The sequence below is a fragment of the Epinephelus lanceolatus genome, chromosome 13 (genome assembly GCF_041903045.1).
Source record: "Epinephelus lanceolatus isolate andai-2023 chromosome 13, ASM4190304v1, whole genome shotgun sequence".
Classification (NCBI taxonomy): Eukaryota; Metazoa; Chordata; class Actinopteri; order Perciformes; family Serranidae; genus Epinephelus; species Epinephelus lanceolatus.
The window spans coordinates 11,644,297-11,788,475 of record NC_135746.1 but is presented as its reverse complement, the minus strand read 5'-3'; the positions used below and the strand labels follow the sequence as shown (position 1 = coordinate 11,788,475).

Genomic DNA, 144,179 nt, shown 5'->3' with positions numbered 1-144,179 from the left:
ATTTCCTGACGTCTTGTTAAAAGATACCCAGGTTTGTCGCAACAAACATGGATGAAAGTGTCCTGATTTGTCATTAAGAAATACCCAGTTTTGTCGCAATAAACTCAGCTAGAAATGTGTTAAAATACCTAGTTTTGTCACAATAAATCCAGCTGGAAAAGTCCCCATGTGTTGTTGAAAATTACCCTGGGTGTTCTGAATTGCACAATTATTCTTTTTACTTTTAGCAGGTAAAGCAGCTGCCCTTCATAAGTACTTACTGTTGCATGCAGTATGCACACAATACGGACATACTGCTGTCTCATAACATTACATTCTAAACTTTGACCCTCTTGCTCATCTGTTACCTTGGAGATAAAACAAGCGTATTGCATTTAACATACTATGTATTCGGACATACTAAATCGTTTCTGGCATACTATATGGTATGTGTAGACAACAGTGTGGTTGGATGTAGTCTGGTTGTGCACAACTGACCTAATTTTCCGGTCAGAGAAAATGCAGCAACTTCTCTCCTTCAGATGAACTGTTTATTGCAAACATAATAAGCCTGTACATGTGTGGTTTGTGATCTGTCTTCGCTCTGTATGAAACTCCAGTGATGTTGGGATGTGTCAGATCAGTCCGATCAGCTGTCCAGTCAATAACTGATATCCAATCAGGGGTGTGTCGGTCGGTAATGACTTCTGCGAAGGCTGCACTCATGTAGGCCTATCCTTGCTTCCCTCTCCTCTGAAAGCCTCCTCTCTCCTCGACTCCTCCGAGCACATTTAACATATTGAGACGTCCTACAAGATGGCGAGTGTGGATCAATTTCCGGGTCAAGTGATTGAGGATCGAGGACCGCGGAGTCGAGGAGGGATATTGGGATGAACCCTTGGATTCAGCGTCTGCCCTCGCAGACTTTACATGATGACAGAAAATACGTCATACCACGTCCAGAGGGTGTCCATTTGGAGTCAGCCTTGGATTCAGTCTCCGACTTGACCGCGGCTCTCCTTCACCGGCCCCTGATGTCTGTTGGCCGCTATTCACAGCAGTCATAGCAGTATAACAGTAATACAACTTAACAGCACAAGTGATTAGATAAACACCCTGCAGCTTAGGGGTAACAATTAGTAGCGTATAGACTGGATTACATCGACTCATTTCCCCAGATGAGCACCTCTTCAGGTAAGCTAATAGCATGCTAATTATCGTTAGCATCTACCCTGTGGTACTGACATCAACACCCTAGCGCAATGAACTTTCACATCTATGATAACTTACATTGCCACCAACGCACACTGCTGCAACAAAGGAAACAATCATTGCAGAACTGAGAAGCCGAGTGAGGGTGATGAGCTGTTGACTCGGTCGAAAAGTTTTTAATTGTATAAGTTGCGTTCGCACACACGTCTCTCAGGCAGAGTAGGAGTGGCGTGCGGTGACGTTGATCATCCTCTAGCAGGGGATTTTACACAGTATGGGTATTGGAAGACACAGTCTTTTTTTGTCGCAACAAACAAGGCTGAAAACGTCCCAACGTGTTGTATAGAAATACCCTGTTTGTGGTATGTTGGTCTCAAACAGTGGTCTGCAGCTGTTTCTCGCCTTAGTGTCACACCATCCACTATCTCCTCCATTGCCTGAAGAGAACCTCAGCTCATATATGTGTAATCTGCACTACATTACTTTAGAAATGTTGATATGATACATGGAAATGTACAAATGTAAATTATGTACATTTTATTCTGGCGACTGGGCTGTGCTTTCTCCAGCTTTTAAGTTAAGGCCTGCTGTGGGTGCTGTATGTTGCAGTTGAGGGGGGAGCATTTTTAAAAAGGCGACACAAAAGTAAGAGGTCCTTTGAATAGAGGCCTCCCTCTGCCCTGCCCCCCAGCTGGTAGGATGCAGTGTGATGGTGGGACAGCTGGGGTCTCTGATGAAGGGACAGCAAACAGCAAAAAGTGTGGGTGGTATAGAGTATACAGCAAACAGGTGACAATGTAAAAAAAATTGCACACACTGCTGTTCAGAAAAGACATTCATTCATACGACCCTCCATTATTGTGCAACTCACTCACATATCATCACTTTTAAAGTACAAATAATTGGAGGTACGGTGCTCAGCTTCACTTTAAAAACCAGTGACAACATGATGGACTGAAGTGGCTCAGACCTCCATCAAAGATTCAACTTCCTGCAGATGCAAACTCTTGTTCTGCCATCCTCCTCCTCCTCTTCCCCTCTCCCTCCACATCCCTCTGCATAGCTGCCATCCATTCATCTCCAAAACAGGAGAGCTCACCTTCGCCCCCCTACTCCGATTTGTAATTGACCAATTTACTAACTAGTGTTTGCACCTGTGAGTCATCAGTGTGCGGCCACCAATTGATCATTTCGCTTCAGCGTTTTGAAGCACAATGCTGTCCGCACCAACACAAGACACTTTAGTTATGAAGATTGTGCCAAATATGGTGGATAGCGTGCGGGGGTTTGGGGGGAAAAAGTGTGATTTAGAGTTGGCATCTGAGTGAAAAGCGGAAAATGTGCCTGCAGTTTTTTGGAGAACTGGTTTCAAGGGTTTGGGACGGGGGTGTCAGGTGTTTGTCATTGTGTTTCAGGTTCAGGTGTTAGCATGTAAACAGTTCAGACAGGAAATGTATTAAAACTATTCATACTTTGTCTTTAATGTACTCAGTGTGAGAATCTCTGTTGGTGTAAGACACATCTATAATATTTTAGATCACATGTTGGCATTCTTGCAGAGTCTATATCTCTGTAGACCTGCTTATACTTGTTATTTTGAATGCATAACTGCATTCACACTGAGAAGGACGGCAAAATGCAGTGCACTGTGAGTACCCAGATGGTGCGCTTGTACACTCTAACAGTCAAAAAGCTGAGTGTGGAACATTGGATATTTCTCACCCTCACCATGGTCACCACATTCCCTACATAGTGGAAAAGGGGCTGGACCACGAACACATTTCAAACTTGTGAAAAATCATCTGACTATCGTGGTGAACATGGCCTCAACTACAGCCCAGCACGAAACAATAACATCAGTCTTCAACATGTGCCTACGCCTGCCCAGCTCCTCTAGCACATGTCTCCCACTCCATGTCTCCAAAAACTAAGGCAGTGTCCTCCTTCTTGGTTCGCGACCACCACGCCCCTTTAGGAGACTAACAGCAGGTCCTAAGTCCATTGACTTCAGTGGGAGAAATGAACGTGATTACAGATTATGGCCGATTCTTTTGCCCCATAGTCACGGAAGCAAATATTGGACCCATTTATTACAAGCCACATATCTTCAGAACATTCCAACACCAAAATGGCAAATTTCAGACGGACAAATCAGGAGAAAATTTACTTTGTTCAAGACCTGTCTCTGTCTCAACAACACACTCTCGCGAGATCTGGCAACAGATATCTCCTCTCTGGTGCTGAAATCAGTGCAGTTTCACCAAAGATACTGGATTAAAAAAATATTTTTTCCAGTGGATGTCTTAGTTACAACATGATTGAGCTAACTGGAGTAGTTTCATGTCGTATCCGACAACGGGAGGCTTTTAACAGATGACGTCCTGATGTTAGCTTTGCTGCTGCTGCAGTCATTGATGCTTTCTAGACATCATACCACACATAGCAACACAAAACTGCTTTGCTAGCTCAATCATGTTGTAACTAAGATATCCGCTGGAAAAAATATTTTTTTAACAGACAGTTTATTGAGTTACTGAGTTATTACAGACACCGCTAACGGCTAACGGTTAGCCCAGCTAATCTACAATAACCAAGCGAGGTTGGGGATACTCGTCTTTGATTGGCGGTTCTCCATCGTCTTTGATTGGGCTACAGGGGACAACGCCTACTTAGGAGACCGGAAATGTATACCATTTCATACAATGGGGGTTATATTGTAGGTGGGCCATCTTGTTATAATACAGTATCTTTGGTATAAGCAGTGTGATCTACGGCTGAAGTTACATTTGGTGCACGTTAATTACCATCTTCTCTGTAGAACATATTAGTAGCCTGTTAGATCTGTGTTCAGATGCTTGACAAGCTGTAACACTCAAAGAATGTGGCAGCCATCGTCAACTCTGATCATGTGGGGCTAGAGCAAGCTGATTAGGCATGGACATCCATAAATATAAAAGATGCTGCAAAAGCATGGCCATTTTTAATACAATAAATAAATAAGTAAATAATGAAGAAGCCAAGTGAGTACACAAGCAGATATAGCAAGCAGTGAGCAAAGACTGTTCATCAAAACGTTGTTGTGCAGCGGCCATATTTGATTGGACAAAACACTACCCTGTCACAATTTGTGCTCTATGCTAGTATGGTTTATACAGTGTACTACATGTAAGTGTACTGAGGGAAGTATCTAGATAAGAAGACTGATGCTACTGTAAAACTTCAGTTAGTAGCCCAGGCTATTATTTGCTTAGTATTTTGCTTAAATCAACAGGCTTATGTTTGTATGTATGTATGTATGTATGTATGTTGTCTATATGGAATGGGCCTTTAATTCCTTTTATGTTCAATTGTTGCTTAGTAAAGATGGGGAAAATGATCCAGAATGAATATTACTTGTATAAAAATTAGACTTTGAACAACAGTTACAAATCATTAATTTAATTTAGCTCCGACAGATGCTTTTTTATGACACTCCTTTTACAGCACCCAAGGATTACGGCATCCGAAATACTGACACGACACCACTTAATCCTGTTAAAACAATATTCACAACTTGGATTAATTTTATGAAAAGCCCCTTTTGTTATCAGCGGACCCTTACGGACTAAAGGAATATGAATAACTTACCGGATAATCAAAGAATGGACACGTGTTCTGACTTTATGACCGCGTCAGAGGAAGAGTCACCTTTTTTTCATTATGCTGGTTAAATCTGAATAAATTAGTTTTCTCTGGTGCTCAATGTTTCAGTAAAATAAACTTAACAATTGAATTGTGGAGAATCTGAATCAAAAACGTTTCTATCTGTATGTGCGATCTGAACAGCTATCTAACGTTAGCTTAAATGGGTGGCCAACAACCTGGTTTCATAAAGAACGTATAAAAATGAAGTGTTTGGCAACCAGACCCGGCGTTTAATTGAGACAGGCCTTTATTTGTCCAAATGTATAGGTACACCAGGCAAGTAAACGGGACTGGGCATTTAATTGAACTTTTACAGTACTCTTGTGTGTGCAGCTAGCTTATTACAGTAGCTTAGCACAAAGACTTGGAAAAGTGGGAAAGAGCTAGTTTGGCTTTGTCCAAAAGTAACAAAATCTTTAAAACTCACTGATTAACACGTAAATCTTTCATTCTTATGAAGTGTAAAAACAACAAGTTGTGGTTTTATGTGAGACTTGTTGTTTCCCTGTCTCCAGTCTTTGTGCTAAGCTAAGCTAACCGGCTGCTGGCTGTAGCTTCATATTGAGCCCACAGACATGAGACTGGTATCGATCTTCTCAGCTAACTCTTGCAAAGAAAGCAAATGAGGACATTTCCCAAAATGTCGACATTATCAATTTTATTGTTTTGTGCTCAGAAATCTGTCCCTAACAATTACAGAAAGCAGATATATGCAGTCAAGACAGAGACGTGAATCTCTGCATTGGTAGAATTAGCTGATCAGACTATAGACGTGCAACAGTTTTTTCCTGCTGCTGTCTGTCCATAGCTACATCGATCAGTATCGGTAATTGATACGCAGACCTGTGCTTGTAAGATCAATCAGAGCAGTGATGTCCGTCCTCCATTAGGGTGTGAAACAGTCAATCATGCATGTCAGCTCTCTGTCTATAAGTCATTCTCACCTCCATTATTGCTGCGCCGTGTGTACGACCGCAGACTGTTTGTTTCTCACTCTTTCACACACGCATGCCGCACCTCCTCAAACACATTTATGAGAGCTGTACTCACTCTGCTCATCCTCATCGACGAGTCCAAATTTACTGGCACAATCTCCTAACTAGACGGAGTGCACATCCACATAGATACAACGAGATATGTCGCTGCTGAAGGCCCACACAGCACTCATTCATATCGACTACACTGGCACGGTAACCCATTGTGTGTCCATTTGCATGGACGGCTGCGGATTTATCTGTACTGTAGGCCATAGTGCCGACTTGTGTATGGACGTGTATGGAGATTTACTCCTGTTTTAACCCCAGGGTTAGCCATCAGTATTGATTGGAACAGACTTAGCCTGATTTTAATCCCTGCTTGGCCCAAGACTATCGATCAGGGCGCTGAGCTTTCAAGTGGGTTTAACGACCTACCTGCCCCTCCTCCCGCCCCTCGCTCCCCTGTTCCTGATGCGCTCTGTTTCTAGTTGGGCAGAAAAGGGAGAGGTTTGTTATTGCACCCCAAAGCAGAAGTGACACGAGGTGTTAAGCTTGTAACCACGAGGCCACACACACACACACACACACACACACACACACACACACACACACCGGGCCATTACAGTAGGCCGTGACAGCAAAATATGCCCGTAAAATATGACTGCACTCATGCTTTTCCTATCTGGAGTTTGTGTTGGACATTATAAAGCAGGAGACGAGATGAATCTGTGCACCGCGACAGCAATGTCACGGTAAAAATACCTGCTGGTGAGTTATGACCACTCACCTAGAGGTAGGAGCGTCCCTTTATGTCTTTATGGGTTCTCTGAAGACAGTTATATGGGACAACATGGGAAGTCTTATAGGAGTCCTGGTGCCTTGGGAGTTGAGGAGTGTCGTGAATTTATGGTTCCACAGGATGGTCACCGCTCTGATTGGTCCGGCACAGTAACGCTGAAAATGGAGAATCTGAGCTTTAAAAGTGTTCGAATGTGTGTGTGTGTGTGTGTGTGTGTGTCTTGTGTGTATGTGTTTGGGTGTGTGTACACGCACGTATCTGCTTGCCGGCCCTATGCAGAAATACAAATTTGAGTGCATTTCTGCTTCTGGAAACATTTGTCATTGTGTGTTCACTGGGTGTGTTTGTTGGTGTGTGTGTGTGTGTGTGTGTGTGTGTGTGTGTGTGTGAGAGAGATGGTTACTGTGCTTGGCGTTTCTCCTCCATTTGTCCTCCCAGAGGCAGATCAGGCGAAGGGGAAATAAATTGGAGAAAGAGAATAAATCAATGCTAAACTGAGCACCAGTGAGACCTCCTAACCCTGAAACTGTCACACACACACACACACACACAATGTAAAACGTGTCCAGGGAAAATGGTGTGTAAGTCCACATATCCATACAAACCTCAACACACACACACACAAGCTGAGGGAAGGGAAAGAAAGGGGGTGCTTTGGTGGATAGTTTCTGCACTGACACCTCCACTATTTACATTACATGTACACACACTTCAACTATCACCACCACTTCGGCTTTAACAGAAATTATAATTGCACTTAGCCTCTGTACATTAACAGACACTGTACCGATTTGTTACTGTTCAATTGACATTTAAACTGCTTCTACTACTTACATACCAACTGACACTTCAACTACTCACAGTACACTTCATCTATCTCCAGCGCATTAACTTCAACTAACACTTCAACTGCTTGCATCTCGTAAGGCCTTTACACACTGGGGACATTTTTTTGTGTTATAAATAATCCTGTTTGCAGTTTTGTCAGTGGACCCTCACGTCTACGTATGACATGCCAGGTATCTTCCTTACGTATGTTGTTGATGTTCCGAGACACCAAATCAGTTTTCCCATATTACATACACTGTGTCTTTTTAAAATAAAAAGCTTGCTAGATGCACACTGTCTTTTTCAAAAAATAAACTGAACATTGGTAAAACACTTTGTATTTACGTTTATTTCCTTGTGTAACAAAAGCACGTGGTCAGGTTTAGAAAAAAACATGGTTTTGCTCAACATTTAAACAGGAAGCAAACAGTGGGCTCCTGGGTGAAAGTTCTGGGGTTCGTTGCACCCATCCACCTCGACTCCAACCTGCCCTGTAGGGGCTTTCCAGCTCCTTGTATTACACTGTTACCACTGTTTCGAACTGATGCCATCCAGCAGCATTTTAAACTAATACTGCTGCAAAAGAGGTGGATTAATGCTGCGTTGACACGGAGTCAGGCAGACGGTAGGTGGAAAACACCCTTTGAACAGCATGGGAAAACAGTCTAACGGATTGACAGGATGGTAAAAGAAACCCTCATGACAAGAATGGAGTAAAATATATTGTATTATTTTGTGTTTTTTATTCTATGCAGTTTTTCTAGTTATGTCCAGGAAATGTCCAGATTGTCTGTGTTTTCGCTTTGTGTGGAGCTACACACTGTCCATTGCTCTTTAAAAGTCAGTTTAACTGCTTTCATTGCTCATGCTAAACACTGACAGTTCAACTGCCTACAGTGCTTAGACCTTACATTACACAGAATTATTATTTTCCCTTATTTTCTGTCATATATATATATAACGTGACGATGTAAGATTTTCATATTGAAAGTGACCAGTTTCAAATAATGAGGTAAACGTGAGTAAAAAATAATCCCTGTGAGCAAAAACATCAGTGGCTTCAGACCGTACTGAATACTTTGTTTCCAGCATTTTTTTTTCTAAATTTGAGCTTTATATGATCATCTGCTCCAGGCATGCTACTGCAAGTGTTTAAATCACATACACTGCTACATGTAGCTACATGCTAACATCAGGGAAACATATAATTTCGGGCGCTGACGTTAATTTTCCCTCAGTTTTGGGTCATATTCCTGCTGGAACATGTTTGATCTTGAGGGTTTTGGTTTAGAAGCTTTTAGGGGTGATTTTTAACAGTACAAAGTGCTGCTATACTCTGTTACAGTCACAGCGGCTGCTTTCAAAGATGCAAAGACACTGAGATATTGACCAATCAGAGCAGAGGGGGGCTTAAAGAGACAGGTGCTAAAATAGAGCGTTTCACAGAGAGGGTGAATAAGGGTGTTCCAGCACAGACAGTGTGAGGAAAATGAAGTGTTTTTTGAACATAAGAGCATGTAAACATGTTCAAGAAGAATCCCTAAGTAGAAGTATGAACTTGAAACTGAACACAATACGTCCCTTTACAATTTCGTGGGCTTTCTGCCTCTACAACTGGACTCTTCAACTAATTTCACTGACAATTAGAATACTCCGAGTTACATTTAAACTGCTTTTACTACCTACATACCACCTGACACTTCAACTATCCACAGTGCACTTCATTTGTATCATAATTTAAATTGTTTTCATTACCTTTTAAACACTTTGGACTGACAGTTTAACTCTGCTAAATTACAATTAAAATTTCAAATGCTTTTGAGCAATTTTCACTTTCAAAAGACACTTCAAATCCTTTCAGTGCTTCGGCTTCAGCTGACACTTCAACTGCTTTAAGGGCTGCAACTTAAACTGCAACTCCTGTTCAACATCTCAGATGCAAATAGTTAACTTTTTACAGTATTTTAACCTGTTAACAGTGTTTTCACCTGCACTGTAATAATAATAATAATAATAATAATTTCCCCTCGGGGATCAATAAAGTATTTCTGATTCTGATTTTTTTTAGTGCTTGTCTTTAGGATTGTCTCTCACAGCTCTCTGCTCTCGAACATACACAGTAAACACGCTGCAGTGTACATCGTATGAGAAGAAATCAGTGTATCTGTGAGTGTGAGGAAACATGCTGGATGTATTTTCTGACTGCAAAAACCAAAAGACGGAGCACCCAAACAAGACATGCTGACATCGCTCAGCGGCTTTCACAGACACAGTCTGCACTGTACTGAGCTGAGGCTACACAGTCCGGGCTACAGATGGAGCCGAGCGCTGGCGGCTGGGGGGCAGAGGGAGTGTATAGATTGGGATTATGGGGGTGCATTGGAGAAAGGCTCTTCAGTGTGTTTTCTATTCAATCTAAGTCCTCTAAGACCTCCTCATCTCTTCTGAGAGCAGCAAGCTGAGATCTGATCTAATGCCGAGTGCCACATGCGAGTGTGTTTGTGAGAGAGACACAGCACTTTGATGAGAGCCTGCTGGGGATGTGAGTGTGTAAAAGTAATGAACGAGTCCAGAGTGTTTGTGTGTGCGTGCGTGTGTGTCTGTATTCTTGTGTGCTTACGTTTAGGGGTAATGAAGGAGTCCAGGGTTTATATATTTCTGTGTGTCTGTGCACTCTCCCTCATCCCTGAAGGGCTGTTTGGGGTATTCTGTGCAGGTTTTGCTCAGGGGGGAGGTGGGTTCTTGGGGTCTTGCATTCAGATGTAATTAGCCCAGACAATGGCCTGGTTAAAGCTGGAATCCTTCGAGCCCCCTCTCCCTTTGATTGTGTGGGCCAGCTGTGGAGGAATGGCCATTATCTCCCTGTGTCCGGCAGCATAAAGAAGCCCCCCTGCCTCAGTTACCCCTGCGCTAGGGTTCCCACAGGGGGAGGGACATGGGCCGGTCACACACTGGTCTGGAGAAAGTGAAAGCAGCCAGAATACTGGTTCGCTTGCAAACATTCACTCACATAAACGGCTTCACCTCACACTTGAACCACTCTTTCTTACACTAATGTGCGAAAGCGGGTGGCACTATTTACACAGGAGCAAAAATGTGGCTGTATGTGGCTACATCTGGATTTGACTTGAATACAGTTTTATCAAACCAATCGCCAGAAAAAAATGAGATTTTCTGCAAATTAAGGGTACATTACATTTCTACTGTTAAATAAACTTCCTTTAAAGTGGCTATTTGGTTGGCTTGCCTTTTTCTTTTTTGAAAGATCCCTCCAGTTCATTGTGTTACACCCCCCATTCCCTAGACCTCTGGCGGGGATGTAACACTACGTTATTATGTAGTGGATACACAACAATGCTGTGGTGAAGGTGTGGTTGGGTTTAGGTACGAAAAACACTAGATTATTGTTAGATCATGTTTTGGCTTAAAAAAAAGCCTCTGGAAAAGCAGGGAAGGGTCAGTAAAAAACACCCAAGTTTGTTAGCTCGAAAGCTGCTCGGAAACACCATGAAACCACCCAGATTCAATGGCTCAAATGCCACTGGGAAACATTGTGAAAAGTCAGTGAAAAACACCCAGGTTCAGTTGCTCAAGCTCCACTGGGAAACACTGCATTTTGTCGGTGCAAAATGCCCAAGTTCGGTTGCTCAATTGCCACTGGGAAACGTCACAATTTGTTGGTGAAAAACGCCCAGGTTCAATGGCTTAAACACCACTGGGAAACATTGCAAAGACTCAGTGAAAAATGCCCAGGTTTTGTTGCTCAAACACTGCTGGGAAACATTGCGATTAGTCAGTAAAAAATGCCCAAGTTCAATGCATTAAACACCACCAGGAAATGTGAAGTGTTGGTGAAAAACACTAATGTTCAGTTGCTCAAATGCCGCTGGGAAACATCACGATTGATTGGTGAAAAATGCCTATGTTCAGCAGCTCAGCAGTGCTGGGAAACACCATGTGTCAGTGATAGACGGCCAGATGTGGTGCCACAAACACCTCTGGAAATGACACAAAGGGTTGCCAAAAAACAATTTGTTATTTATTGGTCTCAAATAGAGGTCTGTAGCTTGGCAGCTGTCTCACCATCCACCATTCCCTCCACCCCCCAGTCTCAAACATCAGCTCATATATTCTTGTTTAGTGGCACAAAAGCTGCTGGAAAAGCAGGGACAGGGCCGAGAAAAACCTCCTACGTTCAGTGGCTCAAATGCTGCTGAGAAACGCCACAATGTGTTGGTGGAAAACACCCAGGTTTGGTGCCACAAACATCGATAAGGTCGCCAAAAAACAACTTGTAATTTGTTCGTCTTGAACAGTGTTCTGCATGTCCTAAATATCGCTCCCAGGTGTCATGCCCTCCACCTCCCAGTGACAAAATAATCAGGCAGTGATACATGTGAAACGTACACGTTATGTTGCAGAAACATACAATGCAAACATTTTTTTTCTGGGAACTGGGCTGATTTCACAGCTGCGTTTCTAAACCAGGACGAAGAACATCAACTTCGCCTGTTTTCAGAATTCATACATGTTATTCCTATGGTCTCAGACAGTCAAATCTGTGATGTCATAGGGTATAAAGTCTGGAGCTGCTCCATGAGCAATGAATTGGGACAGATGTTGTAGATAATACCGGGAGCACCCAGGGGAATGATCAGAGTGTATGGGTACATTTTCTGTTTCAGAAATGAGAACACTACAATAGAATAAAGCTCATTTGGGTATGAAACAGAAAACAAACATTCTGTGGATCCACCAGATTAGGCTCCCATTCATTGTCCAGATTTTATACCTGATGACATCGTAAGTATGAGACTTGCTTCTGTGGTTCCTGGCTTCGACAGAGAGTAGCTCATGTTCACAAATATTGTTCGAACAGTCATAATAACATGTTGGAATATGAATTAAGTGAGTTTTCCTCTTTAAAATTGACATGTAAAGAGACACAGATGTCTTTATCTCATAGGTGTTCTACAGTGTGCGAGTGTGTGTTTGTTTTTGTTCCGCCCGTGCGTGTTTCAATCATAAATATCTCATAGAGGGTTCTGCCTGCGCATAGGGACACTTAGGCCCATTAGACTTGCGAAGAAATTGAATCTTTACAGCACTGGGGCCATATAATTACTGTTAATTTAACGCTCAGATTCTTCATCATTAACTCTCACTCTTGAATACAGAACGAGGGACGCGGAAACACAGACAGTATGTGTGTGGAGCCGCTGCATGTGTTGAAAGCATAGCCAGCCCTTTGACTGAATTAACAGCGACCTCTTCGTCTTGTAAGAACAGGACTCGCATCGTTTATGCGTTATTAAGTCCTGTAATTGGGCAGCCAGTAGTTTGCATATTAGTCTATTAGGGTAATATGTTTTGCCTCTCTCAACACACGGCTTGCCAGAGCCCCTGGCGACACATTTGGTAATTCTCAGAATTACACCTTAATCATAATCCAGTGTTCTTTCGATCCCTATAATTTAATGTGCGTCACTTTATGTCTGCGCATCCTCAGCTTGATTATATTCAAAGTATTTATCAATTAACCTATCTCTTCCAGTTTGGATTTTTATTGTGCTGTGCTCTTTAATTAACAGTATAAGGTGGATGTTATTGTCTTCATGTGCATTGGGTTCAGCTATGACTTTAAATTTGCTAAAAACATATACACGTTTTCATTGGTGGCCGTGATGTTGCACTGCACCTCTGCTTGAAGGTGAAACTTGCATATTTTCATGTCCTTTGAGGCTCCTTTAACCTCTTAATAGCTGTTATGTTTTACAGCCGGTGTCCCACTTTGAGCCAATAAAATCACATCTCCTAAATACCAGTAGTTGCCAAAGTAGGTCCAGGGACCCCCCAGGGGTCTAACAGGGTTTCAGGGGGGGCTCAGCAGAATGGAGATTAGTTTAATTTCAATATCGTCGCATTCATTTAAAGATAGGACCAGCAGATAATGCAAAATTAAGGCTTTGATGAATTTTCACCGACAAACTGCGCTGTTGTTTTCTTACCAAACAGTGCCGAGAGACAGAGCTGTATTATCACAGTCAACACATTTACAGCCCCCCGCTGCAATGATACTGAGTTAAAGTACAACTATACCAGAGTGTACTGAAATTAAGATGCTCATTATACAGAATGATGTGTTTGAGCAGTGGTGGATCCATGGGCGGATTGTGAGATAATGGACCCCTGGGCACAGATCTGCAAAGGCCCCACCACCTCTACTACACAGGAGCAAGACACACAGACTTTGTGGTGGTTTTGTGTTTCTTTGTAGTCACTTTTTGTCTCCTTGTGGTGGTTTTGTGTTTCTTTGTAGTCACTTTTTGTCTCCTTGTGGTTGTTTTGTGTCTTCTTGTAGTTGTCTGCGTCTCTTCAACATGATTATGTGTCTTATTGAGGTCATTTTGTGTCTCTTTGTGGTTATTTTGCGCACTTTTGTCGTTACTTTGTGTGTTTTTGCAGTTCCTTTGCATCTCTTTGTGTCCTTTCTTGTGTTTCTTTGTAGTCATTTTTTGTCTCCTTGTAGTTGTTTTGTGTCTTTTTGTAGTCGTTTGGGTCTCTTCAATGTAATTTTGTGTCGTCTTGAGGTAATTATGTGTCTCTTTGTGGTTGTTTTGCCCAATTTTTGCCATTATTTTGTGCCTTTTTGCAGTTCCTTTGCATCTCTTTGTGTCCATTTTGTGTCCCTTTGTAGTCGCTTTGTGTCTTTTTGTAGTCATTTGGGTCTCTTTGTGGTTGTTTTGCCCATTTTTATAGTTATTTTGTGTGTTTTTGCAGTTCCTTTGCATCTCTTTGTGTACTTTCTTGTGTTTCTTTGTAGTCATTTTTTGTCTCCTTGTTGTTTTGTGTCTTTTTGTAGTCGTTTGGGTCTCTTCATTGTGTCATCTTGAGGTAATTATGTGTCTCTTTGTGGTTGTTTTGCCAATTTTTGCCATTATTTTGTGCCTTTTTGCAGTTCCTTTGCAACTCTTTGTGTCCATTTTGTGTCTCTTTGTAGTCGCTTTGTGTCTGTTCGTAGTCGTTTGGGTGTCTTTGTGGTTGTTTTGTCCATTTTTATAGTTATTTTGTGTGTTTTTGCAGTTCCTTTGCATCTCTTTGTGTCCATTTTGTGTCTCTTTGTAGTCACTTTGTGTCTGTTCGTAGTCGTTTGGGTGTCTTTGTGGTTGTTTTGCCCATTTTTGTAGTTATTTTGTGTGTTTTTGCAGTTCCTTTGCATCTCTTTGTGTCCTTTTTGTGTCTCTTTGTAGTCATTTTTTGTCTCCTTCTGGTTCTTTTGTGTCTGTTTGTAGTCGTGTGAGTGTCTTCAATGGAATTTTGTGTCTTCTTGAGGTAATTATGTGTTTTGGGGTTTTTTGGTGGGTTTGTCTCTCTTTGTGGTTGTTTTGCCCTTTTTTTTTTAGTTATTTTGTGTCTATTTGCAGTTCCGTCGCATCCTCTTCGTGTCCATTTTGTGTCTCTTTGCGGTCATTTTGTGTCTCTTCTTTGCAGGTACATGTTGATTTGACATTCTACATTTGGCAGGTGAAGGCCAGGGGTCCCCCTGACACTTTGGGCCCCTGGACCTGAGCCCGGTAGCTGGGTGGATCTTATAGATCAGTGGTTGCCAACCAGTGGGTTGTGGGTCCATTCTGAATGAACCACAAGTGGAACACAAACATGTCAGATTTGTGAAGAAGAAGAAAAAAACACTTTATTTTTAAATACATTAATTTTCCGGCACAGAGCTTTTATTCTGAAGTGCTGTTTTGTTGCTGTAGAGTGAGTGACTAATCAACAGCTACCTAACAGAGGCAGCAAACTAGCTCATCAACATGGCCAACTGAAAGTATGACGCTGAATGTGTTAAAGTGTTTGGACCTCAAACTAATGACTAAAGAGACTGTTATACATGACATAGAGGGCCATCTAGGATGCCACCTAAAGCAGGGGCCCCAGAATCAACCCCTGTCCCACCACCACCACTGAAAACCCCCACAAATAAATAAAATCATAAGGGAAAAAATGATTCAAAGATCTAATGTACTCAATACCATGTGATATGGGCATGAGTTAAATAAATGATTTTTTTTTCATTCATATTTTTTTTTACGGGGAGAGGGAAGCTTAGCTCGGGCATTGAATGTACCAGGTCCGGCCCTGTGTTTGAGAGTGTAATATGAATATATTTCAGATGTATTACAGCATTTTAATGTTGGTGAATCTATTTGTTGCTCATATACTTTGGGTAGTTTATTCAAAAACAATGCATCACATCTTATGAGGTCAGTATTTGTTTTGTATGTAACAGTTTAATCTGAGTGCCTATAGCTGTCAAATAAATGTACTGGAATAAAAACTTGCAATATTTGGCTGTGACTTGTAATATAGTTTGAGTTTAAAGTAGAATAAAATGGAAATACTGAAGGAAAGCACACACCTGAAACTGTGTCTGGGTCTTTCCTCTGCTGTGTGAGGCAGATATGTGTGAAGTGCTTGTCATGGAAACACTGAGCTCTTGTTAGCTTTCTGTATTTTTGTGCATTTGAGGGTAGAAATATTTTTTTTGCCTCCCCATAACATTAAAAATCAAGGCCTGCTCCTGTGTTGGTAGGAGGTTTGGGGGGAAAGCGAGCCTCGCGTGCCACTGTGTGTGCATCCATCTTAAAGTTTACCCAACAAGCAGGTGGAAGGGGGCACGGTGGGCGCAGAGCAGGCTGACGGATCCATTCTTGCAGCCTCCTCTCTTTGGCCCCGAGCTGCCCTCTCCGCTCGCCCCCCATTATTTGTCCCGACGGCCGAGCGCGCGGCCCCAATGAGCCCTTTGGAACGGAACGAAAAGAAGGAGCGAATTGCAGCTGTGACGTGGGCGTTGTTGTTCCATTCACCGCGTTCGCCATGGCAACGGGGCAGAGGCCCTGGAAGCACGCAGCCCCTCTCTCTGGACAGCGTCCTGAGGGCAGAGAGGCAGCTGGAAGTTTCTCCTCGTGATCACTGCTCACTGTTTCATGGTGCAAAATATCCCAAAAATCCTCCTTGAAAATGCGTGAAAATCGGATTAAATTAAGGTTTGGCTTTTCTGAGTGTTTGGACACTGAAAGTTTTATTCCCGAGCGCATAAATGTGGTCACCACATTAATAGATGTGGAAATTCTGTGTATCTTGTGCAACTTTTACGCACCGTTTTGACGCACGAACCCAATAAACGTGACCCACTGACCCAGATTGATGCAAATAAAGACTTTTTTCTTTCCCTTTTTCCAAAGCTGAGTCTTTTCTGTGTTTACACTCCCTCCACTTTGTACTCATGCATGCTGCAGGACTGCTAGTATTGTTGGGCAGAGTGATTGGGGTTTCTGTACAATCTCCCGTGACCAATGAGCGGGGTGCTGTCAGGGGTAACCACATCTGTCAACCGTTCTTGGCCAATAAAGAGCGGAGCGAGGCGGACCACAGGTGCGCGCCTCTGCGTCCCCTTGGCACAGCGCCCGGGAGATGCTGGAGAGAGACGCCTAGCTGCCCCGTGGCGCAAAAGAGTTACTGTCAAAGGCAGCCTCCTTTTAACTCCGGCTATCACTCTGGCTCCGATAGTTATGGCGACCGCAACATCCAACCACTATAGCGTCCTCACCACCCCCAGCAGCGCGCCGCCGCCGCACTCGGAGTCCGGGAGCATGCAGCAGGCGGCAGCGTACAGGGACGCGCACACCCTGCTCCAGAACGACTATAGCACGTTACCGGGCGGTGGACATCCGCTCAGCCACGCGCACCAGTGGATAACGGCGCTGTCTCACGGTGACAGCGGGGCGCCCTGGCCATCTAGTCCCCTCGGAGAACAGGACGTGAAGCCCGTGCTGCACGACAGTGACCGAGAGGAGCTGCAGAACTCCAGTAGTCTGCAGCAGCAGCAACAGCAGCAGCAGCAGCAGCAACAGCGACACCCTCACCTAGCGCACCAGCAGGCGCATCACGACGCCAGAGCATGGCGAACCAGCACAGCCACCACGCACATCCCCGGTATGGCGACATCTGAGGGCCAGAGCCTGGTGTATTCCCAGTCCGGCTTCGGTCTGATGCCGGGGGGAGAGCAAGGGGGGATGCACCACCACCCCCTGCGGGACGAGGACCACCACAGCCACAGCCCGCACCTCAGTGAGCACGGAGGCGGCCCTGGGGCCCACCAGCAGTCTCTCTCACACCATCACCAGCACGGGGGCCATCCGGACCACTCGGACGAGGACACACCGACCTCCGACGAGTTGGAGCAGTTTGCCAAGCAGTTCAAGCAGCGACGCATCAAGCTGGGCTTCACCCAGGCGGACGTGGGACTGGCTCTCGGGACGCTGTACGGGAACGTCTTTTCTCAGACCACCATTTGCAGGTTCGAGGCGCTTCAACTCAGCTTCAAAAACATGTGTAAACTCAAGCCCTTGTTGAACAAGTGGCTGGAGGAGGCGGACTCCACCTCAGGGAGCCCCACGAGCCTGGATAAAATCGCGGCACAGGGGAGGAAAAGGAAAAAGAGGACCTCCATCGAGGTGGGCGTCAAAGGGGCTCTGGAGAGCCATTTTCTCAAATGTCCAAAACCGGGAGCAGCGGAGATCAACTCCCTCGCGGACAGCCTGCAGCTGGAGAAGGAGGTGGTGAGGGTTTGGTTTTGTAACAGGCGGCAGAAGGAGAAGAGGATGACACCCGCTGGGGGACAGATACCAGGAGGGGAGGACATGTACGGGGACACCCCTCCTCACCACGGAGGACAAACTCCTGTGCAGTGACCCCTGCGCGTTATGAGCAGAACACGGACCCGTTAACGGAGGAATAACGCCTCCTTTATTTGTTTGATTCTCTGTGCTGGACCCGCTCGGAACTGGACCTCAGCCAGTTTAAATGTTGGACCCACGGACACACACACACACACACACACACACACACACACACACACACACACACACAGTGGGGATATACAGTGGCACTCAAGCACTAAAAATACGCATAGCAGAGAGGCTTGTGTGGAGAGGTTTCCTTCCTGCCTGCCGCGGAATATCGGGATACGGCTGGTGTGTGCTAACCAAAAAAATAAAAAATTAAAAAATAAATATAGAAAAAAAAAAAAAAAAAAAAATCAGCCACATTGATACAAAACGCTTTTCTATACCTTCAACCCAAGGCGCCCATGTGTCGTTATGTAATGTGTCATTAAAGAAAGGCGGAGGGGCCGATGTGGGCACGAGGTGTCCGCGGGGGGAGACGTATGAAGACAAGCTTTGGGGGGCTCGAGGAGAAGTCGCAGTCGGTGTGTGGGTAAATAAACGCCATCTTTCCATCATAACAAAAGCAACAGGGGTTCTTCGCAGCTTGTGGCAAAGAGAGGGCTGAAATGGCAGACACCTGCTGTACGATGTTCAATATACAAGCCAATACCAGCCAACTGCTTCTGTTAATATTATCATTATTATTATTATTATTATTATTATTATTATTATTATTATTATTAAAAATTCTGATGATGAATTTAAGGTGATGCATTGGGTGTCAGCTGCAGCCATAATTTATTTAAATTAAAAAAAAAATACTTGCTTTAATTATTTTAAAATATTCAGACACTATAATAACAACAACAATAATAATAATAATAATAATATTGAGATAGGGACTGGTTCACTTTACTGCTTTCCTTTCTGTGCAGACATCTCTGTGCGCCTGTTTACAGTGTGTTTTTGCTGTTTGTTATTTCTGTACTTTTTCCAAAATGCTGTGATGAGAAAGACCGAGACTGTCCGGCTGGATGACTCAAAGCAATCCAGCCCATTTTTGCCTTCCTTTTACTATGAAAGATTTAAAAAATAATAATAATAATAATAAGACAAAAAATAATAAATTAAAAAAAAAAAGACAAACTGAATATAATATCCTGGTACCAGCTCTGGCCGCAGTGGCTCTACTACTACTGTATGACTCATTCATCCTCTGAGAAGATTATTTGTGGGATGTATCTCAACTTTTTTTTTTTTTTTTTTTAAATATGGCTTCGTTTGTTTGTTTGTTTGTTTGTTTGCTGAGTTTTTCTCTCTCTGTCAGTCTGTGCCAAAGCACAAACACAGACACGTGTTCTTGTGCCACTTAAATCCTGTGATTTATAACCTGGTGTGATGGTGGGGGGTTATTGAGGAGGAGCAGTTGAGGGGGAGGTGATGAACCCTCTGACTGGAATCTGGAGAAAATATAGAAATTCAGAAACTCAAATCTCATCTGAAGGATGGAGATGAGCGGAGGGGAAATGTAATATTTTAATAGCCCCACAATGTGAATTTTTAAGAGAATTTCCACGCGACGTTTTTGCATTTTTGGAAACTTTCTGAATGTATCAAGCCAACGTGATGTCCCCTTTTAATTTTGCTTTAATTCATTATTTCATTTAAGATAAATCATAGCAATATTTTATGATTTGTTTTATAATAACCGCACCACAATAATGTCCTCATGTACACAATAACTGGCCCTTTATTTAAATAAGGCCCAATATGACATCACATTTAATCCTTCAGCTGAATTTGAGTTTCTGAGGTGGACAAAAAAAAGAAAAATTAAAAACCAAAACAAAATAGCATAGACCTGAAATCTGTGATCAAACGAAGAGGAAAAAGAAATCAACGATTGCACAATTTCTATATGCTTTTTGTCATTAAATCGTATTTGTTTTCTATAAAACTGCAGTCTTTGCACGTTTATTGATGATTATTACGTGTATTTATACATTATTTATTTAGGCTATGTATCCCCATGCACGCGGCCTTGCATTATTTGATTATTTGATCACTCCGTCTCGGCTGCTTTAAAATCGTCCTTCAGCTGTTTTAGATGTTGTGAGCACAGACACCCGTGAAGATGCTCACACAGACGGTCAGTGGGCTCAAACTGAAAACACACCGTAGCGTTAATTAATATTTCCATCAGGATAAATATGGAAACTAAGTGACAATTATGACGAGGCGTAATTCAGAACACCAAAAACAACTGAAGCTTTTTCTGTTTGCAGACCTGCCTGTGTAAAACAACCTGCACACAGTCACACATCACAGGCCTGACTGCAGGTGTGGTGCAGCAGCTGGTGCAATATAAACTACATTTATTAGTGTATTATGTATAACCTGGCCTGCTGCCTTCATTTTACACCCTGAAATAATCATTAACATGTATTATGTAGCGTTTCCATGTCCTAGAAAATCATTTGAATAATTGTAGAAATGTTAAATAACACATGCAACACGGAGATACTGTGTAAAAATTTAATTTTTGATTAAAAACAGAAGCCTGCACTGCAGTGTAAATTCAAAACAATATTTAATTTAACATTTGTTTTCACATATTCTTATATATTTTGATGCAGTAGCTTTTTTATATATATAATTTGACCTGTTATTTTGTTTCATCATCTTCAGCACATCTTCTTCCTCATGGTTGTTTTCACCTCATGTCTTAATATTTCTACATGTTTGGGCTGCTCGGTGGTTAAAACAGTCTGCTGGCGCCACCTAGTGGCTGGGTTGAAGTTGATGGAGGGTGGAAGGTGGCTGCTTTATCATCAGTGAATGTTGACATGTCTTTTAATTTAGCAAAGCGCTTTTTTGAATTATAACTTATAACCAGGGCCGTAGCTACAGTTTAGGACACTGGGTCACACCCTCTGTGTTTTATTCTGGGATTGCAGGAAGTTTATCAACACGATGGGAGTTACACTCTTAAAAATATGCTCAATTTTTTGTCTGATTCCAGTTATTTTCATGGACTTTGATGGACCAGTGACTCGTGGCTTCACTTGGACTTGAGTCTTTTGACTTGGAAATACCTGATACCTTCCCCCCGAGCCAATTTGGGAAGAGAAAATTAGACGTTTTTCCATTATGAGATGAGTTAGATACAACAAGACTGGACGGAAACATACAGAATTAATCCTGTTGTGCAGTGTTTTAACAGATAAAAACAATTTCTAAAAGTAATCCTAAATTTTTTAGATTTAATATATCATTATTTTTATATATTATTATTGTTAAAATGGCGTTACATTTAATACAGAGTGTATTATGACTTGTGAAGGACCCAAAAGTCAAAGTTCAGGACTTCAGATTTGACTTGGAACATGACTCAGATCTCTCTGTCTCAACTTAAGACTTGAGACTTACTTGTGACTTGCAGGAAGTTAACTTGTCCCCACCATTCTTTTACAGATCTGTCCATTCACAGGAAGCTTCCTGGACATGATGATGTCATCTGGCATTGATTAAAAGGAAATAAGTTCAAATGCACTGTTATTTATTCAGAGTTTTGTTAGTTGTGTTAAATTTACAATCAGATGATGATTTTTTTGTCTTTGAAATAGCTGCTCCATGTAAATAAAATGTGCAGAGAATATAAATTAATGGCAAACTATGAAAAAACCCTAATTAGATTATTTTATGGGAGGGTGGGGGACCCATGACCTCAGGGAATTGTGGTTACGGCCCTGCGTGTGACCTGTGACTCTTATTTATACTGTATAGTGACTTTGCTGATGTGGACATCACTGCTGCTGATTGAGAAATATTTAGTTATATTTAAAATGTTCAATTCTAATCCTATGTTGATTTTTTTTTTAATAATTCAATTTCAATTTTATATAGAAGCCAAATATCACAAATCACAGTTTGCCTCAGAGGCTTTACAGCACACAACATCCCTCTGTCCTTTGGTCCCTCACAGCAGATAAGGGCAAACTCCCCCCAAAAAAAACTTAAATGGGGAAAACTTACAGCATCAGATCTCTGAGAATCTCTTTCATATTCAAGCAAAAGGCAGTAATGTAACTGAAATATTTCTACTGGAATTGATATTGAATTGAATCAAATCTGTGCCTTGTGAATCAGAATTAAATTTATTCGAGAAATATAAAGTATGCCTTTACTTATACATACGCACTACTTATATATCAGTAAAGACAAGTATAGGGACAAACAAACAGCAAAAAAAGAGATTACATAATGTAAGGCGGAGACATGCGGTACAAACGAAAGGGGATAAAATAAACTATCCAAAATTTAAAAATAAGTAAATAAATAAAATAAAAAAAGAAGAAGAAAAAAGAAACAAATATACAACAATAATTTTATTTTTACAGTTCTCACATTTGACATATTTGGTTCAGTGGAATTTACTGTCTCTACAAAATGATAATAACAACAACAACAACAATAATAATAATACACAAATTTAAAAGTAATGCCAGAGTGGATGACAAATTTCCATGTCTTTTTAAATATACTCTTACTCTATTTCTAAACAACTACAGAGAAATCACAGACTTTAATTTTCCTTTTGACAACTGTGTTATTTTATAATCTCAGCTCTGTTTGTATTATCTGGGCTTTTATTTTGAAATCTGAGCCAATATGTGCCATTTACGGGCAAAAAAAAGAAAGAAATTTGAGACAGAAAAAAAAGGATGTATATTTGTGGGTTGTGTGTGTGTGTGTGTGTGTGTGTGTGTGTGTGTGTTAAACCAGGTCTAAACCCAGCTCTCTGGAGGACCCTGTTGCCTGGATTCTGTCCTATCAGCAGGCGACCATCTGCCCTCCTCCCGGCCCTCACGCTCGTACAGGCATCCTCTGCATTATTCATATTTTCTGTACACACACACACACACACACACACACACACACACACACACAAAGGCACATTCACTCCTCCCTGCACACAACGTCCCACCTCACACATCATGCACACAGCCACGTGTTAGACAGCCAGCCACACACACACACACACACACACACACACACACACACACACACAGAGCTGCTACCTCTGACACTGTACGCCATCTCTGACTCACCAGAGCTGGTTTATACTCTGGTGTCATTGTCAGCTCTGAATTGTCTCCTCTGTCTTGTGTGGAAGGAGATCTCCCAGGGATCCCACACAATGGCCGCAGAAATGCAACCAGCCAAAGTCATCAAATATCATTCGTCTGTTTGTCTCTCTCCCTTTTCATGCCCTTTTCTCGCCCTCACCCACGCTCCATCTCCGCAGCGGTGCTCCCACGACTTTCTCTTTCTCTGCCTTCCTTTTTTTCCCCTCCCTGTTCCTCCAGAGCTCCGGCACAAGCACAAAGAAAAGGGCAGAGAGCTAATTCTTCTGTATTGTTGGGTGGGCTTTGTATTGTCATATGGTAGCAGGCACACAGGGAGAGGGATTAGGAGACAGATATATGCCAGAGCATACCCACCTCTAAGTGCTGATACAGAGCAGGCAGTGGCGACCCTAGAATGTTTTCAGGGTGGCGAGATGGGGCCAGTGAAAATCTGGGGTGTCGCACCAAAACTTAAGATCATAACTGAATTTCAGGGATTCGCTTATGTTGTTGGGCGTGTGTCTCAGGCGTGCTGTGGAGGTGCTGAAGGTGCAAACCAGAAACAGTGATGCTCAGTGGATGTCAGCTGAAGGAAGGGAGAGACCAGGTGAACAGAGGAGGCAGCTTTTATACCTTGGAAGCCCAGGTGAGCCTCATCAAGGCAACGACCCTCCCATGTCGGCCGCCTGCCTGATGAGGCTAGCTGGGACGTTCTCAAGGACCGTGGGAGGGGCGTCACACTGGGAACAAGCCTTCTCAGGTTTAGAGGAGACTTGTGGGTACACATAGGCTGAATCTGTCCACACTTCACTACACTTGCAGACTTTGCGGGCGCGTTCCCAGGAAGTCTGGGAGTGCTAAGGGCTGTCCAAATCCACAATTCAACCAGTCCACCAGGGGCCTGAAGCGGACTTTCTGCAGACTTCCAGAGACTCTAGACTTCACTGATTGAATTGCCCACAATTCATTGCAACATGGACATGATGTTGTAGTTTTTTTCCAGTAGTTGGCTAAAAAATATTCTGTAGAATATTAAAATGCTACTTGAATCATGTAGGCCAGAAATAATATTTAACAACATCATGGCACAGAAATATGTAGAAATATAGGCTATGGGAATAAAAATGCGTTGTATTATTGAAGCCTACCCTATAGGTTGCGCAGTGCCAAATTTATAGGCTGGAAAAGTGGCCGAAAAACAACTAAGAAGATCTTCTGATGTAACTAAAAGATTATGATATACCCAATTTATTAAGTCATAGCCCAGTCCATATTTACAACCATCACTATATTTGAATGACTGCAGTCTGTATATTTTACAGAAATCATTTTGTTCACTCACAAAACAACCCTACACATGGGACTTATATCTTGTTATCTACAAGGACAGATGAGCAGACAGAATATGACAGTATTTAAAATGACTGTAATCGTCGCCCGAACGTTTTCATGGCAATGAGTAAAAACAGTCTCAAGATCGGTCTCTCCTCGCAGACTTTACGTGATGACAGTGAACTCGTCACAGTACATACAACTGAAGGCCGTGAGGGCTCGGTCCTCAAGTCCAGAGGGTGGACATTTGGATTCAGCCATAGAAACCAATTTTATTCAGATATCTTGAGGTGACAGTTCAAGGCACCCATTTGAAAATGGCCATGTCAGTTGTTATTCAGCCCCCTTTCCAACAAGCTACGCCAACATAGTTGATACCAATGGACGATTCAGTTGTCTAGTTCCACAAGATACCCTATCTTTCCTTAAAAACATTGTGTAATACAGTGATGTGGGCGTCCAATTATTTTGCCAGAAGGGGCAAATTGGGGCAGCAATTGCATCAGGGGCCATGGACCCCCTGGCCTTCCCTTGGGGGCCAAACTGAGAGCAGGAGTCTTCAGTGTTTTCCAAGCCAATAAAGGGCCCCTTAGCTGAAAGAAAGACGGAGCAGGGACCCCCTGCTGGTCTACTGTAGTACTGCAGTCTAATGTATATAATTGAGTTGCATATTAAACTGGGCCTACAATAACATATGCCATGAATAAGCATAGCCTTTAGTGCATACAATACTGAGCTATCAAAATAATAATTATTGGCAGATTCACAGATTTACAGGTGTGTCAGAGTCTCGAAAAGTTACAAAACAAACCATCATGGCTCACAAAAATGTCCCACTTGAATAATTATACACCTAATTGGCCGATATGTTTCAATGGTATGTAACTGTTAGCTAACCAGTTTGCCTCGCTGTTATGGACAGGTACCCAACAGTGCTTTAGCCTTAGCTAGCTAACATCATTGCACAAGGATTCATGGATAACAGTTAGCCCATTGTCAATGTTGTATAATGTAAATTAAATATTTGTTTTTTTTTTAAATAGGCCAATATAGCTTTGCTTTGTGTTCATGTGTATTTTCAGACATATTTTAATTTTTGATAACAAAATAAAAATGTAAATTAATGTACCAAACAATAATTTGGTGACCCCCCTGCAGTAACTCTGAGGACTCACTAGGGGTCACCGAACTCCTGTTGAAGACCCAGGCCATAGGTTGTCTAGTCTTTCTTTGCTAACTTAAAAACTGAGCATGCCAGAGTCTCTTAAAGACAGTAATATAGGCGAGTGAAGGCAGCGTTTGTATCAAGAGGGCCTTGGACCCCCCTGGCCCCCACTCAGGAGCGCCACTGACAGCATTTTTTTTCCACTATATAAATGTGGTTTTTCATGCACAATTCAACACAATAACTGAAACAAAACAAGAGGAAAATACCACAGCTATATTTAATGAAATATTATAAGGAGTCCATTGTCATACAGCTTTTATCTCTAGGTATGATACATTCATAAGAACCTTTTTAATGAGTACAGAGCGATTTTCTTTTAGACCACATTAATTTGATGTTTTCCCCCCGGCTCACTTATTTACAGTTTGATGAGATACCACAAGTGTTTCAGCTCACACAACACCACAGAGACAATATGGCTTCTAAAGTCTACAAGCAGAAATCTCGATGGAGAGCGACACACACACTGCGGGGCCGAACCCCGACCTCTGACCTCTAACTGCCGAGGAACACTGAGACAAATGAAGTCACCCACAGACTGATCTGGAAGTTGCAGTTCTCCTGCGCTGGGTGAGCTTACAGAGGGACACCGATCATCAGCCGATCAGCAGGACGGATGACCTCACCATGCTGATCTGAGCTCGAGCAACGAGTTCGGTTTTTTACCTCAATATTTCGTTGTTATGGTTTCGACTGGACGTGAAGCTCTGCAGGGTAAAACCTCCTCAGGGGTTTCTTTTTGCAGCACATGAGGGACTGTAACATCTGAACACAATGGTTTCAATATGATGCTATGAATATAACACTTAGCACATGACATCTCAAAATCATGGACACACATGCAACTACGGCAATGACTGGCAACATGAAGATATGCAGCTGTTTCAGTGGACGTCAGAGAATCTACAGTATTGCACAAACACACAGATCAATACACTTGATTGACTCTCAGCCACAGAAGAGAAACACGTGTAAACAGAAGAAGATAAGTGCAAAAACGATTAAAAGTGTCTCTTAAATTCAAGCACATCCACCATTGAAATCAATAAATATTAACATGAGATTAATAAATAATAAATTAACATGACATATATAAAAACATAAGTCGTATGCTGGCACTGATATAAAGTAAACAGTCTGACTAATGTTGAGAGAAGGCAAGAACATGCAGGCGACGGGTTTTAAGACACAGAATCAAAGTTCGTTTTTTCAGTTTCAGGCAATATTATTGTTTGGAAATTAATCTGCAGCACGCACACGCAAAGCCTTTATCATCTCCTTACTAAAGGCTTTCATTTATAGCCCAAAGTATTGATGCTGTTGACGTTATTTTGTCAACTAGAGAACCCAGAATGCCTTACAGCAAAGGAGCTGCACAGATTTTTAAGCATCATGCTATGGTACCCATCAACGTCATGGTCTTACTTAAAGGTATACTACGCAGGATTTTCCCTTAAAAACCAATGTATAAACCAATACAGATGCACCTTAATCCCTTTCAATCGTCACTTACGACCCACTCTCAGTGTGTGGTGGTGTATTTATCTGCAGACACTCAACTCTCTGCCTGTATTTTCCATTTGCAAAACAACAAAAAAAGAGGCAAAACCGCCACAAAGTTTGTGTCTTGCCCGTATGTAAGAGAGGTGGTGGGGCCGTTTGCATATCTGTACCCAGGGGCCCATTGTCTCATAATCCCCCCATGGTTGCACACAAGAAGAAGCTACGAAAACTGTTGACATGGCACTGAAAAAACACAAATACAGCGAGGCTACGTGCCAAGCTGAGTGAATCTGTGGTTGGCTTTCACTTTGACTTTCAGTAACCGACAATCCTGCGTAGTATACCTTTAAACAAATGACATCAGAGTCACAACTGCATCTTTACAACCCTTAAAACCCAACCCTTTTCTAAGTGTCAGATTTATCATGTCATACTGTTAATTACTTTTTCACAATATACTGCTACATTTTAATGCTATGTATTTTTAACACATTATAAATTTCATTTTTGCTCACACAGTGCCTGACTGGTGCTGAATTTTAGAGTTTAAAACAATCTATGAATAATATCTTGGCCATTATGACTTCCTTAAAATGTATGTGTTTAAAAAATACTGGTCAAGATATTGATTCTAAGTTCTTGGTTTAGTTTTAAAAGACGTGTACTGAGTGAGCATGTGACATGTTGCAGTAAGAAATAAACTTGTCAGTGCCCTCTAGAGGACAAATGATGTCATGGGGACAGTTTCCAAGTTAAATATATTTTTGGCATTACATTGCTGCACTTTCTTGATTCAAATTATGCCAGTGCAAACAGTGTATATCTGCATTAAGGCCTGGTCACATTACGATTCGCAATGATTTCTATTCATTCCAATGGATTCGCTTGCAAAGTAACTTCTACCACCTGACTGAACTGAACCATGACAGTTTGTGTGTGTGTTGGGAAGGAAAGGCTCGGCTGTGAGTCCGTGTGCCGTCATCACACACAGAAGGTGACTCATGCATGTGCAACATGGACAGAAGCAAACATACGGTAACTGTACACGCCTTTGTTTGCATCTATATCTGTTGCCTTCACACACAGTAAGTTTGAATGTGCATTTGCTGAGTGACAAACACACATGAAACCGTCACACACCCCGAACACCACACAGCCCAGCATATTAACCTGCATCTGCTCTGTTATTGCTGTACATCAATCCCTCAATTTAAATCACACAGCGTCTGTGTAAACAAAAACTTATTTTTCAGGATGGCTACTTCTTTGTGTGGCTGATTCATCGAGAGGCACCGACAAACAAATTGCATCATCAAAACAGAATAAATAAGCCAGCTAAAGAAATGTAAATATCATCTACGTGGAGTGTAAAGGGAGCGTTTCATTGGCACGTACCAGCCATGCACTTTCATTCAGACTATATATCTATGTCATCTATTTCTACATGATTGTTTGACTCGCTCTCAATGCTCAGATGCATGAATGTCTATTTGACCTTAAGCTACTGTCCTCAATGACGATCTAAACTAAAGTTGTTCTAGTACCAATATCAGTATCTGAAATGTTTCCGATACCACCTAAAATGCTGGATCAAGTATCCACGAGTATTCAAGTCTAAGCACCGATTCGATAGCATGTAATTTAATGAAAGTCTTAAAGTAGTTTCGCAGTTCTGCAGTGCATCCACTGGCATCTACTTTTTTAGAGCAGTGAAGAAGAATTGCTTTCCGGATAAATAGTGTTTCGTTAGCCGTTGGCAAAATGTCAGAAATTTGGCAAAATCTACGTCGAATTGGGAGAGAGTTACTGCCTCATGTGAGGGAGTTCAAGTATCTCGGGGTCTTATTCATGAGTGACGGTAGGATGGAGCGTGAGATGGATCGGCAGGTCGGTGCGGCTTCTGCACCGGACCGTCGTGGTTGAGAGGGAGCTGAGCCAGAAGGCAAAGCTCGCAGATACAAGTGGCCAAAATGAGTTTCCTCCGAAGGGTGTCTGGGTTCAGCCTTAGAGATAGGGTAAGGTGCTCGGACATGTGGAGGGGAGTTCGGAGTAGAGCCGCTACTCCTTTGAGTTGAAAGGGGCCAGTTGAGGTGGTTGGGGCATCTAAGACGTTCCCAGAACACGCTGGAGGGATTACATCTCAACTGGCCTGGGAACGTCTTGGGGTCCCTCAGGAGGAGCTGGAAAGCGTCGCTGGGAAGAGGGACGTGTGGAGTATTTTGCTCAGCCTGCTGCCCCCCGACCCGGCCTTGGACAAGCGGATGAAAATGGATGGATGGTATCAGAACGGTACTCTGTATCAGCCTATTCGCCAGCTCTGACAATGTATGTTGCCACATTACACTTGTAATGCAGGGACAAATTATTGTTATCATTAATTTTTTTTGGCAAAACAATTGTCTTAATAACAATAAGTGCTTACGGCAGATTGCAGTTTACTACCCATTATCTTCCATGAACTTTGACTGCACTACTTAAACATGGGCAGCAGGCATTACTGTAACATCCCAGCTGCGGAGACAAACACAGGAGGTCCTCGTACTGATCCTAGACCAGCAGGGTGGGCGTTCATGGAGACTACTACAAGACAGTCTGAAGGAGAAACACCTACAGTATTTACACCATATGACAGAGGGGGTGATTCTATATCTGCAGGCTATCTATACTATTTATACTCATATATAATCAATCTAATAAATCTGATCCATTTATATATTTACACTGAGTTCATTCACATGAATCATGAATCCCTGGACAGGTCCCTACGATGTCATGTCAACACAAGGCGTTAAGGGTTCAATTAGTTAAAACACACGAGGCTGGGCGGTGCAAGTTGCTACGAGGGACATTGGGGGTCAAGCACATGTCGTTGCCGTGGAATCGGCGATGTGACAACAGGCGGTGACTGCAGGTGACCACGTGGAGGAGTTTCTCAGCAGTGGCGTCATTTACTCCTGGAGTTTTTCTAATCTTGTACTGCTTCTTCTCTGTTCTCTCTCCCTCCACTGAAACTTTACATTTCTATCTGTCTCACTCCCTCTGCTGCAGTAGGTCCTCCAATACAGTATGCACGTGAGACCTCCTCAACATCTCCACTGACACAGGAGACACTAACAATACTCCCCAGGTATGTTCTGATCAGAGAGGTAGGGGGCATGTGTGCAGGCGGGACGCAGCTCCCTCCTGTGGTGTGCGTATGTGTGGCGTGTACTACACATGTACGTTTCGTCAACACTTGGGCTGGTCGATTTCAGAGCACTCCGTGTCCATGTCAGAGTCATACAGCGAGTGGCCTGTAGGGTCGCTGTCGGGCGACATGGGGTCCTTTGGTGTGTGAGCCTGGGAGGTGTACGTGTGTGTGTCGTCGTGGAAAGTGTCCGTGCAGGAGAAGAGGCCCAGGTCGGGGAGTTTGGAGGGCGCGTCACTGCTCTCTGTGGTGTCGCTGTAGCAGAAGTCCTCCAAGTCCACGAACCACTCGGGCCAGAAACGCCGGCGGATGCGCTCGCAGTACATGGCCAGGTTGATGAGCTCACCTAGAGGAGGAGGACAGACAGACGAGTGGGTGAGGTGGTCTGAAGGTGTCATGCAAGAAAAAACATTTCTAATACACAACATTTTCCAGGCTGAGAGAAAATGTCACTGATTAAGAAGCTGCAATTTAACTTGATGTTTTCATGTGGATGTTACAGTACATCCTCTCAAAATGGATACAGAGGTCGTAGTGGTGGATATCTCAAACTGTCCTTATCGTTAAACTTAACTTTGGATATGTGAGAAAACACAGCATGTTCCTTTCCAATGTGTGTGAATGGCTGAACTCACCTTTGATCAGCTGCTCCGGCCGTGTTCCTGGTAGCGTCCACATAGCCGGGGCCAGGTGACTGAACACTGCAGCGTCTACTGTCGAAAGCTTAGAGCCCATCAGATACTTCTTATCACCTGAGACGCAACACAGGAAAAAGACATGTAAAATAAGTTAATACTGGAAACAGGGGGAAGCAGCAGCCGGGCTCTGTTCATGCATACATTTGTACAGAAAATATACACGAGAGGAAATGAGATGAGAGATCGATTGATGCATTCAGGGTCATGAATCTTTAACCTCACTGAGCACTGTTTGTAAAGTAACGACTCTTCCCACCACAGCTCTGCTACAGCCTCTCAGATCTGCCTCTCTTACATCTCCAACCACAAACTGCCAGAGGTTATGTATCGATTCCAGACTGCAGTGCCAACCTTTCACCACAGGAGGTCAGTATTGTGCTTTTATATGACGAGTATAAACATGATGTCACTGGTTACAGTCCTCCTGACACACATTGAAAAGCCATTGCAGTGATTTTATTTTGCCAAATAAGCTGTTGATCTGCATCCAGGGTAAACTATGTGAACAAACAGGCGACACAGATTGTCACACTCTCTCTGTTTTAATACAGACTGCACTCATAAATGCACAAGAAAAACTAATTTTGCTGCACTGAAGGTTTTTCACATGGCCATATTTGAAAGAACACTTCACCCGCAAATGATCAACAGTATATCAGTTACTCACCCTGTGTGACCTTGAGTTCCTAAAGAAAACTTTGTTTTTCTTGCATGCCTCCATGGAGAACGGAAAATCCAAAAACACTTTCTTTTTTTTAAATTGCAAGACAATACAAAACTCTAACAAAGCAGTGAATACAAAAGTGAATACAGGCTGGTAAATCAATTGTTGTCAGGGGATAAAGGGACATGGTTGTGTTGGCTGTCGTGTGTGTTTATGTGTCTTTACTCTACAGGTTTGACAGGTGAAAGGAAGAGAGAAGAGGAGAAAACAAAATATAATAATAACAAATAAAATAAAATAAAATTTAGAAAGGAAAAAATAACAAAAAAATTTAAAAGACAAAAACTAAAAATAACAATAAATAATAAAAAAAATATTAACAAAAACAAATTTAAAAAAAATAAGAAAAAAACATTAACAAAATCATAAAAAAATGATAATAATAAATAAAATAAATACCAACAAAAACAAATTTTAAAAAATAAGAAAAAAAATACTAAAAAAAATCATTAAAAATGATAATAATAAATAAGAAAAAATATTAACAAAACAAATTTTTTAAAAAAGAAAACTAATAAAATAATAATAATATATCAACAAGAAATATTAATAAAGAAAAAATACTGATAAAAATAAATACAAAAATAATAATAATAATAATAATAATAACAAAAGGGGAAGGAAGTATATTAAAACTTATCCTATCTTTACCCAGTTACCACTAATACCAATAATTAAATAATAATTAATAATAATAATAAAGTCAGGGGGAGTGTCCCCCCTGTCTGCCGGCGGTAGGGCAGTACCAGGGCACCAATATTCAACTCCAGGACGGGTCAGTTTTCTCTACAGATCATTTATTTTTGTTACTATTATTATTATTATTATTGCAGGTGGGTTGTGTTTCTTTATTTCAACTGATCTGTCCAACCATGGATCTTGGATTATACTGCACGAGTTGTGTGAGAGTTTGTGAACAGATGTTTTCATATAGTTTCGCTGTTGTTAAAGGCAGACCCCTATGACTTCAATTCATCAATCATTTTCTCCATTTTTGTATCATCTGAGGCATGCGAGAAAAATTGTTGTCTTCAGGAATTCAACGGAATACAGAGTGAGTAAACAAATGAACATGGGATGGGGGTGAAGTATTCCTTGGGTTGACTCATATTCTTCTCTGCAAAAAACATCCCCCACATGATCACTATAACCCCCAAATATACTATACTATACTATACTATACTATCTTCCAAAAGATGAGCATCATTATTATTATTATTCCCATATTTCTCACCTAGCAGAGTTGCCAGGGTGCGCATGTCCTTCTCCATCAGGGCGTAAACTTCCTCCTCAGAGAACCGTCCAATCCCGTGCCCGTACATCTCCCTCTTGACAATCCCGCCGGTCAGGTGACTCAGGATCCACTTGAGCAGATCACTCAGTGGCCCGCTCACTGACAACATCTTCTGGGTCTCCTCCAGGTTGTCCACCCACTGACAGTAAGCTATGGTCCTGCAACACAAACACACACACACACACACACACAGGTGCATTTGTACACACACATAAACACACACATCTCAGAGTTAATATTTTACCTCATGCTCCTCATCACTAAACTGCACTACGTCTAAGACAATAGAAAACTGCTGTCTGGACTTCACTGCTCCCTCACCAGTAGAAATGCTCCTCCACCATTTTGGTGATGGCGCGAGACACCGCCTTCTCCTGCGGCGTCAGGCTCTTGTTGAGGCTCGCGCCCAGCCTCTCCTCCAGGAAGTCGATGATGAATTCAGTGCCACACACCTGCTCCTGGTTGTATTCAATCCACGGCATCTTTCCCTGTGGCGAAAGCTTCCCATCAAAGTAGTTCTGCGAGACAGAAGGGATTCAGGAGAGGAGTGGAGAGACGGAGGAAAACCACGATAAAGAAGAAGACTTTAAAAGCACAGAATCGAGAGAGTGGCTGGTGATTGGTATTTGGAGAATTAAATTGGATCAAGACAAAACATTTAAGTGAAATTTTAATTATCCCTTGCAGGAAAACTGAGTGACGGCAGCAGCAGAGACTCAGAGCTGAACAATAATTAATCACAGTAAAAGTAATTAGAGCAGTCGAAGAAGAAATGGGGATTAACACATCCTCACACTCGGTCGTAAACACGCCATGTGAGGGGGTCACCTGAGGAGAATAAAAGCAGGACAGCTGTACCTTATAGGGCAGATCAACCATACGGAGGTAGGTCTCCATCTTAAGGCAGAAAGGGGACAGGGATGGGATGCCAGTTTTGGGCCTGGAGAACTGGTGGAGTATGATGGCATCTTTAGAGTCCAGCTCTTCCTCCTTTCTGTGTGGAGGACAGATGATACATTATAGTCACTTTTACTCGATATGGACAGACCTAGATAGATTCAAACTGCGTGTCATGCAGACAGCTGTCAGTCAATCTGCAGTGTTTAAGATACACGTCATTGTACACGCCCATTTTTCAATGTAAAGTTTGAGGTGAGAAGGAATTTAAAGTAGCATGGACAAAACGAAAAGACAGGGAGGAAGTGTCACAGTTTCTAGCCAGAGACATGATGCCCACGAGCACCGTGGAGAAAGACAGGTTCAAGAAATTAATTAAAGAGACAGACTGCAGGTGCGAGCTCCCAGGCAGGAAATGTTTTTCTCAAACTGCTCTGCCAAGCTTTACGACAAGCGCCGTGAGAAGCTGGAAAATTATTTGGTGTCTTCAGATGTCAGGCATTTTAGGATACTTTTCAAACTCGCAGCAACATCAAATTACATATCGTTATAAATATCGATATCGAACTATATGGGGAAATTATTGTGATAATATTTTGTGCCATATGGCTCACCTCGATTCCAACATGGCAGCTGTGTCACAAACATTCTCATGTTACAGCTGAACAGCACACTAAAATATGTTTCTGAACACATTTGAGGTGAGAAATAGGCAATGCAGAAACAGAATTTTGATTCATATTTGATCAGCGCTGCCTAGTGTGACAGTTTAATTTCAGTTCACAAGCAGTGATTGACAGAGAGACTCCTTGGCTCTGATTGGTTGTTTCCTTCAGCCGCGATAGATTCTAACAAATGCCATTAGAGGCAATAAAAGAAGGAACATGATATTTATTCACAGAATATCTATCTCATGTAATACACTGTGGATGTAGTGACAGTTTGAACAAACATGACAAAAGTTATTTTCATAAAAGTTACCAACTGTAGCTTTGAGAGGATTTGACTTCCATTAGGAGACAAAAAGCAGATCCCCACAACACTGGAAATTAAATTTCAGCGTTAGGTTTCAGGTTACCTCTCGAGAGGCAGTGGCTACGGTTTCAGGTAACTATTCTTTTCAGTATTGAATAATATTGCAATTATTTTCAAGATGAATTGTTTGGAGGGAAGAAATGGCACAAAAATAGTGAGGAAAAAAAAAAGTCCATCATAGTTTCCCAGAGTCCAAGATCACATCTAAGATGTCTTGTTTTGTACAACCAAATCCCAAAATCCCCAAACATATTCAGTTTATTATTACGGGGCAACCAGCAAATACTAAAATTTGGAGCCAAAGCAGACACTAGAAGATTTTTGCCTTGAACTCCTTTTTTCTCTCTGCCTCTACATTACATTGGGAACTCCAATGCCATATTTCAGTGGTCCAGAAGTTAGCAACAGTACAGTGTGATGGGACATGCAGTCTTGTATTATTTGAGTTTGCTGCATTTAGTCCTTCCTCACTGCATTATTCATCTTTTTATTTGCCTTTTTATATAATAATAATAATAAACTTTGTTTATATAGCACCTTTCAAAACACAGCTACAAAGTGCTGTTCAATAAAACAAAACACGATTAAAACACAAGGAAAATAGGGGGCGTCGGTGGCTTAGTGGTAGAGCAGGCGCCCCATGTACGAGGCTGTTGCCGCAGCGGCTCGGGTTCGACTCCAGGCTGTGGCCCTTTGCTGCATGTCAATCCCTCTCTCTCTCTCTCTCCCCCCTTTCACATTTGTCTGTCCTATCGATTAAAGGCAACATGCCCCTAAAAATATCTTTAAAAAAAAAAAAGAACAAATAACATGTCATCTAGTAAGAGATAAAATGAGGAAGGCTAAAGCTAACAATCAAGATAATAAATGAGAAATAACATCAATAAAATAGCAATAAAATCAGCTCAGATAAAGCCAGGATATGCTTTCTGATAGAAGTACATGTTTAGATGAAACTATGTTCGGGCAGGTCATTCCAGAGCCTCGGGGCCCTGCTGGCAAAAGCTCTGCCCCCTTTGGTCTTCAGTCTGGACTCTGGAACAAGCAGAAGACCTCTGCCCGAGAATCTCAAACTACGCTGAGGTTCAAAAGGGACTAACAGGTCTGAATGTAATCTGGAGCCAGGCCATGAAGAGTAATTAATAAGTTTTGTTAAAGGCGCTGTATGTAAGAATGTGGCCAAAATGGTTACTGCACTCAAATTCAAAATACTGCCGCGAGTCATGTCCGCCCCCCCTCCCCTACAGATTCGAGGTTAGGGCTGTCAACGAATATTCTAAATTACAATTTAAATTCGAATTTGAAATAGAAATGGACCTTCGAATGTGAAAATTGATATTCGATTGTGGAGAAAAAAAACACCACCGCAGCTGTCCTCTTTGCGAGTGGCCGTTGGCATCAGACGCGCATTTCACCACGCTGGTCGACAAGCGGTTCTGCTCCCAGCTGTTGTCTCCGTCACCCGGCTTGACACATTTGCTCGCGGCTCGCGCAGAAAATAGACCAGACGCCGAAACGATCGTCTGCGGCCTCGTGCGTATGACCGAATCACAGCCGTGACGATATACAGTACAACATCACTCCCTCTCGTGTGATATTGCTTAAATATAGTCACTCTAGTGTTTACTTTATTTTCCATTTTCCTTGCTTCTGTTTTTCCTCCTCTTCTTCTGTTTTGAATCTCATTTCGCTCGACTTCCTGATGGGTCCTAGCGCCTCGTGGGGCGGGTACAGCTGACCATTCAGCCAATCGTGCTCATTGTTCAGAGACAAACGTCACCCGTATCTCACGCTAAGCAAAGTGCAATTGGCTGGAAACATGTCACATGTCACATGATGCCTTCAGGGCTCACAAAAAAACTCTGGCATACTGATTACAACCACACATTCATGAAATGGTCAGATTATCGTACATTTGGCCTTTTTTTGGGATCATTGATCGTACATCGTACAGAGGGCCAAATTATCGTACAAATACGATAATTATCGTACACCTGGCAACGCTGACTGTAACTGATGCTGAGACTCTACTGACTGTGTGACTGGTAGACGGCGGTGGGTGGCGCAACAGGCCAAAACACAAATTCAAAACATAAACATGATTTGCAGACTGCAAAAAAATTTTTTAAATGCGAATATTCTGGCTGTACTATTGTTGTCGGTGAGATCAGTATGTTATATGAACATTATTCCTTAGTCTCTGTGACATATTAGGAGGATTTTACGACTATTTGCTTTAGATTTCTTACATATAGCTCCTTTAAGCTGTTGGGGGATGCTTATCATTTTTTTTTAAATGTGTGTTTTTGTTTTTGTTGAATCAAATCGCCTCTAACTAACACAAAGTATTACTCCAGTTGCACTGGTTGTACTGGACTTTAAGAAATACTTAAACATTCTGGAATTCTGGGATGTACAGTTATTCACTTACAGCAGCTGAGAAGACTGGTATCACTCTCGCATCTGTCTGTTAGCTAAATATGAGGCTTAAAGCTAGCAGCCAGTTAGCTTAGCTTAGCATTGAGACTGGAAACAGCTAACCTTGGGGATGCACGATAATATCGGCATGTCATCGGTATCGGCCAACATGCTTTTATGATGTTAATTCCACTACAGAAGAGACTTGATGATCACTAGATTTAGATATGGAAAAAAGCTGATATATCATTACCAGTATGGTCAAATGAGCTGTTACATATCAGCATATTGGATATCGGCAACAAATCTAATATCGTGCATCTACCAGCAGCTGTAAAGCTCACTGATTAACACGGTATATCTCAAAAACTTGAAGTGTAAGAATGACAATACAGAATGTGACGTTGAGTGCACACACTTTGGTCACAGAGATAACGCAGCACATATCTTCCCCGTCCCAGACAGCCTATATATTCTCTAATTTTGGTTTTACGAGGGTTATGTGTCAGATAATTTATTAGCTGGGAGCAGTCACCTCCTGGAGCCTCTCTTGTTTCTTGGCAACCTCACAGTGACGACAGAGCTGGGCTAACTGCTTCCCTCTGTTCCCAGTCTTTATGCTAAGCTAACTTACATGTAGTAGGATGTAGTGTGTGTGTGTGTGTGTGTGTGTGTGTGTCCTATCATGCCTGCATAAATCACTGATCTGCATCCAAGGTCCTTTAACCGGCCCCTGAGTGACCGTCAGCCCCCGGGGGCCATTTTTACTGCCAGCAAAGGCAAACTGCAATGTCAAAATAATGAATCACACCCGTGTTAAAGATCACGGCGCACTCACATGGACACAGTTCATGGACGAGGCCTGTCCAGGAGACGGCGACACATTCACGTGTGCACAGTACAGCAGAATGAAAGGGAGCTGTCCCCCGTGTGAAGTGCTGAGACGTAGAAAAACAGGCCTCAGAGTGGAGGAGCTGTTTGTGTCAGAGTGGTGCTGAACTGCCTGCAGGTTTTGGTGCACTAACCCAATGACAGCACGGTGTCTACTGTATATTATGGGGTGGTATTTAACGTCAGACTGGACAGAAACAACAGCTTGTGGAAAGGGAAGCTGCGGGCAGATGAATATGTAACTGCACAACGTAAATACATAACCTAGTGTGTTGGAGCTGTTTACATCAGAGCGTGTTTTGCCATATAGCTGCAGTGCTTCAGTCTGAAACCAAACACCGGAACGTGTGTGTGTGTGTGTGTGTGTGTGTGTGTGTGTGTGTGAGAGGAACAGAGGGGGGATCACAATGAAGCAAACACAACATGAACCTATACATCATGTCGCTTTGTCCTTGAGATGAGTCAAAGTGACCTGCTGTCAGAGCCTGTAATGTCACATTATATGAGAAGGAATGCTCCTGATAAACAACAGAAATGAGGAATTGTGTTTATTGTTTGTTTGTTTTTAATCCAGATTGTTTTGGATGATGCAGCCAGAGATGTGAGGCATGACCCCTGACATGCATGTGCTGTTAATGCACAATAATAAGCCAATAAAGATGGAGATGATGTGTGTTTGTGAGGAGGAGGGGGGCTGGAGGTGGTGGAGGGTTCAGTTACATCACAATACACCCACTCACGATTCCTTCTCCTCCGCTCTCACCCCGCCCAGCCTGTCAGGATTAAGTAATCTCAAACCCAGGAGAAAATACAGCAGAGCAGGAGGAGGTGTGCAGCGGAAATATGAGGTTTGTGAAGGTGCATCCTCTGCGCTTTGGTACCTGATGGCCAGCAGTTCGTGCAGCAGATAAGCAGCAGCAGCCAGCAGAGCTCCTCCGGTCAGATACAGCGTCTTCCGCCACCACGAGTCCGAGCCCAGCGCTGACATGATCCCGCCGTAGTCCTGCAGAGGGTAGGCGATGATGCACCCATAAAACGAGAGCTGCTCATCGGGGCCCAGCAGGCCGGAGGAGAAGCTCTGGTTCTGGCCAAGATCAACCACACACGACCGCGTCCAGGCGAACCCGACGCGCCAGTACATGCTCTCTGTCTCCGGCCACTCTCCGCCTCACTCGGGCAGCTCGGGGCTTCATCAGCGGGGGCGTCATCATGGGTGCACGCGGCTGCAGGCGCGGGGCGACGGGGCGAGGAGCAGCCGGCTGGACACAAGCATCCCGCCCGGAGCTGGTCCCCGCTGCGGGGTCGACATCCTCCGCAGCCCGCTCGGAGCTCGCTGGCTGTAGCCTCCCTGCTCTCGCGGTCAAGTCACACACGGGAACAGCGGCGCTTCCGGTGGGGCCTTTCAAAATAAAAGCTGATTTAGTGTTGCAACATTCTTGGAGGGATGCTCAACACCAGTGTAAAAGCAAAAAAAATGGACAGTGGGCTATTTTGATTGTTAATATAGGTCCAATTCAATTCAAATTTTATTTGAAACCCCAACATGAGTCACATTTTATTTCTATTTATTCTGATTCTATTACTTTATATTTACATACGTTCTATTTCATACTCTTATCCTTACTTCTTTCTCTACTGTAACACATCACAATTTCTCCTCAAGGATCAATTAATTATTTCTGATTCTGATTCTGATTCATACCACATCCCTCTGTCCTCAGACCCTCACATTAATAAAGGAAATCCTCCTCCCAAAAATAAATGTGCATGGGAGACAAAGTTAGAAACCTCAGGAAAAGCAACTAAGGAGGCCTGCCATATGTCTGTGTGCACACTAATATGTTACAGATATTATAATAAGGGCCCTGGGCCCTTCGTGGCCTACTACTGGTACAATTGTACTGATTTTAGGTCTACAGAGCCACTGCTACTACCAGTACAACATGGTGGATTATGAGACATTGGGCCCCAGGGCACAGACATGCAGACGTCCCCACCGCCTCTCCTACACAGGAGTGGGACACACATACTGTTTTTTTTAGTCATTTTGCATTTCTTTATGGTAATTTTATGTCTCTTTGTAGTTCCTTTGCATCATCTCATCGTCATGTTGAGTCTCTTTTTTGCTGTCTTGCATCTCCTTCTAGCCCTTAACCATCTTTTTGTAGTTTTATTTGTCATTTGAGTCTCTTAGTAGCTGCTTTGTGTCTTTTTTTTTAAGTCAATTTGTGCTTCTTCATGGCCATTTTGCATGACATAGTTCTTTTGCATCACTTTGTAGCTTTTTTGTGTCTCTTTGTAGTTGCTTTGTGTCTCTTTGCAGTCAGTTAAGTCTCTTAGTAGCTGCTTTGTGTCTATTTGTTATCCATTTGTGTTTCTTTATGGTCATTTTGCATCTATTTGTAGTCCTTATGCATCTTTTTGTGGGCGGTTGTGTCTCTTAGTTGTCATTTTGTGTCTGTTTGCAGTCATTTGAGTCTCTTTGTAGTTGCTTTGTGTGTTTGTTAAACCACGTTAAGTCTCTTAGCAGTAGCTTTGTGTCTCCTTGTTATTTTGCCCCTTATTGTCATCAGTGTGAATCTCTTTTTGTCTCTTTGAAGCAGTTTTGCATCTCTCTGTAGTCATTTTGCAACTCTTTGTGGTCATTTTGAACCTCTTCCTGGTCAGTACATGCTAATCAGAGTGACATTTTGCAGTTGAAGGATATGGGGGGCCCCAGTAGGCCCGTTCAGTAATCCATCCATTGGCATCCAACAATATATAAATGAAAAAGAAATTTGGGTTGAGCTCATTTGCAAAGAAGTAAAACCTAAAATCAAAAAACAAAATAGTACACAATTTGAATAGAAATTAACCCCATAGAAAATACATTAAAAAAAAACACCAAATGTCACGTGATGCCTATTTTTGGAAAAATAAAAGAAAAAAGTAAATTTCATCCATTAACCCTTTGCTGTAGCACAGCAAATATTACTTGCTTCTTGTAAACCACTATCCCTCATTCATCTTTGCAGCAGTACAGGCCTTTTTGACAGCATATATCTAGCATCTTATTAGTATAGGAAAATCATTAGTTACTAATAATGTTACCTATGGCTCTGTTGTATTCAAGTGTCCTGGTGAGAGTGGCATTAGAGAGTTCCAGTATGCACAGTTTCAGAGCCCTGAAATCAAAGCAGCTGAGTGGAATTCAGCCATGATTAATGACATTATTTACACCTGAGCTTTTCCTGCAGTGATGAGTCAGGATAAATGTCTGCTGTGGAAAAGGCCTGTTTACATCTGTGCTGCTGAAACATGTCAAACTGTCATCAAAAAATAAGGCTATCAGCTTTTTTATAGTCAAGTCAAATTTATTTATATAGCCTAATATCACAAATTTGCCTCATGGGGGCTTTACAATTTATACAGTATGCAGCAACCTCTGTCCTGGACCCTTACTTTGGATAAGGACAAACTCAGAGAGTGTCACTTTTCAGCCTCTTATTCAATCTGATATTTCTGCTGTGATTGCTGCCGTTTTTTTACCCTAGAGGTTTTATTTTGAAGGGGAAATCCTCCCTCTTGCGGCAGCTTTTTTCTCTGCCAGCTTCACACAGCTGATGTGACGTCACGGGCACTGACTGTACCCCCTGGTACCAACACCTAGAGGCAACTACAGGTAAATACATCCTCTGGTGTTCAGTGTATTAACTTATAGTTTCTTAAACACAAACAGGATGGAAATGTTTAATTTCTTGTGTGTACTATGTCACAACTTTAACTCCAGCTTCACTGTTATCAAAAACAGACTTTTTTATAATATCAAACCTGATATGTAATATGTTATTCTCTGTCTCCGCCACTAGGGGTCCCTCCACTACCACTGTGTTGAAGCAGTGACTGTATGTATTACATAGTCTGTGTTGAAGTGACATTGAAGTTAGGTAATGGGACAGAGAATGGCTTTGGTAACATCTTGAATAACAGCAGTGAACCACTTTGTGTTGCACACCATACATTTTATTACCATAAATGATCTTCCAAAAATCATAAACAGAGACTTTCAAGTAATAAAACAAATTTAGGGCAATGTGTTTTTTTAACCAGGAGAAGTGGGATTATTTAGGTGGGGTGAAGCCCTTTAAATTTTCACGTGTCATTCATGTGAACAGTCACGTAACAGATGGAGCCTGCTGAAGGGGAGGAAAATGCCAGACGGCAAAGCAGGACGAGGATGCATCCAACTTGCCTCGGTGGCTTCTCTGGCTCACTTGTCTCTTTTCCTCAAGTGACGAGCAGCCTTTAAAACCATGTTTGTGTACCTTTATGTTTGTTTATTCCAATCTTGACAGAATGAAGTCTACAGGAAGCCACTGAGGGAAAACAATAAAGATGCATCCACATAACGCAGCAACATCCAACCCTAAAACGTATCCTACAGTCTGAACGGGACAGTGTGCTTTTATGAAGTGTTTTCTCTGTAACCAGCAGCTTTCATGTTGTAAGGCTTTTCAAGCACCGTGTTTTGAGTACAGCCACACACAGCTTCCACTGTATCACATCACAAAAATATAGAGACATCTACAGATATATGCACACACGTATCGCCACAATTCAGCGGTTAAATAGATGGCAGATCGAAAAGAAGAATGTACAACCAAAAGTTTGCAGACAAATCTAGAACGATTGTAATTTGCCCAAAAAAAACAAAAAACAAAAAGCGCCTTTCTTTGACAAATTAAAAAGTTTTACAAAATATAGCTTTACGCAACAAATTATTCTACGACTAAAGCAGAATAAATGAAAAAATAACAACATTAAAACAAGAATAAGCCTCGCAGCAGACGAACAGAATCATGACGGTGAAACAAACGGGGGCACTTTAATCTGAAGCACAATCACAAAGATAATCAGCTCATGATTTCCATTTGAAGGAAAACTTCACCCCCCAAATGACCATTTGTGTATTTGTGTTAGTCACAGTGTGGGCTCCATGCTTACTGCGACAGCTTGTTGGACCATCACAAAGGGGCAGGCCTTAGTGAAGGGTCAATTGCCATTTAACAACAGTGAAACTATATCAAAACATCTGTTATAAACTTATGATCCTAGCCTCATTTATATGCTCAGTACTTCCCAAACAGACAGCCTTTTCCGACAGGGAACTGAGCTGAAAGTAAAGCTCATCCATCCTCTCTTCAAAGCCAGACTCCATTGACAAAAACAGTAATTTTACCTCACTGAACACAGGAGCTGCTGGTCTACCACTGCCTCCATTAGTTAGTTTGTCTGTGTTATTGTGTGACTTTGGTGAATCTGAACTAAACTTTTTACGCACGAAAGTCACGTAATGACATGAACAAACCAAATGATCAAGGCAGGGATAGACCAGCAGCTCTTGTGTTCAGCAAATTGAATTTACTGTTTTTGTCAATGGAGTCTGGCTTTGAAGAGAGCATAAACATTTTCACTTTCCGTTCAGTTCACCGTCAAAAAGGGCGTCCGTTTGGAAAGTACTGAGCATACGACTGGATAAATAAAGATTTGGATTATACTGCAAGAGCTGTGTGATGAATGTTTTGATATAGTTTTGCTGTCATTAAACGTGGACCCCTATGACTCCAATTCATCAAGAATATATTTTCTCAGTTTTTGGATCTTTCAATCACCGTGAAGGCATGTGAAAAAAACAGTACGTTTTCTTCATGAGTTCAACGTAACACGGGGTGAGTAAATGATATACAAATGGTGATTTGGGGGTCAAAGTGTTCCTTTAAGTTTCCTTAATTAAGCAAAAACATGAAAGTTAAAACAGATGAATAGAATTATAAGGCTATTTACAAAAGGGAGGAGGGACAGGGAGGAGGTGGAGTTGTCATGATTCAAAACAGTAAATTCTTGTATTCAAAGAGTTAATTTTACCGTAACCAGGAGCCTCTCATGGGCTTTTTTCCTGCTATGGTTCTTGATCAACCAGCAGAGACCTCACAGGGCATGGGCATCCAATCACATCACAGTTGCACTGGGTGATATCCAATCAGATCCGCACGGGATCAGATCACACTACAGAAAAGACTACTATAGTCCCTGAGGAATGAAGACCCACCCAGACTAGTCACGCATATTGTACACTCACACATACACACACACAAACACACACACAGTACTTATGATCAAGTTTTCTCGAATCCCGCGGAGCTCCACGTGAAAGGACTCGCTCCTCTGGGCTGTTCAAGGATCATCAGGATCATCACGACGACATTAAAGCAGGTTTCTACTGAACCATCACATCAGTTTTCCCCACAGCTCCCCCTCCCCCCCCTTACCTCCAAATGTTCCTCAGTTTTTAGTTCATTTCAAGTCAGGAGCGCAGCACACGGCCTCAGCGAGACACGTCAGTGGCTGCCCGCTCAATTCATAAACCCATAATGATCAGGGGGGAAAAGTGAAGACGTGGCTCTCACAGTTTGTCGGGGGTGTTGGTCGAAGATCGGCTGGAATGTGATGTGTGTTTTCTCCAGCTGACGTCACAGAGGTCGTGCTGTGACACCCCTCGCTACATCAACATTATGGATTCCCACGGAAATGTAGACGCCACGCTAAGACTGGCTGTAGGAGTTGCTCTGGTTCCCATTGGAGCTCTGGTCACTCTCACTGCGGACAACACAGATCCAGATGGAAGACATAATTACATACAGCTCATTAAGACACAGAACAAGGTGTCTGGTTTGCTAATGTAGTTATATGTTACTGTGACACCAGATAAATGCAGCTACATGCTATTTATATACATCTCAAACAATTAACTACAGCCAGAATCTATCAAACAAAATATAAATGCATGTGCTGCATGTGACGCCAGGGTTACACAGAGATGGATTTACCTGTTAGGAGGAGGTTTGGGTTTAGGCATCTTGTTCAGCACAGCAGCTATCTCCTTCCTGTCATCGAAGTTTTTCCACTGGTCATAGAGCTTCAGGATGACGCGGATGATCTCCAGGATCTTGACAGGAAACACACAAAAACAGACTTTAAAGTTCCCTCCACTAAAAACGGTGTTTCCTTATGTCCCCTAAAATGTGACTAAACGGACTTGTATCTGTGCAAAGTTTGTCACTATTGAGGTCACATTCCTCTACTGAAGGGGGCGATGTCTGCGCACTATCCGAAAATCTGAGATTCAAACGTACCCTGGGCAGCTAGATTAGGAACATCACTATTAAGAAAGCAAATGGCTGTCTAATATGAGAAAGACACATTGACGAGAGAACAGACTTCAACATGACACCGGCAAAGAATATTGACACCTCCAGAGCAGAGCAGAGTTAGCATTAGCACAGTGAAGGTTTTGACCAGATATTATTCTATGTTTCACAAACATTACCGCTGTGTCAGTCACTGCCAGTTAGCCTACAAGCTAACAAACAACATAAACAAGAGATGCTAAGTACACTTAACATTCTGATATGTCTGCTAGTCACCGATTTCAGTGCACAACAGACTCTTCATCTGAGTCTGGGTTTGACTGACGTTCAAACATGTATAGCTGACTCCTTACTATGTTTCCTCTGACGCTAACTGACTTGCAAACGTGTCAGGTTTGTAAAAAACAAACTTAATTTTGAAGTACAGTGAATTTCCGGCATGGAGCTTTCATTTTAAAGTGTCATTTCCTGCTGTAGAGTGAGTGACTAACTGACAGCTACTTAACAGAGACAGCAAACTAGCTTGACGACATGGCCAAACATAAGTATGATGCTGAATATATTAGATCGTGTGGACCTTGAACTACTGACTACAGAGAAATCTGGACCCTGAGGCTGGACCAGTTTGGAACCACTGCTCTAGTTAACGCTGAGCCTACATAATAATCCCCATGTTGTGCCCCCTCAGATGGACTACAAACTCTGGTTAACAGCTTTAATTGCTCAAACATGACATTCCCAGAGACACAGTGACAAGTGTCACCTTAGCCTGTCACAATAATTATGAGATACTGCGTCAAAAATAATTGCATTCAACAGTATCATTGCCATTTTGAGACTGTTTTATACCACTGATATAATGATAACAGCACCATAATGTGACTACACCCTTAAAAGAATATTCAGACATTGGAATTATAATGTGAAACTCTGAGAAAGCAGATGTGAGGACAGAAGCACCATGACCAGAAACTACAGTTACTTTGTTTTTTGCTGCACCAAAATGAAAATTTGTGGCCGAAGCCGAATAATATTAAACGCTTGGCCGAATACCGAGTACCGAATATATCGTTGTTTAGTTTTTCATTAGGTTTTGCAGATGAACTCCCTCCAGAGTAGTGGTGTCAGGGTACCAAAATTGGATCCCACGGTACGATACCAGTGAAAATATCATGGTTCTGAGTAGTATCACGATACCACAGCAAAAATGAGGCAGATGTGCCTTTTGTCATTTATAAAAAGATAAATCACTTTTCTATAATACATCAATGATATTTCAATGGAATAAATTACTTATTGACTTATTCATACTTCAAAAACAGCATCAATAAGTGATGAACATAGGGGGGATCAAAATAAAATAAATAAATGAAATAAGAATCAACCAGCCACCCTCCTCCCCTGACAAGTCCCTTCATAAGTAAAGAACAGTCCCTAAAGTGCAGTGAGGTTTGTGGGCCGTGAACGGCTCATTTCTCCTCTGACACATCACATACCTGTGTTCGGCTGGCCCGGCTGTTCAGGTAATTCTGGGCAGTCATGACGCCTAGAAGAGGATATTATTGGAGCCGACTTATCCATCACCGGTAAGCCAATGGCTGCCGTAATTGACAGGAATGCATTACTGTCTGCTGGTTGAAATCTGTAGGCTGCTCACACAGCGTGCTGAATGATTTAAGCCTATTTTGCTTGCTCAAAACTATTTTTTATATTTTATTTTCCGCGTGTCACAGCACGCTGTTTGATTGCGTTATCAAAACACGTTGCTATTATTTGGCCTTGCTTTTAACTTATTCCACCGAATACCGAATGTGTGTTTTTTTGCAACAGTCGGCCAAATATATTCGGTTACCGAATATTCAGTGTATCCCTATTTTTTGCTGTTAATTCTGGCATAATGTTGGTTAAAATGTTGGTGACATCGTTATGTAAACGAACATCCATGTAAACACAACAGGTAATATCATACAATATACGACGCTGATGATTTCTGCTGACTTTAATAAGTTAGTAACGTAATTATTGTGACAGATCTAGACCTCCTGAATAATTTCACCGTGACTTTAATTCAACAGTGTCCTTGTGTTCCAACCACAACTCAATTGTTTCATGTTAAAATATTTATACATGATGTGGATACAGTGGATGATTAGTCTGTGTGTTAGATGCCCAAATCCCCACTGAACCTGGCATTTTTATTTGTTTTGGTGTGATTTTTAAGCCTACGCTGTTTAATGTGTTTGTAATCCTTCTGACAAACACAACAAAACACAGACAGCAGGAAACCAGACTGTGGCCACAAAGGCATGCCAAACTCAACAGTGGCCAATGCTGTGACAAAAACACTGAAGCTAAATGTGAAAACAGAGGAGCATCACATATTTTCATAAAACACAGACACTGCCTGCATTTATTGTATGCTTTACAACACCTGTGGTGACTTTTGGGATACGAGTCAGCTCAGCCTCGGGCTAGATGGCTGCCTTAAAAAGTGACAGGCTGCGTACTGTAACTTCTCTTGAAGGGGCAGACTGACGTGTTTGATTCTGGTTTCTCTTCACAAAATAAAATGTGACATCGAAAGACACATATCTGTGTATCAAGGATACATGTGGATGTGTTTTAAACTTAAGTAGTTCAGATTCTACGACAGAAACACCTATTTTTGAGAGTGCAGCTGAAGTTCTTACTTTGTCCATGTCAACAGAGAGCTCTGCGAACCACTGCCGGGCGTCTTTCTGCTGCACCACACAGGCGACATGCAGACAGGCTGTGGGAGGAAGACGACTGATCATGTTACATCTGATAAACCTCATTCCAAGCCAGTAACTGCATTAAAGAGCTGCGATGAGCAATGCACGGGGACAAATCTTACCTAAGGCAATCATGAAGGGAGGGTAGAGCAGACACAGATCCGTCCTGTATGTGTCGTTCACTATTCGCCTGGTTCAGACAGATAACAGCACAGACACTGAGCAACAGCAGCAAGATCTAGTATTGTCAAAAGAGACAGATAAATGTACAGAGAGTGTCGTACCAGGCCAGGGGCAGCAGCATGTCCTCCTGTCCCATATCCTGCACGTACTGCAACAGCGGTCTGTAGGGGTGGTACACTATCAGGCAGCAGTCCTGCAAAAAAAGGCAACAGTAAGTGATCCATCCGAGCAAACAATTGATCAAAATACAGCCTTTAGTATAGCAGCAATAGAGAGGTGAAGTCCCTCCTCTTCTGGTGGACCACCACTGGACCTTATTTTGGAAAAAAAATATGTGCGGTACTCGACGGTAGGAGACAAATAAGTTCTTAATCCTTTCTGACTAATGCCATGAATTTAAAAGTCAAGAAACACCATGTGCCTGGCCAAAAAGGTCCCAGTTGGATGCCAAAAATTGCAATGCGGTCATGAGGCAGACAGTCAGATGGTGGCGTTGTTTCCACATCCAATAATGATCCAGTCAGACCATTATTGGTCTGACTGGATCATTATTGGTCTGACTACGTCACGGTAAGAGATTACCGTGACGTCCACTCAGCATCTAAAGACTAACATTACTTGAAGCCTGTCCTTTAAATACAGAAAGCATGTTTATGCCATTTATGTTCATCCAGTGGTAAATTATATCCCTGTCTCTTCATTTTAAGCCTCTGGTGTTTGTAAGAGTCAAAAGGTCTTTATCCAAGCTGTCTTTGATCGCACATGCAGCCTTCAGAGCACTGCCACAAAGTCAGGTGACTGAGCATAAGCACTGACAAAGTCAACACAGAAATTAAGATGTCTGGATGAATAGGTCAAGCACAGGACTTTGACCCAGGAGACTGTGGTTCGGATCCTGTGTAAGTCGTATCACATACAGCAAACATCTCCTCACGATCTGCTAGCTACATGTCCTCTGAATATGCTGTGGAAAAAGTCCGGTCTCTGTAGGCAAGCCAGGCTCCGCAAATGGCAACAAAAACATTTTGGTCTAGGATTTACCAACCAGCCAGCGCGAGACCAGCGAAAGCAAGCCCTCACACACATGAACGCAGTGCCCAGAGAGGCAGTTAGAGCTACAGGCTACAATGAGGCTAAAAGGCGAGCTAGCTCCGTAAACGTAAACAGAAGTGAAGTGTTTTTGTTGCCATTTGCGGAGCCTGGGCTGCCTACAGAGACCGGACTTTTTCACAGCATATTCAGAGGACATGTAGCTAGCGGATCGTGAGGAGATGTTTGCTGTGTGTGACAAAAAAATGTCAAGCATAGGAAGACTTAGCATTTAAGGTCATATTTTGGACGACCAGCTAACGGCCAGGTAATGTTGATGGCACCGGCACACTGGAAATATTTTTAAACCATGACGGGAAATCTGGAATGAATGTTCAAATGTGGGTTATTAATCTGCATCTCAACATTCGCTGGGACCAATTAGTTTTGTGGGAAATCATTCCCCGATCTCTCGTCTCGCCCAGCATACGTCACCGACTCAGCTGTGTTCCACGCACAAATGTAATGTCGTCTTACCTGATGTGTTTCATCCACCAACTCCTGATCTTTTTAATCAGCCGGGAAGCAAAAGAACGAGCAAGACCCGTTTCTCGTGCAAGTACATCCCAGTTTCAGTGAGACACAGCACTGCTTGTCTTGTCTTATACTTCAGCAGTTACAGTTTTATGACAAAATGTGAACTTCATTTAAAGAAAATTCTCTTTTAAGTGAACAAACATGTGTAATTCATGGTGCAATTCAAATGGGGTCAAAAAATGTATGTATCTCACTACCGCACATATTTCTTCCTAAATAAGGTCCCATGGTGGTCCACCAGAGGGAGTGGGACTTCACGTTTGTATGATGCAAAGCTGTCTCTACTCACCATCAACTCCAGCAGGTAGAACTCACATTCTAATATCTGTCAAAGACACAAATAAAAAAACTTTATTATGTTTCTCACTGAATATTATGTGAAATATATTTACTGTCTACCAGCAAAATCTATATTTTGCTTTAGTTGTTCCGCTGCCAGTGTGAACACCATCGCCCTATCCAAACTGTTGACCCCATAAACTTTATCACTTCCAACAACACACCACCGTTATTGTTATATTGCTCCCATTTGTCCCCGTGCCACGGTCACAATTACTGTGTCTGCAGGCTGGACGTGACAAATGACGCGTAGGACTTGCAGCGGCCCGCTAACTCACTCTGTGCTGTGCGAACCACTCCCTCCTTTTATCGCTCTGCGGTGGCTCACTATAAATAATAGTTTACACAGCTTTCTGGACAGGCGGCATGTCACAACAGTCCTGGTGACGTCCTGGCACCTGGGTGGAGATGCTGGATAAATAAAATACTGACGGAGGACACCACTTGACACCACAGTGGGAAATGCTGTGCAGAGTGAATGCATGCACGCTGGCAGCCGTGGTCGAAGCCATCTCCCACAGCAACAAGATTTCTATCGAAGGTTTGCGAACATTAGCTGTGGAATCTCACATAATGATAGACACCGACGTGGCAACACTGTGATACAGTGTAAGTGCGCTGTAATATAGCACTGCAGTGCATAAATAACTCTGCAGAGGAAGCAGAAAATGAATCAGGTGGTTGAATTATAGCTGATCTACTGGAGTATGGTTAACTTAATGGGTTTGAACTGATGAATTATATCAGTCTTTGTCACACACTACAGTAAGTGTGAACTACATCTATCATCTATCATCTGTCTCTTTTAAATGTCAAGTTATCGCCTTCAAATCTTTGCCCCTGAACTCAAGTCCTCCTTTTAAGCCTGACCCTTACTCAAACTTTGTTAGTGTCATGAACATCCCTTCAACACAAACACACATCTGAGCACTCAAATTAGTGCCTTGCCTTTGTCAGTGTTTAAGACTGCTGGCAGGGTCCTGACTTTACGTGACTAAATGAGCAGACATGCACACACACATACACAACTGAGACAGCAGATTAGCTAGTGTGTGATTAGAAAAGAGCAGACAAACAGAACTGTGTTTTAGTCGACTATGTCAACCCCACAGCTTGTTTAAAAATTACATTTTTTTTATTACAGTGAAAGTAAAATACCAAAAAAAAGGGTACTGGTACTGAATTAGACACCAGAACAGATACCAGTATCAGAAAGTGAACCTTGGCTTGTAAAATATGGTTTCTCCTCTGACACCCCTTGTTTTGTTGGACTGTTAGAGGTTTGTTTCCTTAGGTTTGTGATGCAACACACAAATCCTGGGAGTCACTGAGACTGTCATTGGTGAACTGCATTTTAGAGGCAGAAATGCTCAGCCATGGCATTGACTACTTATTTCACTCATGATATGTCTTTTAGCATGTAAGAAACATCATATGGAAATGTTCACAAGGTTTGTATTATGTTATTGTCTACTGATTTTTGCGTTGCACTTAGTGTAAGTCGTGCTGGATAACAGCATCTAGATGCCCAAAATGTAAACTGTTACAGACACATTTTACTTACATGATTCATTCTGTAGGGGAACTCCTTTGGAAAGGCGTAGGAAAATCTGGTTTTCACTGTTTGAGAAAACCAAAACATGATTTTATTGCCTCCACTGCTGATGAAACAAAGAGATTTGCACTAGGTTATGAAATATGCTCCTCAACATGGTGACTTACACACTGATGTGGCTGCAGAGATCAGCCTGGTATTGGACACAACTCCAAACTCCTAAAAGGACATAAACGTTAAAGCTCAGATTAGATAAACAGAGCACACATACTGTACAACAGGAGCTGCTACTTCACTAGTGTAAAATTTATGCCTTACTGGCACCACAGAAACTTCCATACCTCAACTTTAGATGCCAGGAAAACACAGGTAGGAGCCATGAGCACTGGATCTATACTTTTCAGGGAATACCTGCAGAGAAGAGGAGATAAAGATTTATCAGCTTTGGACAAGAAGGATTTAGTGTCAATGACGATCATGCTATACTATACACATTGAGTTAAACTCAAAGATGTGCACCAGCCTCAGGTTGACCTCACGCTATAATATCATTTTATCAGTATGATGCTATTTAGGAAGAATTTTTATTTATTCAACCTTTACCTAACCAGGAAGTCCCACTGAGATTTAAATTATCTTGTACAAGAGAGACCAGGCCGAGGTGGCAGCCAATCAAAACACATTCAAATTAGGGCTGGGTATCGATTCAGATTTTCCAGATCGATTCGATTCGATTTTCAAGGACTCAGTTCGATTCGATTCACGATTCGATTCAATTTAATTCAGTTTAATATTGATTCAGTCAAGTATATTTCAATTAAGATACAGAATTTGCTTGGATATTAAGATATTTTCTGAGAACTAACAAAGTATATTTAACAAGGAACCCTCTGACCTTGTGCATTACTATTAAAAATACTGTTTACATTACATTGACCCCAAAGCAGTACATTAGTCATCATGTACTTTTATTTAACATTACCTGACACATACAAAATAAATATTTTAAATTAAATCTAATCACAAGGCAGACAATTTAAATAAAGTGGCTACAAAAAATGTAAACAAAGGACATCCACAAGTTTGCTGCCTGTAACCGTCTTATAAAGCTTTTTCCGCAATACACTACAGTGGTTGTGATGCACACATTGACTGTATCAGAAGAGAAACAATGTAGGTGAACCCTGCAGCAAAGTGAACCCTCTTCCTCAGAGAGGATCTTTGCCTCCCAGTTTGTTCCTGGCGGCAGAGCAGAGTGAACCGTCTTTCTTCTCAGAGGATCTTTGTCCCATGAGAGCAGGCACTAACAGCTCATGTTCGCAGTGTAAACAACTTCGCTGGCGATTTGACAGTCACTAGAAGCACATTATGACCCTTTGTAAAAGTTTCTGTGTGGTACATGTGTTGTACATGAGCTAACGTTAGCGGTTAAGGAAGGACTGAGAGGCTGTCCGGTATGTATGTGTGTGTGTGTGTGTGTGTGTGTGTGTGTGTCTGAGGAGTGTCAGTACGTTAGCTTGTTAGCCGTAACGTTAGCGTTGCTGTTTGTCATGTTAACGTTATCGTCGGCAGCCCTGAATAGCTTGTAAAGCTTTAGCATAGTTAGTTAACACATTTGTTATCGGCCCATGTGTTTACTGCTACAGAAAATTAATAAATCTTTGGTTTATTTGCACAACGTTGCCTCTCTGCCGTCTTTTATCATGCTTGCTAACTCTAAGTTAACTTTACCAGCAGATCTGTATGAGGCACAAAGTGAGGTGACAGTTAGCAGTGTGCTGATGCTTAGTGGTATTTCTTAACCTTTTCTGTGAAACTGATGTGCATTTAATAAACATGCGTACATTATTAGCGTTATATTTTTAGGGGAAAATGTGAGTGAGAAAAATGCACCGTAGACCCATGCCTTCAGTGGACGCACTCCCACCATTGTTTGTTGCGCTGTCTTCATTCAGTGTCCGGCTGTCTCGCGAGATCTCTCACCATGACCACAGGTGCTAATTGCTGATCTAGCGAGATTATCTGGGTTGATAGTACTGCAGGCTGCTGCAGTCTGCTACCGGCTGTACAACATGTCCACAGAGGAAAATAAACAGTTATAGTAAAAGATCGACTTTTTAATTAATGAATCGATATTGTGCCATTTAAAGGAAAATCGATTAAATCGATTTTTTCAACCCAGCTCTAATTCAAATGCAACAAATACAACATATAACACAAAAATCCACAATAAAACAACAACTATTCAAACATAGTGGCCTCTCACGAAAAACAAGCACATGTCTCGGGCACTACATCCTGTATGATGCCCTTAAATTCATCAATGGATATAGGTGTATCTACTTTTAGATCTTTCTGTGGATCGTTCCATGTCCAAGGTGCAGAGAGAAGAATGCAGTTTTCCCCAGATATGTTAAAAAACAGCGTTCATTAAACAGCAAACACTTATAGGAGTGTAGCTGACACACAATGGGGTGCCGACGTCACCTTACCTGGCATAGAAGCGTTTGAAGTAAACGGTTGCAGTGGCAATGACCTGCTGCCTCAGCTTCAGGTGTTCCCCCAAAGCTTGGATCACTGAAACAGACAGAATAAGACATTAAATAAGTTCAAGTAAAACAGCCTGACTTCTTTATGTGGTTAAAAATATGTGTTGGGTTATAAATAATAAATACAGGCACAAAAAAATAAAAGGTAACAACAATATTCATACACAGAAAGTTGAACATACAATCTTATATACAGTACAGGCCAAATGTTTGGACACACCTTCTCATTCAATGCGTTTTCTTTATTTTCATGACTATTTACATTGTAGATTCTCACTGAAGGCATCAAAACTATGAATGAACACATGTGGAGTTATGTACTTAACAAAAAAAGGTGAAATAACTGAAAACATGTTTTATATTCTAGTTTCTTCAAAATAGCCACCCTTTGCTCTGATTACTGCTTTGCACACTCTTGGCATTCTCTCCATGAGCTTCAAGAGGTAGTCACCTGAAATGGTTTTCCAACAGTCTTGAAGGAGTTCCCAGAGGTGTTTAGCACTTGTTGGCCCCTTTGCCTTCACTCTGCGGTCCAGCTCACCCCAAACCATCTCGATTGGGTTCAGGTCCGGTGACTGTGGAGGCCAGGTCATCTGCCGCAGCACTCCATCACTCTCCTTCTTGGTCAAATAGCCCTTACACAGCCTGGAGGTGTGTTTGGGGTCATTGTCCTGTTGAAAAATAAATGATTGTCCAACTAAACGCAAACCGGATGGGATGGCATGTCGCTGCAGGATGCTGTGGTAGCCATGCTGGTTCAGTGTGCCTTCAATTTTGAATAAATCCCCAACAGTGTCACCAGCAAAACACCCCCACACCATCACACCTCCTCCTCCATGCTTCACAGTGGGAACCAGGCATGTGGAATCCATCCGTTCACCTTTTCTGCGTCTCACAAAGACACGGCGGCTGGAACCAAAGATCTCAAATTTGGACTCATCAGACCAAAGCACAGATTTCCACTGGTCTAATGTCCATTCCTTGTGTTTCTTGGCCCAAACAAATCTCTTCTGCTTGTTGCCTCTCCTTAGCAGTGGTTTCCTAGCAGCTATTTGACCATGAAGGCCTGATTGGCGCAGTCTCCTCTTAACAGTTGTTCTAGAGATGGGTCTGCTGCTAGAACTCTGTGTGGCATTCATCTGGTCTCTGATCTGAGCTGCTGTTAACTTGCCATTTCTGAGGCTGGTGACTCGGATGAACTTATCCTCAGAAGCAGAGGTGACTCTTGGTCTTCCTTTCCTGGGTCGGTCCTCATGTGTGCCAGTTTCGTTGTAGCGCTTGATGGTTTTTGCGACTCCACTTGGGGACACATTTAAAGTTTTTGCAATTTTCTGGACTGACTGACCTTCATTTCTTAAAGTAATGATGGCCACTCGTTTTTCTTTAGTTAGCTGATTGGTTCTTGCCATAATATGAATTTTAACAGTTGTCCAATAGGGCTGTCGGCTGTGTATTAACCTGACTTCTGCACAACACAACTGATGGTCCCAACTCCATTGATAAAGCAAGAAATTCCACTAATTAACCCTGATAAGGCACACCTGTGAAGTGGAAACCATTTCAGGTGACTACCTCTTGAAGCTCATGGAGAGAATGCCAAGAGTGTGCAAAGCAGTAATCAGAGCAAAGGGTGGCTATTTTGAAGAAACTAGAATATAAAACATGTTTTCAGTTATTTTACCTTTTTTTGTTAAGTACATAACTCCACGTGTTCATTCATAGTTTTGATGCCTTCAGTGAGAATCTACAATGTAAATAGTCATGAAAATAAAGAAAACGCATTGAATGAGAAGGTGTGTCCAAACTTTTGGCCTGTCCTGTATGTCAGATGAACTGTACAAGAAACACAAATGTGGTGCTGTGTTATTAGATGTACTCTAAGCAGTCAGCAGATGTTGTCAATGATAAAACTACTTTTATAAATTACCATTAGCAAAGAAAATCTGCAGCTTCCAGTACTCCTCTTCTGACAGAAACTTCAGATCCTTCTGACGCTCTTTCATCAGGTCCTGCTTGTCCAAAACCCACTGCAGACTGTGGCGGATAAAACAAAAAATATTATTTCCATATACTCTTAGTAACGTCGGTTACTCAGTACAAACTGTCATCAACCAAGCTAGCGGGTAGCGCAACACTTATCAACAATAACCCACTGTGTTAGCCTTCTGTTTCACCGTCGTAAAGCACTAACACTACAAACAGAAGCTCGTCTAAATAAGCTTTAATAACAGCCTTTATCTTTAATATGTTTGTTGTCTATCTTTGTTTTAATTGCTCCTTCATATCATAGCAACAGTTCAGGAGCAACTGTTGGCGCAGCGGCACAGACACAGCTAACGTTAGGCCTCTCAACACACACGGTCATTTATTAAATAAAGACGCAACACGTCGAATATTTAATTAAAACTTACTAATGAGAACTTTGCCAGAAGTTTCCCGCCATCTTGTAGCAGCTGAGGTAGAGAAGGACACTTTAAATCGATAAAACTCTGTTAGAAAGAAGCGGATAGCACAGAGAAAGTAGTTATGCTAAGCTGACACTGGAGTGACAGCAAATGCGGCCCGGTGACGGATAGAAGCCATCGTGGAATGGTTCCGGACTTTTAGTTCCGCCTTTAAAAAAATGTCAAATAAAAAAAAGAATTCAACGAGTACATGTATGACTATTATCTTATTATACAAATAACGATATCCACCAGGGAATACTCTGATGAAACGAGTATCCGGTACAGATATTTTATTTTACAGGTGTCATTCAAGTAAAATGTAGATAAAGGAAAGTCCTCATTTTGGTAGCTATGTTTAATTTATTACTCTTGTGATAAAAAATGATCTCTCTGAGGCTGTTCTGTAAATACTTTTTCTCATAGGTAATAAAAATGACAACTTCTGATCAATCCATAGAAATTGCAGGCTTAAAATAACAACTTCTGATTAGGCCCAACCCACTTTCAGTTTTAACCACACCCACTTCTGACATAAGCCCCGCCCACTCCGAGTATAGATACAGATAATTTGGTTGGTTGAACAGATACAGACACAGATACAGATAATGGTGTACTCGTTTATCCCTAATATACAGCTTTTCAGTGGTGGGAAGTAACTAATAGGGGTGGGAATCACTAAACGTTATCTATACGTTATCATCAAGATACTTAAGTCACGATACAATATTATTGCAATTTTAAATATGTTATAATATGCTGAGTATTGCAATAAAATATATTGCGAGTCATTACCTTTTTTAACTGCAAATTATGTCCAAAATTTTGTCAACATCTGTTTTATCTAATAAGATAAAGTTTTCGGTCTGTTTGTCTCAGCTTCAGCCATTTTTTGTTTGTTTGTTTGTTTCTTTTTTTGCAGTAAAAAGCATCGAGCGGACTGAAAAAAAATTCATTATATTATTCTAGTAGGCTGCCTTAAACTTAATTTGTATTTGTAATATTATTCATTTATATAATTAAAAAAAAAATAGATACTTGGCACTGTGTGACGATATGATATTGCCACAAAAAAATATCGCGATACTATGCTGTATTGATTTCTTCCCCCATCCCTAGTAACTAAGTACATCTACTGAAGCACTGTTGTTAAGTATAATTTTAAGGTATATGTACTAAACCTGAATATTTCCATTTTATGCTACTATTACTGCACTACATCTCACAGGATACTCCACTGCAATTATCTGACAGCTTTAATTATTAGTTACTTTACAAATTAAGAATTCAGTAGTCAAAACCTAATATTAAAATGGTGCTTATGCTTATGTGCCGATAATAATATTCCAATATTATGGTCTATAATCATGTAATCTCTCAGAAAGGGTCCACTCTGCCCAACAAGTACTTTAAATTTATATTTTAAGTACAAGTTGCTGTTAATACTTTTGTACCTTTACTCAGGTGAAATCCTGAATGTGAGGCTTTGATTTGTCACACAGTATTTCTACAGAGTGGTTCTTCCTGCAACTGCACGTTTGCATCACTGTGACTGGGAAAAGATTAAAATAATATCCTAGGTGGAGGATTGAGTGGGTGGGTGGGTGGGTGGGTGGGTATGTGGATTGACATTGATGAATGTGCTATGATATTAAATACACTATAAGCAAAACACCGACAGTAACATTATGAGTAAATGTACAGTAATATGTGCAGTTAATGTAGGCACATACATTCTTGTGCAGGTAAGTCAACAGATAATTTCATCATTATCATAAAATGAAGATTCTTTCTGCCACCTATAATAATTTAATTGACGTCACCTTGATAGATGTTTGCAGGGACACTCACCCTGGGTTGGGGAGGTTCAACATTCCTCTGTGGTGTTCAGGGAAGGGCTGAGAGTATAAAGACCCCACCACAGTCTGAAAGGTGTGAGTGACCAGTTTCCAGTCCCCAGCTGAAGTCTCAGAAGTCACAGGAGCGTCAAAATGAGCCGCAGTCCAGACAGGATGTCTTCATACCGCCGGCATTTCGAGGGCACCTTGGCCGCCACTCCTGCCTACCAGCTCCGGGTGTCCAGTCCCTCTCCCACCCGCAGGGAGACCCGCCACCGGTCCGCCAGCTGGAGCCGGAGTGGAGGGATGATGGGGCGCAGGGCCATCTCCGGTAAGGCCCGCATGACCAGGTGAGACTCCTTTTACTTGTTTTTGATTTTTTTGTGTGTTTCATGTTCCCAGTAAAACTTTAATGAGAAACAAACCCAACAGTTCTTACAGTGTGAGTGCATTATAAGCAATGAATGCACTCATAGAAATAAAGGGGCTACCTAGAACCACCTAGGGTTCTTCGGCTTGTCCCCATAAGAGACTCCCTCTTTAGTTTCTGGAAGAACCTTTTTCAATGACCCTTCTCGGACACTTGTTTCCAAGAGTGTGGGAGTAGATGTTGGTGGTTTAAATCAGTCATATGTGCATCTGAATGTTTTCAAAATGAAAAATGACAAATTAACTTTAATTAATCAAAGCAATGGATAAACCACTGAAAACTCTCTGCTGGTCTTCCTGTCTACAGCAGTGTGAGTATGGGAGCGCTGTGCTTTGGTATGTCCATGGGTCTTGGGCCAAAACTGGATCTGGATGCGGCTTCAGCAGAGAATCAGGCCTTCATGACGACTCGCACTTCTGAGAGGCAGGAGATGGTGGCCCTCAACGACCGGCTGGCTGTGTATATTGAAAAGGCAAGAGGGACCAACCAAATATATTTGCATATTTCACTCCTTAAATGCCACACAAATTATCATCATTTTAAATTACCAACATCTGAACTTTGCAATCTGACTTGTTTTGGGCATTTGCCACCCTGAACTCTCTGAGACTTTAGCCCATAACTCTCTCTTCAGTTTTACCAAAAAGCAACACATGTATAACATTGTTACTTCTTCGTACTTCCAACTTTAATCATCTTTGTCTACTGTATTGCTTCTTGTAGGTGAGAAACCTGGAGTCCAAGAACAAGCTGCTGGAGGCTGAGATCGAGGCCCTGAAGAGCCGCCATGTCAGACCATCAGGCCTGAGGCAGCTGTATGAGTCTCAGCTGAAGGACCTCAACAGGGAAGTCGAGGCAATGAGAGTCCAGAGGGTGAGGGACGATATGTCTCATGGTTGCAACATATTTTTAGATCAGGGTTTGTTGTGACGTTAGAAGCCAGGCGTAGTTTAAAATATGGATACTCCTTTCCACCACATTATCTCCTGAATGTTCCCATTCAACTGTTTGATCATTGAATATCTGATCTGTACAGGATATGTCTCTGGCAGCCAAGGAGGCCATGTTGGGCCAGTTGGACATGCTGAAGGCCAAATATGATGATGCTGTGAACACCCGGAAGAAGACGGAGCTAGACATCGAGAATCTCCGTCCGGTAAGAAACAGTAGAAAGCCTTTCCACAACTTTGAAAATAGTGAGAATTCAGTGGCATATGAGCAAAACATGACTTTCATTTCACCAAACCATTCAAACTTTATGTGGTCCACTGCCCCAGGATGTGGATAAGGCAACATCAGCACGGATCACACTGGAAAAACAGCTGCAAAACCTGGAGGTGGAGCTGGCCTTCCTGCAGAGAGTTCACAAGGAGGTAACATATGATTGTCTCTCCATCCCATCCTACTGTGTTTATGAGTCAGTGGCTGGTGGCTGACATTCCTTTCATTCTGTCATTAATGGTTTAATGGGCTGGTAATTATTACAGTGACAGCTTAGACTTCAATCAAGACCTTGTTGATGGATAGAGTGAGCAAGGCTGCAAATATGGTAATTATGGGCATGGTGTGAGAGGCTCATAGGAAGCTGAGGGGGGAAGCAGTGTGACTAACGTGATGCAGAGATTCCTTATTCCATACCCAGACGAAATACTGTTTTAATATAGCCCAAACGACAATGACTGGGGTCCAAGCAGATCTTTGAATTTCGTACATATTCCTGTAGCCATTTAGGAGATATTAACTTTTTCACATTTGTAATTGGCCGAATGTTTTTGATGAGTTCTCCAAAAAAAAAAAAAAAAGACTTTGAGGAAATTGAGAAAAAGTCACAAAGTTTTCAAGATAATTGCGAAAAATGTAACTTGATTTTTACAGCACCGTCTTGAGGTAAGTGAGTGCCATTCTATTACCTGAGTCATTGGTGGAATTTGCAACCCACTTGCCAGTTTTGGTGACTTTTGGTCTTGTGATTTTTGCTGCACAAACATGTAGCAGAGAAAGAAAGACAGAAACAAAGATGGCCATCAATGCTTGGACTAGAAAGTAATATGGACCTGTATTTCAAACTTGTTTCAGTGCTGCATGCATCTCTATTTTTCTAACTCTGGTTGTTTGTGATCCACTTAAAGGAAATCGAGGAGCTGATGCAGCAGATTTATTTAGCAACCACCAAGGTGGACCTGACCTTTGGCCTCCCGGACATATCTTCTGCTCTCAGACAGATTCAGTCTCAGTATGACAGCATTGCCGCCAAAAACCTACAGGTAGTGTGCAACAGTGAAGCCACATCATGGTCACTTCAAATCTTCTAATGCACGACAACAGGGACAGTTCACTCCAAAGTTGTCCTACCTGTAGTACTATTTATCAGTGTAAATTGTTTTGGTGTGAGTTGCTGAGTGTTGGAGATGTCTGCCTTTTCTCCAACATAACAGAACTAGATGGGACTTGGCTTGGGGTGAACTGTCTCTTTAAACCACATTCACGAGCTGTAACAAATACTGTTATGTCATCAGCATAACTGACACACGTGATCCTCAGTATTTGGGTAATAGACACTGTTAATGTCTGTTGTTCTCCAGGAAATGGACTCTTGGTACCGGACAAAGTTCCAGGACCTGACTGACGCCTCCACCAAACACGTTCAAAGCACTCGAAGTGTGAGAGAGGAAATCGCAGGCTGTAAGAAGGATGTGAGTATGATTTTCTCTTGTTGTTCATGGTCACTACGGCTGTTTCTTCTCAGCATAAAACAACTGTGGGTGCATGTGTGTGTGTAGCTTCTTAGCAAGGAGCATGAATTGGAGGCACTGAAGACGAGTAATGAGTTTCTGGAGGCTCAGATTCGTGATCTAGTGGAAAAATACAAGAAGAAGGAGGAGGACTTGCAGGTGACTGACACGATTGTTGATACACGAGATGTTTTTAAGAATATAAAGACTTTAGTCATCATCTGGCCTCAAACTCCTTAAAATAAAACAATTATGTTGTATTCTACTGCACCAGGAGCGTATAGAGGCGATTAAGCTGGATCTGAAGGTGACCAAGGAGAAGATTGCGCTGCTGCTGCGGGAATACCAGGACCTGCTGAATGCAAAGATGGCTCTGGAGATAGAGATCACCACCTACAGGTGAACAAAACATGCCATTTAAACAGAATTAAACCTGACTTACACAGGATATTTTTCGTTTTTGATGCAGCATTCACTCTACCTTCACTCTCCTTTGTTTATATCAGGAAGCTGATCGAGGGGGAGGACAACCGTCTGAGCACCATGGTCCAAAACCTGTCCCTAACTGGAGGCAGGCATCTCACTTCCAGTGTTAGCGTGCACGCCTCAGCTTCGGCCTCTGATAGCTCCGACCCTGCTGCCACTTCAAAGCTAGACGGACCCCCCAGTGCCACGACCAGCAGCAAGACTGAGAAATCTGCGGGTGCTGCCAGAGTGGAGGTGGCCTCATCAGACACCCAGACAGACGGTGACGTAGAGGAGCAGGCAACTGAGACGTCTGAGAGGAAGACTGTCCTCATCAGGTAGAGGGCACACAACGTCTATCTTCCCACATTTATGATTTGTTAATCAGAATCCTTACTGGTACGATAAAGTGTCTTTTTCTTCACCCCTTTTTTCCCAGAACAGTTAAGACAGATGAGGACACTTATGAGAGCGATACACAGGAGCGCACCATCATCATTTCTGGAGCGGCGGACGACACAGATGAAGAATAGACGCACGTCTCCCTGAACAACCTATATACTGCACACCAAAGTTCCATGTCGTGTTATTTCGGTTATTTTAATGCTTTAAAAATCCTAGAACTCAATGTTGAATTGGAAAGAAAACAACCTGAATTCAAGCAGCATGGAGAGTTCATATTAAGAAAGTAACACTGTGTTCAGTCACTCTGCTCTGCCTGCTTTAACCCCTCTGCCTGCCTCACACTGCCTTTCTGCTCTTTTAATCCTCCTGTGTGTTGGGAACGTGTCTGTCAAAGTAACAAAATAAACAGCAAGTAATCATAGTTGTGGTTTTCATTTAAATCAAAAGAGTCTTTTGTCTTTTTGATTATTTATTCAAACCAAAGTAGCAAAGGCTTTCCGACAGATTCAAGGGAAAAACAACTGCTACAACTCCCCTCATGTAAACTTGTGATTTCGCTGTTTCAAAAAAGTAAGAAATTACACTAACTGGTTAAAAAAAGATTCCATTTCGTAGACGATAAATGAGAAGTTGATTGAAACCATTAAAGGAATACTTCACCACCCAAATGATCTTTTATATATCTATTACTCACCCCATGTTACATTGAATTTGTAAAGAAAACTTTGTTTTTCCTAACATGCCTCCACGGTGAGTGAAGAATCCAAAACTCAGAAAATTCCTGATGAATTGAAGTCAAAGAGGACCATATTTAACAACAGCAATACTATATCAAACATCTGTTTACAAACTGACGGGGAATTGAACTTGATGTCAAACTTATCTATCCTCTCTTCAAAACCAGACTCCATTGACAAAAACTGCTAGTCTACCTCTGCCTTGATCAGTTAGCTTGCTTGTTGTTATTGTGAAACTTTGGTGTTTTAAAGGATTATTTCGGATTCACCAAACTCACACAATAACACAAACATACTACAGATGGAGGCAGAGGTAGACCAGCAGCTCCTGTGTTCAGTGAGGTAAAACTGCTGTTTTTGTCAATGGAGTCTGGCTTTGAAGAGAGCGTGGATTAGTTTCACATTTAGTTGAGTACCCCGTCAGAGAGGGTTTTCTGTTTGTGAAGCACTGAGTATACGAGTTTGTAAACATACGATTTGATATAGTTTAGCTGTTGTTAAACGTGGACCCCAATGACTTCAGTTTATTAAGAATTTTCTCTGGTTTTGGTTCCTTCGTTCACCATTAAGACATGCAAGAAAATCGAAGTCTTCTTCACAAATTCAACATAACACGGGGTAAGCAATTGATGTACAAATAGTCATTTCCGGGATGACGTATTCCTTTAAAACCTTCTTTATGTGTGTGCGAAGACAACTGAGATGCAATAACAAGCCATGAGTAGTATGACTTAAAGTGTCATAAACTCCCTTCATTGTCTCCCCCCTGCTGTATCACATCCTCACACTGACAGACAAATATAAAGAAGTAGAAAACGACAGTGAAGTACCAAGTGCAATTAACCGTACAATAGAATTTGACATCTCACCGTGAAGAAGCAATTGTGATAAATTACTTCAGAGATTGATGTCGTCTGCTGGGATTGTGTTCTAAAAGCACCGACTGATTAGTCAAAGTGTGATTCTGGGTGTTTCTAGTGCAATGGTTTGGGCTCGTCCCCCACTCCCCCTGCGAGACGATACACTGCAAGGCTGACTTCATGTGCAAGGGCATCGGCGCTCTCCTGAAACACAAATATGTATCAGAGAATGAAAGGAAATAAATATAAAAAATAGAAATAAAAGGACAAGAAGATGTCCAAAGGAAAGAAAATCTCACCTGTGTCTCTGCCTCGGCGTAAACTCTCACCACGTCCTCTGTGCCGGAGGGTCTCACAAAGGAGCGGGCCTGTTTGTACTTCTTCACCAGACTGTCGATGGCCTCTTGCAGTCCTGCCGGGCTCACTGCTCGCCTCTCTGCGTCTGTCGTGTCTATCACCCTGCGGTCCGACACCTGCAGGAAAAAAAATCAAGCACAGATACAATTATCTATAACTGCTCGTGCACATATATTCGTGTGGACGTGGCTCTGATAGGCGTGCAGGTTATACACAAAACAGCAAAAGCGTATCGTCACAACTCTGCTCTCCTGCTGTCTTTGAAAGTGTTCTTGACCGAGACACCGACACCTTGCCAGGTCTAGAGTTACTGCAGTCACAGGTATATCAAATTGAAGTACTTTTATTAATAATAAAGGCCTTGATGGTGAAATTTAAGGACTCATAATGAATATCATGTTTAGGTCAAAACCAGACAAGGACCTCATCAAGTCAAGAAATCACATTTAAAACCAATATCATATATTAAAAAACTACCAGAAGCAGCTCCTCAGGATGTTGATGATTGTTACATACAGTCAGGTCCATAATTATTTGGACAATGATACAGTTGTCATCATTTTGGCTCTGTACACCACCACAATGGGTTTTAAATGAAACAATGAATACCTGCTTAAAGTGCAGACTCTCAGCTTTCATTTAAGGCTTTTTTCAAAAATGTAGTATGAACCATGTAGGAATTACAACCATTTCTTCACACAGTCCCCCAACTTTAAGGGCTCATAAGTATTTGGACAAACTAACATAATCATCAATTAAACAGTCAGTTTTAATACTTGGTTGCAAATCCTTTACAGTCAATGACTGTGTGAAGTGTTGGACACATAGACATCATCAGATGCTGGGCTTCTTCCCTGGTGATGCTCTGCCAGCCCTTTACTGCAGCCATCTGCACTTCCTGCTTGTGTTTTGGGTGTTTTGCCCTCAGTTTTGGCTTCAGCAAGAGAAACGCATGCTCAATTGGATTCAGGTCAGATGATATGACTTGGCCATTGCAGAACATTCCACTTCTTTGCCTTAAAAATGTCTTTGGTTGCTTTTGCAGTATGCTTCAGGTCAATGTCCAACTACACTGTGAAGCATCGTCCAATGAGTTTTGAAGCATTTAATTGAATCTGAGCAGATAATGTAGCCCCAAACACTTCAGAATTCATCCTGATGCTCTTCTCAGCAGTCACATCATCAATAAATACAAGAGAACCAGTTCCACTGGCAGCCATACATGGCCATGACATAACAGTACCTCCACCATGCTTCACTGATGAGGTGGTGTGCTTTGGATCATGAGCAGTTCCTTCCCTTCTTCCTTCTCTTGTCTTCCCATCATTCTGGTAGTTGATCTTTGTTTTATCTGTCCATAGTATGCTGTTCCACAACTGTACAGGCTTTTTAGATGGTTTTTGACAAACTTTAATCTGGCCTTCCATTTTTAAGGCTAACCAATGGTTTGCATCTTGTGATAAACCCTCTGTATTTATTCTAATGAAGTCTTGTCTTGCTTACAAGAGCAGCAGGATGAAAGCTGAAGTGTTTGGGGCACCATTATCTGCTCAGATTCAACCAAATGCTTCAAAACTCATTGGACGATGCTTCACAGTGCAGTTGGACATTGACCTGAAGCATATTGCAAAAGCAACCAAAGACATTTTTAAGGCAAAGAAGTGGAATGTTCTGCAATGGCCAAGTCATATCATCTGACCTGAATCCAACTGAGCATGCGTTTCTCTTGCTGAAGCCAAAACTGAGGGCAAAACACCCAAAACACAAGCAGGAAGTGCAGACGGCTACAGTAAAGGGCTGGCAGAGCATCACCAGGGAAGAAGCCCAGCATCTGGTGATGCCTATGTGTCCAACACTTCAGGCAGTCATTGACTGTAAAGGATTTGCAACCAAGTATTAAAACTGACTGTTTAATTGATGATTATGTTAGTTTGTCCAAATACTTATGAGCCCTTAAAGTTGGGGGACTGTGTGAAGAAATGGTTGTCATTCCTACACGGTTCATACTACATTTTTGAAAAAAGCCTTAAATGAAAGCTGAGAGTCTGCACTTTAAGCAGGTATTCATTGTTTCATTTAAAACCCATTGTGGTGGTGTACAGAGCCAAAATGACAACAACTGTATCATTGTCCAAATAATTATGGACCTGACTGTATAATATATCCATTCAGCTACACATTTTCTCAAACATTCATGGACATCCAAGGCCTGTTTTGTAGCAGCTCCTGCATGTTGACGAGAAACAATTTTCCCCATATCAGAAATATTATACGTTATAATACATAAATTAACAAGTACCTTGACTTTAAGCTGCCTGTTTGGCAGGTCGCTGTAGATGGCGTCCCACTGTTGGACAGTCATACCCTTAATGGCCATTATGGCCTCGATCAGCAGCATGTCAGAGATGGCATCACCTACAGTCTTTACAGGATAATAAAAATACAAATAACACATCACAGCTGTGAGTGAGGGCAATAATAATAATGACGCAGTTTTGCTTTATTGGTGCAGTGTCTGTTCACATGTATGTGTGTCCACCTGGTTGATGACGTTCATGGTGTTCTGCAGCAGGAGAGCTGCTGTCTTCTTCTCCTCGTTGGTGCTGGAGTTCTCAGCCAGCTGCTGGATCTTCTCCTCAGCTGCTTTACTGAGCAACACCTGAAACACATCATGACACACACCTCAACACACCATGATATGTTAGGCAGTGGTGGAATGTAACGTAGTAAATTTAAAGCTAAAACAATGGGGGTTGACAGAAAATGAATAGGCAACTACATTCGCCAGTCACTTTATTAGGTACACCTGTTCAACTGCTGGTTAAAGCAAATAGCTAATCAGCCAATCACGTGGCAGCAACTCAGTACATGTAGACATGGTCAAGACTACCTGGTGAAGTTCAAACTGAGCATCAGAATGGGGAAGAAAGGTGATTTAGTGACTTTGAACGTGGCGTGGTTGTTGGTGCCAGACGGGCTGGTTTGAGTATTTACTGGGATTTTCACACACAACCATCTCTAGGGTTTACAGAGGATGGTCCCAGCAAGAGAAAATATCCAGTGTTGATGCCAGAGGTCAGAGGAGAATGGCCAGACTGGTTCAAGATGATAGAAAGGCAACAGTAACTCAAATAACCACTGGTTACAACCAAGGTCTGCAGAAGACCATCTCTGAACCAACAACACGTCCAACCTTGAAGCAGATGGGCTACAGCAGCAGAAGACCACACCAGGTGCCACTCCTGTCAGCTAACAACAGGAAACTGAGGCTACAGTTCACACAGGCTCACCAAAACTGGACAACAGAAGATTGGAAAATGTTGCCTGGTCTGATGAGTCTGGATTTCTGCTGCAACATTCAGATGGTAGGGTCAGAATTTGGCGTCATGGATCCATCCTGCCTTATATCAACGGTTCAGGCTGGTGGTGGTGGTGTAATGGTGTGGGGGATATTTTCTTGGCACACTTTGGGCCCCTTAGTACCAACTGAGCATTGCTTGGTGTGATTTGTTTAAGTGTGTCTGATCTACTCACAGTTCCGTGACCGTTGGCCTCGAAGTACACGCCAATGTCGAACTCCTGGGCTGCATGATGAAGGTGCTTCACTCCAGTTTTGGTGCACCTCACTATCACCTACATTACATGAACGTGTGTCAGCGAATTCAGTCATTATTCATCAGCATTTCATTAAAACATCCATCTTTAAAACAATTGTTCATCCCATATAGGTCATTATATAGTTTAACTGTGTTTATACTGGCATTTTGGGGGGTTGGGGTGGCGGTGCAGTGGGTGTGGGAGTGGCTATGCCTGGGAGAGCTGTGTAAGTGTATTTGTGTTGTTTTGCTTCATGTGCTGTGTTGTCTGTATATTTGTGTTCAGAAAACAAGATTAATCTGAAGGGTCTTTTCTCACCTTCATGGTGTCTTCCAAGTACTTTGTTGAGCTTCCATTAGCATAAGCAGTTTGCACCACTGCTATCTTCAAGTCTAGACCAGCCTGTATGAACACGAAGAAACTGTTTACTTAGGATGTGTGTACATGGGCCTGTTAACCGCTGCCATGTTTGTATTTGGGCGTGTACTTGTGTGAGCAGCTCTTTAAGGAAAGTGCTGATGAGAGTGGCGATTTTATCTCCGTCCAGCAGGTGAAAGTGTCCTTCAGAGTCAGTGTAGTAGTAAACGATTCGGTCGGCGTCGCCGTCGAAGGAACAGCAGCGCTCCCCTGGGTTCATCTTAATGCCTTCACACAGAGAGAGAAGAGGAGACAGCGATACAAGATGGACGTGGTGAATTAAAAGCAGCACCTGTCTTTCTAATGTTCAAGTTTTCTCTTGGTGAACACTGAAAAATCTAGATGACCTTGAAAAAGGCAAATATAGGGACACAGAATTTAGCACAGATGTCATATAGAGTGAGTGTAAGACCAAATATAACCGTCATTATTTGGGAAGTTTTCTGATTAATAGTCTCCATCTTGTGGTCAAACACTACATCTGTGTATCCATTCCTAATAAGCCACAGAAATAATTTATCATACCTACTGTTTTGTTGTCGCTCTATTTATAAAAATGATTTTCCTTTGAGACAAATAATTTCCAGCTGCATCTCAACCTGTTGCTTCTTCTGACAAGACCTGAAAGCTTAGTCGCACCTGTTGGAGGTTTCTGCTGCACTTTGACAAAGTCAGCTCCACACTGGTGGTTGAGCTTTCCAGTGCTCCCGTCGTTGAACAGCGATATGTGCAGCTCCCCCTTCAGGTGACTCTCCATCTCCCGCACCTTTAGAGCCCCGATACCATTGGCGCCGTCCACTGAGAGGTGCTTCTGGTCATCTGTACAGTTGGATGCCTACCAGAGAGGAAAAAGACGGAGGGAAGGAGAAAAGAGTGATTCCTGGATGCACAAACACACCCACATGCACTGAATGAAGTCACAATAACACACGACACGCCCTGTTCCCTTACATTCTTTGTGAGCTGAATGAAGGCTTGGCAGAGTTTCTTATAGTATCCCTCCACTGTGGCTTCTCCGTATTTACCGCTTGTGTTCTTACAGCAGACCATGTAGTGGAGCTGTGGGGTGGTCACCAAGCCGTAGTCTAAAGGAACGAGAGTCAGAGGTCAAGATGAGAAAAAGAAAATAAATTAATAAAACTACGGTGAGAAAACAAATGAGTTTAATGTGAGGTTAAACAGGTTTAATTAAGCCGACCTTTGCTGTGGCCACTGAGTGCAGAGACTCCATCCAGTACTGCCTGTGAGAGGCTGGCACTGCTGCTCCTGTAGTCAGAGGACACATGTGTTTTTTAGTCTTGTAGAGTGAGATAGTTTTATGTCACAGTGAGAACAAATAATGCTAAGGGAGACATGGTAAGAGGGCACGTTAGTTTACTTATATGTACCTGGATAGCACAGGTGTGTCTCTGAAATCCAAACAAGAAATTGCTTTAAGAGTAACTTTAGTATTTTTTAACTAGGACCCTATTTTCCCATATTTTTGTGGTGCTTTCACACCTGCCCTGTTTGGTTCGGTTCAATCCAACTGTACTGCCTTAATATGCACATTCAGCACATCCAATGCATCAAAACTTTGTTTTCTAGTTGGAGCCGCGCCTCGTTTTCAAACTGTATGGTTTGACTAAAATGAACAATGACAGCAATATAGTCCACGATGAGCAGTGCTAAAATCAACCTGCGTAGTTGTCCCTCCATTGTGACATTAGAAAGTGTCACATTTATCTTTCAAGTGTAGTTTGCTTTACTTCCTGGATTTCTCCCACATGGAAATTCTGACCAATCAAGAGCAGCTTTCTCAGCACTTTCACTCAATAATGGACCAATTTCAAAAACTGTTGTTACCATTAGTCACTAAGACACATAAACATGGGAAAATAGGCTCCAGGATAAAAAATACTGACGTTACCTTTTATCTTAGTGCACCCTGAGGCCCATTTGGTCATATCAGACTGTGACTTGAGAAAAAATGTGGACAGCAGAGGTAGCAGAGCGTTTAAAGGGCAACGTGATCGAGTTTGCCGACATTCTTTGTGTTAACTAAAGGACAGGGAGAGAAGCGAACAGTCTCCTTCTGGCAGTGACAGTCAAACATCGATGTGAAAGGGGTAATAGTTGGACAATCGTCACTGCATTCATCACAAAAATCCTGTGATTCCAACATCTCAGCTGTTACAGGTTTTTACAAATGTTTTTTAAGGATGGTAACTGACTTTGGTGAATTTAGATAAGATAGAAAATGTTATCCTTTAAGATCATGTACCTTGTGTCTTTGCCAACAAACACATTTGCCTCCTGGCTCATGTTTATGGCCTCCTTCTCGATGATGTCCTTCAGTGCAGCGAGCAGATCCTCCTGCTCAGCATTGGCCAGCTGGGTGGCGTAGCCCTCCCATGTCGGCGTCACCATCTCCCCCATTGGGTCAACCAGCTTCACCCCATTGTCCTCCTACACAAGAGCAGATATAAAGAGAGAGATGAGAAAAAGATGGAAGGGAAGGTTATGGTTATGAGGTTGTTTAAACTGGTAGGATCACATAAAATTAGCTATTAAGAATATAAAAAAACAACATGTAGTCAAATAAACAAAGTGAGGACTGAAAAATAAAACCAATGATCTAAAATATCCACACAGAAAACAAAATAAATCACATGTCTATTGCATGAAGACGTTAATATTTCTGATGCTGTTCTCACCTCAGGGTTGTGCGACGCTGTGACCATGACTCCGATAGTGGCTTTGGTCTTCTTGGAACGCAGAGTGGCCAGCAGTCCCATCCTGAACATGATGTGGTCCAGCTGTTTGGCGTTAGTCCTGAAACCAGCGGTACCATACTGCAGAACCAAGCCTGAAGGCTTCGGGTGCAGAGTGGACTGCTTTGATACCTCCTGAAAGTGGGCCATCACTGAAACACAACACACAGACATTAAAAAAAAAACGACAAGTCAGTGGAGGAAGTGTTACCCCGAATTCTGTGACCTGTCAGAATCCATGATCCAGCCCCCTACATGAGCAGAATGACCCCTGTCACAGTTATATCATCATATTAAAGGTTTATCATTAGAGCTGAAACAAATAATCAATTAATTGGTTAGCTGCCAACTATTAAATTAATCACCAACTAACTATATATTCAATTAATCAGTATTTTTTTTAAGAAAATAAGGTTAAAATTCTCTGATTCCAGCTCCTTAAATGTGAATATTTTCTGTTTTTCTTTACTCCTCTATGACAGCAAACTGAATATCATGGGTTGTGGACAAAATAAGACTTTTGAGGACATCATCTTAGAATATGGGAAACATTAATCAACATTTTTCACCATGTTCTGATATTTTTAAGACCAAACAACTATTGAACCAAAAATAATAGACAAATTAATCAACTGTGAAAGTAACAGTTATTTGCAGCCCTATTTATCATAACTTTACGCCACTATTATTGCTGCATAAAGAAACATTTTGATGCGGTCTCTGGTTGAGACTGGGCGAATTTAAACTATTTTATATATAAAATACACTGAGAAATCTTTTGGACTTCTTTTTACCCATACAGATGAATCAAAACATAATGAACCTGTCTTTAAAACACCTGCTGAAACAACCTGGACCAATCTTTCATACAACAAGTCAAAGGACAAGAAGAGGGCAAAGTTTGCACCCAATCACAGCAGCAGTGTCTCACCACCCACTGAACAGATAAACTCAATAAACTGAATCATATCAATTGAATGACAGAGCAGCTCCCTTACACTGACGTTAACTTACTTAAACTACATTAACACACAGTGAAAACTGGGACTTCCGGTGCTGAACGTAAGAGACAAACTGAAATTATAAATGTTAGCGCATTAAATTGTTTTTTTTATTCACTTACTGTTTTGTTTTCTGGATGTTCAGCAGTGAAGTGTCATGAGACGCTTCCTGTTTCTACCGGTTCCGCCTCTCCTTGACGACGTGGCTGCAGTTCCGTGTACGTCATGTGACGTGACGTAATGACGCACAGCGTGCCTTTTCTCAATGTATTAATTTCTCTGGATGCAGGGACGCCCCAAACACCACTAACAAGCCAAGTTACTACATGCAATTACATTTATTTATTTATTTATTTATTTTTGCCGTGACATGCGTGTTCTAAAAAATAAAAGCAGTTTTGCAAATAAAATAAAATTGAATAAAATAAAATAAAAAAAAGAAAAGAAAAGGGAAAAAAATTAACAGGCTTTTTTCTATGTCCATACAGAACAAATATGGAGTCTGGTCACATTTAAAAGGACTGTGTATGCTCTTTTCTCAACAGTATTGAGGGCCAAATTATAACCCTGCTCTATTATGTGATCACAGTACAGATTTTAACATTTTATAACATATAATTTTGGCTCATTCTCCCACTCTACCTCACTGCATTCTTAAAACTAAAACTTAAAAAGTACCCTTGTTATATGCATATTGCTAGCATGTTATCCAATGGATATCTTAAATATTTTAATCTTAGTATATATATCTAGTGTATTGTGGTAGCCTGTATTCTTTATATTGAACATTAAATGTATCTAATATTATTATATATTTATTATATATTTCTAATATAGTATGTGATCATAACACAAATATTTATGCAAACTAATTTTTGTCCCATTCTCCCACTCTCTATACCTAAAAGTTTTTTTTAAACTTCTTTACTTATTATATGTATATTGCCAGTATGTTATCCTATGATTATGCTGATATATATTTAAATACAAATTTAATATGTATTTAATTTTAGTATATTTATAGTGCAGTAGGCCTATATATATTCTCCCACTCTACCTCATTTTTTAAATGTATATTTAAGTGTTTATATCTTAAGTATATTTTGTAGTGTTGTATATACATTATATTATATTATATTATACATATAACCCTAGAAGAGACAAAAGGTATATATCAGTACAAAAAATAAGCCTTAGCATATTTTGTAGGAATAAGATATCTATAGAATGTACAATATAGGCTACTATGAAACACAATAAGTATACTGAAATTAGAATATTTAAAATAGCCATAGAAGAATCCATGGGATAGCATACTACCAATATACATATAACAAGTGTACAGTTGTTTAAGTTTTAGTTTCAAGAATGCAGTGAGGTACAATGGGAGAATGAGCCAAAAAATATGTTATAAAATTTTATATAAAAATGTTTATTATGGTCAGCTAATAGATTCAGGTTATAATTTGGCCCACTACTGATACTACTGCCCACTACACACACTATCTATCTATCTATCTATCTATCTATCTATCTATCTATCTATCTATCTCCAGAACATGTTCCACCTCCATCATCTGTCACTGCCTCCTATACGTGCAGACCTGTGAGATGCATCTCCTACATGCAGCAGCACATAAGCTCCAGTCACGCTCGTGCATTAACCCTTTTGGCGCATAGTGACATGAGTTTCTTCTATGACTCCCCTTTAAGAGACGAGGGATGCGACGTGTGTCACCCAACCCTGTTCCAAGCACCCGCTGGGGGAGGAGAGTCTGGATGGACGTATAGATAGGCCAAATAAATAAACAAACGACAGGAGCAGGAGGAGGGGGAGGAAAAAAGGAAATTCCCTTCTGTCTTTTCCTCTTCCCGAGCATCTTGCGCTGCGCAGTGTTGGCGACACCACCGGGGAGCGGTGCGCATTTTCTGTCGATCTGAGGACAGGAGCAACATCTCCGCGCCTGAAACGGACTGAAACACCGCAGTCTGACAGCCAGAGGAGGAAACTGCGGGTTCTTCTTTTATTTTGAAAGCTTCTTTTTAATGCACTGACGGTGGAGCAGAGACAGCCAAACCTGATGCCCCCTCCAAACGGGATATTTGGCCGACCTATGGAGTGTTGATTTACAGTCGTTTTCACAAGAATATTTTTGAGGACACGCGGAGGAGCCTCGCTTGCACCGCGTTTTTCATTGGCCTATTTTTGCATTAAATTGCTGCGGGGTGAGAAAATAGCTTTCATTGCCAGTTGAGTGTTACATAACCGAGTGGCATTAGCTGTCCAAGGTGCTGAACTGAACGGTCGGAGCCTATAACGGGACGAGCCGGGGGGAATTCACAACCTTGCGTAAGTCTACTCATGTCACCGCGCATATCATCAACGTGACCGCACGATCTGATGCGAAAATAACGTTTATGTGCTGCTTTGAGCTCATTCTGTGCGCTTTTCTTCCGCCCACACAGAAGGTCACGGGCCTATCAATCCGGGGAAGAGGAAAGGAGAGCAAGGGAGGCAGCCGGGTGATATATTCATATTCATATTTCCTCGGCCCTGTGGGTGAAACACATTCCTGAGGTGGTCGATTCAGCGGAGAGAAAATGTCGGGGCAAACGCTCACGGATCGCATCGCCGCTGCGCAATACCAGCTAACGGGATCAGATATGGCCCGGGCTGTCTGCAAAGCCACCACTCATGAAGTGATGGCGCCCAAGAAAAAGCACCTGGAGTGTAAGTCTTCTTCCTCTTTCCTACCGGCCTCACAGAGCCCATGGCCTAACAGGCTGCACTACACATCCACCCAAACCACACATGCCATCACAAGCATGTAATTATCAGCAGCCATTTGTTAATGCCCTGAGCTTTAATGGGTGTGGTGCCATAATGAATTGATGCAGCCATGGTGATGACCCCTCTGCTGACCCTTGGTGTCAGCCTCCAGTAAAGATGATGGAAACCCAGTGAGAGGGAGGGTAGGAGAGAAAGGGAGAGTGCGGGAGGGAGAAAAGGTCATATTTTAAGGCAGACTGACAAGTCATCCTCAGAGCAAGACCATTTCATTTCCCTTCTCCTGCCAAGCCACTTCCTTTAACTTCACATTTATGGGTGTAGATTTCAGGGGGGGGGGCAAAGGGGGCATGTCCATGTGCATTTGCCCCCTCCTCCCCAATTAAAACATGAAAGTAGCACAGCATAGGTGAATTACTGAACAGGCTCAGGGGCCCCATTGGCCTGTATCTACAAAATGTCATGTAAATTAACAGGTACTGACCAGGAAGAGACTGAAAATGACCGCAAAGAGATGGAAAGGGACTGCAAAGAGACACAAAATAACAAAATAACATTTGGTAGAACAACCACAAAGAGCCACAAAACAACAAAATTGCCTCAAAGACACAAAGTAACACAAAATGTCCCTAAAGGGGCACAAAATGACCAATAATTGGTACAAAACAACCTTAAAGGGACACAACCCAGCTAAGAAGAGACACAAAATTATCAAAACACACATGAGGTTGCCTCAAAGAAACACAAAGTTACCTCAGTAAGACTCAAAAAAACCTTTAAGAGTCACAAAACGACTGAAACAAGCACAAAGTTACCTCAGAGAGACACAGAATGACCTTAAAGGGACACAACACAGCTAAATCGAGACAAAATGACCAAAACAAACACAAAGGTGCCTCAAAGAGACACAAAGTTACCTCGGTAAGACACAAGATTACCTTGGAGAAGCACAAAATGTTCTTAAAGGGACATAAAACGACTAAAAAGAGACACAAAGTGACCAAAACAAACACAATGTTGCCTCAAAGAGACACAAAGTTACCTTGGAGAGACACAAAATGACCTTAAAGGGACATAAATTTACTAAAAAGAGACTCAAAAAGACGAAAACAAACACAAAGTTACTTTGGAGAGACACAAAATCATCTTTAAGGGACACAAAACGATAAGAAACAGACACAACATGACCAAAACAAACACAAAATGATCTGAAAAAGACACAAAATGATCTTAAAGGGACACAAATGACTAAAAAGAGACACAAAATGACTAAAAGAGACACAAAACAACCACAAAGAGACACAAAACCACCACAAAGTCTGTGTGTCTTGCTCCTTTGTAGAAGAAGTGGTGGGGCCTTTTTTTATATCTGTGCCCAGGGGCCCATTGTCTCATACTCCGCCCATGCAGCAGAGGACTTTTACACAATAAATTGATGCTAAGAAGGAGCAAATTGGTGCTTAAGTATTTGTTGGTGAAAACTTTCTGGTGGAGGACCCATAAAGTCCCCGTTTCATATGTGTCCCCTTCAATGTTGAAACAGAAACTTACACCTTGTTCACATTGTAGATTTATTGTAAATCTGGATTGTAAAGAAAGTCTAAGTGTCACACGTACTAAATTAAAAGGTAAATTCCAAGATAGGCTGTTGTCTGAATAACATGCAAAGAGAACTATTTGGGTTTTGTGTTGTCTATTTGTGTGTTTAGGCTTGTATAGGCATCATGGGTGGGTTATGAGACACTGGGCCCCTGAGCACAGATATACAAAAGGCCCCACCACCTCTTCTCTACAGGACAAAGACTTTGCTTTACTCTGCCTGGTATAGTGCCATAAAGTCATGGCTGAATAACATTATCAGACCTCACAGCTTTATTGACACATCACCAGATGACAGCAGAGGCAACCTTATGACAAATCGTGATTAATCACTGTCACCTACCACAAATAGTGAGTCAGACCCAAGCAGTGGCGTGGCGCTGCATACAGATGACTGCTGGTCTGGTTGGCATGACTTGTCTTTTTTTTTGTTTGGTGTCTGTGTGTGGTCGCTGGGCAGGTCTGGCCCTGTGTCTTGGGCCTGGACCTTCTATCTTGTGATCCGCTCCCCTGCTGAATAATTGAATAATCAGCCAATGACTGCCTTGCATTATTTACACAGCCAAAGGTGACCATGCTAATGCTAGCGATGCACCAGAGACCGTGGCTCCCTCACTCTCTACTCTTTCTTTCCTCTGTGTGTCTTTAACTCTCGACTGTAGAGACTTCAACTGTTGAGCAAACTGTCACTGGCACAAGCCATGACCTACTTCTCCAACAGGAAGCCACTTCTTGATACCACAAACTCAATAAGACGCAGACTGAGCTTAAACAGACACTAAATGATCTTAAAGGGACACAAAAAAGAGACAAAATGACCAAAACAAACACAAAGTTGCCTCAAAGAGACACAAATTTACCTTAGTAAGACACAAGATTACTTCTGAGAGACACAAAATGTCCTTAAAGGGACACATAATTACTAAAAAGAGACACAAAATGACCAAAACAAGCATAAAGTTACCCCAGAGAGACACAAAATGAACTTAAAGGGACACAACACAGCTAAATCGAGACAAAATGACCAAAACAAACACAAAGTTGCCTCAAAGAGACACAAAGTTACCTCGGTAAGACACAAGATTACCTTGGAGAGGCACAAAATGTTTTTAAAGAGACATAAAACGACTAAAAAGAGACACAAAGTGATCAAAACAAACACAAAGTTGCCTCAAAGAGATGCAAATTTACCTTACAGAGACACAAAATGACCAAAGAAAGACATAAAACGTTCTTAAAGGGACACAGAACAACTGAAACAAACACAAAGTTACCTCAAAGAGACACAAAACGATCTTAAAGGGACACAAAATGGCTTAAAGGTGACACAAAAATGACCAAAACAAACATGAAGTTGCCTCCAAGAGACATTAAGTTACCTCAGTAAGACACAAAGCCATACTGAGAACTAGAGAGAATATGCAGCTTATCCAAATAATCTCTTAGTCTATTATACACAACTCTTTCCAGTACTTTAGATGAAGTTGGTAAAACAGAGATTGGACGGTAATTACTGATATCATTTTTGTCACCAGTTTTGTAAATAGGAATGATTCTGGCAATTTTGGTCATTTCTGGCACAACACCATGAAGTTAAGACAAATTAACACAATGAGCAAGCAGTTTTACTATGTGCTTTTGTGAGCCAGGGGTGTCATTCATTATTTTTCTGTGTAACAGTCTTCTCTGGGATGGTTTTACTGACTGAATCTGTTAATTCATTGATCAAACTATTGTATGCAGTATCGGGATCACTAGCATTACGTACATTTATCCAAGCTTTGCTCTCCAGCTTTTCACACAGCAACTGTAGAGTTCTTTCGTTCAGTACTTCACTTGTTAACTTGCTATGAGATGGTGCAGATTTATGAGCTATATTTAAAAATAGTACAATAGGGAAATGGTCAGATATATCAGACATAACCACCCCAGACTCCAGCTTGGTATTATGGATATGGTATAGATATTGGTGGTCGGAAAAAAAAGAAGATGAGTGTAGAATATTGCTAAAATCATTTTTAATTGTATCATTCTTAGAGATGTCCATGTTAAACTCCCCAAGGAGTATGCATTTATTATTTTTCCTGTTTACTGCATAAAGGATTTCCTCAAGTTTACCCATGAAATCAAAAGGGTTTGAGTCGGGTGGACGATAGATTGCTCCAGTGATAAGATTATAACCTTTATTAGGATCCGGGTAGCTAAGCTGCCAGGACACTATTGTAATCCTAGGTATTCTTCTTCTTCTTCTTTCTTCTTCTTCTTCTTCTTCTTCTTCTTCTTCTTCTTCTGAGGAAATCATACTTCCCATGGGTGAAAACTCACCAAACTTTGCACAAAGGTCCAGTCTCATGCCAGATATCCTCAGCTGTAAACTCAAGCCAATAGTCCTGATGGTGGTGCTACAGCAAGTGTCTAAAGTTCAAAACTTTGAAAATTCATAACAAATCAACAATACGTGCTACAACTTCACAACTTTCTTCAAAATATAGCCCCAATACTGAAGAAACTTTTGTACACTTAAACCTATTAAAATTATGAAGTTCATCACTCTGTTTTTTCAAAAACTGTAAAACATCTTAAACCTATCTCCTCCCACAATTTTTGCTCAATTGACACCAAACTTGCTACAGAGCATCTTCAGACTGTCCTACACAAACTACGTTTTTTCATATTTTTGATTTATCAAAAATTGAGCCTACAGTGCATCAAAATGTTTGACTGTAAACAGTACTGTAAACATATACAGTACAGGCCAAAAGTTTGGACACACCTTCTCATTCAATGCGTTTTCTTTATTTTCATGACTATTTACATTGTAGATTCTCACTGAAGGCATCAAAACTATGAATGAACACATGTGGAGTTACATACTTAACAAAAAAAGGTGAAATAACTGAAAACATGTTTTATATTCTAGTTTCTTCAAAATAGCCACCCTTTGCTCTGATTACTGCTTTGCACACTCTTGGCATTCTCTCCATGAGCTTCAAGAGGTAGTCACCTGAAATGGTTTCCACTTCACAGGTGTGCCTTATCAGGGTTAATTAGTGGAATTTCTTGCTTTATCAATGGAGTTGGGACCATCAGTTGTGTTGTGCAGAAGTCAGGTTAATACACAGCCGACAGCCCTATTGGACAACTGTTAAAATTCATATTATGGCAAGAACCGATCAGCTAACTAAAGAAAAACGAGTGGCCATCATTACTTTAAGAAATGAAGGTCAGTCAGTCCGGAAAATTGCAAAAACTTTAAATGTGTCCCCAAGTGGAGTCACAAAAACCATCAAGCGCTACAACGAAACTGGCACACATGAGGACCGACCCAGGAAAGGAAGACCAAGAGTCACCTCTGCTTCTGAGGATAAGTTCATCCGAGTCACCAGCCTCAGAAATCGCAAGTTAACAGCAGCTCAGATCAGAGACCAGATGAATGCCACACAGAGTTCTAGCAGCAGACCCATCTCTAGAACAACTGTTAAGAGGAGACTGCGCGAATCAGGCCTTCATGGTCAAATAGCTGCTAGGAAACCACTGCTAAGGAGAGGCAACAAGCAGAAGAGATTTGTTTGGGCCAAGAAACACAAGGAATGGACATTAGACCAGTGGAAATCTGTGCTTTGGTCTGATGAGTCCAAATTTGAGATCTTTGGTTCCAACCGCCGTGTCTTTGTGAGACGCAGAAAAGGTGAACGGATGGATTCCACATGCCTGGTTCCCACTGTGAAGCATGGAGGAGGAGGTGTGATGGTGTGGGGGTGTTTTGCTGGTGACACTGTTGGGGATTTATTCAAAATTGAAGGCACACTGAACCAGCATGGCTACCACAGCATCCTGCAGCGACATGCCATCCCATCCGGTTTGCGTTTAGTTGGACGATCATTTATTTTTCAACAGGACAATGACCCCAAACACACCTCCAGGCTGTGTAAGGGCTATTTGACCAAGAAGGAGAGTGATGGAGTGCTGCGGCAGATGACCTGGCCTCCACAGTCACCGGACCTGAACCCAATTGAGACGGTTTGGGGTGAGCTGGACCGCAGAGTGAAGGCAAAGGGGCCAACAAGTGCTAAACACCTCTGGGAACTCCTTCAAGACTATTGGAAAACCATTTCAGGTGACTACCTCTTGAAGCTCATCGAGAGAATGCCAAGAGTGTGCAAAGCAGTAATCAGAGCAAAGGGTGGCTATTTTGAAGAAACTAGAATATAAAACATGTTTTCAGTTATTTCACCTTTTTTTGTTAAGTACATAACTCCACATGTGTTCATTCGTAGTTCTGATGCCTTCAGTGAGAATCTACAATGTAAATAGTCATGAAAATAAAGAAAACGCATTGAATGAGAAGGTGTGTCCAAACTTTTGGCCTGTACTGTACATGCAAATTCTTGCTAAATAAATCTTCAATGTTCATGAAAAAAAGACAAAATTCTCGAGTCATGGTAGATGATGTGTGGCAAATTTCAGAATTGTATCTCAAAAACTTTTTTTTGACAGCATTTTGAATTTTGCTCTAATGTGAACAATTGGAGTCAATGTAAAAATGGCAATTTTAAACATCTGTTTTTCACTTATGGAGCAAATCAATCATTGTTACAAACAAATTACCAATATCTCCATGCTGTCTAGATGCAATATGTGTATTTTCAGATTTTTGTCTTAATAACTGAATTTTTTACAGTGGTTTCAAATCTGCCTTTCCATGCACGGATGGCTGCTTTCCTACACAACAGTGAATGGCTTACTCAGTTTGTGAAGCCACTGTTGAGTTGCCACTTGCCAATTAGCTCAGAGCAGTAGATGACCGTCTTAGGTTCCAGAGGTTGCTCAGAATTGCCTAAAAATGCCCGGACCCGACCCATCGCTGCGCAGCAGCTATAATTAATGTTGATATTGATGAAAAGGGAATCGGAATGATCATCATCCAATACCAGGTTATCACAAACATTAGCCTGGAGTCTGGAGTTTACATACAAACATACTCCTCCACCTGTTCTGCCCAATCTATTTTTATGGTAAACTCTGAAACCCTCTAATTTAAGAGTATCTATGACTTATCATTTAACCAAGTTTCACTACAGGCAATAACATCAAAATCACGCCCAATAATGGAAAGTAGAGAGGCTAAGTTATTGTGGTTTTTAGACAGACTTCTGATATTAAGATGCAGCACAGAAAAGTTGTTATGGGCACTTAACCTTTTAAGATGTTCTGGATCATATTTATGACAGTTAATATTTATAGTGCTATCAATACAGTGCTGAGTATCTCCATTATCCCAATTAAGGTTACCCATATCTATCTAAAGCTGTCGTCCTACATCTGAGTTTCCGAGAAAAGCTATCATACATGAGACAGACATACATAACACATACACAAACCTACGCATAATGTATAGTATTTAACCAAGACTGGTTTTTGGCACCCTCTGTATATAATAATTTAAACATATGGGAACTTATATGTTATTAATACTTTCAAAAATATAAAGCTTTTATTCAACCAAATAATAAATGCAGCAAAATCAAACACATTACAGGCTTCTATCCCAGGGGCCTATATCTACCTGTAGGCCACACACACACACACACACACACACACACAAACACACACACACACACACACGGTGATGTTGTCTTCCATCAGGTTTTTAGTCTGTGAAGTTGTGCTGGATCCATTTCTAGGGCAGCTCAACAAGCTTCTTGTATGTAGGCCACTGTGCTTCTCTTGCATGTGTGTCTTGGCTGGAGGAAATTCCTAACCTCAAAGAAACTCAATGTTGATGAATTTTTCATGTCTCGATATAGTTTAGGCTGAAAATAGGAAGTAAGTGCAAAAAGGCCGACTCGATAATCAGCTCCTTCTCAGCATGACTGATTTAAGATATCTGATGACAGATGAAAGCAGATAGGTCGTATCTACTCCTTTGTCACTGTGACACAGTCAGTGACCCTTGGGGTGGGCGTGGGTGTGTTGTTGGTGGTGGCGGTGCAGTGCAGTTGCCATGGTAACAGATTGAGAGTGTCAGGGGATGGCACTGTAATGACAGAGGGCGACTGTGAAAAGGAAGAGGACAAATGACAGGGCTGTCATCTGTGGAGTGCAGAGACTTAATGAATGAATGTGTCTTAAACCAGACCTAAAACACTGAATTGTGTTTCAGTGCAGGTAACTAACAAATTGTTTATTCTAATAAGCGTCTTCTGAAGGCAAAGTGTAACTGATGAACAGCCTGAAGGAATGAATGCTGGTGTGTCACAAGTGCCTTTGGAGCCGTGATTCAACTGCAAAATAAAAGCTGCAACAGTAACAAATGTGTGCAGCACTTTGCTCTGTATGGAGAGCAAACATCCCATTTTCTTTTTTCTTTTGATGCCTGCATTTGATCTCAGTGCAGGGAATAAAATACGACTGTGAAAAGGAGTTTTATTTCTCGCTATTAGCTGGAAAACACATTTCGTATTTCAGTTCATTTAGTGGTGTAGTGTGTAAAGAGCACTGTACTGGAGGGCGTGTGCTACAGATTTCTAGGGAACATGTGGTCCGTGCAAGGTCAACTAAAAGAGAGTGGAGTTCACTCAGCACCAAAGGCACTGGGTTTAAATTCATCTGAGGTCATGGTGAAAATACTCTGAGTATAGAAACAGCTTTTAGAGGAGTGGAATCATCGTACTGACCTGAACAGGAAGCTGATGACTACATGTACATGAGCGTAACAGCTACAATATGTGTCCAGTCTGTGGTGTGTATGTGTGAGTCACTAGCTGGAGCCACAGCCAGCGTCTCTGGATGAAACTGAACTAATTACAGGGATATAGTGCTTAAAGGAATAGTTCAACTTTTTGGGAAGTTACTCTTATTCGCTTTCTTGCTGAGATAAGAAGATTGATATCACTCTCATTACTAGATATGAAGCCATAGCCAAAAGCCAGTTAGCTTAGCCTAGCATGAAGACAGGAAAATTGGGGAAAACAGTTAGCATGGCTCTGTCTGAAGGTAACAAGATGTACCTAACAGCATCCCTCAACAGGGTTTCTACATCTTTAGGGGCCGTGCACATGCCGCGTCTTTAACCACCTGGAAAATGTGAAGTCAGGCGCTGGGCGCTACTTTTGTGCCTTTTTTATGCCAGCTTTCAAGAGTGTGGCGGTAGGTTGCGTCTGAGGTTGCTAAGCAACCTTAACAAGAACTGTATCATAGCCTATTTACTGGAAATCCTGAGTGCAGAGCTGATCTTCTTTCAGGTGCTGTTTATAAGTGTAGGCCTATCGTCCGTGGGACAGATGTAAAGCTCAAAGCCTTTAATGAAAAGTTTGGTTTTATTTGCATTTTTGTTGTTATTATTATTTCTAAGTAATTTGTGCCATAACTAAATCAAAATCGACTGACTACATCAGATGTAAGACTGAACTTTGCATAGAAAAATAGTAGAGGCTCTCTAAAGCCCCTCTCATTCCTTAAAGGTACAAAATGTGTTAGCCCACTCTTACACTAGGTTCTTCTCTAAACGTAGCTAAGGCCAAATGAGTGCCTGCTTTTACTACTGGAGTACCAACGTACAGTACACTATCCTGTCTATGCCCAAGAGAGGGAAATCAGGGGTCCAAAAAAAGAAAAGAAATAAAGTTAACTGACTTTGTTAAGAATAAAACAATTTGAAGGGTGCAGGAGAGAGACATGGATCAAGAGAGGAAGAGTGGGGGACTCACACTCCTCAAAGTGTTTTTAAAGAAATGTCAACATTTGTTTTGGTTATATTTTTTGAAATTTTACAATACAGTGTCAGAAAAAATGATTCATTAAATCCTACTTCCAGTGTCTTAGCATTTTTAAGACTTTTGAAGGATATGTGAAAAACCCAGTCTAAAGCTCACTAATTAACACGTATCTCTTTCAATTAATCCATTCAAGAACAAGTGTAAAAATGACAAGCTGCTGCTTTACATGGGGTTATGTGCCAGACTATTTCTTGGCAGGGAGCTTCCTGAAGTCTCATTGTCACTGTGACAAAGTCTGGTTCTCCCCTTTTGCCAGTGATTATGCTAAGCTAAGCTAAGCTTAGCTAACTGGCTGCTAACTGTAGCCTCATATTTCTGTCTGAAACCACACCCTATACATATACACTGCACTTTATTCAGTGCCTGGCATTTGAATGTCTGAATTCTGAGTGTGAAATTTCCACGGTGTTAGCATTGCGCTAACAATGACAAGGCAACTTCCCACATTCTGTAGGAGAAAACATTGACAGTTGTGCAACTTTGCACCTGTGTAAGTGTCAAATCTCAATAAACTGCTCACTACAGAGTTAAAAAGTGAGTGTCTGTTGTAAAGGGAGTAGTCAATGAGAGAACGAGGGAGTGATTTGATTTTGACACAGCCATGGGGGTCTGGGCCCGATGCCCTTTCTCTCTTGATCCATGTCTCGCTCACCTTTTGAATTTTAAGAGTCAGTTTGCTGTGTTTACCTTACCTTTCTTTCTTTCTTTTCTTTTTTTGAACCCTGATTTCTCTTGATTGGGGAATTCCCTTGCTATGACGCCCCTGCACACAGCTGACGTGTAAATTGGTGAGAGGACTAAACAGCCTATCTGACAGGAGTAAAGCTGTCTAAACAAATCTACACATCAACACAGTGTTCACTTGCAAATTCTATCTAATTTTATCTGGAATATCCTGGCTACTACTACAGTGCTTTTCTGTGCAACTATAAAAAAGATTAGAGCAGGCACATACTAGGAAACACACACACAAACACACACTGGCACAGCATGAGGCCTTGGTTCATTCTTAGAGCTCTCCTGTGGGCCGTGGATTACCGTCTACAGTCTTTATTTAGCTCTGCCAATCCTCATTAGACGCACACACACTCGTATGTCAATGTGTGTTTCAGGTAATGATACCACAACAGAAAGCGTGGATTATATCCTACGATACGATGCGGCCCGTTAAACAGCCGTAAACAGATATAATAACACATCTACAGTTGTTATTGGGTGAATTGTGAGCTGAGAGTCTCGCTGAGGATGGCATTGCGTTCATCGTGCTAGTATGAATATTAACTTGTAGCTGTGCTAGCGACATGATAATGTTATATAATCACATTTCAGCCATTGTGGACCTTGTGTGTGTGTGTGTGTGTGTGTGTGTGTGTGTGTATGTGTCATCTGAAAAGGCTGCAGGGGAGTGTCATCTCCAGCCATTTCATAGAGAAGTGAGGCTAAATGAACAGAATAAACAAAAACAGGATGGAATAAAAATGTGGGGTTCTTCTACCTACTCTATTTTGTGCTACAAATATATTTAAATAAACCTGAATCATTGTACGGACTCACATCAGCAGCACTGGTGGTGATAAGCTGATAACAGAGTGTGTTATATGGTGAGCATGGCGTGAAACAGGTGGTGTCAAGACAGGTGTGTGTGCTGCATGGGGGGGATGGGCAGCCACCACAGAAAGACCAGGACCAGTGATTAGTAATAATCTGTTTACAACCCCCCCAACCCCCCTAACCTCTGTCCAGCCTGACCTTGAAGGGTCCGCTGCTCTGACACTCATGTCTTTATTTCTCACACATTAACGTCCACATTAGTGCTTCTCTCGGCTCCCTGCTGTTCCCTCGAGGGTCTTTCTCTTCATTCCCACCCCTCTCGTGCTCACCCGCTTGCTGTATTATTTTTGGTCTGCAGTTTGGTATCCACCTGCTCAAGGCAAAGCCAAGGCCTGTTCAATATAACGGCCTTCCTCTCCTTGTATTACCAGCAGTGCCTGCCAATATTTGCTGCAGTCCTCTTTGGCACTGTGTATGGATACACTCAGTCCTGCCCTTGTTGCTAAGCTGTCAATGTCAGAAGGGATGGACAAAGAAATGCATTTGCAGTATATGAGTTATATTTCAAGAACTTAAAGGTGTAGCTGGTAACTTTTATAGAATAACTTTCTGTTATATTTGCTTAACTGTTACGGTATTCACACACCACTAAATGTGTTGGATAAAAAATGATATTTCTTTGCCTACTGTATGGCCATGTAGCATTTCCTATAACCTCACGTGAAAGAAAACAACCAATCAGAGCCGAGGAGTCACAAACGCAGCTGTCAATCATGTCAATCGCTGCTTGTGAACCTCAAATGTCGTCAGAAACATATTTTAGTGTACTGTTTAGCTGTACAATAAAAATGTTTGTGATCCAGCTGCCATGTTGGAAACAGTCAAGCCAAAACAAAACGCCGCCCACCAGCTGGAGCAAACTTTCCAGTAGCATGTTCGCCAGTCGTCAGCGGTCAAGCTGGACATAACGCTGTCAGCAGAATTCAACACTTCTTCTTCGTTAGGGCAAAACAGTAAGCGGTCACATGACACTTTTAGCTATAAAATGGGGAAGTTAAAGAGCAAAGCAGCTGTTCTACATTGATGAAGTAGTCCTTGTCGGTGACGCATCAGGACACATCAGTGTTTCACCACAGAACATATGTGATTGGATCAAAATGGTGATCATTTACACTTGTATTTAGTGCTGTCCACTTTTGATCGGATCATCCAAGATGCATTTCAGTACCAGGTGTGAACACAGCCTAACTGTTTTCCAACTGTCCACATTATTCTGCACACCATAACACAACAAATATTGTGGACAACTTTACACCTGCCACCTAAAAAGAGGCAAAAATTGGGTAATGTTACCATTTTTAAGACACATCACAGCAGGTAGGGTAGTCTTGGGTAATCTTTAAACCTATTTTTGTTTTACTACACTGAAGCAGAGTTCACAGTGTGAATGTTAACCTGACAAATCTGCTACATCTGAGTCCATGCCATAACAGTTTGGGCTGCTCTAATTGCAAATCAATGCCAAGTAATTCTGTTTCTCAGTCAGGGTTTGAAATAAACACCCACCAAGCGCCAGATGTGGGTAGATTTTCCACTATGCGAGTAACTCTTGGAAGACTATCAGGCACACTGGTGGGTAAATGTTTGCACCATATAATCATGTAATTGATTACTATGCTGAGTCTCTACTGCAGTTTGGCATCATTTACGGGGGCACTGCTCTGCTGCTCCTCTTGTGTGTTACACGCGTCTAAACGGTGCTGCAAAACTGACCGACTTGAGTGCTTCTAGTTTTGAAGGACCGTTTATAGTGCAGAAAACCAGCAGATGTGCTAAACTTGCCGCCGCTGCTGGTTAGCATGATGCTAATGTATAGCCGATGATTATGAGTTTTGAAGATAATAGAATAATAACACAGAGGCTCTGTAGTCTGAACCAAGACTGCAAGCCTACTCTATTGTAACTATTGCCTCCCACATTGTCACAGGTAACGCATTGAAGCTTCACTGCTTCTGTTCTTATCTGTCACAGTGAAAGCCCTATATATATATATATATATATATATATATATACACTGCATCACAGCTTACACTTTTTCACATGCTGAGACTGTGATAATGAGTTGTTAAATATATTAAAACATTTTTTATATGGCCTTTTCTTTAAATTTGAATTCAATATAATACCTGATCTCAATAAAATGTACTGAAACAATTGCATATGTGACAAAAAAGGCAGTTTATTATGGCCAGTAAAGATGTGCTTGACTTGTGGGTTTTTCCATCTACCTGTCCTCTCGGCAGGTGAGTCAAAACATTATTTCGGACACTGTTGTCAATACTTAAAACTGAATATCTGGCCAACAGAAGAACATTTACTCAATTATATTAGATTTCTTTAGGTAATAGCATAGTAGGATATATAACATGGGTATATATTATTGACTGAATAAGTTAAAAGATCAGGGCTTTTGAGAAAACATTGGAGGCTGGGCCTCCTGAAGCCCCCCTCTGCTCTGCCTCTGGTCTGGACACTTGCTGTGGGACACCTCTCTATCTGTCTGAGTGTCTGAAGTGGCATCCAGGGAGGAGAGCTGACACAGCATTATTTTGTCTTTCTGCATTGTCAGCGTGCGCGTGTGTGTGTGTGTGTGTTTGTGTGTGTGTGTGTGTGTGTGGGCCTCGTGCACCGACATCATTTCATATGTACATCAGGTCTTCCTCCTGGCTTAATATTCTCACGGGTGTCTAGAGCAGCTCTGCAGTGAACACTTAGCCTGTCAGCTTAATCAAACTTTAATCAGAGCTGTTCAAATTATGTGGGCATTTGTCTTAGACTAAACTAGCCGTGCTTCTCCTTTTAATCATGAAATCCCCCCTTCTAGAAACCTACGTCATGCCATCAGACCTGTAATTTTCACATGATTATAATGATGTTTTTTGTGGCTGTGTTGCAGATCTGGTGTCAGCCACCAACACCACCAATGTGAACATCCCTCAAATGGCTGACACGCTGTTTGAGCGAGCCACAAATGCCAGCTGGGTGGTTGTCTTCAAGGCCCTCGTCACCACTCATCACATGTGTGTCCACGGCAACGAGGTTAGTGGCTGAATCTAATTTTATTTGGCGATAAAAGTTATTATTCAGTGTGAGATAAATATGAAGACTTGATTTAATTGGTTGCTGCTTTGGATTTTTTTTGGAATAAATGATGGAAATTTTAAAATGGATCTGCTAAATTATCACCCAGTCCAAATGTATAGTAAATGTCTTGATAATTAACTTGTGTGGTCACCACTCTGGAGAGCTCACATTTGACCACATTACCCCAAAGAAATGAAAAGAGTCCTGAATTGTTGGCAGCTCTTCCAAGCACCAAGTGTAAAAGAGAGTCATAACGACCTAACATTAGCTAAGCTTTAAAGTCAGGCTAACGTTGGTGCTACACTGAGTGACAAAAAAGAAAGGTAAATAATATCAATAAAACTGAAAACAGTTTGCTTTGTATGTGTAAGGCAGCTACCTGTTTAAACCAGTAGGAGGTGCTGTTGCGCTGTCTATTTTGCATCAAATGCAGTAGTTCACACTGTTTGTCCCTGTCAGGACGCCATAGCTTTGAGATTTGCTCTGTTTATGCCGCCATTTTCTTCAAAGTTAATTGTCTCTTGCCCTGTCAGGTGAGCCCATTGTAACAGCCTTCTGCATTATATCACACTATCAGCGTTTAAACCACACATTTTGTTCATTTGTTCGCTGTTGCTGTTTATTAACACTCCAGGCTACTATCCGCCATGAGTTTGACTATAAATTAACCGTGTTTTTTTGCTGTTTGACATTGTTATTGAGGTGAGGCTATGAGTGTGGCTAGCATGCTGTTGACGGGTAACGTTAGACACTAAGCCTGGCGGGACAGCGTTAGCTTTCTGTTAGCTGTTAAGCTAATTTGAGAATGTATGATTTATGTTGGTGATTTATTCCTTTCAGAGAGTCGTTGACAGTTATGTGTATTTCGATTTGATAATTTATTTTTTAATTTTAATGATTGTTTAAGTAAGAGATTTATTTCCTTAAAAAAAGTTAATTGTCAAAAATGTCATAGTCAAGGTTAACTACAATCCCAAATCCTGCTTGTGGTGTCTCCTCTCAGTGAGACACCAAAGCCTTAAAAAGGTACTAGGAGAGATGCAGATGCAGTGGGTTATATATTAATTATTATTAGCTTAGATATAGAAACATAAATGTCAGTGGGTAATAGTATTTAACGTTAGTTTTTGTATGTAGTGTTTTTGATAATAACCTCAGTGTCCTGAAATAGTGAGGTTAGCCACTCAGCTAGCCTAGCTGCCGACTAAAATGAAGAAAGGCACCATGCGAAGGACATTCAGCTCTACGGAGTTTTACAGCTCTCTGTTACAACAGTGTAGTTACATAAGGTAATTTAATTTTTGGCAGCTAATTCAAGCACTGACAGCCAAAAAGAGCCACAGCACCCTAACCCCAGCCAAGTTCTGAAAGTCAGGCTAACATTGGCGCTGCACTGAATGACTAGCTAACGGTTAGCTAAGACACTGAAGTGATTATGATTAAAACACAATTTACAAAGAGAACAGTAAATACAGTACTTTTAACAAACAAAGCTAGCTGTGAAAACTAATGGTGTTAGCTTTGAACATATTGTTAGTAATACCCACTACCTAACATTTGTTTTTGTGTGTTTTTGATCATTTCAATAATTGCCTCAGTGTCTTTCAGTAGCAAGGTTAGCCAGTCAGCTAGCCTAGCTGGCCACTAAGATGAAGAAGAGCACTGTCTGATAAAGAAGGCGGTTAGTGCTACAGAGCTTTAGGGCTGTTTCATAGTCGACGCACACAACGTGAGCAAGCGACGCGAGCAACGCACTTCCTTTCATAGTCAACACATTGAACGCAAGTGACACGGTGACACTTGAAATGCAATACAGTGCTCGCGCAATAGGGGGGAGCAGAGTCACGGTATATTCTGGCTAGCTAGTGCTGCTGTAGCTAGCTAGTACTGCTATTTTATTAGAGTGCAGGGCACTAGAACTGTCATATAAATGGGGGTGTGCCCGTATGAGTTCGCAAAGTTTTTCCTCCTCGCCCACCATATTTCATACCTGCTTCTTCTGTGAATAACAAAAAGTGGCTAATTTCTAGTACGTCGCTTGCATTATCACCCCCGCTGGCAACGTGTCGCCGCGTCATGTATCAAAAAAATGGACAACACATTTTGAGATGCAAGCACGCATCATGGCGGCCAATGCGTCCCAATGCGTTCACGTCTGCATGCCTTTGCGTCGACTATGAAACGGCCCTTACTGCTGTCTTTTAAAAACCGTGTGGCTATATAAGTCAGTTTAATTTTCTGTAGTTCTTCCAAGAACAGAGAGCTGAAAAGAGCCGTAGTAGCCTACATTAGCTAAACTCTGAAAGTCAGGCTAATGTTGGTGCTACATTGAGTGACTAGCTAACGGTTATCTAAGACACTGAGGTAGTAATCAAAACGATCAAAAACACTAAAAAAATGAGATATTACTAACAGTATCTACAAAGCTAACTGTGTGAACTAAGTGTTAGCTTTGTTCAATTTGTCAGTAGCATAGAAATATTTACGTCAATGGTTAATACTATTTACAGTTCGTTTTTGTATATAGAGTTTTTGTTCGTGTTGATAACCACCTTATCATCTCAGATAACCATTAGCTATTTTCTCAGTATAGCACCAAGGTTAGATGATTTTCAAAGTTTAGCTAATGTTAGGTTGCTATTGCTCTTTTTTACACTCAGTGCTTGGAGGTGCTGCCAAAACTTTAAGTGACTGATAAGCACCGTCTTGCAAAAGCAAGCAGTGAAACTCCTTAGATCTGACTGCACCCCTCATAAAGTTGACGGTACAAAATAAACCAGTAAATACTATTATACTCTTGCTATTAACTATGTCCAAAGCTAACTGTGAAAATTGAGGTAATGAAATTAAGGATAAAATAGTACTGTGCACTAAAATCGGAGGCAAAGATAGTTAAATGTTGCAGTAGAACTTACAGGAAGTAAACAGATGTGCAGTTCGTGAAACAGATGCACATCACACTACATTGTGCAAGCAGAGAACTGTTCTTGATAGTTTATTGCCTAATGACTGTTCACTGTGTTTTCCTTTCTCTTCCTCAGAGGTTCATTCAGTACTTGGCCTCCAGGACCTCTCTCTTCAACCTCAGCAATTTTATCGACAAAACCGGCTCTCATGGTAAGCACAGTATCACAGTATCTGACAAAAAACAAACAGGAAGAGATAAAAACAAAGGGAGCCATCTGGCAAATAGGAGGTAATGACACAAACTGCAGGAGGGACTGGACATAATCACACACATGATTGTACTCACATTGACACAAATCTACACATGCATTCAAACAGATGCTGGCATTTCTATCTCTTGTGTCTAATGTCTTATGTGAAATTATACTCTCTTTAAGTTATTTTAATATTAAATTGTAATACTCTTAGTCAACATTGTGGTCTTTTCATGCTTGTTCTTGTGTTGATCACCGCGTTTCTTAGACACATTTGTGTGTGCTTTTTGTGCAGTTAACTGTTAACCAGCACCTGCAAAGAATTTATTGATGTACAGGTAATAATGGTCATCACAAACACCAAATCTGCAGTTCAGGATACATGTACTGTATTACTTCTCAGTCCAGTTTTTAGGGATCTTTTTTTATGTTTTTTTTTTTTGTCTGAAGTATATCAAGATTTCAAAGGAACAAATTAGCTAAATGTGTAATAATGACATTGTGATGACAGTGACTAAAGTGCAGGACTATGACATCAGAATCTCGGGTTTGTGTCTCATGTTTCTATAATGCTGTGGTTAACGTATGGTTATATTAGGCATTAAAAAGTTAGGAAAAGATCACACTTTGGCTTAAAATACCTGGTTTTGGCGGCACAATGCTGGAAATGCTGATGATGTCTTGCTAAAAACAGCTTGCTTTGTTGGTCTCAGATGCTGGTCTGCAGCTTGGCAGCCATCTTGCCTCGGTGTCACATCATCTGCCACCCCCTCCATCTCCTTATGATATAGTTGGCTCATATACATGTAATCTGAGCTATGATGTCTCCCTGCCTGCTTTCTCACATGCATCTCCTCAGGCTACGACATGTCTACATTCATCAGACGGTATGGGCGGTACCTTAACGAGAAAGCCTTCGCTTATCGCCAGATGGCTTTTGATTTCACCAGAGTCAAGAAGGGGTACGTCAAACATGGTGTTTTGAGAGTTTGTGCTTATAGGCATTTGCCTCCTCTTACCTCTACTTTCTACTACTGACTAGACAGCTCACTCTTTTTTTCACTCATGTGCTATATCCAACAGCTGTTCTTATACATCTGACGCTGTGTTGTATTTTTTCAGTGCTGACGGCGTGATGAGAACCATGACCACTGAGAAGCTGTTGAAAGGCATGCCTGTTCTGCAGACTCAGATTGACACACTCCTGGAGTTCGATGTGAGTCAGACTTTGGCTCGATATCTGTATCTATTTTACAGTACCGTGCAGCATCACAGAAGTTTTCCAAGGGGTTCGCTTCACCTCTCATGTGTTCTCTTCCTTCTCTCAGGTTCATCCCAAGGAGCTGAACAATGGGATCATCAATGCTGCATTCCTGCTTCTCTTCAAGGACCTGGTCAAACTGTTCGCGTCCTACAATGACGGAATCATCAACCTATTAGGTTAGTAGACCTTGAGTATCTTTCACTTAGCACCTCAGAGATGAAGACATGCATCACAGAGAATCTGAACCTGCAAACCTGTTGTTTCCTGTACGCAGAGAAATACTTCAAAATGAAGAAGAGTGACTGTAAGGAGGCCTTGGAGATCTACAAGAGGTTCCTGACCAGGGTGACAAAGATTGGGGAATTCATGAAGCTCGCTGAGGTAAGGGGCAACCACCAGTCCTTAATATGACCTTCATAATGACATGTACTGTCCACAGTATGAGCCTGTTTACTCCTGGTATTAACGTACATCCTTAGTGTTTGAATCACAATTGAGCAGCTTTAAGTCTGACTGTTCACACCTGGCATTAGAATGCATCTCCACAAGCGTCTCAAATGACCACTTGTGATTGATTCTCACCCCTCCAATCTCTATGCAAATAAACACATAAATCATTTCTGTTTGCAATGACCAAATGCGTTGTCGTTTTTAACTGAAGTCCTGTCATGCTATACGTACACTAACCGCCATTGATATTCAAAATGGGAAAAATCACACTACATTGTAGAGCTGTGTGCGGCACATCGATTCGCTCAGCCCTTCCTTGCCCCCCTCTGTCTCTTTCTGTTCATGACAAGACAAGCACACTCAGAGCTCTCTTTGTCTCCCGGGGTATGAGAGTGCGAGCTCCACACCGGCCACAGTTGGTGAGAGTCTGCCTGGCAGCACATACAGTGACATGGATAGCTGTTAGCATCACACGGTTTTCATTGACTAACAGTTATTAACATGTCAAGCCGTTTCGGGGTCGGACTGAATTTGTTCGGACCGTTTAACAGCTGCTGCTGTGTTAGCTTGTGCTAACCAGGCAGACTTTGAACTGGGCCCAGGGGCGTTCCTTCAGCACTCTACCTAACCCGTGTAACAGCAGCAAAAGAAAATTCTGTCATCTGAGCGAGTCAGATAAACAAGGACGTAAGCTGAGCAGGTGGTTCTTTAATGTTTCCCAGGGCATATTAGCTGACACACTGTGGAAAGAATGTGGTCATATGTGGCCCAGACTACATCTGAGGGTGCTTTCACACGTGCTTCAATGTTTAGTTTATTTCTTGGGGTTTTCCCGCATGGGAATTCTGACCAATCAAGAGCAGCTTTCTCACACAAAGCATTTGATCTGGTCTGCTTGTAAATGCTGCCATGAGAACATGAACCAACTCTAGGCAATTATGGAACTTTGTAACAAAATTAGTCCCTGATTCAGACCAAAGCAAGCGAACGCTAGGTCTGAAAGCACCCTGAATGTTGCCTGAGCAATCAGATCTCAAGATGCATTGAGGACACATTAGGTGCATTCACACCTGTTCTTAGAGTTGTCCACTTATCAGCTGATCAACCAGGATGCATGTTAATACAAGGTGTAAACAGGGCCTGTGTCATGTGTGGGGACTGTGCAGTGTGGTAATGCTGATTTTAAATTCTTTTCCGTCTTACAGACAGTTGGAGTCGACAAAAATGACATTCCTGACATCAACTACGTAAGTTAACACATACAGTATTTCAACTCTTATGATTTTTCCCTGGAAGGATTTCGACCAAGAATATAATGCACATGAATACAACCCATCCCACCTCACACACGCACACACAGATACTCCCATGACTCACCCACCATAAATCTCCCCACCCCAGTGTCTCCACCCGGGGGTAGTGGTGGATCTAGCAGACTCAGACGACGAAGACTGTCCTTTCACACCTCTCGAGGACCCGGTAACCACAGAAACACAGGGTGCCCTGACTGAGTGCCTGATTACAGGATGGAGTGTCGGCATGTTGATCCTAATTGAATTTCAGACACACAAACCCTTTGTGTGTGTGTTTATATGTGCATGTGGTTATTGCAGTGAGATTTTCCAAAGCTCTGTCACTCTTAGATTTTACCACGTTTGGACTTGCACAGTCTGGGGATGTAGGAGACAAGTGAACAGGATTATTTATTGATTTCACCCGTTTCCATTTTCTGTCAGGCTCCCAGCAGTATCCTGGAGAGTCTGGAAACACACATGAACGGCCTGGAGGATGTGAAAGGAGGAAAGAAGGGGTAAGACACTGTCAGTTTGAGTGCCTTTTGCTCTCAGTGCGACACTCAGTGTGATGTCAGATCAGAAGGATTAGGATCGCTGAGAGCTGAGAAACTCCCTCTTTGTTTTTTTTTTGTTTTAAAAAGTACGTAACCAAGAGAAATGTTGGTAGAAACAGGCCTTAACAAGTGTTATGTTTCTATAATTTCCTTTAACCCTTCCTCTCTTTTATCCCCCTTTATGTTCATTTGGAATCACCAGTGAAGGGTGAGCATATACTGAATGTTTTGTTTAGAGTTCACTAACTTCTATAGAAAACTGTGTAGATCTGTTTTTCATTTCCCTCCAGCCAGGTAAACTCACACGTTATTCACATGTGAATTTTACTGCCTCTGTGATCTCCATGTGAATAAAAACATAACTACACTACAGCTTACTAAGTCTACATGTGGAAATGTGTGTATTGATGTGATTACATGTGAGACACACATGTTTTGATAAACAGTAAGTCACCTCATGTGTATTATCACATCCTGACATGCAATGTGAATCAGTATATGAAGGGTTTTTTCTCCAAGTTGAATTGATTATCAGCACAAATTATAAATATTTGTCGACAGAATAAGGGTATTTTAAACAATTGGACACACAGAATGCTGCTTTGGAAATGGACTCTTCATATGATCACATATGATGCAATCTGTCGTGCATATTTGTTCATGCCTTTAAAAATAAACCCACCAAATAATTCTCAGTCTGTGTCCAGCAGGTCCGTCTATTTCACGCAAAAGAACTAACTTTTCCCTCTGCTCCTTCACTGTTTCAGGTCTCCAACAAAGGTGAGATGCACGTTCAAAAAAGTCTGCATCTTTATTGAGCTCTTACAGTCTGATGCACCGCTATAAAAGGGGCTTCTCTGGCTATCTTTCAGGGGTCTCCAACAAACAATGTGTCTCCAACATCAACACCTGCCAAATCTTCAAATGCTGTTCCCGCACTGCAGCCTCCTCCTGGGGAGAGTGCTGCCGCTGCTGCTGCTGCTCCTGCTGAGCCAGCTGAAGAGTAAGTGACCGTAAACTCTGTGACCTCCTCCCTGACGCTCTGAGAGTCTAAACATTCGACAATAAATTGTGCGACCTTTGAAATGTTTCAGGATGTACCAATCTTATTTTTAGCCACACATATCAGTTGGTTGCTCCATCATGTTGGTCCAGACTGAAATATCCCCACAGCTATGTTAGAGGGCACAAAGGGGCTAGGAAAGGATTATGTTTTGGCTTAAAATACCCGGTTTGCTCACCACAAACATGACTGGAAATGTCACTTGTCTTGAACAGCAGTTTGCTGCTTGGTAACTGTCTAACCTACATGTAACCTTAACTAGGGCTCTTTCATAATGTTGATATGATATGCATGAAACATAAAAAAGTAACATCTGTGGTTTGCAGAAGCGTACAAGTCAACATTTTATTGTGGCGTCAGGGCAGATTAGCCTCAGCTGAAGGTTGTGCCACGTGCTTATTAGCAAATGTTAGCATGTTAACATATCATTACATAGTTGAGTACAGCCTCAGATAGCTGTAGACCTTTACTCTTGTTTATGGCTATCACTGATAACAACTTAAAGGAGAAACACCCCGTCTTGTGATTTTAATGAGTGTTAAAAATAAATCATGTAGCCACCCTGTAATTTTGAGCCATTTCCTTGCTATCCATTTCAGTGATACTAAAATTGGGCGAGTAGTTTTTCCATAATCCTGCTAACAAACAGATAAACAACCAACCAACAAACAAATCGAATCAATTGGCAGAGGTTATAATATTTACCTCTTTCTTCAACAAGCAAATGTGAAGAATTAATCTCTGCAAAGCATGTTGGGGCAGCATGGTGCCCATTATCGCCTCATAGCAAGAGGGCTCCTGGTTCAAGCCCGCGGTGGGGGGTCCGAACCCAGGGTCAGGGACCCTTCTGTGCAGAGTTTGCATGTTCTCTCATGTCAGTGTGGGTTTCCTCCAGGTGCTCCAGCTTCCTCCCACAGTCCAAAGACATGCAGGTTAATTGGTGACTGTAAATTGTCCGTAGGTGTGAATGTGAGTGTGAATGGTTGTCTGTCTCTTATGTGTCAGCCCTGTGATAGTCTGGTGACCTGTCCAGGGTGAACCCTGCCTCTCACCCAATGTCAGCTGGGATAGCTCAGGCTGGGCGGTATGACAGAATTTTCATACTACTTTTTTAAGAAAAAATCATATCGGTTTCACAGTATTTGACGGTATTTTGCTCAGGTTAAGCCCACTTGACATGCTGCTGTGTTGTGCTGTGGCCTATTCAAGTTCTGGAATTTATTATTTACGTGACAACACCTGAACACAACACAGGCTCCACTCCATTAGTGCCGTTATAATTGTCTCGCACTTGGGTTGGCTTCAGTCAGGAAAATAAGGCCCAAGCCGTGCTCTAGTGTGTGCGTGTGTGTGTGTGTATATGTGTGTGTGTGTGTGTGTGTGTGTGTGTGTGTGTGCGCGCGCGCGCACGCATATGCATCTGTGTGCGCATCGGGGTGAAACTCCACCGTACGCAATACAGAGAGCAGAGGAGAATTGTAAACTTTCAACCATGAAGAGACAGAAATGACATGCGATCATGTAAATAAGATAAATAACATAAGGTTATTTAGTTTGTTTAATAAAAGGACAAGCAGGGGTTAAAGTTCTCCGGCACAGCGCCGGATTTCCGGCGTGGCGAAGTTTCTGTCCGGCACGGGCAGAAGTGCTCTGCAGTGCGAGCATTTCACTCGCATTTGCCCCTAAAAATATATATATATATGTGTGAACCAGGAAAATGATTTAGGCGCACAGTGTGCGAGTAAACACAACCTACTGTTTACCATAATCGTCATTGGACGTTTTTTCATTGATAACCAATGAAATAAATGTATTTTAAAACTCCCTCCCTTGGCTCTGATACAGCCGTCTCCCTCCCTGCCTGCAGTCCCCACTGCACTGAGCTTTGTAACAATGTCCTGCCTACAGCCCTCTGATTGGTTACACGGCACAAGTGATAGCCAATCAACACTGACGCCTGTGCATGCTTTCACATCATGTCACACTGAGACACAGAGCTCAGACAGAGCAGGAGAGGCTCTGGTAAACCAGTGGTAATTTTGAAGGTAAGGTAACAGAAACCAGACAGAAATGAAAGTTGCAATAAAAATCCTCTATGCTGAAGTTTTAAAGTCACCACCACAACATTATATGATCCATTTCAATGATGACATGCTTGCCCAGAGGCGAAATTTCGACGTAACTGCCTGTTTAATTAACATCTAGCGTGATACAATTTTGTAAAGAGCCTAAATGATTTAGCTTCTAGAAAAAAATAGCACCAAGGCAAAAAAGAGATGTAGGAGCTATAAGTCAAAAAGTCTGATAACCACTGAAAGTTTAATCTTTATTTATAAACTCATTAAGCTATAAAAGTTTAATCTGAAAAGCTATAATCTTTTTGTTTGTTTTAATACTAAACACGTTCCTTTGCAACACATACATTTCTATTTCTTCATTTTGTGACCGCAACACCAAGCCCCCCGCTCCGGAAAAGATTTCAGGCACACAAATCTTCCGTGCTCCACATTTCAGGCACAAAATTTTTTCTTGCTTTAACCCCTGGACAAGATATAGATCTGTTCCATAGGCCCTGGATATGAAGCGTACATAGCGCCAAATAATATAACAGTAGTTTCTAAAGAGCTAAGCATGGCTCCGGCTGTAGCACACCTGTGGAGTGCAGCGGTGAAATGGGTCCCTGCTGAAACACTTTCCCGCCGCACATGTTCTGGATGTTGTTTGGGCTATTCACCGGTGTGGTATATGAAAAATTCATATCATAACGAAAATAAAGACCGGTTTTCGGTATGAACCGGTATACCGCCCAGCCCTAGGGATAGGCTCCAGCACACCCACGACCCCCAACAGGCTAAGTGGTTCCAGAAAATGAATGAAAGCATGGTGAATTGATTCTTTCTTTCTCTCTCTCTCTCTCTCTCTCTCTGTTTCTGTCTCCTTCTCCAGTTCCTTGTTGGACCTGGATCCACTATCCTCCTCGGGTCCCTCAGCACCATCAGCTGCCCCCACGTCTTGGGGAGGTAGGTCTCCGTCCTTCCGTCAACTCAGCTGCTGGTTCAAAATAATGCAAATCCACATTCTGGCATTTACAGTATATTATGCCGCCATTACTGTGAACATCCACATAAAATGGTTTCACTTACAGTGTAGAAATAACCTCTTCAGCAAAGAAGAGTAAACTAACAGTCTGTAGGATCTGTCCTAAACTGTTTTAGCCTGGGCTTGAACTAACATGTTTTCCTTGTTACCTTGCTCTCTGCCTCCATAGATCTTCTTGGATCAGGTGAGTCACACTCTTCTCTTCACCTCCAGCCTCTACTCTAGATGTGTAGTAGTCTTTCATCATCCTCCAGGACATCTCAATGTCAGTGATTTTTGTTCTTTCTGAGCCAACTCTGATCTGAAATTGAGGTGATCTGGAAACAATGTCAGAGTTTAAATCCAAACTAATCGTAAAGATAGACTGTAATGTATAACTGTGACATGGTTACCTCCCTGTTTGTCTCCTCAAGCTGTTCTCTTTAGTCTGAGTAGTCTCTTTGTTTCTCTCTGCCCTCTCTCTCCCTTCCCTCCACATACTCCATTGTCTGTTTTTGGTTTACAACGGGGGCTATTTTGGTTGGTTGTTTTTTATTTGTTGGTTACGACCGGATGGTGTTGGATTATTTAACTTTTAATTTTGTTAAAATTTTGCTTTGCTTGGTCAATTCCAAAAAATTCTTACCTGGCTTTAATTTGAATTGGACCTTTTGTTTTGACTTGCTTTTGTTCACTGTTGTCACGGTGACTCAACTGGTTCTTTTGGTTGCTCTTTTGGGGTTTATTTTTGGTACCTTTCTTTGGGGATTTCGAACGCCCTGTTGATGCTCGCAGAAATGGGCGATTCCTTGCTATCTGAACCCACCCTCACGGCAGAGCCCGCCCCCTCCCCTGCAGCAGCAACGCCCACTCCTGCAGCGGCAGAGCCCGGAGTCTCTCTAGCTCCTCCCACTAGCACAGCAACCGCCACCTCCCCTGGCGCCGCCAATATGGATCTGTTGGGAGGTCAGTGGGCTTCCAGAAAATTCTCTACGAAAGAATCACTCTGGGAAGCTCAACCCTAAAACCATCACACAAATATGATAACACAAAGACGACTGCATGCTCAGACACATACAGTATGTAGTCAGAACTATGCTGATTTATCACTGATACTGTCTGTACTCTGCTAACAACGGTGCATCATCAAAAACAGTGAAGTCTTAATGATGCACTGATGCGCGCTGCCACCATTATCAACTGTCTAATGTGCCCGGAAAGTATTCAATATTTAATACATAAATAATTATAAAACACATTTTGTAAAATATATAAATGACCAGAAAAAAAATGTAAAATAATTAAAGAATTTGACTCATTAGAGATCAGTGGTGTAGTGGAGTGTATACACAGTTATACAGGGTATACAGCCATTGGCACATATAGGAGAGTATACCCACTTTCTCCATAGTAACCTACACATCTACCTAGTAGTATACCCATCTCATCAACGACCACTACACCACTGTTAAAGATGTTATTTCATGACTTATTGTTTTTATTTCATCATAGACAGTTTTATTTCAAAATTCTCTTTTTCCAAGTGTCTTTTTATTCCATAATCACATTTACCCTGTAACACTTTTACATCATGTCCCTTTATATTATAGTCTCACTTTTCGTAACAGTTTTGTTGTGAACACCCCATCACCATTCAGCCAATCACATGCCTCCAGCCTCTACAACTGTGACCAGACTTAGCTAGTCTGGGGCCGTTTAGTGGCCGTTTTGGTAAGGAGCCGGAACTAGGGTGAGAGAGACAGGATCCGGAATTCGATGGATGCGCTTTTCCGTCAAAATAAAAGCACCAAGCTAATAAAAATGTGGTGAAACTTTTTAATTTAAAGAATATAATTTACAACAAAAGCCCCAAGCCATTAAGTTAACCTTTTTCTTTTGTTGTAAATCGATGGTGCACCAGAATTTAAAGTTTTACTTTGGTGAATTTGGTGAATTCCGGATCCGCTCTCTAGACCGGAACCAGAGTCCAGACAAAATTCAGAGTGAATGGAAACCAGGCTCTTCCCCATTCCCCGTACGTGAAGAGCCTGGTGATGCGAGGCTAAGACTTAGCCAGGCAAGTAACTGTTGTCAGCTAGAGCAGTGGTTCCCAACTTGTGGGTTGCTGGGTTCTTTGTAAATGGACCGCAAGTGACTTGTGAACATGTCAAGTTTGTAAAAAAACAAAAACAAAAAAACACCCTTTATTCTAAAGTACAGTGACAACTTTTAATTTCAAGTGTCGGTCCCTGTTGTAGAGTGAATGACTAACAGACAGCTACTTGACAGAGATGGTACACTAGCTCAACAACATGTTCAAATGCAAGTATGACAGTGAATATCTATAGTTGGGAACCACTAAGCTAGGGCAAGAACAATGTCAGTTATTCCAAATCAATGAACAGGCGGCTGCTGCTGTAAATAAACACAGACACAGTAACTTCACCTCCTTTTATGCTAGGTAGGTATGTTTACATGCTACATAACACGCTGGGTTGTGAGTTCAGATTATTATTACTGAGCATCAAAGTGAAAAGATAGTGTTAGCAGTGTTAGCTAGCTCCTGTTAGCTTGATTGACTACAAACCTCTGTGGTTGTGTGTCCTTGTGCAGTGCAATGCTAACTGTGAAATAACCAGCTGGCTGCTCCTGTGGACCCAGTTGGCAAAGGCTACATTCACATAACAGAGCTTAGTGCTAATTTTTTTCCCCTAGATCTGATCTTTCTGTCTAGACTGTACACATTCATGTTTGAAGTGACCCATATTTGACATCTGTGTGACGTCAGATATGCCCTGAATCGCCTCATGTGCAAGCAATAACGTCACACACACGTGTGCTGAACGATTAACAAAAAATGTCACATTTGCAAGACAGGCATTTGGGGAAAAATAAATGATGTAGCGATGCAGGTGTACATCTCATAAATGATTTGCTACAGAGGTTTGATTATAATTCATCATATGTTGAAGATATAGATGAGAAGAAGAAGGAATACAAAAACCACAGCTAAAGCTTTACTAGCAGCCATTGCTGGTAGTTCCGTGGAGAGAGAGGAGTGGGTGCAGGAGAGGAGTCAGGAGTGGTGGGACCGCGATGTGGAGGGTTTCACTCCAAAACTTAAATGTCCGGGGCCGCATTCCAATATGTCTGTCGGCGCCTCACAACAAAGCTGTCACAGCAGGACCAAAAATTAAGCAAGCTGTCCCCCACACAAAATGTCTGGCAGTCAGCTCTACTGGCTGGAACTGGGGCAGCGTACCGCAGCAGCAGTACAGCTGTAGGAGCCGTATGTAGTTTGGCGAATGATCTGAGCCTGCACTGTGAAGTATGACGTGGAAAACACACATGAATCTGATATGACGGTTCTCACGGTGGTCGCATAGTCAGTGTTTGGATATGAATCGGCCCTCCGACAACATATGTAAGCGACCCAGATCTGATTTTCATGTCTGCACGACTCTGAAAACGTGATCTGTGTTAGGTGAGAACAAAAACTGGATTTGGGCCACATTTGCTCGTAATGTGAATGCAGCAGGTGATCAGCTTCCTTGTTGAAGAGAGACGAGGGCATTTGATAGGCTGAGAAGGTGAGAGGACAGTGACAGGTGACAACACTGCTGTCATGATGACAAAAAACGTGACATTAAATCAAAGTATCAGTGGGGCAAATGTCATTATGAAATAAAAGACTTTTGAAAAATGGACGATAGAAGAACTCCAATAAAACCGTCATGATGAAAGTAATGATGAAATAACATTTCTTAGTATTGAGTTATTTTATTGCACAAATGACTGCTTCATTTATTAGTTTTACACATTTATTCACCTGATTATATATTTTATAGTCATTCATTTATTTAATATGTCCCCTTTGGGCCTCCTTACAAAATAGTATGATAAGCACAGAATCTTAATTTCTCTGTTGCACAAACACAGACACAATATTCCTGCACAAATGCTCACACACATGTCTGCATTATGTGATTATGTACAGCCACACACTCACCTTGGGCTTGCACATAAACATACTGCTACAGTCATTCTCCACATGCGTCTTGTTTGATAGGCAGACATGCTTTTCTTTGACCTCAGTGAAAAGCAATTCTATCAAACCCTGACACATGGCTACAGCTACAGATGGCAGCTGTAACACTTGTAGATTTCAGGCTTATTCTGTTCTTTGTGCAGTAGATTAATCCTTGCTGTAGTGCCTCCTGTCTGTATTCCCATTTGTCTATTCACCTGTCAGTCATTAATGTCCTGTATTAATGCCGTAAGCTACCGTTTGAATACTTTTCTGTTGAATGCGCTAAGCTCACTTTTATTACCCTGATGCTCTCTTTTCCTCCTCATGTTTCCTGATTCCTGATTTTCTCTTTTCATCTGTTCTTCCTCGTCTGTCTCTGTCTCTCTGGGTGTCTCTGTCCTCTGCTGGGGTCTCTATGAACCCCAGATGCCTTTGCAACACCTGCTCCTGCCACTGAGGCCTCTGCAGCAGCAGCTGAAGGTGGGGCCGCTGCCACGTCTGCCCCAGCCGCCAACGCTGGAGCTGGTGGGTGACACAACGTCTGTCTGTGTGTGTGTGTCTGTTTGTGTGAGTGAGTTTGAGTCAGTGGTGGAAAATAGCTTAGTACGTGTTTACTGTAAGCGTGCTAGTTTTACACTGCAATACAGGAATAAAGGTCTTTGTTCATTCCCATGTTTTCTACTTGGATCATTAACCGGTGGGGATGCTAACTTTATTCTAGAGACCTGTTAGCTTTAGCCTCTTTATTTTAGCATTATGTCATGTATGTACAGGGTCCTTATTTAATATGATTGAGCTGGAAAGATTTAAAAAAGCAGCCAAAGGCAACATTTATAACCAATCTTGAAGCTAACATTAGCTTAATGAGCTTCCTAGATAGTGGCTATAGTTGTCCTTGTTCCTTTTTCGGAAGACATTTTGACATATCAGAATAGGAAAACCAAAGGTGTTGGTTGTGTGAAGACTGATGTCACTGTCAGAGAGAGGCTAGCTCTTTCTGCCTGTTAAATCAACTGACCTTCTGTCAATGCTACTGCAGCCTCCTTTCTGCTCCCACTTCCTTTCTCTTTACACATACACAGCCCTTCCCTTTGTCTGTGCACGATCACAAATGCCACCTGTTGCTGATTGGCTTCAATACTGATGTGTGGCTCGATCCAAACCACTTTGTTTCCCACATACAGAGCCGCGGCTGTGTATGCGCTCAGGATTATTTATCAGCATTTTATCACATAGCAGACGGCTAGCTGACCATGAGAAGTGTATTGGATTAGAATCACAGACTGCACTTTTAAGTAAGGCTAAAAAAGTTGGATTCATAATGGAATATACACTCACCGGCCACTTTATTAGGTACACCTTGCTAGTACCAGGTGGGACCCCCTTTTTATGTCTTGGTGGCATAGATTCAACAAGGTGCTGGAAACATTCCTCAGAGATTTTGGTCCATATTGACTTGATGACATCACACAGTTGCTGCAGATGTGTCGGCTGCACATGCATGATGCCAGCCTGCCGATCCACCACATCCCTTAGGTGCTCTATTGGACTGAGATCTGGTGACTGTGGAGGCCATTGGAGTACAGTGAACAGATGCAGGTCGTCTTGACCATGTCTGCATGCCTAAATGCATTGAGTTGCTGCTACATGATTGACTGGTTGAGTCAACTATTTGAGTCAACAGGCAGTTGAACAGGTGTACCTAATAAAGTGGCTGTTTAGTGTATATATAATGTGGTAATGCTGCTTTTAATTAAGTGAAGGATCTGAATACTTTTTCCACCACTGTTTTGAGTGCCATGACGATGAAGGAAACAGATGTTTAGTAGCTTAACCATAGGCATGATGGGACCCTGGGCCTGGACGTGTAGGAGTGGATTACAACTCACTTAAAATGAATCATGGTGGTTTCTTTCTTGTCATATGTTCAAATTTTCCTTCAATTTTTTTTTTGTTTGGGTCTTTTGGGGCTCTGATATGGACAAAAAATACATAGTTAACAACAGTGACCTCACTCAGAAGCACTGGCCCATTCGGTGATACACCCATTAGCCTAACAGGCCTGTATGTGTTGGTGTTTATGTTCTTGTTGGTGTCAGGTTTTAATCAGTTTCATCACAAGGCTTTGTGCGGGGACAGTAGGCGTACAGATTTGTTATTGGTGTCAAGACGGTGCTATTGTTGTTACCATGGCGATCAGGGACAATACACTTACTTGTATTGTATCTTTTGGCATCAGAAGATTTGTGCGTTTTCTGTTACGGAGAGACGTTGCCTGTGGCAGTTGTCTGGTTTTAATTGTAGTTTAGCTGTGGTTTGTGTCTCAGGTTTATATACTGTGAAGGTGTTTAATATGTCTTTGATCACAGATGCTATTTTTAGCGGTTTCCACTGACAGCCGGAGTGTGTCGGAGCTGTGCACATTCTCTCCTATTGTTCCCCTTTTCTCCTTTCATGTTCATTGCTGTGTTTTCATCCTCTTCACATAAATCATGTATCTATTTTATGTTGTGTTAAAGTCATTGTCTAACATCCTCCCTTCCTATTCATGTGTCACATTTCCTCCCCACCTCTTCCCCAAAGACCCCTTTGCTTCCTCGGATGGTAGCACCAACGCAGCGTCTTCAGGTCTAGACCTTTTCAGCATGATGACAGCAGAGAATAATAACCCGGGTAGCTCGCTGGATGCCTGTTTCACCTCTGTGGTGCCCCAGCCCTCCCCCTCCCCTTCCCCTTCATCGCTCTTCACCTCCGCATCCAGCACCATCACCACCACTGCAACCATTTCAGCTCCCAGCGCGGCCAACCCTGCGACTGATCTTTTCAGCGGTAAACGTTAGAGATGTGTGTGGTCCGGTGTTAACCTTAATGTCTTGTGCTCTTATTGATTAGCACCTTCCTGAATTCCCTATCTGATGCTGCTTGTCATCCTCTCCCCTCCTTTATTCTCCTTTTGTGGTTTCATCAGACTAATGTGCTCATACTGAAGGTCTTTTTCAGTTGGCTGTTGTATGCGAGAGCATCCTCACCATTTTAAAGCATTTTAATATTCCAGTCTCTGGGTGCGCATGTGTTCGTAGATCTCTTTGATTCCATGCCAGATACGAGCTTCACCAAAGCAGACCCCGCTCCCAGTGTTGACTTGTTTACAGCAGGTACCCTGTTGCACCACCTCACTCTCATATCCTGTCTTGCCGTGTCTGTTCTCCAGCTTTGTCCTTGGCTTTGATCAGAGAAGGAGAGAAAGAAAAGGAAATGAGATTGCTCTCTTATGGGTCAGCTAAAAGCTATTGAGCTGTCTGAAACATTTACTAAATCACTCTTTCCCATTCAAGCATGTTCTGCGTGCGCTGGTTTATAAATGTGCATTATGATGAATCACAGTTTGTGTGTGTCTACGTGTGAGTGTGTTTGGGCTCTAAACACCATCTCCACCTTGCCCTCCCCAGCGGATGTGTTCAGCTCCCCTGCCCCCATCCTGTCCTCCGCACCCCCACCCAAAATTGACACGGGAGCCATCATGAACCTGTTTGGTGGTGGGTAACTCATGTGACTGCCTGCTCTCACTCTGCCTCCCCTGTCCATGAATGCATCACGAGAAGAGGAGTACAATCTGGGAAACAAGTTTAACAACTGATATTAATTTTAGGCTTTATGGTCAGAAATACTGGGCAGATTTGTTGGTGCATGTTTGACTTTTGTTGCTATGGGAAATCATGGAGGTATAACAAGTAGATGAAACTTGAACCAACTCAGTCTCACTCCCAAGTCATCAAATACCGACACTTGGTCAGTGGCCCTCGGCGTCAGATACCAACACACTGAGGAACCCTTTAGTGGTGCTACAGGTATGAGATGCACCGGGCAGTGGCAATTTTTTTGCCGTGGAATTAAGAGTGAGAAGGTCCGCATAGGGCGAGTAGGAGGGAAAGTGCATGGGTCATAGTATTAGGGCGATATAACGACTGTACGATATATTGATATGTATTATATTTTCAAACAAGATATAAATTAAGACAACACTGTTTATATCAGTATAGGGTCAGGTTGCGTTACATAACACATACCAGTGTGCATCTCTCTTCCATCACACTTGTCACAGCTCCGCCCCACTCACTCACTCACTCACTCACTCACAGTTTCTCCATCAACACTCAGACACTCAGAGCTGCTCCTCTGTTTAATCTGTCTGTTCATTAGTAAACAGTGTGACATCAGTCTATATGTTGCACGTGCTTCGCTAAATCAGTCTGTGAGATGAATGAAATGACCGCAGCACGCTTAGTTTGTGTAGTGGATCATAGCGCTTTGCCGGTCTTCTTGGTAGTTGTAGTCTTCTTTTTCGTGACACTCAGACAGCGCTGGCGACAGATGTATTTAAAAACTGCAGTGACAAAGGACGTTTCATGTACAAGACGTATATTACGCAGACAAAGTGTCTCTCTCTCTTTCCCTCTCTCGGCTTCTCTGTTGATTCTCTGTGCATAAATCAGATTAACATCCTAAACAGATAAAAATATTTTCCAGCACTAGATTCATTTGAAAGGCCAACAGATGGAAATGACTTTTAACTCCCCCCAGAAAGATTTTTAATTGTTTCAGACCTACTGGATACTTTTATGGTCATGTTATAGTTTTGTGTCCTGTGCTGCAAACCTTTAAATGCTGTAGCTACAGTGCTGTGTGCAAAAAGTTAACGTACAGCCCTGCTATTTATTTATTTTGCGCAGCTGAATATCATCAAACAGGGAAAAAACATCCCTGACTTTGCATTTTCATTTTGATCACTGTCGGTTTTTATAAAACTGCTTGTGACATCTTAAATGTGGCTTTGACTTGCAACTGAACATGTAGCTCATTTCATAGAAAATACCAAGATAAATATCGTGTACCACCAGCTAGCCTGTAAATACCGAGATTGAATTCTTGTCCATATCGCCCAGCCCTAGCTAGTATGTGGAGCACACTGCACTAGTGACATATTTTACATGATGTTACAATACGTCAGTAACAAACTTACTTATTTTAAGTTAAACCATGATGTTTTCTCACAATTTTAACCACGCTGTTCTGTTGCCTAAACCAAAGAAAGTGAACCTATAAACCTACACTCTGAGTTTACTTTGAAAAGGGACTGTGTGGATTTAACAAGTCGGCACCGTACGCTTCCTGTGAGAACAGCGGTTTACCTTAAAAAAAGACAATGCTTGTGAAGAAGGTAAACTGATGTGCTGTCCCTGGGTGTCCAAAATTGACCTGTAGGGCCACTGACCAAGCGTCAGTATGAATGTGTTATTATTTATGAACTTCAAGCTTCGACTTCAGACCTGGAATTCTGTTGTTTTTATTACTTTCCTCTTACTCCTGGCCTTAGTGATTTTAAAAATGCACGTGGACACTTAACTGCGACTGTCAAATGAGTGTGCCATTATGATAAGACATGTGTATGTGTACCTGTGAGTGTGTGTTTTCCAAAAGCAATGTTTCCTGGTTTATTTAAATATACACATCATGTACCTGCCTTCCCGTCTAACTCTAAACACTTTGTTTGGCATTACCAGCGTGAAGCCGAAGCCTCACTATTACCCATTCTTTGCCCTTATGCTGCGATGGGAATGGCTCATCGACCTGCTCTGACCTGGCATGGCTTGGTTTGGTATATTTTGGGTTGACCTGCCAGAGTCCACAGGAGGAGATGCCACGGCCGCTGCTGCTCCTGCCGCCCCCGGTGCAGAGCTCATGTCAGGTAAAAAAATAAATAGATAAAATGTGAAAGGTCACTCTGCATGTGTAGTTTGTACAGTGGAGGGAAGAGCAACACGTTGCAGACGTTTTACAGAAATATTTTCATTTCTGTAAAACACACCGTGCTGCAGCCATGGATGGATTACTTAACGGACTTAAAGTGCACAGGGTTTGAATTTAAAAATCTTAAATCTTACTGTTTCCTTCGTGTTATAGCGGCACAGCACACTGGGGCCACAGTCACATTAGTAAAGCTATTTAAATAAGTTTCGCAGCAGAGTAGCTCTGCTTTAAGAAAATATAACCTGCATGTCACACTTTCTCTGACAGTTTTATTTTATATAGCGTGCTTCTTCATCTCCAGTGTGAACTGCATACTGAAGTTAAGCTGCTGTTTTTCAGCCAACAGCAGAATCAGAGAGCTCTGGTTCACCAGCAAAATGTTGTTGAAAGAGACATTGTTTGTTGTGTTTCAGTCTGGATGTCTTGCTACTCTATAGGAGGGGTGGGGGCCTTTTACACGTTTGCGCCTCCTCATAATCCGTCCATGACTGCAGCTCTTGTTAATCCATTAGTAGCTGCATGCGGCCTTGGTGTTGTCCTTGTAATAATTTGTACTTCAGAGCCACTTTATTGACATCTTCCTTACAGTTGTTTACAGTAGTGACTTCGTTTACATGCACAGAATATTTTTACCCTTACTCTGAAAAAGACAATATTTCTACTAAGCTGTTTCCATGGCTACTGAAAATGAAGATTCCACTAATGCTCCTGTTTACATGCAGTTGTGCATGCTCAAATGAATGTGCTCTAACATGTTTATCGCCACAAAAAAGTGTTCGACCAGGCAAACACAGCCTCCCTCTTTCATTCTTTCAACCACCTCCTTGAAAAGGTTGGCGTTGCGATATTTGCACATATCCAAGTCTTTCGTAATGTTTGAAAGTAGGTGTGTTTCTCCTTTTGCCCAGAAATGTGGGCTTTCCTTTTGGGAATGCAGCTCTACCACAGCCTTGTAAAGTTTTGGTGAGTGTACAACGTATCCATGGCAACACAGAGGTAAACATAAACAGGGAAAGGGCCATGTGTTGCAAACTTTCGGAATAAGCCTAATTTAGACACATATTCCCAATGTGCTGCGTAAAGCCCAATTCAGACCAAAGATTTGCGATGTGATGAAATAATTTTAGAACGTTGCAGAGAAAAGTTGCAGCGGTGTGAACTGGCCGGTCTGAGCTCGACTCAAGCCGGCTGATGGTGTCACCTGCATCTAAGCTAGTCAGTTCGCTGGTTGCTGGTTTTAGAATATAAAGCATGTCACCTGTTTCAACAGCCAATCAGCTTGTAAGCTTGTAGTGAAGTCCACTGGTCAGGTCAAAATGACTGCAGACGGCTGGTTCGCCCTCTGTTTCCGTCTTCAGGGTGTCGTTGTTGGATGGTGGGTAGCTGCTGTACGTGCTTATGCCCTCACACACACACATTCTCATTGACTGATAAATAACGCTGGTTAGCCAGTATCTCACTATCACTCTCCTCATTCATATTTTAAGAAGCTACAAATTATATGAAGCCACAAAATAAACCTGAAAAACTGCAAATCAGAACAGAAGTACAGAGAGTTGTTGCATAGAGATGATACACCGTCTCATCTCGTTGCATTGGTGTGAACCAGCAGACAGCGCGTTGCAAGTAGATGCCTGTTTCAACTTGTCTTGTCTCAAATCTTTGGTCTGAACTGGGTTTAAGCATCCTAAGGATGTTCCTAAAACCCAACATATGTCGTCATATTCCACGCGTCTTTGTCGGAAAATGCAGCATTTGGAAGAACACCTAATTCTGAGAATCCAAACGGAATATACTGTTTCCATTACCTGTATTAAAATTCATAATACTGTCACATTCAGAATAATAGTGGCATATTCATGTGCATGTAAACGTAGTCAGTGTTTGCCTGGTCACAGTGGCTGTTTTGTGGTGTCCGTCAGTCACTGTTTCTAGTAACAGTTAATGAAATGGTTAACTGTTAGCTAATCTATATTTTATGTATTTATATATTCATTCTCACACTGAATACCAACTTGTTATTCAGTTAAAAACTGATGTGTTTTGACTGTCATTGGTTCAGTATTGAAGCAAAGTCACTGTGGAGTCCTACAGATTCAAACTACGTCCATATATGGTTATATCAACGTCATCACCGCATCACCGTCATCTGCATAGTACTACTGTGGTCATTGCTCTCCAGGGGGAATTCCTCCCGTCGATCTTTGCCACCTTTTTCCACCGCCGGTAACCGTGGTAACAGTTACCATGGCAACGTGAACTCCCTGCTCACCTGGTTGCTAGTCATCTCCTGTCCTGTGCTATGGGGTCTTCATGTTATATAACTGACGGTCTGCAATACTACTGCTTTGAGGCTTAACTCGTTCTTTCCCCTCTCTTCCTGTCATTCATGCGGTAAACTCTCATGGTTTCATTGTCACCCGCTCCTTTAAAACCTCATTGCATTTTTTTCTCTCTCTGGCATCTGTGCTTTTTTACTTTCCTCTCTCTCTCTCTCTCTCTCTCTCTCTCTTTCTCTTTCTCTTTTCCTCCCTCTCCCTCTCCATCTGGCTCTTGGGCTGGCTCATTGCTTGCTTCCTGCCATTTGATTGGGTGAGTTTCCTTGCTCTTTAACACGCTAATTTCCCACAGTGCACTGCTGCATTGCAGTGGTGCAAGGCAAGCTCAGATGCACTGTCCCTTCCACCACGAGATGCTTGATGGTTACAGAGAGTGTGTGAAGTAGCAGTATTGTTTTTTAGTGCTTCTTTAGCAATTAAACCAGCTTCTCTGTAGCTGCAGTGCTTTTGCTCTCATCATAATTTCTGAAGCACACACACACACACACACACACACACACACACACAGTAGAAGCCTTGAAATGATTCAGATGTACCAACACGCATTTAAAATGTATTCTCACTGTGTATGTTATTATGATGGTACAATGCTGCTCTATTTTTCACAGTTACAGTCACAAATTCTGCTTTATACTTATCCCACATACACATATTTAAAGTTGGACTAGTTCTTACTTTCTATGGCCATATTGCAGATTACCATAGTAGTAAGCAGCTGACCCGACAGATGTCTCCTGTAGCAGATATTTTACACACAGTCTACACTGAAACCATTTATGCTCACCTAAATACACTGAAATAGCCTTTACAGTTTGCTGTAGATGTTATTTAATTTCTTATTTTATGATACTAACCTCTCCAGCTCACATGCCAATGCTCCCTTCTTCTCTCTGTTGTCATGGAGACATCTATTGGTTGTCATGGTAATCCCCAGTAGTAAGGAGGACTGCTAGTATGAGGATCGCTTGCACTGAAGGATGCTAATATCTCCCTCCCTCTCTCTCCTTTTTTCCTTCTACCATTCCTTCCCTCCTGTAGTATTTGATGGACTAGGGGATGTAATGAAGCCCACTTTGACCCCTCAGGCGGGGGATGTTGACACCTCCATGGCTAACATGGCAAGTAGTAAGTAGTCATTTAGATTTCATAGATATGGATTTCAGTACTTTGGGAAATACGCTTATTCACTTTCTTTGTGAGAGTTAGATGAAAAGATGGATGGCACTCTTCTGTCTGTTTGATACATACACTGAGTATAAGAAGTGGACATAGCTGTCCCATTGAAGGCTCCTTTAAATGCAGCCGAGAAATGTTGCCTTCTTTCCAGAATTTGGAGCATGCAACAGATGAGTCCTTAGTGGCCCAGCCTACCCCAAGATGCATTGCGCGCCAGTGACGATTATATATTGAGTTAACTAACAGTTGTTAACTAGCTAACAGTTAACTGTTACACTATTAGCTAAAAGCACACAGCTTTAACAATCTTAATTTAATAGGTTAACCTGAAAACAGTCCATCAGCCTGAAATATATCAAACAGTGGTGACTCATCTCCTTGATTATTATTACAATCTCTGGGTCCATCATTTAGTGCTAACTAAGTTACTAGCTTAATCCTTATTTCGTCAAGTGCAGCTGGTTGCCAGGTAACAGGAACGCTAACAGTTTCTGGGCGAGCAACTGGTGATGCAACCAGGAAATCCTGCGCAGACCAGACTGTCCCATTTTGGAGACCATTCGGTTTGGCAGATGCGTTCCTCAAAGGACGTGGCCGACATCCACCGCGAAGGCGGTGTCCTTCAAAGGCTGCAGCCCCTGAATTGAGATACAGCCAGTGACGCACCCTTATCAGCTAAGGCTAAAACTAGCTAGCATGGTTAGCGAGGTGAATTTATAATTCATGTTAACTGATATTATGCTAATGTTGGCTAGCAGAAAAAAACAGGCTTAAAACAAAATCTGCTTACCGTGAAAAATGAACAGCAGACTCCTTAAACTGAACGCTGAATAACATATTTAGTGACCAAAATGTTACAATTAACTTTCATGAACTGAAAAGTTCCAAGACGAAAAACACAGACTATACCCAAAAATAAGTTATCAGCTATTTGAATGTAGAGATTGAAGAAGACATAAAACTAGTGATTGAGATCATAAACTTATTAGGAAGATGTTTACTGAAGTAATAAATCAAGTGAGAGATGGGCTCATTTTCTCAAAGACTTGTAGCCTACAATTGGAGCTCTTTTTGCAGCCAGTGGAGGCACCTCCTGCTGGCCATTAAAAGAATGCAGGTTTAAGTCACTTCCAACCTGGAGGCTACGTCCACTTCTTTTATAGTTTATGATAATATGAAGCTTCTATCAGAACCTGGTAAGCCTATAGGCTTTTCACACTGCATTCTCTCGGGTTGACCCTATTCTCCCTGTTTCACACTGGCAGCTTTTAGCCCTCAGTTGAGTCCATTATCAGGGGATAAACCTGCAATTTTGGGGCTAACCCTGCTCCAGAGCCTGGCCGGCAAGCCAGGATAAGCCCACCTCGACTGTGTCAGGACTGTGCCAGTGTGCACTTCTTCTTAAGCAGTATGAAAAGCCTTCTAGCTGAGCATAAAGAATCAAAACAGGGGAAACAGCTGGCCTTGTTCTGTCTACTGTAAGACAATATCCACCTACCAGCACCTGTAAAGCTCCTGAATTAACAGATTATATCTTGCTGGTTTAATTTGTAAAAAAAAAAAAAAAATCAAAGTGCTCAGAAAACTGCTCAGAGCAAATAACCCCCTATTAAACAGCAGATTTTTATTTTACACTTCAGTTTTTGTACAGATTAAACAAACAAGATATAGTGTATTAAAGAGTGAGTTTAGTGGTGCTGGAAGGTGGATTTGTTACTGTTAGAGTCGGGCTATGTTTCCACTTCTGTTCCATTTTGTTGGAACTGATCGGTAACTGTAGCCTTACTGAACAGACCAATCTGAGAGTGGTACAAATGTGGTTTAATCAGCATATTTCCCAAAATTTTGAACTCTTTCCTGAAGGCTTAAAGGCAGGTGGCGATCAGCTTATAGAGACTGGAAGCAGTGGGAATCAGCTAGCATGGGTCTGTCCAAAGTCTGTCGAGAAAAAGTTGCAACACTTAACTCTCACATAAACTACATGTTGGGATTTTTACATTTATGTTTGGCTACAGATTTTTAAAAAAGGAGATAGAACATGTTAAATAGTGACCTTTAGAGGTGCTGTGGTAGGCTAGCTGTTTGCAGTCTTTATACAGAGCTAATTGCCTCCTGACTCCAGCTCCATAATTCCTTTTTATACATCATATGTTGTCACTATAATGTCAGTAAATGAAAACAGTGATTTTGCAGTACTCTCTGTCTCTCTGTCTTTCTCTTTCAGATCTCACAATGGGAACCGCAGCGGCACCTCAGGTAGCTCCCCCCTGTTGGGGTGCTCCCATGGTAAATGTTGTCTGTGTCTTATAGCATGGAGTGGAGCCGCATGGCAGCAACAGACAGGGCATAGCAGCAATCACAAGCATTGCCTTCATCTGGCTCTCCAGGTTTCAGGTCCAAACACAGACCCAGGAAACTGAGAGGCGTGGTAGTGAAGAAACAAGACTTATAGCAAACCTGTAGCAACCTATAGCAAACTATAAGTAACTGGTGGATTTTATTTAAATGACACTTCTCAGAGAACCTCTAACAAAGCCCATTCACTGGTGGCAAATGTTAAGAAAATGGTTCCAAAGGCCAGATTTAAAGGTACTGTATGTAACTTTATACATGAATTAAACATTTTTATTCCCAACAGATTTTAATGTAACTAAAAATCTGAGACCATCCCCACCTTTCTTGGTTGCCTATTACAGCCTGTGGACTGACTTCTAGGACTCAGGCCAGATTCAAAGGATGTGCTGTTATTCGCGGTGTTGAGCCTTGGCGTTCTTGAGCACCGCTACAGCGCGAACAGTGTGCAACACTAGCTAACATTAGCAAATAACTGGAGTCTGTTAATATCAACAAACAACCGACACCCACCTCTTGGTTGCCTATTAGAGCCTGTGGACTGACTTCTAGGACTCTGGCCAGATCCAAGGATGTGCCGTTATTCGCGGTGTTGAGCCTTGGCTTTCTTCAGTTCCACTACAGCGCTAACAGTGCGCAACACAAGCTAACGTTAGCAAATATATGGAGTCTGTTAATATCAACAAACGACCGGCACCCACCTCTTGGTTGCCTATTAGAGCCTGTGGACTGACTTCTAGGACTCTGGCCAGATCCAAAGTATGTACCGTTATTTGCGGTGTTGAGCCTTGGCTTTCTTCAGCTCCGCTACAGCGCTAATAGTGTGCAACACAAGCTAACGTTAGCAAATATATGGAGTCTGTTAATATCAACAAACGACCGGTACCCATCACAACACAGAATCCACATATGCTGCATTTCCGGTATAGACATTTTGCAGCGGCAACCCGGCCAAGATCAACCTTTACTTAACGTCCTGTAGGAAATCCAAATCCGACAGAGCAAGACTGAGCACCTGAGAAATGGGGGTTTGATCCCAAACTGACTCTCAGCTGCCCAGAGTCCCCTTCTGTTGCTGCAGCTAGACGGATTAGACATCTCTGTGAACCCTGGGGCTGGAATTTGCACTGGCTGATTTCGAGTTGTTACAGCAGCTAAAGTCCAAGCTAAAGTCCACTCTCCTCCCGTAAAAGTGGTGTCCTAGTAGCAGGGAGTGAAGCGAAGGGTCCGCAGGCTGTGCTAGCTAGCTAATTCTTGTCTCATTTGGTGTCTGATAAACAGTAAAACCATCAAATTCAGTGCCCCATATCATCATTTAAGTTACCCACTCTGTGCTGAAAATAAATCCTAACATTTCAGGAAGTGCTGACATATTAAATATATTGTGATATTGTGGTTTTAGCAGGCTAACGTTAGCTAAGGTTAGCTTGCTTGTTAACATGGATGAAATGTTAGCTAACCAACATAGCAAAATACTTTATTGAATCATTAACATCTTTCTATTTATCCAGACTCCAGACTTGGTAAGATCGGTATCTTGTAGTTTGCAAATTACTTTATCAGCTAATGTTACGAAGCAATGAACACCAGATAAATGCAGCCTAGCATAGTTGCAGCTAGCTCTCTACTTTAGCTTGCTTGCTCTCTAATGTTATCGCTAGCAAAATCATATATTTTAATAATAACTAGATACCGGGTGCCAAGATAGTACCTATGCATGCTAGCAGAGTTGCTCACCTTATGCATACGCCAAAAAGTTTTCTAGCTTCCAGGTTTACTTCCATGGTATGCAACCCAAGTAGTGTTTCTCCTGCTAGCCTTGTCCACCAGTTCCCACTCTTTTCATAGACTTTACATTGTGATGGGATCTTGCCTGCAGGTGATTTAAAGGTCTCTGCGAGAGGTGTCACTAAACACAAGGATTTTCTGAAAGTTACATACAGAACCTTTAAGCAGACTTCAACATGCAGTCTGGCTCAAAGTCATTGTTATATTTCTGGAGTATCTACTGGAGAGTGATGAAGAGGCGAATGATAGTGCCAAATAAAGAAGCTGTTGCTTGGAAACAGCTTCTTCTTCTTTTAAGTTTATATTTCCTTTCAAGCCTGTTAGAGTCCAGGCACACCACTCAGCTCTCCCCCTCATAGCTGAACTCACCTGTTCATTGACACATTTGCTTCTTCTGGATATTTCGGTTGTCTTTTTGGTAACAACAGAAATGACACTCATCTGAAGGCTGCCCGCAAAAAGCTTCCTCTCTGCTCTTGTGCTCCTGCGCATGTGTAAACAAAGGAGTATTATTAACTGTTAGGTGAAGTTAGGGCTCTTGTGTTTTTTGTCGTGTGCCTTTTTCTGTCCAGGTTTGGCGTATCTGTCTGTCCTCACTATCACTTTCATGTGTTGCTTTTACGCATTGTGTGATTTTTTGACATTTGTCTGACATTTGTGTGTTGTTTTGCAGTGTTTGTGTGTGTGTGTGTGTGTGTCTGTCGTATATGTAGTGTAGTAACATCCCAACTCCTCCTCTCCCTCCCCTCCACACCTTTAGACCGTACCCATGGGTGTTCCTCCTTTTATGGGGACTCACCCCAGCTTCAGCATGGTAAGACCACCAGCCCAGTAAGGTCTGGTAATGTCACCTGACCCAGTCTGGACATTACAGGACATTGATGGACAATTATCCCTTTAGGTGGCCCTCACACCCATCAGATGGCCGACACTGTGTCTTACTGTCTCTTTTTCTTTTTCCCTCCGTCTGTCTCTGTAAGCCCGGGGCACCAGGAGCTCCCATGATGCCCATGGTGAGGCCAGGCTTTCCTGCGACTGGGGCGACCCCCGGAGCACCGGTAACACACTCACTCTTATATTGATTATACACACTCGTAAACATGAAGGTCAGTCGCTTGATAAAAGGAGTTTAAGTGCTAAATGTAGATGTGTCTGCAGATGTCTCCTGGAGCAGCCCAGAGCCCCAGAAAGCCTCCACCACCGAGGAACGCTCTGGATGACCTCAACATTAAGGACTTCATGTAGACTGACTGACCTGTAAACCCCCAAGGTATGAAGAAAGCTGCCGCTTAAAGAATTGAGATGGATTCTTATCGTCTGTCATGTCATAGCAAAGATTATGGAGCAGAATCCTCTGTTGCACCAGGAAACATTAGCCACATGTGAGCTATGTTTAATCCTGTAGTCTTGGCCAGCTAATGCGCCTTGAATGTGACATTTGAAGAAAAATATGAAGTGTCACAGGATGATTAAAGGTAGTGACGTTTCTCCTTTAATTCCTGTGAAATACTGGATACTCTCACCTCTTCAGGCCTTTAAAACAATGAGTCCTACAACCCATACATTGTTTCTTTGCTCCATGTGGTTTGGTCCTAACTCTTAATATGACTCACAGGAGCATTTTCTAGCAGGAGAGCAACACAAAAATAACACATGTTAACAGTTACCGTTTTCAACATGTGGTTCATGTTGTGAAATGGTCACAGTTGGGTTTAGGAAAGGTCACAGTTTGGGTCATAGACTGTACATAAAGATGGACGACATGACAGCTTCTGAAAAGTGAAGCCAAAACATCTCAGTCGCCTCCTAGTTGCTGGCTGCAGTACAGGTTATAAACTCCGTCCCCCTCTATGTTAGCAGATGGGACATAGGCCAAACTAAAAACTCAAAGTACACATTGAATAAAATTTCTCGAAGATGGTTTCCATCATTTTATGTAGGTCCTATCACACTGATGTTTGTTTTTTCTGATAAGTTTGCTATTATTAGTAAGTTGATGCCATAAAAAGGGGATGTGAAGTCAGGATTGACAGCTCGTGATTGGTTTGACAGTCATATCTGGGATATATTGGCTTTATTTTGTACAGTCAGAAAGTGGAGACGCATTGTCCATCTTTATATACAAATATTGGTTTGGGTTAAATAAAGTATGTTGTTACAGAACTTCAGCTATGTAGGATCATACACAGACCTATGTAACGTGATGTGAACTAAGTACGATTATATATAGAATTATAAAATAACTCAACGCTGACTTTTGGACTTTTGGTTTAACATGGGACATGAACAGTGGTCTTATGGGTCAAAGTCCTGTGTCTTCCCCGACCGTCTTCCCATGCACTTTGTCACTCTTTGTACTCATCATCTTACTTCCTCCTATGCTCCCACCATAATACTTACGGTCAGTAGAGGTCGCCGCCTTACAATAAATGTCAACATAGATCATAAAAAGCTGCTAGAACAAACGATCTATGTGGTTGTGTTTTGGGGGATGGCGGTCTCCTTTAAAAATACTGCAAATTATTAATCTCAGAAAGGAAGCGTATTTTTAGTTGAACTGCTCACAACATATGTCCACATCAAAGACAGGAGCTGTGACAAGAACACAAGTAGACATCCTCTTGATTTAAAGTTTACTTATCATAAGTAGCACTAACAGGGACATAGGATTTGTTCAACACTGGGGGGGGGACACGTATGAAACGGGGTTTAGGGGTTCCCCGCCAGAAAAGTTTGAGTGCAAAACCATATCTAGCATTCAGGTGATTTTTATGCTCCAATTTTTGCCTTTTCTGCAACAATTTATGGTGAAAATGTCTTTAATTTTTGTTTCCCCTGCACCTTTTCTGAATTCTAAACCTATGAGTGCTCAACCTGTGAAAACAGTTGCATAATGTGTACTGCGACTCTGTAGGGAGCTTTGTCAAGTCTGAGAGGATAACATCATTGTGCTGAAATACAGGATCCAGCTTGGCCCTAACTACTGACTAAAAGTCAAGATGTCTGCTTTAGGGGTGTAGCTGTGTACCAATATTGATGATAAACGTGATTTTTAAAAAACAAAATATTGATATAATGTTAGTCATACACATATGATAATATCGTATAAATAATCCAGTGCCACTCAAATCATTTCCATTTCTTTCTGTTCTCACATTGTTTCCCGTCACCATCTGGTGCCTTTTCACTGTCCATTAAGTGTAACTGCTCCTCTCTTTGTGCAATATTGTGAAGTTATGGTTATAGACTGTCTCTTCATCTCCCTACACTTGTATTTTGAGCATAATTTATTTACCAAAAAAAGAGGGGGAAAAAAACACAATGAATAAAGTTAAAGATGAATTTGGCTGATTGTTGTTGTGAACTCTTTTGGCCGCAGTAATCGTGTGGTGAAAATCTGATATCGTATCGTCCTAATCTGCGTCAGTGTTGAACATTCCCTGTGTCTCTGTCTCTGGAAGCCCTGATTCTCCCTCTCTGTCTCACCTGTCAGAGCATATATAATTAGACTTCACCTATTTCTGTTGAGAGCACTTGCTTTAATTAAATCTTCTCTCTCTCCGTCCTCTGCAGGTTTGTCATCGTGTCTGGAGCTCTGTGGATGTGGATGTCTGCACTCCCCCCACTGCCTTCCCCTCAGTCATGCCCTCAGCCCCCCCCCCCCCCATCTCAGCCAACCAGCCATTACATCTGCGATCTCTGCCCTCTGACCTCCTACCAACCCCCCCTCCTAAAATAAAACCTGCCCTCCTTATCTAATGTTGTAGCACAACTGTGAATGTGAACCCTAGATACAGAAAAACAAAACTCCGTTTATGTGTGTGTGGGTGTGTGTGTAACTCAGTGTTAACCTTTACTTAATATACTACGGAAAAACGAACAAAAAAAATAAATAAATGTGTATTTAGATTCATTCTGGATTTCCGCGTATCAGCTGACTTGGAATGGTGGATAAATGTTGGTTTCTTTGCGCATCTCCCAGACGAGGACTGTGTTGTTTAAATGTGGACTGTGTTCGGTGTGTGTAACTTCACTGGCCAACCCCGACTCCCACTCCTCCACCCCCCCCGTTGTCCAAAAACTAATACTGAGCTATGTTTATGTCATTAAAAACTTGGTTGTACCTATATCTGCTCGGCCATCCATCCTCCCACGTGTCTACTTCCAACAAAATGTACCTGAAAACAACTTGCGATCGAATCTGGACTTATCATCGAACACATCAAGTTGTGTTCAGTTTCATTTTTACTTTTGTTTTTTTTAGGGATCGTGTGAAACATGCAAAAATTTGTGAACTGTGTTCGAATTGACATATGCATTTTAGACTGTTTTAAATGTTAGATTATTTTCTTTATTCTTTATTTTGTGAGAAAAAATGTATCATATATTTTTAGTTAAATTATAAGGTTGAAATAAGGCAAGTAGACTTTAAAAAAAAATCCCCGCCTTCTTTGTACATACCTCTCAATCTGTAATCAGAGGCAGTATTGAATGGAAACTTCGCCCCGAGTGTTTACTGTTGCGCCCCCAGCTGGTGTGGAGTGATACTGCATCGTAGCATGCGACAGGTCAATCTGGGATGCATCAAACTCTCAGAGAGGTCCTTCCTCCACATAAGACGTTAAGGGAAGGAAGTGTTTGTGTATGTGATTGGGATGTGGCTTCTGTCCTCTCTGCAGCAGCGCTCGGTACATTTGTTCACGTGCTGCAGGTCTGGAGGACTCTCACTGTAAAGCACTCAAGTATACGCTGGATGTTCTGTGTGTTGTTTATTTCCAAAAGTGACTGTATCTTAATCCATTGTGGCAAGTGTTGAAAGAAAAATAAAGATGACTACGACACGTTTAAAAAAAAACAAAAAAAACAATAAGAATGTGGATAAATAATGTTTGCTAAGTATTCAACATGAAGGCTGTGTTGTTTTTCTTTGGGTTATTATGGATGGCATCGTTCTTTCTCCCTCACCCCCACCTGCATGTGAGTCCAAATGAGATGCAATAAAAGACAAATACACTGATCCAAACGACCCTCACGGCTCATCACTGATCTTTGCTCTACTTGTTTGAAAACTCAACATTTTTATTTGTTATCAGCATGAAATATTTTAAAAAGAAAGTGTGTTTGTGGCATGAACATTTCAGTTCAGTAACAGATAAAATTACAATTCAAGATGCTGTAAAACTTCAATTCATAGCCCGGGCTATTTACTTAAATCACTGAAATCAACAGGCCCATATATGGGACAGGCCTTTAATTTCTTTCACACAAACCTTGCTCAGCAATCAGTCCCTCCAGGATCTCCCGGCCAAAAACCTTTGAATTTGCAGCCAATTTTGTCAAAAATTGCGATAAAAATTGTGGGGTTTTTGTTGTTTTTTATGTGATTTTTTTTTTCAATTACTACCTTGCTATAATAATCATACTGAATATTACAAAAATAGCTGCAAATGTTTTTTATAGTTCTCTTCTTTAGTTTTATTTAATTAGTTTCAAAACATGGACTCCAATAATGTTGCAAAAAATCCTGAGTGAATATTGTAGCTCTCAAACCAGACAATGTGACTGTAAAACAACATGTAAGCTACGTCTTCTGTAAACAACATTTTTATCGCAGTTTTTTGCGTGAAATTGCGGCAAATCACAAAAAAGCTCAGGAAATGATCGGGAAATACAATCATATGAATATTGTATGAAAATTAGGTTTCAGATAATATATCAATTATGAATCATTAATTTGATCTATCTCCGACAGACAGCACATCAAAGAGAGAGTGAGTTATGGCACAGCACCCAGCACACCGACACAACACCACAATCCTCACAACTTGGATTAATTTTTATGAAAAACCCTTTTGATTCTTTTGATCCAAGGACCCCTATGGACTAAAGGAATATGAATAACTTACAGGATAATGGAGGAATGGACACATAATTTGAGGTAGTCAACAACCTGCTTTTATAAATCCAAAGAACTTCTATTAAAAAAGAAAGAACTGCTTGGCAACCAGACCAGGTGTCTAATTGAGACAGGCCTTTATTTGTGAAAATGTGTAGCCGCGGGCCAGAAAAAAGGGCTAGGTGTTGAAGTTTTGTAGTATTTTAAATATCAGAAAATAAATATATATTTTTGATAAAGATATATTGATGATTTTTGATAAAGATATATTATATGACGGTCCCTTGTGCACGCTATTGTGCACATATCATCTTATCACGTTAAAAAATTTGACATGGGATAACATCAATATACATATTATCTAGCAATCGTCATTGCACATCGGTATCTAACCAAAAATACCAAAGAAAATAAGAAACCAAGAATTTATTTATTTAACTTACCAATTTTAATAGCTAATTTATACTCAAAGAATAATTGATTTATAGATTATTTACAGTTACAGTCAGGTCCATAATTATTTGGACAATGATACAGTTGTCGTCATTTTGGCTCTGTACACCACCACAATGGGTTTTAAATGAAACAATGAATACCTGCTTAAAGTGCAGACTCTCAGCTTTCATTTAAGGCTTTTTTCAAAAATGTAGTATGAACCGTGTAGGAATTACAACCATTTCTTCACACAGTCCCCCAACTTTAAGGGCTCATAAGTATTTGGACAAACCAACATAATCATCAATTAAACAGTCAGTTTAAATACTTGGTTGCAAATCCTTTACAGTCAATGACTGCCTGAAGTGTTGGACACATAGACATCATCAGATGCTGGGTTTCTTCCCTGGTGATGCTCTGCCAGCCCTTTACTGCAGCCGTCTGCACTTCCTGCTTGTGTTTTGGGTGTTTTGCCCTCAGTTTTGGCTTCAGCAAGAGAAACGCATGCTCAGTTGGATTCAGGTCAGATGATATGACTTGGCCATTACAGAACATTCCACTTCTTTGCCTTAAAAATGTCTTTGGTTGCTTTTGCAGTATGCTTCAGGTCAATGTCCAACTGCACTGTGAAGCATCGTCCAATGAGTTTTGAAGCATTTAATTGAATCTGAGCAGATAATGTAGCCCCAAACACTTCAAACACTTGTTTATCACAAGATGCAAACCATTGGTTAGCCTTAAAAATGGAAGGCCAGATTAGAGTTTGTCAAAAACCATCTAAAAAGCCTGTACAGTTGTGGAACAGCATACTATGGACAGATAAAACAAAGATCAACTACCAGAATGATGGGAAGACAAGAGAAGGAAGAAGGGAAGGAACTGCTCATGATCCAAAGCACACCACCTCATCAGTGAAGCATGGTGGAGGTACTGTTATGTCATGTCCATGTATGGCTGCCAGTGGAACTGGTTCTCTTGTATTTATTGATGAGGTGACTGCTGACAAGAGCAGCAGGATGAAAGCTGAAGTGTTTGGGGCACCATTATCTGCTCAGATTCAACCAAATGCTTCAAAACTCATTGGACGATGCTTCACAGTGCAGTTGGACATTGACCTGAAGCATACTGCAAAAGCAACCAAAGACATTTTTAAGGCAAAGAAGTGGAATGTTCTGCAATGGCCAAGTCATATCATCTGACCTGAATCCAATTGAACATGCGTTTCTCTTGCTGAAGCCAAAACTGAGGGCAAAACACCCAAAACACAAGCAGGAAGTGCAGACGGCTACAGTAAAGGGCTGGCAGAGCATCACCAGGGAAGAAACCCAGCATCTGATGATGCCTATGTGTCCAACACTTCAGGCAGTCATTGACTGTAAAGGATTTGCAACCAAGTATTTAAACTGACTGTTTAATTGATGATTATGTTGGTTTGTCCAAATACTTATGAGCCCTTAAAGTTGGGGGACTGTGTGAAGAAATGGTTGTCATTCCTACACGGTTCATACTACATTTTTGAAAAAAGCCTTAAATGAAAGCTGAGAGTTTGCACTTTAAGCAGGTATTCATTGTTTCATTTAAAACCCATTGTGGTGGTGTACAGAGCCAAAATGACGACAACTGTATCATTGTCCAAATAATTATGGACCTGACTGTATATAATAAGTTTGTTATTGATGCTTTTGGCTATTTTATAAATAAATAAATAAACATGATGGAGATGGGTTTGCCTTTTTCAGGGACATAAATATCAAATGGCATTGTTTTTGATTTAAGTGGAGTTCTTCTTTGAGGACAGGCATATTTTTAAGGTGGCAATCACTCATAATTCTCATAATTCTCCACCCAACGCATTGTTGGGGGGCCCACTCACACCTCACAGGCCCCAGTGTAACCGCACTGCCTGCACTGTCTGTATTTATGCCCCTGGTCCCATGCATAAACGTTACCAAGTGTTAAGACTTGGACTCCGTCATAGTCATGTGCATTCGTCTCCCCCAATAAAAACATGATGTCATAGCAAAGGACTTTTATTTTTACAAAAGTAAAGACATTTCCACCATAAATTGATGCAGAAAAGGTGAAAAGTGATGCAGAAAAACAACATAATGCATAAAATTAGGTGTTTGGCACTCAAAATTTTCTGGGGCAGGACCCCAAACCCTTGTGTGTTTCATATGTGTCCCCTTAATGCTGATAGAAAACCCACATCCTCGGTCTCAGTTATTATTTCAGACAGCTCCAGGGGTCTCCTACTTTAGTAATGAGAGACCAGCAGTGGCTACACGTTTCCATATTTTGGAAATACATGATGATAAATTAATAAAAGATACATCTGACCTGACACCCACACTCATTTACAACATTAAAAACTTCATAACATGATGGTGATGATGTGCTGTTTCATTTGGGAAGAAAAGGAAACAAACATATTGATTCACATACAAACATTTCATGAGCATGACTTAAATCTTTTTCAAATATCCCAGACAGCATATATTAATATTGTCATTATATGTTTTTGCAATATGTTGAAGCATATTTAATGTTGGACACAACAGATTTAATCATACAAAGGTGTGTTTGAAGCCGTGACTCATAACCTCTGGAGGCAGGAGGAAGTGCATTTTTGGAAGACATGATTGTAGTCCTTGACAACACTGCAGTCTGCACTCAATTCTGCTATTTACATTGTATTTTAAACATGCCCAGTATCTGATTCCAGTGTGAACTGGTCACAGTCCTGAACTGACATGCATGTGCAAAACAAAAGCAACTCAGATGTCACACACAGCAGAAAGATGGAGGCCACTCATGTCAGCATTTAGGGTTTCATTATATGTTGGTGTGCAGTGGAAGCAAGTGAATTTGTGAGCAGATGATGAACAAGGAAAGAGAGACAAATTTCTAATGATTGCTTTTTTGAGAAGAAATGGCTGCTACTTCTGTGCTGAGGTGTGTGTGTGGATGCAGTCTCAGAGCCAGGGCACAAGGTGATTTTACTAAGTAGGACATGCTCCTGGATCAACTACCCACATCACGTTCCTGGACCAACACTGCAATCAACCAATCACAGCCCTCTGTCATCATCAGTGTGCTGCCCCTGGGCTTCTTTCAAAATTCCTTTGTGTCTCTTCAGTTTCCCAACTTGAAGTTAAAACCATTGAACAAAATCTTTAGAATCATTAAAGGGTTAGGAAGTTATCGTGCTAACTAGGAAGGCTATGCTAACAAGTAAGCTTGCCAATAGGCTAGAATATTGTTCACTATCAAAGAGCGTAGATAATATCATTTTCAGTTGCAAATTGCTACGATTAACACATTTTCCCTCCAGTGTTGATCCTGGATTGATTTGGTTAGGTTTATCCAGGACCATCATCATCACCACCATGCTGATTATGGATAATCCAGGGTCAACATGTCAACACAAGCACTGCAATCAACACAAGCACTGCAATCTTGTAAAAAAAAGTTTTGAATAGGCTATGAAGAAGGAGGGAAATGTGTCCTTCGCAGTTCAACTGCAAAATTACATTTTCCTTATTCTTAATGTTAATAAACAATGTTTTAGCCTCACTGGCAACCTTACTTGTTAGCATAGACTACCTACTTAGCAAGCTAACTTGCTAATATTCTAGCCGATTGGCAAGTTTACTTGTTAGCGTTGCCTACCTGGTTATCAAGCTAACATGCTAACGTTTTAGCCTGTTGGCAAGCTTTCTTGATAGCGTAGACTACCTACTTAGCAAGCTAACTTGCTAATATTCTAGCCGATTGGCAAGTTTACTTGTTAGCGTTGCCTACCTGGTTATCAAGCTAACATGCTAACATTTTAGCCTGTTGGCAAGCTTTCTTGATAGTGTAGACTACCTACTTAGCAGGCTAACTCGCCAACATTTTAGCTTATTGGTAAGCTTACTTGTTAGCATAGCCCATTTAGTTAGCAAACTAACTTGCTGATGTTCTAGCCTATTGGCAAGCTTACTTATTAGCATAGCCAACCAAGTTAGCAAGCTAATTTGCTGATATTCTAGCATATTGGCAAGCTTACCTGTTAGCATAGCCTAGTTAGAAACCAAATTCTCTGATATACTAGCTTATTGGCAAGCCTAATTAGCATAACCTACCTAGTTAGCAAGCTAACTTGATAATATTCTAGCCTATTGGCAAGTTTACTTGTTAGAAAGCTAACTCACTAACCCTGCAGTAGCTCATAATATATTTGTTCAATGATATTGAGGATTTTCTTCAACTTTATTAACTTCATTTTGGAAAACTAGCTTAGCTCTGAAGAAGCACAAAGGAAATTTGAAAGAAGCACAGCTGTGATTGTTTGTCGTGCTGGTCCAGGAAGGCGATGTGGGATGTTGATCCAGGAGCATGTTTTACAAAAACATCACCTCATGCTGGAGCCAGGAGTGGTGGGATCTTGACGTGAATGGCTTTACTGAAAAAGATTTTGCCTATTAAGGGGTACTTTTAACTACATCTGTAAGCGCCTCATCTGTAGGTGACATAACTGAACTTCGATATGGCTGTGTACAACAAGGCCACATTGCCAAAAATCAGACCTGTATCTGATTTTGAACCACATATGAAAGTGGCCCAAATCAGAGTTGAAAGATCAGACTCCATATGATTTGTGCTACTCACACTGTAATGAAAAACCCAGATCTGATTCACATATCAGAAAAAAATAAATCAGATTGGGACATTTTTGCCGGCAGTCTGGACGCAGCCTTACACTATGCTACTAGTTACTTTTGACTTATTTGTACAAAGCATCTAAGTCCTACTCTTTACATTAAAACATCAACACATAAGTCAAAGTTTAGGACCACTCCTATGATTTTGTTTGTTTGTTTTATACACAGACCCAGATGTTTGAGTCTCTCTGAAACTGAACCTTTTTCAAGGTCCATCTCTTTGCAGTCAAACCTCTTTGCAGAGATGTGGATCTCCATGGATCCAGTGACAGATCTGAGCGTATTTAGGTGGAGTAATTCTCACTGCAACATTAAAGTCCCTCTGCTCGCCCCCATCCGCCTCCACCCATTGATGGCCTGAAAACACCCCAATCACCCTCCGCTGCCACTTCCCTTTCCTGCCTTCCTCTCCTGCTTCCTGTCTCAGACGAACATAAACGCCTGCGCCTGTGGCGCCCGGCTGTGCATCGCAGTGCTGGTACATCAAATCCTCTGACTCGTTTGCCACCGAACAAAACCGATAAACCACCTTCTCGTCTCCACGCCCGTCCAGCAGGCTTTTGTCAACGTCGTAGCCTGAGAAGTGGATCCGTGCTGGGAGGGTGGCGGAGGGTGCCACTCCCAGCTCCATGTACTTTTGCTTGAGGGGTCGTTTCAGCTCCAGGAGGGCGTAGTCGTAGTCGGGGGACACTGAGTTGGTGGAGCTCTTGGTTTGAATCCATCCTTGGGGGATTTGGGTTTGTTTGACTCGTGTCCAACGGAAGACAGGCTGCTTCCTGGGTTCGCTACGTCGTATACGGCGTCTTCGTTTCCCTTTTCTCTCTGACTCACCCATATTCCCACGATCAGCTGCACCCTCCTCACCCTCTCTTCTTCCTCTGCGCCTCCTGCCTTTGCCTCCCTTTCTCCCTCTCCCCACATCTCCATCTATACTATTCTGCTCCTCACCTTCCTCTATCACCTGCTCCTCATCCTCTCCTCTCCTCCCACCCATCTGCTGCCCTCCTCTCCTTCTACCCCCTCTTCTTCTCTTACTCTTGAGCTGCAGCACCCCTACTCTCAGCCTCCTGACACTCGCTAGGTAGTCCTTCCCATCATGGATGCAGCGTGCTGCCGTTAGCACGTGTTTCTGGGATACCAGGACTCCGGAGCAGCCCGAGGAGAGACGAACAGCGGTGGAGAAAGGGTAGTTGGTGATGAAGTGTGAGTCAGAGATCACAAAGCGTCCATCTGCTCCATAAACCTGTCGTTTCCTGCGGGTGCGAGCTGGTGGGCGGGCCGGTACTCCTGCAGACGTCGTGTTGAAACCCCACAAACTGATATCTGTGTGCGTGCGGGTGCCGTTCTCATACATTGTCTCGTATCCCAGAATCCTCTCTTGCTCATCCTGGTCTACAGGTGGCAGGCTGCTTTGACACTCTATTCCACAGAGTGTCTTCGCCCCTCCTCCGTCCTCATCCTCCTCCTGCCCTCTGAACAAAGGCACATTCAAAGGCTCAGTGTGTGTGTCCAGCAGCAGCGGGAGGCTCTGCCTGGTCCACCTGTACACCTTGCTGTTCTCATCTTTACCAAAAACTCCAGGAAGTGTCAGAGTTGCTGCGCAGAGCAGCACACACAGGAAGCAACTGGCTCCCATCCCGCTGAAAAGAAAGAGACACAAGTTAGTGTTTGAGCAGGAGTCTTCAACCCTTCTCAGGCCAAGGACCCCTTAGCTGAAAAAGGCTCTAACACATTCTCACTCCAACCTTGTCACATATTGACATTTGGTCATGGACTTTCCATGTCCACATACGACATGCAAGGTACCCTGGGTGCATTGGTTGTTGACACTCTGAGACGTCATGTCAAGTTCTTTTCTCAGGAAATTTAATGTTTACATACAGTCTCTTTATAAATAAACTCACATTTGTCGGTACAAGACCACAAATTACAAATAACAGGGTTTGGTTTTAGAATCTTACAGGATGCTAACACTGCTCTCTTGGGTGAAAGTTGCCGTTTGTTGGTCCTCCATATTGAGTTTCAGGTGCTTCCATCAGGTCGGGGGTTTTGCCTCCGTGTGTGACACTGGATTCTGTGTGTTTGCATTGTACTCTCTGTTTTGTTGTACTCATGACTACTGTGTGTATCCCAAATTGCCCCTCGGGGTCATTAAAGTTCTCCTTACCTTACCTTATGTTGGATTCATGTTAATGTGTATCTTCCGACATATCCGATGAAAAGAAAAAACAAAAAACAAAAATAAAACTACCAAACAAATACAAAAACGGACCCCCTGCAGTTACTCTGAGGTCCCCCTGGGGTTGTGGACTCCCTGTTGAAGACCCAGGTGTTAAAGAAAAATGCCATGGATCCAAATCTCTGAACATCCATTACTTTTTAATCAGGCCAAGAGGAAAATACTATGCATGTTCCCAGTATTTGGGAGTAGTAAACTACATGTAATTAAACTAGTAGTTCAACTACATTCAGATTTGCACAGTGATTGAAGAAGATAAATTAGTTTTTTGCCATTTTCTGTGCGGTTAAGTACAGAAACTACTGTACAAACAATTCTGGGCCATAAAAGGAAAGGAATGATTTTTCTGTTTAGATTTTCACCATTGCCATGAATAGTGGTATTTCAATTACTTTTTAGATATTAATTATTTTATTAATATTATTTTCCTTTGTTTAAGTATGACCTGTGAGCAATAAACTCGATTAAGTGTTTTTTTTTAACTTCACTGCATGTTCCCATAGCTCCTACTAGTAGCATTGATGTAGCTTTTATATACCATATGACCAGCAGAGGGCGCACGAGCTCAATTTCTAAACAATAAACCCCTGAGCACCGAAGTGCAGCTGTGATATTTAACTATAAAATACGCTGTCTGCAGTTCAAATTCATAGCTTAAAATGCAGAAAATGTTATTGTTATTACATGCAACATTCTTTCAGTGACACAAAGAAAAGTTTTAACACGAGTACTGACTGTTTTTTTAAAGTCTGATATTATTTTATTAGCCTCAAAGAGTTAGAAAAGAAGTCTGAAACTAAAGATAATTAAGAATCAGTGTTTTGAAAAAATAAAAGAATAATAAAATGCAGGACAGAACATAGCCTTTCTAAACATTAAAAGGAACGATGGTGATTTTATTTTGAAAAAAAAGTCATGACATAGCTACAAATGCCTTAAACTGTTCCTACCTGCAAACATAAAACAGAAACACCCCCAAAAGTTGCAGCAAAATGTCTCCTTCTCATCAATAAAAAATCCTCTCCATCCAAACGGCTTCCAGCAGACTGGCTCCCATCATTCACTAAAAAAAACTGGAGCGAGGAGAAGCTGTGAGAGATCCTCATAAAAACCTACATCCCACTCTGCTGCAGAAAAAAGCGACGGGCAGACAGGCAGACAGGGGGAGGCAGCCAGGAGGGGGCAAGCATGACTGAAGTTTTTGATCATGTGATGACATGACATTTTGGGTCAAAAGTGGAACCATGTGGAGAGAATTTGGGGTGTTTTTTTCTCCTCAGATTCCACAAATATTTTGATTACGTCGGGAAGAGGCAGAGGACAGTGAGGCTTTCAATGGGAGGAAATTAATTTAGATGTTAAAGCTATTTACAGAGACCTGCCCACAAAATGTTGCCTTTGAGTGTGTGTTCATCCGGTGCGTTTGCGGTCAAAAATGAAAGTTTCGATTTATATCAGGTGACGTTTGAAGTGTTTCCACACACACACACACACACACCTCTCATGGAACCTGTGTTTTAACCCCTGTTGGTTTATTTTGACAAGTGTCTCTCTACTCGGTGCAACAAGAGTTCATTCAGAGTAGGAACGCCTCCTTTTTCCCTGATTAGATGTAACACCAACATACAAACATACACCTACACACACACACACACACACACACACACACACAATTATTAGTTATCAAACTGATGATGCTATCTGAATGTTTGGCTAACAAAATAGTTAAAAAAGTGAAGATGTAATGTTCATCCTTGGCCCTTGGGCGCAGCGGTCGAGGAGACATGTACACCTGCAGACACATTCAGTTTGTAGTGTACAGGACACGACTCTACAAACTGCAGCCACCACTAGTAGGCTACAAGACAAACCCACCAACGCAACAGTTAACTGGACCCTGCTGCAATGCTACACTGTAGTGAACAGATGAGACCAATGCTGTGTCTCAAATTGCGTACTTCTGTTACACTTCTATGTAGTATACTATGTACTTACTGGTGTAGTGCGCGAATTTCGACAGGGTAGTGTTGTCTCAAACCAAACATGGCCGTTGTGCACTTACCGCAAAAGACAACCGCGGCTGTAAGCTAGTTCGCAAACTAGCATTAGCATTCACGTTATCGTTCGCGGTACCAAATCATTACGGACTGCAAAACCCAATAAACATACTGCTGGCTTATACCCAACAACAGTATAGTGGTAACCTTGAAATCTAGATGCCCCGCCCCTAGCAAATTCGAATTTGCTCTGCACGGGGATATGGCCCCGACGAGCAGAGCCTGTTAAATCGCCATTGGACCAATCAGATCAGTCTATCTGACAGAGGCGGGGTCTGGGTGGGCCTAACATGATGACGACAGCGCTACGCCGCAACAGTCTAAAAGTAAACAGCCAAGATGGCAGCTGCCAAAGGACCGCGTCCATTCAGTTTAGCTTTGGAAGAAACGCTAAGCCAACTACACTTATCTTTTTCCTTGAGAAAGGAACAGAAGACTGCCCTAGAAGCATTCCCTTCCAGGAAGGACGTTTTTGCCATTTTGCCGACAGGATATGGCAAAAGCATAATCAGTTAGCCCCACTGGTCAGCAAACCAATGGGGCTTACTGCAATGAATACGTCACATTGTTTTTTGCTCTGATTGGCTATCGTGCTATCCAGCTGCGTGCGGCGGCATTTAATCAGAGATATTGGATGAATGGAGATACCCAACTGTAGGCTTATCCAATGTTAAGAAAACGGTTACTCTTCCTGTCTCCTAAGTGGGCGTGGTTAGCTCTCCCTCCAATCAGAGCCTGTTCTCCCTCAACCCCCCTCCCCACCACCGTGTTGAACAGAGGCTCTGTGGATGTCTGTGTATGCGGATCGAGAAGCAGGTGGAATGAAAATACATTCTTCCTATTATTGCAGCCTATTGTTGCACAAAGCTTGGGCATTTTTTATTTATTACTAGCTGTAAATAACTGTTTGTAAACTAACTGTGATTTTACCGCCTGTTTATCAAGATCACGAGATCTCGCGAGAACTTGTTTTCTGAGACGGACAGGGCTCAAACAAAGTTAACTTTCTCTTGTTCTGTGCGGATGAAAAATGCAGCTTTAGTGTCAGAATATTGGGAAGATGTGTGGCTTGTGGAAAATGAACCCAATATTTACTTTAGTGACTACTGGGCGAAAGAATTGACCATAAATTGTGATCACGTTCATTTTCCTCATTGACGACAATACATTCAGAGCTGCCGCAAGTCTCCTACGGGGGCGTGGCGCTGACGTCACTGAATCAGGAAGTGAGCTGAGTTGGGTATCTCGCTTCATCTAGTATCTCTGATTTAATATGTCTTAGTGTCGCCCCTTGGGTAGGAAGGGTGTAACGATGAAGGCCAGACTCAAAATCTTTCTAGATTTCAGTCTGGACTTCCAGGCTAGTATAGTGGTGCTTAGCGCAAAAATACGTATATCTGTACAATGCAGCGACATTCACGGTTGCACAGTCCTCAGCCGCCATTTCCAGTTTAAAAAAGTGGTCCCTCCCCTTCCGCTACGTAGCCAAGATGGCGACCATTGAGGGCGAGAAGTGTCCATAGTTCCACACTCAACTTCTTGACCGTTTTAAGTGAACCACCCGGGTACTCATAGTGCACTGCATTTTTCCATACTTCTCAGTGTGCACTTATGCACTCAAAATATTAAGGCTAAGTACAGAAGTACGCGATTTAAGACACAGCATAAATGTAGCAATAATCCACTTTATAAGTCATAATACATTGAGACACGGTTCACTTTATGAGTACCAAGATGTAACCCAGATAGCACACATACATCTGGCCGACGTCGGCCCGATGTATCAAGTTTAGATTGTTAAGACGTAGCAGGAAGAGTGTTTGCTCATTGCCAAGACGTGCCAAATGACCACCACGCGACGTTCAAAGGATCAATAAAATAAGCTGCGCTTAGTGGGCGCTCCTTCATTAATATTCATATGCTTCGTCAACTACGACCTTTATTCATTTAGGTCGGACCTTTCAAACTACAAATATTTCACCATCCAATGTGAGAAATCAGTGCTAACATTCAAAAATAGCTGACTGTTACCCTATTTCGTGTGTAAGTGTGCACAATGAAGAGACAAAAGTCAATTTGACAAACTTTATTTTCAAATTTCCACAAACAATATCTGACGGCCAGTCCGCTTCTCCTGGCAGCCTGCAAGACACAGAAAAGACGATGAGCACATAACTTCAAGAAACAAATCCCAACTTCACCACTGTATTTTTTTTTTTAGCATTTCAGCTGTCTTTTAGCCAGATTGAAGGCTTTGGGTCCATCACTCTGCTTAATTTAGTGTTGAAACGGTTAAATAACGGGATCCGTTAACTCCGTTAACTGTTAACAGCAGCTCAACAATCAGTCCTTCATCTCGGAAAAACTGTGGTTTCAAAAATGCTCTATTACCTGTAGCCACCGGGTCAGTTTGCTTTGCAGAGGAGGAGACCTCGACTGATAAATTGCCCATAAAATCACATTAACAACATACTGAAGGCATCCTTAAACTTCACTATTTCACCTCCGCGCTCCTCTCTGCTGGTCTCACCGACACTTCAGCACCCGTTCTGGGATACACAGTGTCGGCCCGCCCCGCCTGACCTCCGTGCTCCTCTCCGCTCCTCTCCCAGACACTTGAGCACACGTCCAGGGCCCCGGGGGGGCCGGGGGGCCGCGGGACCACGGGTGGCAGCTCCAGGCACTTCCACTTTAACCCAAAACGAGTGCTCACGATAACCTGATGAGCAGATAACGTCAACTAGGGAAAATAAAATGAAAACACCACAGTTGTAGCCTGTTAGCATAACATGAGCTAAACCGCTAAACTAGCTAACAGCTAACGAAAGATAACGTTAGTTGGTGGGGACATGTGCTAAGCTATATACATCTAGTCGTGCCTCGCCACTCACCAGGAACCTCTTTTAACGGTCACAGAAGAAACAACAAAGCTATTTTCTGCCAGTTTATTCCAGTTAGCTTACCTGAAACCAACTGCGATGAGATGCTGTGTGCTGCGAGCTCAGTTTCAAGCAAACACCGCAGAGATGAAATCCCGCCTCTGCGGCGACTTCCGTATGTGGGCCGACCCAAAGCTGGCGTAACAGAGACGTTTGATGAGCTGGGACAAAAGAGTATTAAATTTAAAGATATCCGCCCATGCGGCCGACGCGTGTCAGACGTTATAAATTCACGGCCGATGTGTCGTCCTCAGGCCGACGTCGGCCAGATGTATGTGTGCTAACTGGGAACCCTTCGTATTACCGTTATCCTCTTTGCGAAGCCTCTCTTTTACAGTAATATTTCATGGCTAGCTAATCTTTGATTTAGCATTACCATAAGTACAAGATGTAGCCCTCCCATAGAGTGCCCCAGGAACGAGTCCTAAAACCATGAGTTAGCATATTACCACTGTTTCCTCGTCTCATAGTTTTGCGTTTTTGGTTAGATGCCTGAAATAAGGTCTGTGGTTAACACAAGCTAATGCGACCTTAACGATTCTTTCTCGGACATAAAATGCGTCAGTAATTACTCCACCATTTGTGTCATTAAAAGTTGCTGCGTGGCTTAATGAGACTACAGAACATCATCACGCCGTGCCGTGCCAAACACAGCTTCACAGTCTTATCATGGTGGTGGCATTTCGTCATGCAACTGCAGTAAAGTTCAGTAGCCTAACGTTAGCTTTTTACCTCTGGCGATTGCATTTAGGCTTCAATAATCCTAAAAGTGGTATTCATTTCTTAAGATTATCTTGCTGAGCAAAACATGTAAGTATCATAAATATTTGATTGCCTCAGAGCTTATTTTTGGCAGTTATCCAGTGGAAAAATCCCATAGGCTTTTTGACGAGGAAACCATTGCGATGCTAACTTCCGTGTTGGCCTACAGAGAAACATCATCCCTGGAGCACTCTATTACCCTTACCCTAAACTTAACCACCTCTTTTTTGACCTAATACCTCATAGCTAAATTTAGCTAATTGCCAGCTTGGCATTAGACAAAGTAACGAGATGTAGCCTTCCTGTTGCTGTTAACCACCTCTCTTTAACGTGATTTTTCATAGCTAACTAATCACTAACTAAGCAATTTTGTTAGGATTTCCACTTTGGAGCCAAGGAGCGAAGGGGGCTTATTGTGGACTGAAGTGTAGGTATGGCGGGCAATTCATGTAGCTAGAGGGCGGGTCACAAAGCTGCTCCAGCTGCAGTTATACCTACTCGGGGGCGGTGTGTTTTTTGTGAGCAAAAAATTGATGTGCAATATGTGAATTTAAGTTTATTACTATCAACTAAACATTTACTGCCATGTTTTTGCATATACGACGTGAACTTGGCAACTCCTGTACCAAAATTTTCACCAACTTTCTGAGATACTCAGAGTCACGTGAATTTTTCCAATTATTTTAACATCACATGAATGCACCGTTATCGAGAACTTCCTCATTGTGACTTTACATTTTTTCGAGAACTTTTAGGGTATCCAAAAGTTACAAGAAGTCAGTGGCTTATCTTCCTATGGGAAACACAGGCAGCAGCCGCCTCGGGTGCCACCCTACCGAGACATAATGGTGGAGTGGAGAATATGGGTAGAGCACTTGAGTAACACAAAATGAAAAGGCAAAGTTTTTTGTCTGTGTTGATTTCTCATTAGCTGGTCTTTTTTAGTGATAAACGCAATAGATATAAAATAATGATAATAATAATAATAATAATAATAATAATAATAACAACAATAATAATAATGATAACAATAATAATAATAATAATAATTTTTTGACTTTATGTCAGTAGTTGACGGCAGTTTATGACATAACAGCCACAGACAGCACAGACCGGAAGCTGCCTGTCAGATGGGCCAAACTAATACTTGAAATATTGAGGGGGGATAAGAGACACCCCTCCGATTTGGACTAATCCTCGTCTTTGCTGAAATCTGATTGGCTCAGCCATTTTCCTCATTAACCGTTTCCACCTGCCTGAAGTTTTTTTCCCTTGGTAAACGCAATTAACTAAAATGGCGGCGAGAGAGAAGATAGAAGCTGATAAAGAATTATATGGTGGAGAAAAGCTACAAGCTAAAAAGCTACACATGTTAATATAACCTAAATGCGCCATATTGACAGCTGTTTTCTGTGGTGGGAGGGTCAGGCTTGCTGTGACGACAGTTATCCAAACTCCTGAGGACTGTTGGACTGCTCTGAGGCTGGCTGGTGATGGGAGGTAGGACAGTCTCCATTTGTTTTGGGGTTCTGAGAAGATACAGGCCTGTACACCTTGGAGGTGGGTTGTTATGTCTCCTGATATTTATTTAATTGATTTTGGTTTTATTTTAATGATAAGCGGCATGTTTTTGTTTTTTAAACACAAAGACACACTTTGTATTTGCCCTATTTTTATTGAACTGCTTTGTAGCTTTGGGGTTATATTTTGAAAATCATGGTGTATCCAAGTGTGCATATATGTGTTAGCATTTGCAACTGTTTCAGCACTGTATTAAGTGAATGCATACATTTTGGTTCAGTATTTTGCAGTATGCTTAGTGTTGCAGCTCAACCAGGCTTGCCTGGCCTGGTCTTGTTTTGATTCAGTAGTGACATGCTTGTACAAACTGAGGAGACAGGTGTCAGCAAGACATCTTGAAGTGTCTTTAAGTTTTTCAGCATTATCAGATTCTCTCTATATCATATTGCCACACAGAAATATCGAGATACTATGCTGTATCGATCCCCCCGCCCCACCCCTAATTCCCAGTCTGCATCTGGTAAAGAGTGAACTCTGAATCTAGTATTTTAGGCTGGCATGGATGAAAAGTCCTTAAGTGTCCAGTGTGTAGGATTTAGGGGCATCTGTTGGCAGAAGTGTTATATAATATTCATAAGTGTTTTCATTAGTTTTTAATAACCTGAGAATAAGAATTGATGTGGTGGGGTTTTTTACCTCAGAATGAGCTGTTTATGTCTACATAGAGAGCGGGTTCTCTTCCTGTGTTACTCTACAGTAGCACAGAGTGGATGAACCAAACACTGGCCCTAACTCGTGTTTTAGCCTATCTGCGCCAGGGACTGTAGCTCTCCTACAGCAGGTATGTCCAGACTTTTTTGAGTGGGGACCAGATTAGATAATGTGGAAATACCTGGGTTAGGGGTGTGCCATATCATTTCATTCACGACAGTACTAGTATAATTTTTAATATCATATGAAAAATTCATGATACTCGCGATATTTCAACTCGTTGACATTAGGGCTGTAGTCAACCAAAGAAAATCTTGGTCGACTAAAGTCGCACATAATCCTCAACTAATCGATTAGTCGTGGGGGAAAAAAAAAATCTGCATATTATTTTTACTTCTGCGGTGGTGTGTCTGTGTCACTCTGCAGTTACACCTCCAAAACACTAGTCGGCAGTGGAAGACTGTTAAGTGCTGTAAAGTTTAGTTCAAATCAAACTTTATTTATATAGTTGATTCAAAACACACATTAAATATGGCTTAATAGAGACAATTTCAAACACAGTTACGCAAACTGGCTTCACTATAAATCGCAGAACTGAATACAACATGCTAATGTTATTAGCACAAGTCTATGGCAGTTTACATTGTATAAATAAGCCTAGCGTCTAGCGATCTTTTCCTCTTCTCATGTAAACCAGGGACAACAGCAGCATCTAACAAAGGCAACGGTACATAATTTGGCTCCATTACAACTCACAACATTCACCGACAAAACAACTGTCTTATACTAAACACATTTTCCAAGCAAATACAACATGCTAACGTTATTAGTGCCAGCCTATGGCATTTTACATGGTATACATTAGCCTAGCGACGAGTGGAGATTTTCTCTGTTCATATGAAGCCAGGATAAATCCCGAAGTATAAATCCCTAAAGGATAAATCACACACACGACTTAAAATGCTATTTTAGTTGAGGCTTTGCTGTCTTCACAATTTATTGTTTCTTATCTGAAATACAAGTAAATACAAGCTCCATTTCCACTGAGGGAAATGGTGTCAGTATACAGAAACAGACAGGAGGTCTGCGTCACCGTGACGCTGAGCGTGAGGGTGGGCAAGTTCAACTTTCTGTTAACAACGGGGCTGTTTTGAAAACACCCCCATTTTCACAGGTAACTTAGCCTGTCCCTCCCGCCGCAGGAAATAATGGATTAATCCTGGAAAGCTGTTGATGTAGCACTTTTCTCCTTGTGAAAGTAACACAGCAATTATTCGACCAATGAGAATTTGGTCGGGCGAGAGCATAGCGACCAAATAATCGACTCGTCGACCAGGAGACTACAGCCCTAGTTGACATATTGATGTCATACTGTTACCCACGGCAACAACAAGCATGTCTGAAAGCAAAATTATTGCGGACTCCGCGGTGGTTTCAGTAGTGTGGAATAAACGGTGGCGTCCTGAATGTTTTATGAACAGCCCCGGACTTCTCAGACTCTTTTTGTGACTTGGCCTACCGCTCAGAGGGAACACATTCAGCGGCTCCTCTGGCAGCAGCACAGCGTCTCTCCCTCTCTTCTCTCGCTGTGCGCACATGGGAGTCCGTGTCGTCAAGTGATTTTGTCATAAACCTTTGGTAATATAAACCTATGTGACGCTTGTAGCTCCACTAAAAACTCCATATATGTGAATGTGTGATACTTGTGGTGTCATAACAGCCTGTCACAGGTTACAGCGTGATGATTAGAGGAGAAATGGCAGAGCATAAATGTCCAGGTGGAAAAAAAACCCAACTCAATCATTTAGGATTTTACTAAAAGAAGGAAATCACCTGTTGATTTATATATATATGTAGATCCCAGGGGACATTTTTTGTATTTCGGAGCTGTTTAAATGTGTAATTTTTTGTGGTAGATTTTATTTTGTTTAACTATTAATATTGTATACAGAACCTGAGTCTCACTCTGAGTTACTGTTGTTGTTCACAAACTAAAGAAATGAGAGATCATTTATGTTTAGTTTTTACTGAGTATTTGAAGCAAACTGTAAAACTATATCAGTTATTTTGTTGCAATATTATTATTTTTTACTAATTTGTCATTTTGTCAACAATATTGTTATCTCAAAACTGCCCTGAAATATTGTGATATTATTTTAGGGCCACCCCTAACCTGGGGGCCAGCTGCTTTTCACACGATATGGTTATTTCAAAAAAAAAAAAAAGTCACATAAAAATGACACAAACGCAACTGTTTTGTCTTAAAGTGATAAAGTATTCAACTTTCAACTGCTCCTGAAAGCGGTGACTCTCACTTTCGAGTTAAGGCTTCTTTGCTATGGCCATGTCTGCCTCATAGCAGTTAATGTCTTTTCGTAAGTGTTTGCTCGTTTACCATTTGTTTATGACAACACATCAGTTCTGCCTGCGTAGTTCCAACTTGCTGCATGTCTACAAACTATGACAGTCCTGCCATTGTGAAGTGAATGGAAAAATGCAAAGTGATCTGGCTTGATTAACAAATACTGTGGGGCAGGCCATATCTTGGAATATAGGCTATTTTGAGAGACAAGCTGTGACCTGAGGAAAAACCCACCAGATAATGCGTCATTCGGTGGATTTTGGCCAGTGAATAGGCGGGAAGCTCTGAGAGCTGGTGGCTCGGGGGCAGCCTTAACACTGTTCATCTACACACACTCCCCACACCACGGTGACACAGACCTGGTTAAAAATCTGCAAAGTATCCCTTTAAGGGCTTCTCAAAGTCACAAGAAGTCCTTTGTCAGCAGCTGTTTCCAAGGTCAAGAGTGAACTCTGAATCCCATATTTCAGACCAACATGGTCAACAAGTCCCCTCCCAAAATACAAGAAATTTGAACATCTGCAATTCTATGACAAGTAAGAAAGCTCCATCTGCTGATGAAGATCATATGATATGATTGAAGGCTCTAGTACAGCTTAACAGCTACTAAATGGACCTTGTGGGGAGTTTATTTTGTCAAAACACGCAAGGCTGTATTAAAATATATTTTTTAATTACAAAACTCAAGTTACTCATTACTTTCAAAAATAGATAGGCTACATAGACGGCATCACAATGTTCGTTTACAATAACCTCTAGGTAGAAAACCCCTGCGTCACATCAACGCTGCCTCAATTTGTTAGTTTTTATCCACCTAGTAAAAGGCCCACCAGAACAAATTAGTTTAAGTGAATGCTATATTCAGAATATTGTCACCACTCTACCTTGCTGTCAGCCCTTTCTAATGGGGAACTGAAGCCGTTATCTCAAAGCCACCAGTCTCCATTGACAAAAACAAACAGTAATTTAACTTCACAGAACACAAGAGTTGATGGGCTACTGCTGCCTTTATTGGTTTGTGTGCAAGGTAAAGCAAAGAAAATACATACATAGATTTGGTTTATCAAAGACTAACAAAGAAACACAGTAGATAAAATAAGCACAGCAGAAACATCTGTTAGGTTGGACCACAGTGTTGTACTATACATTGTTGAATGTAACAGTTACATCTGAAATGACAATAGAAATAAATAAGTTTGCTGTTTTCACATAACTACGCAATTGAAATCAATTGCCATTTTTCCCCCCCGAAAGTGATAGTTGTTGTTGGCACATCATCCTGGTGTATCGGGGTGTAACATTTATGTAGAAAGCATATGTTGTTTTAGATTCATTACTGTTTAATGATGAACAAACATGACTGAATCATTTTTGATGGGGAGCAATTGTGAAGTCTTCACTGTAACTGTGCATTCACACCAAAAGCGTCATGAGCGCCAGCGGTCGCTCAGGTCGCAGGCATCGCGCTGCCTGGCAGCAGCTCCAGCAGGCGCTTGCAGCGGCCAAAGGGGCGGGGCGGGCTGCTGCAGATGTGTCCATCAAGGCTGACATGGCTGTTCACTTTACAAGGATGAACAAATATATCATTTATGTCTTCACTTTGTATTATCCATGACTTTCATTGCACAAATAAAATAACACTAATAAACACAGTCAATATAGCCTTTATGAGTCCTTTATAATTATGATTTTACTCTCCTGTTGGCACGTAGGACCACTGAAAAATGTAATTGGTGGTAAATAAGCGGGAGCTCATTAATCGCACTTTCGGAAGCCTCCTTTGTACTGCATCGGCATATTTGCTGAGGAAACACAAGGCCCGGAGCCGTCGGGCTGTCTGGGTCCACAGAGTCCTGCAAACCCGGCAACTCCACGGTGAATTTCACCGGCTCGTACAGCTCCGGGAGAGCCCAGACCTCCGTACCCGAATCCCGGTCTGCAATTGGCTGCTGCTTCGGCAGCCACGCTGCTCATTTGCATAAAGTTCAGCTTCTCTCAACTTCTACTTGATGCTCTCGTCCCTGGCATCGCGCCGCTCGCTGCAGCCAACGCCCCTGACGCCCTTCGTAGCAAGCGTACATTGAAAATGAATGGCTGCCAGCCGCTTATTACGCTCATGACGCTTTTGGTGTGAATGCACAGTAACAGATATGAAAAGTAGTCCTCATGTTTTATTTTTACTTCCCTGAAGGTGTTGTGGTGAAAACTGTCCCCTGTGCAGGAAACAGAATATTGTAAAATGCAATCAGATAATGACGCACCAGAAAAGCTGCGTGTAATATCTGGGCAAATGTTCAATTCATTTGCACCAATCATTTCTTTTTAACTCCTCTCTTACACATCAAAGGGGAACATCGTACTCCTCTGACTGACACAGTTGTCATCATCACTGGCTCAGTGCACAACGTTCAGCTTCTCTGTCAGCAAGTTTGCAGCATGGAACAACTCAACTCCTCTATGGTCACTTCTAACATCTCCTCCTCTCCTGGACATCCATCTCCTGCCTCCTGGGACTCCAGAGGTCTGGTCCCTGCGGTGGTGCTGTCTGTCTACTTCCTGC

At 41.9% G+C, this 144,179-nt stretch overlaps 8 protein-coding genes across 18 annotated transcripts; 4 read left to right on the top strand and 4 right to left on the bottom strand.

Annotated features, from left to right (window-relative positions):
- The first annotated feature begins 16,770 nt into the window (after positions 1-16,770).
- On the top strand, positions 16,771-20,166 carry pou3f2a (POU class 3 homeobox 2a). The gene has a single exon (XM_033647866.2). It carries the CDS (start codon positions 16,836-16,838, stop codon positions 18,231-18,233), a length of 1,398 nt encoding a protein of 465 aa, XP_033503757.1. The 5' UTR covers positions 16,771-16,835; the 3' UTR covers positions 18,234-20,166.
- An 8,607-nt stretch (positions 20,167-28,773) lies between these two features.
- Positions 28,774-39,927, bottom strand: faxca (failed axon connections homolog, metaxin like GST domain containing a). Its single transcript, XM_033649014.2, has 6 exons — positions 39,427-39,927; positions 34,163-34,298; positions 33,626-33,822; positions 33,245-33,462; positions 31,224-31,340; positions 28,774-30,934 (listed from the first exon to the last, which is right to left on the bottom strand). Exons 1-6 carry the CDS (start codon positions 39,684-39,686, stop codon positions 30,630-30,632), a joined length of 1,233 nt encoding a protein of 410 aa, XP_033504905.1. The 5' UTR covers positions 39,687-39,927; the 3' UTR covers positions 28,774-30,629.
- A 4,352-nt stretch (positions 39,928-44,279) lies between these two features.
- ccnc (cyclin C) lies at positions 44,280-57,307 on the bottom strand. The gene is made up of 12 exons (XM_033647827.2): positions 57,149-57,307; positions 56,665-56,771; positions 54,681-54,765; positions 52,530-52,599; positions 52,356-52,407; positions 52,198-52,253; positions 50,584-50,619; positions 48,770-48,861; positions 48,608-48,675; positions 48,423-48,502; positions 45,412-45,530; positions 44,280-45,181 (listed from the first exon to the last, which is right to left on the bottom strand). The coding sequence occupies exons 1-12, from the start codon at positions 57,178-57,180 to the stop codon at positions 45,127-45,129; spliced, it is 852 nt and encodes a 283-aa protein (XP_033503718.1). The 5' UTR covers positions 57,181-57,307; the 3' UTR covers positions 44,280-45,126.
- A 1,798-nt stretch (positions 57,308-59,105) lies between these two features.
- ngs (notochord granular surface) lies at positions 59,106-63,472 on the top strand. 2 transcript variants are annotated; one of them, XM_033649408.2, is made up of 11 exons: positions 59,106-59,369; positions 59,756-59,921; positions 60,173-60,322; positions 60,486-60,605; positions 60,727-60,822; positions 61,579-61,713; positions 62,032-62,142; positions 62,230-62,340; positions 62,456-62,580; positions 62,688-62,984; positions 63,091-63,472. In XM_033649408.2, exons 1-11 carry the CDS (start codon positions 59,173-59,175, stop codon positions 63,092-63,094), a joined length of 1,512 nt encoding a protein of 503 aa, XP_033505299.2. In that variant the 5' UTR covers positions 59,106-59,172; the 3' UTR covers positions 63,095-63,472. The 2 variants fall into 2 exon arrangements, with proteins under 2 accessions (XP_033505299.2, XP_033505298.2); XM_033649407.2 differs by having other exon boundaries at positions 63,086-63,472.
- Positions 63,473-63,507: 35 nt separating this feature from the next.
- pgm3 (phosphoglucomutase 3) lies at positions 63,508-73,054 on the bottom strand. 2 transcript variants are annotated; one of them, XM_033649406.2, is made up of 13 exons: positions 72,896-73,054; positions 71,716-71,924; positions 71,283-71,467; positions 70,218-70,285; positions 69,971-70,104; positions 69,659-69,854; positions 69,090-69,247; positions 68,921-69,004; positions 68,540-68,638; positions 67,545-67,664; positions 67,305-67,427; positions 64,948-65,121; positions 63,508-64,852 (listed from the first exon to the last, which is right to left on the bottom strand). In XM_033649406.2, coding segments are annotated over exons 1-13 (1,641 nt in total). In that variant the 5' UTR covers positions 72,897-73,054; the 3' UTR covers positions 63,508-64,762. The 2 variants fall into 2 exon arrangements, with proteins under 2 accessions (XP_033505297.1, XP_078029870.1); XM_078173744.1 differs by lacking the exon at positions 72,896-73,054.
- Positions 73,055-74,579: 1,525 nt separating this feature from the next.
- On the top strand, positions 74,580-123,018 carry LOC117270444 (clathrin coat assembly protein AP180). 9 transcript variants are annotated; one of them, XM_078173738.1, is made up of 22 exons: positions 74,580-75,123; positions 75,240-75,504; positions 89,446-89,588; positions 92,675-92,750; positions 93,654-93,756; positions 93,917-94,010; positions 94,123-94,234; positions 94,333-94,439; positions 95,714-95,755; positions 96,245-96,318; positions 97,125-97,137; positions 97,230-97,360; positions 100,367-100,440; positions 100,689-100,703; positions 101,294-101,464; positions 104,955-105,053; positions 110,209-110,274; positions 113,729-113,800; positions 116,076-116,107; positions 118,972-119,049; positions 119,150-119,261; positions 121,565-123,018. In XM_078173738.1, the coding sequence occupies exons 2-21, from the start codon at positions 75,375-75,377 to the stop codon at positions 119,234-119,236; spliced, it is 1,719 nt and encodes a 572-aa protein (XP_078029864.1). In that variant the 5' UTR covers positions 74,580-75,123; positions 75,240-75,374; the 3' UTR covers positions 119,237-119,261; positions 121,565-123,018. The 9 variants fall into 9 exon arrangements, with proteins under 9 accessions (XP_078029864.1, XP_078029860.1, XP_078029862.1 ...); XM_078173734.1 differs by having other exon boundaries at positions 116,076-116,137; XM_078173736.1 differs by having other exon boundaries at positions 113,714-113,800.
- LOC117270446 (uncharacterized) lies at positions 106,666-110,205 on the top strand. Its single transcript, XM_078173743.1, has 3 exons — positions 106,666-107,357; positions 107,978-108,064; positions 110,090-110,205. The coding sequence occupies exons 1-3, from the start codon at positions 107,021-107,023 to the stop codon at positions 110,092-110,094; spliced, it is 429 nt and encodes a 142-aa protein (XP_078029869.1). The 5' UTR covers positions 106,666-107,020; the 3' UTR covers positions 110,095-110,205.
- Positions 123,019-126,336: 3,318 nt separating the features above from the next.
- On the bottom strand, positions 126,337-132,415 carry LOC117270545 (inactive serine protease 35-like). Its single transcript, XM_033648216.2, has 2 exons — positions 132,218-132,415; positions 126,337-130,668 (listed from the first exon to the last, which is right to left on the bottom strand). Exon 2 carries the CDS (start codon positions 130,662-130,664, stop codon positions 129,255-129,257), a length of 1,410 nt encoding a protein of 469 aa, XP_033504107.2. The 5' UTR covers positions 130,665-130,668; positions 132,218-132,415; the 3' UTR covers positions 126,337-129,254.
- Between the last annotated feature and the right edge of the window lie 11,764 nt (positions 132,416-144,179).

What these genes read in the sequence shown, in the direction of transcription:
- LOC117270446 (XM_078173743.1), top strand. Translation starts at nt 107,021, where the DNA reads ATGTATCTATTTTATGTTGTGTTAAAGTCATTGTCTAACATCCTCCCT. An exon ending in TGCGACTGATCTTTTCAGCG is followed by an intron (nt 107,358 to 107,977) that starts GTAAACGTTAGA and finishes TGCCCTCCCCAG; the next exon opens with CGGATGTGTTCAGCTCCCCT.
- LOC117270545 (XM_033648216.2), bottom strand. Translation starts at nt 130,664, where the DNA reads ATGGGAGCCAGTTGCTTCCTGTGTGTGCTGCTCTGCGCAGCAACTCTG.
- LOC117270444 (XM_033648060.2), top strand. Translation starts at nt 75,375, where the DNA reads ATGTCGGGGCAAACGCTCACGGATCGCATCGCCGCTGCGCAATACCAG. An exon ending in TGTGTGTCCACGGCAACGAG is followed by an intron (nt 89,589 to 92,674) that starts GTTAGTGGCTGA and finishes TCTCTTCCTCAG; the next exon opens with AGGTTCATTCAGTACTTGGC. An exon ending in ACACACTCCTGGAGTTCGAT is followed by an intron (nt 94,011 to 94,122) that starts GTGAGTCAGACT and finishes TCCTTCTCTCAG; the next exon opens with GTTCATCCCAAGGAGCTGAA.
- faxca (XM_033649014.2), bottom strand. Translation starts at nt 39,686, where the DNA reads ATGTACTGGCGCGTCGGGTTCGCCTGGACGCGGTCGTGTGTGGTTGAT. An exon ending in CACGAACTGCTGGCCATCAG is followed by an intron (nt 34,299 to 39,426) that starts GTACCAAAGCGC and finishes TCCTCCACACAG; the next exon opens with AAAGGAGGAAGAGCTGGACT. An exon ending in CACCCTGGCAACTCTGCTAG is followed by an intron (nt 31,341 to 33,244) that starts GTGAGAAATATG and finishes GTTGCGTCTCAG; the next exon opens with GTGATAAGAAGTATCTGATG.
- ccnc (XM_033647827.2), bottom strand. Translation starts at nt 57,180, where the DNA reads ATGGCGGGAAACTTCTGGCAAAGTTCTCATTA. An exon ending in ATGCTGCTGCCCCTGGCCTG is followed by an intron (nt 48,676 to 48,769) that starts GTACGACACTCT and finishes TGTCTGAACCAG; the next exon opens with GCGAATAGTGAACGACACAT. An exon ending in CCCAAACCTCCTCCTAACAG is followed by an intron (nt 45,182 to 45,411) that starts GTAAATCCATCT and finishes TGTTGTCCGCAG; the next exon opens with TGAGAGTGACCAGAGCTCCA.
- pgm3 (XM_033649406.2), bottom strand. An exon ending in AGGCCAACGGTCACGGAACT is followed by an intron (nt 67,665 to 68,539) that starts GTGAGTAGATCA and finishes GATGTGTTTCAG; the next exon opens with GTGTTGCTCAGTAAAGCAGC. An exon ending in ACGCCGAGGCAGAGACACAG is followed by an intron (nt 64,853 to 64,947) that starts GTGAGATTTTCT and finishes TTTGTGTTTCAG; the next exon opens with GAGAGCGCCGATGCCCTTGC.
- ngs (XM_033649407.2), top strand. Translation starts at nt 59,173, where the DNA reads ATGAGCCGCAGTCCAGACAGGATGTCTTCATACCGCCGGCATTTCGAG. An exon ending in TGGCTGTGTATATTGAAAAG is followed by an intron (nt 59,922 to 60,172) that starts GCAAGAGGGACC and finishes TGCTTCTTGTAG; the next exon opens with GTGAGAAACCTGGAGTCCAA. An exon ending in ACATCGAGAATCTCCGTCCG is followed by an intron (nt 60,606 to 60,726) that starts GTAAGAAACAGT and finishes CCACTGCCCCAG; the next exon opens with GATGTGGATAAGGCAACATC.
- pou3f2a (XM_033647866.2), top strand. Translation starts at nt 16,836, where the DNA reads ATGAGCGGGGTGCTGTCAGGGGTAACCACATCTGTCAACCGTTCTTGG.